This window comes from Microplitis demolitor, chromosome 4 (assembly GCF_026212275.2).
Source record: "Microplitis demolitor isolate Queensland-Clemson2020A chromosome 4, iyMicDemo2.1a, whole genome shotgun sequence".
NCBI lineage: Eukaryota > Metazoa > Arthropoda > Insecta > Hymenoptera > Braconidae > Microplitis > Microplitis demolitor.
The window spans coordinates 1,788,846-1,933,024 of NC_068548.1; the positions used below are offsets into that span (position 1 = coordinate 1,788,846).

The 144,179-nt window shown below is 30.9% G+C and overlaps 12 protein-coding genes across 20 annotated transcripts; 7 read left to right on the top strand and 5 right to left on the bottom strand.

The window, feature by feature from the left end:
* The first annotated feature begins 4,695 nt into the window (after positions 1-4,695).
* On the top strand, positions 4,696-7,827 carry LOC106693148 (proton-coupled amino acid transporter-like protein CG1139). Its single transcript, XM_053738602.1, has 4 exons — positions 4,696-4,775; positions 5,424-6,048; positions 6,767-7,130; positions 7,586-7,827. Exons 1-4 carry the CDS (start codon positions 4,696-4,698, stop codon positions 7,825-7,827), a joined length of 1,311 nt encoding a protein of 436 aa, XP_053594577.1.
* A 10,046-nt stretch (positions 7,828-17,873) lies between these two features.
* LOC103571370 (paired box protein Pax-6) lies at positions 17,874-56,291 on the top strand. Of its 2 annotated transcripts, none has more exons than XM_008549512.2 (9): positions 17,874-18,131; positions 21,455-21,582; positions 32,172-32,337; positions 32,522-32,702; positions 38,898-39,174; positions 54,024-54,283; positions 54,797-55,065; positions 55,197-55,495; positions 55,705-56,291. In XM_008549512.2, exons 2-9 carry the CDS (start codon positions 21,570-21,572, stop codon positions 55,800-55,802), a joined length of 1,563 nt encoding a protein of 520 aa, XP_008547734.1. In that variant the 5' UTR covers positions 17,874-18,131; positions 21,455-21,569; the 3' UTR covers positions 55,803-56,291. The 2 variants fall into 2 exon arrangements, with proteins under 2 accessions (XP_008547734.1, XP_008547741.1); XM_008549519.1 differs by having other exon boundaries at positions 55,197-55,578; positions 55,705-55,792.
* On the bottom strand, positions 44,997-46,361 carry LOC103571362 (protein piccolo). The gene is made up of 3 exons (XM_008549501.1): positions 46,274-46,361; positions 45,626-46,195; positions 44,997-45,471 (listed from the first exon to the last, which is right to left on the bottom strand). Exons 1-3 carry the CDS (start codon positions 46,277-46,279, stop codon positions 45,061-45,063), a joined length of 987 nt encoding a protein of 328 aa, XP_008547723.1. The 5' UTR covers positions 46,280-46,361; the 3' UTR covers positions 44,997-45,060.
* Positions 56,292-57,255: 964 nt separating the features above from the next.
* LOC103571383 (conserved uncharacterized protein) lies at positions 57,256-67,310 on the bottom strand. Its single transcript, XM_008549531.3, has 6 exons — positions 67,192-67,310; positions 66,867-66,943; positions 66,074-66,193; positions 65,087-65,261; positions 64,880-64,999; positions 57,256-58,723 (listed from the first exon to the last, which is right to left on the bottom strand). The coding sequence occupies exons 2-6, from the start codon at positions 66,924-66,926 to the stop codon at positions 57,774-57,776; spliced, it is 1,425 nt and encodes a 474-aa protein (XP_008547753.1). The 5' UTR covers positions 66,927-66,943; positions 67,192-67,310; the 3' UTR covers positions 57,256-57,773.
* Positions 67,311-68,159: 849 nt separating this feature from the next.
* LOC103571395 (centrosomal protein of 135 kDa) lies at positions 68,160-89,032 on the top strand. Of its 2 annotated transcripts, XM_008549553.1 has the most exons (19): positions 68,160-68,471; positions 68,547-68,823; positions 69,470-69,702; positions 69,765-70,124; positions 70,193-70,388; positions 71,036-71,269; positions 71,371-71,537; positions 72,620-72,802; positions 72,865-72,960; positions 73,033-73,262; positions 73,352-73,562; positions 74,444-74,559; positions 82,672-82,951; positions 84,119-84,316; positions 84,384-84,763; positions 84,836-84,967; positions 85,036-85,146; positions 86,617-86,684; positions 86,804-89,032. In XM_008549553.1, exons 1-19 carry the CDS (start codon positions 68,280-68,282, stop codon positions 88,981-88,983), a joined length of 5,844 nt encoding a protein of 1,947 aa, XP_008547775.1. In that variant the 5' UTR covers positions 68,160-68,279; the 3' UTR covers positions 88,984-89,032. The 2 variants fall into 2 exon arrangements, with proteins under 2 accessions (XP_008547775.1, XP_008547784.1); XM_008549562.1 differs by lacking the exon at positions 71,036-71,269 and having other exon boundaries at positions 86,804-89,031.
* LOC103571388 (multiple epidermal growth factor-like domains protein 10) lies at positions 74,604-80,783 on the bottom strand. The gene is made up of 5 exons (XM_008549545.2): positions 80,680-80,783; positions 77,297-77,459; positions 77,025-77,209; positions 76,628-76,965; positions 74,604-75,462 (listed from the first exon to the last, which is right to left on the bottom strand). Coding segments are annotated over exons 1-5 (1,419 nt in total). The 5' UTR covers positions 80,682-80,783; the 3' UTR covers positions 74,604-74,731.
* Positions 89,033-89,143: 111 nt separating the features above from the next.
* On the bottom strand, positions 89,144-105,722 carry LOC103571411 (AT-rich interactive domain-containing protein 2). 5 transcript variants are annotated; one of them, XM_014439532.2, is made up of 14 exons: positions 105,219-105,722; positions 104,702-104,950; positions 104,518-104,611; positions 102,756-102,853; positions 101,929-102,080; positions 99,252-100,956; positions 98,261-98,429; positions 97,520-97,876; positions 96,294-96,467; positions 93,942-95,756; positions 93,374-93,562; positions 93,083-93,163; positions 91,356-91,447; positions 89,144-91,274 (listed from the first exon to the last, which is right to left on the bottom strand). In XM_014439532.2, the coding sequence occupies exons 2-14, from the start codon at positions 104,791-104,793 to the stop codon at positions 91,154-91,156; spliced, it is 5,139 nt and encodes a 1,712-aa protein (XP_014295018.1). In that variant the 5' UTR covers positions 104,794-104,950; positions 105,219-105,722; the 3' UTR covers positions 89,144-91,153. The 5 variants fall into 5 exon arrangements, with proteins under 5 accessions (XP_014295018.1, XP_014295017.1, XP_014295015.1 ...); XM_014439531.2 differs by having other exon boundaries at positions 97,646-97,876; positions 98,033-98,429; XM_014439529.2 differs by having other exon boundaries at positions 98,033-98,429.
* Positions 105,723-106,908: 1,186 nt separating this feature from the next.
* LOC103571449 (zinc finger protein 593) lies at positions 106,909-108,770 on the top strand. Its single transcript, XM_008549618.3, has 4 exons — positions 106,909-106,980; positions 107,070-107,156; positions 107,247-107,347; positions 108,545-108,770. The coding sequence occupies exons 1-4, from the start codon at positions 106,933-106,935 to the stop codon at positions 108,768-108,770; spliced, it is 462 nt and encodes a 153-aa protein (XP_008547840.1). The 5' UTR covers positions 106,909-106,932.
* Positions 108,770-110,148, top strand: LOC103571438 (uncharacterized). The gene has a single exon (XM_008549608.3). The coding sequence runs from the start codon at positions 108,770-108,772 to the stop codon at positions 110,096-110,098; it is 1,329 nt and encodes a 442-aa protein (XP_008547830.1). The 3' UTR covers positions 110,099-110,148.
* A 605-nt stretch (positions 110,149-110,753) lies between these two features.
* LOC103571750 (pyrokinin-1 receptor) lies at positions 110,754-120,672 on the top strand. Its single transcript, XM_008550028.2, has 6 exons — positions 110,754-110,757; positions 114,117-114,982; positions 118,373-118,655; positions 119,083-119,188; positions 120,271-120,471; positions 120,561-120,672. Exons 1-6 carry the CDS (start codon positions 110,754-110,756, stop codon positions 120,598-120,600), a joined length of 1,500 nt encoding a protein of 499 aa, XP_008548250.1. The 3' UTR covers positions 120,601-120,672.
* An 8,731-nt stretch (positions 120,673-129,403) lies between these two features.
* Positions 129,404-134,086, top strand: LOC103571458 (MOB kinase activator-like 2). Of its 2 annotated transcripts, none has more exons than XM_014439499.2 (5): positions 129,404-129,910; positions 131,453-131,707; positions 131,789-131,913; positions 133,216-133,443; positions 133,501-134,086. In XM_014439499.2, the coding sequence occupies exons 1-5, from the start codon at positions 129,906-129,908 to the stop codon at positions 133,545-133,547; spliced, it is 660 nt and encodes a 219-aa protein (XP_014294985.1). In that variant the 5' UTR covers positions 129,404-129,905; the 3' UTR covers positions 133,548-134,086. The 2 variants fall into 2 exon arrangements, with proteins under 2 accessions (XP_014294985.1, XP_008547850.1); XM_008549628.3 differs by lacking the exon at positions 129,404-129,910 and adding an exon at positions 130,067-130,340.
* Positions 134,087-137,500: 3,414 nt separating this feature from the next.
* On the bottom strand, positions 137,501-140,774 carry LOC103571469 (palmitoyltransferase Hip14). 2 transcript variants are annotated; one of them, XM_008549648.3, is made up of 7 exons: positions 140,628-140,774; positions 139,986-140,527; positions 139,612-139,891; positions 139,175-139,375; positions 138,938-139,099; positions 138,141-138,297; positions 137,501-138,054 (listed from the first exon to the last, which is right to left on the bottom strand). In XM_008549648.3, exons 2-7 carry the CDS (start codon positions 140,525-140,527, stop codon positions 137,573-137,575), a joined length of 1,824 nt encoding a protein of 607 aa, XP_008547870.1. In that variant the 5' UTR covers positions 140,628-140,774; the 3' UTR covers positions 137,501-137,572. The 2 variants fall into 2 exon arrangements, with proteins under 2 accessions (XP_008547870.1, XP_008547862.1); XM_008549640.3 differs by having other exon boundaries at positions 139,612-139,915.
* Positions 140,775-144,179: the final 3,405 nt, after the last annotated feature.

Consider the following 144,179-nt stretch of genomic DNA (forward strand, 5'->3'; position numbering starts at 1 on the left):
GGCCGAATTTTGAATTTTTGAGGTTTTCAATGAATTAATGATTATTAATTACTCTAATTTTGAGTTACTGATGTTTTTTGATGTAGCTAAAGCTAATTTGAGATCAGTCTCGAATTAAAAAAATTTATTTCGCGAAATTTGGTTTTTGTCACAGAAGGGTGTTTTCGTATTTTTGCGTGTTTCTAGAAAGTTATAGATGGATTTAAATAAAAGAGGGTGTTTTCTCAAGCTCTCTACTCACAGAACAAGCTTACAAAATTTAAAGTTGGTTAAATAAACCATTTTCAAAATAATCGACTTTGAATTTTGAATTTGGGCGGCAGTTTTTCAAATTTCCCCTTTTTACAGGGTTCTAATGAAATAAATAAATTTTTTACTACCAGAGAAGTCTAGAGTAGAAGCTCCGATAACATTTGGCAATTAAACTTAAAATTTCAATTTTTCAAAAATATATTTTTTTTGAATTTTCATATTTTCTACTTCTACCCATAAATTTATTCCCTAATTTTTTCTTACCCTTATATCTAATCCTAAAATTCTAAAATCCATTTCCTCGATCGTTTTCGCATCATAAAAAAAAATATTTATTGCAATTTAAAAAAAAAAAAAAAAAAAAAAAAAAAAAATTGATTGCCATCATTTCTAGGTTTTAATTGTGAGGCCGTTAAAAAAAATGTCACTCGTGGCTCGTGACGGTGGTCGTCATTAAATTATTCCAGAGTTATGATCCTAGTGAGTGGATTTAAAATTTAAAAAACATAACCAAAGATTAATTTTTATTGTATTTAGTTTTTTCGAGTCTTTGGATTGGCCGTAACGTTAATAAAACATCTGGTTTATATATTAGGATAAAAAAGTTAAGGGACAATAAAATGTTATTCTTGACTCGGCGCAAAGAAAGCCGAGCTTACGTCAATACTCTCAATGTTTATGTTGATGCATTCGAATATCAAGTCATCGGGGTGCCGAATATTTCTTTGGATCATGTCCTGGAGGACATAGGGTGCACTCATGGGGTAAGAAGGGCCATACACTAGAGCCAGAGGGTAAAGAGGGGATGGAATAAGGAGTAAGGGGACAGGGGCAAGGGGTGACTGGTATGAAAAAATTTAAAATGCGACTGCGAATTAGTTGTCCTGAGGCGTGTCCAGTAGCAACACGAGCTAAAGGATCTCTTAACGATTCAGTGAATCCAAAAACGATCCTTAAAATCCAACGAACGCTAACGTGTTGGCAAACAGACCCAGTTGCCTGGAATCGTTCAACCACTCATATTCAATATATTTATATATATATATGTATTAAATATATGTTGCCGGGATATTGAATTAAATTCAGTCTATAAACCGCGTAAATGATATTTACCATCAAATACCGCACAAAGCTAACAAATTTCGTTTGTGCATACGCCATTTCATATTTACCCTGGGGTTCATGTCAGTCACCACCAGATCGCGGGTTTTAGAAAAAAAAAATTTTTTATTTGGCTGGGGTATAATGGGCAGGTGGAAATTGGGAGTACGGAGGGGGGGGGGTAATTTTAAAACGAAGGTAAAAAATTTTCGGTTCTGGGAAATCAGTTCATTGAATTTTTAATTTTTTTAACTTTCAAAAATTATTTTTAGGAGTAATTAGATTTTTTTTTTAATACTCATGGGTGCCATTTTAAAGTGCATTAAATTCTGCGTAAAATGGCCTATAAAAATATTTTTTCTCTCCCATAAATCCCAAGAAAAAAATAATTTTCAAAATAAATAAAAAATCAGTTGGTATAAATTTTAATTTTTTTAACTTTCAAATACTATTTTCCCTGGTAATTAAATTTTTTTTTTAATACTCATGGGTGCCATTTTAAAGTGTATTAAATTCTACGTTAAATGGCCTATAAAAATATTTTTTTACTCCCATAAATCCCAAGAAAAAAATAATTTTCAAAATAAATAAAAAATCAGTTGGTATAAATTAAAATTTTTTTAACTTTCAATAATTATTTTCCCTGGTAATTAAATTTTTTTTTTAATACTCATGGGTGCCATTTTAAAGTGTATTAAATTCTACGTTAAATGGCCTATAAAAATATTTTTTTACTCCCATAAATCCCAAGAAAAAAATAATTTTCAAAATAAATAAAAAATCAGTTGGTATAAATTAAAATTTTTTTAACTTTCAATAATTATTTTCCCTGGTAATTAAATTTTTTTTTTAATACTCATGGGTGCCATTTTAAAGTGTATTAAATTCTGCGTAAAATGACCTATAAAAATATTTTTTTACTCCCATAAATCCCAAGAAAAAAATAATTTTCAAAATAAATAAAAAATCAGTTGGTATAAATTTTAATTTTTTTAACTTTCAAATACTATTTTCCCTGGTAATTAAATTTTTTTTTTAATACTCATGGGTGCCATTTTAAAGTGTATTAAATTCTACGTTAAATGGCCTATAAAAATATTTTTTTACTCCCATAAATCCCAAGAAAAAAATAATTTTCAAAATAAATAAAAAATCAGTTGGTATAAATTAAAATTTTTTTAACTTTCAATAATTATTTTCCCTGGTAATTAAATTTTTTTTTTAATACTCATGGGTGCCATTTTAAAGTGTATTAAATTCTGCGTAAAATGACCTATAAAAATATTTTTTTACTCCCATAAATCCCAAGAAAAAAATAATTTTCAAAATAAATAAAAAATCAGTTGGTATAAATTTTAATTTTTTTAACTTTCAAATGCTATTTTCCCTGCTAATTAATTTTTTTTGTTAATACTCATGGGTGCCGTTTTAAAGTGCATTAAATTCTGCGTAAAATGGCTTCTAAAAATATTTTTTTTTCCAAATATTTTTACCAGCAAAAATTGAATAAACAAAAACACTTGAAATTTTTTCTACCAAAATCTTTAATTTTTTTTTTTTTTTTTACTGACAACAATAATGACAATAATAAAAAATAAAAAAATGGATAAAGAATATAGAGATTTAGTAGTTGGACGTCGGTTAACCCAGCGGGTGTACCGCGGACGGTTCGACGGACACATTCAAGTCGTTCGCTCGACTCGATAATAATCGGCAGGCATTCATACACTTTTCATTGGATTCCCGATTGAGCATTAAGAAATACGCTTTTAAATACATTTATATTGAGGGTCACGAGCAGTTACCGCTCACGAGCGACTAACTGATGCCTCGGGACTCATATACAGGACCTCGAATTAACGCGTAAGACCGTATTACCATTTACCATTTAGAAGCATCACTTGGAGTGTAAACACTGCATGGGATTTGAGCACATTTAGTCACATTTTATCCCCTCGCCATGACGTCTTTATAGTTCTCTATCTCTGTCAAAATCCAGATGTCTCAATTAATCCTTATCTTTTATTTTATTTTACTTAACATCGCTAAATTTTTTATTTTCGCTTTCGTACAAAAAGTTTGTCATTTTTTTTGCGGTTAATATGTGGAAAAAAAAATATTATTATAGGCCATTTTACGCAGAATTTAATACACTTTAAAATGGCACCCATGAGTATTGAAAAAAAATTTAATTACCAGGGAAAATAGTATTTGAAAGTTAAAAAAATTTTAATTTATACCGACTGATTTTTTTTTATTTTGAAAATTATTTTTTTCTTGGGATTCATGGGAGAAAAAAAATATTTTTATAGGCCATTTTTCGCAGAATTTAATGCACTTTAAAATGACACCCATGAGTATTAACAAAAAAAATTAATTACCAGGGAAAATAATATTTGAAAGTTAAAAAAATTTTAATTTATACCAATTGATTTTTTATTTATTTTGAAAATTATTTTTTTCTTGGGATTTATGGGAGTAAAAAAATATTTTTATAGGTCATTTTACGCAGAATTTAATACACTTTAAAATGGCACCCATAAGTATTAAATAAAAAATTTAATTACTAGTGAAAATGAATTCTGAAAGTTGAAAAAATTAAAATTTCTACCATCCAATGTTTCATAATTTTTTTTTTTTTTTTTTTTAATAAATTTAAAAATAAAAATATATTATGGGTCATTTTACTTAAAATTAAATTCTCTACAACCTCCTCCTATTTTTTCAAAAAATTTCCCCCCCAAAAAATCACTTAAATCTCAAAAATTATTTCCCCCACTTTTCCCCTCCCTTTAATTAATAAAAAAAAAAAAAAAAAAAAAAAAAAAATTGACCCCTACTTGAGATGTTTTCTTTAACCGAGGATAAAAATACGTCCCTAGGGATATCAATGGTCCGTAAGTCGGTCAGTAAGTCCTTGTTCTACGGACCAAAGCTCTCGTGCGTTAACGGGTTACTTTTCTTTCTTTGCAAAAGACTTTTTTCCTTCAGTAATATCAAGCGCCCACTGGCTCTGTTTACAACACTCGACCCCTTAGTCCCCAGGGGTCGAGGATTGAGGATCTAGGGTCGAGGGGACCGTTCATTTAAACGAGAAAATTAACACCTATCCTATTTAATTATAAATATCTACAAATCTCAGGTATACTTTTTTATATTTATATAAATAAGGGAAAAAATACGGCTGCTTGGTCATTTAGCAAATATATATATACATACATACATATATGTATTTTTTATTAACAGACGATCGGGCAATGATTGGTAAGTGAAGTGAGTCTTGTAAGTTAACTTCACTTGGCATAAAAATAATTTTTTTTTTTATATAAAAAAAAAAAAATTATGAGTGACGTTGAGGAGCGATCAGAAGCCCAGGAGGTTTTTGATCCTTATCGGAGGGACACGAGAAAAAAATATTTATCGTAAGTTATTTTTTTTATTTTTTTTTTTTTTTTTTGCGACCCGATTTTTTAATTTTTTTTTTATGGTTAGAAAATTTTTTATTGCAATTTTATTCAAATGGACTGTTAAAACCGACCCTTGAAGGCAGTGGAATTGGTAAAAAATCATTGTGGAATTTTAAAGAAAAAAAAAAAATTTTATATTGATTTTTTGAATTTCATTTTTGGAAAATATTTTTTTTTTTAATTTTGAGTTCAGTAGTTGGGTAGAGAATGTAATTTCACGTAAAATGAGTACCCACATGGCTATATTATGATAAAGTTGTTATTTGATATATTTTTATATTTATAAATATGATAAGAAAATTTTCGGTTTGAATATAGTGATGTGGGTACTCATTTTACTCGTCATTACTTCTAGATTAAGGTCTCGGAGACGGTTTTTTGATAAAATAATTAATCTGAGAAAAAAAGTGGTGTGCGTCGGAACTTGACGTGATTTCGAAGTGATCGGAATGTAGGCTTGTGGGTACTCAAACAAGCGGAAATTTTCCGGGGATTTCAGAAATATTATTAGTTATTCAATTAACATTGATAGAATACTAATTACTACATTAATTAATATCTGATGTGGAAAAAATGAAAGAATAAAAATTTATTTTATTTCAGGGACTTCAAGTCTTTTATGAATCTGGTGAAAAGTGCAGCAGGAACCGGATTATTTGCGATGCCTCATGCGTTTGCGTCAGTGGGAATGATCGTCGGGATAATCGGTACGATTTTGGTGGGAATTTTAATAACAGTCGCTCTGCATTTGTTGATGATGACTCACTGTGACTTATGTAAAATTAAACGTAGAAGAGCGATACCGTATGACCAAATTGTTGCGACGACAATGACCAGTGGAATAATGAGAGGAAAAATTTCCGCGGGAACTGCGAGTTTGGTGATTGACATAATTATGCTGGCGTGTTACATCGGGATCGGCGCAGTCTATATTGTTTTTGTCAGCGGCATCATCCAGGACCTTGTGGACCAGGGGAAAACTATCGGCCAGCCCTACTACGTTTTAATTTTATTCCCGCTCTTTTTGCTTTTGAATTTGATCCGAGGATTGAACGCAATTGCCCCGATTTCGATCATCGGAAATGTTCTTATTATCGTGGCTGCGTTGATTGGGGCCGCCTATGCGGTGATTAAATCAGAGAGCGACTGGGTCTATGTACAGAAAGATTATCATAAATATCCTAAATTTCTAGGGACCATTTTTTTCGCGCTTTCCTCACCGGCACTGGTAAGTCTTACTTTAAACTCGAATTATTCTGTTAATATTGGATTTATGGAAAAAAGTAAAGAATACTTTTTTGTAGGAAATTTTATTTACTACAAAGTTGTATCAGTACATTTTTTTGATATCTATGATAGTTGATGAGTAATTTTGATTTTTGTAAACCGCGAATTAAAATTTGAACTCCGCGAATTGTATAATCTTTTTTCTATGACTTTAAATTGGAATAACTATTGAATGATTTGATTTATGAAAAAAAGTAAAGAATACTTTTTTGTAGGAAATTTTATTTACTACAAAGTTGTATCAGTACATTTTTTTTATATCTGTGATAGTTGATGAGTAATTTTGATTTTTGTAAACCGCGAATTAAAATTTGAACTCTGCGAATTGTATAATCTTTTTTCTATGACTTTAAATTGGAATAACTATTGAATGATTAGATTTATGAAAAAAAGTAAAGAATACTTTTTTGTAGGAAATTTTATTTACTACAAAGTTGTATCAGTACATTTTTTTCATATCTGTGATAGTTGATGAGTAATTTTGATTTTTGTAAGCCGCGAATTAAAATTTGAACTCCGCGAATTGTATAATTTTTTCTATGACTTTAAATTGGAATAACTATTAAATAATTAGATTTATGAAAAAAAGTAAAGAATACTTTTTTGTAGGAAATTAAATTTCCTATGAAAATGTGTCTAACGAAAAATTTTTAAAACAGGCACTGGCGATACAGCAGGACATGAAAGAGCCCCAACACTTCACACGTAAATGCGGAGTCTTGAACTGGGGAATGGGAACTCTTATATTCATGCACGTGATTATCGGTATCGTAGGTTACGCCAAGTATGGCAGCAGCGTCACAGGAAACTTCGTTCAGAATCACCTGAGGCTTGACACAGTGACAGCAATTGCACTGGGAGTCCAAGCTCTCGGAATTTTTTTCAGTTACGGTATCCAGTGTTTCCTACCGATTTCAATTCTACACAAAGACTACGCAGTTCGTTCCATTCAAGATGGCTGTCTCAAAGGGACTCCCTACTTTTGGAATATCATGATACGCATCGCTGTAACTTTACTTACTTGTAAGTTAAATTTCAAAAAATTGATTTTTTCGATATTTTTACCCCGTAAAATTTTTTTTCAAATAATCGACTCTGAGATTCTTGTTCTCGACGAAATTCCGCGTAAAATGAGTACCAACAAGCCTATATTATGATAAACTCATTATTATCATATTTATGTGTGCACTTTTCATACTTTTACAACTTCCGGTCTAAAAGTATCGATGTGGGTACTCATTTTACTCGTCTCCACGCCCTCTATCGTTTTCATAACCTCATTTTCTTTCAAAAAAAGATTTCAAAAAAATAAACCCCATCCCCCAGTTTTTGGGACCCGAATTAAAAGTTAACCGAACATAGCAATGTTGGTACTCAAACTAGAGGTAATTTCCTCACAAATTCAAAGATCCCATGAGTTTTTTATTTAGAATAAAAAATACCCAACTTACCTCAGCTTTTTGTCTCCTGAGTTGCAGGTGTGCTCGCAGCCTCGATCCCGCAGCTCCAAATTTTCACCAGTTTCGTCGGTGCCCTCTGCGTAGCGACTCTAGGCTTCATAGTCCCCGTCATCGTCTTCATGATCAGCCACCATGGGAAATACGGCCGCTGCAAATGGAAATTAATTCTCAGCTTATTCATCCTTATTTTAGGAGCCATCGCAATGATATTAGCGACTATTTCTAGTATTAAATCAACGTTTGATTACCTTAAAGAATAATTTCTTTAGTTAGTTTATCCTTTTGATTTTTTGAGCGAGTATGCACGTGCTGGTTTAAAGATACCAAGTAATTACGCGTGTGATGCTGGGACACGGCACGTGCTCTTAAATGCTCACTAATTGCTACTAAGCTTTGAGCTTCACAGAGCGGAATTCTTTTTTTTTTAGTTTCTTTGTAACTGGTTTTCCTTTAAAGATATGTTATGTCTGCTATTCATGTATGTATACATATATTTATTTATATATTTTGTTATTTATCTTTGGAATTTAAATAAATTTAATTTTGAACTTTTTTTGGTATCTGCTTGTTGAATTTATTTTTTTGTCTAAATTAAAAAAGTTAGGGTCTATTTTGTAGGAAATTTCACGCACTTTAACCCTGTATTTTTTATTTTTCGGAAAAAAATTTATTTGAACACGAATTTTTAGGTTTAAATAGAAGTAAAATCAAAATTTGAAAAAATGTCTTCTTTACTAATTATCTTAATTAATTATTTTCGATCCTTATTTTTGGTCGAAATTTAAAAAGTTAGGGGCCATTTTGTAGGAAATTTCATGCACTTTAACCCTGTATTTTTTATTTTTCCGAAAAAAATTTATTTGAACACGAATTTTTAGGTTTAAATAGAAGTAAAAACAAAATTTGAAAAAATGTCTTCTTTACTAATTATCTTAATTAATTATTTTCGATCCTTATTTTTGGTCGAAATTTAAAAAGTTAGGGACCATTTTGTAGGAAATTTCATGCACTTTAACCCTGTATTTTTTATTTTTCCGAAAAAAATTTATTTGAACACGAATTTTTAGGTTTAAATAGAAGTAAAATCAAAATTTGAAAAAATGTCTTCTTTACTAATTATCTTAATTAATTATTTTCGATCCTTATTTTTGGTCAAAATTAAAAAAGTCAGGTACCATTTTGTAGGAAATTTCACGCACTTTAACCCTGTATTTTTTATTTTTTTGAAAAAAATTTATTTGAACACGAATTTTTCAGTTTACCCATCACCGAACCCAAAACCACCAAAAAAATGATTTCTATCCTGTGCCCTCAGTAGAAAAAAATGTCCTCTCAACCCTGAATCAATCAATCTCCCCAGCAATCTCCAAAAATCCTCAGTCAAAAATAAAAGCCGATTCCCCAAGAAAATGTTTTAAAAAATTTTTGTCATGCGAGACGTAGATTACCGTCGCCTTAGCACTGAGTCTTAAACCAGGGGCTAGGGGCTAGAGGTTATACAGTTAGATTTAGTAGGTTGTCATCACCATCCCGTAGCTCCTTAGCCATTTCTTAGCGTAGAGTATGTCTGCTATGCTCCTTAGCCTCCTTATCTTGCGTCTGCAAGACTGCGCTTGGTAATACGCTACCGTGACATCAACTTACACCGTCAAGATCTCAACACCCTCTGGCTTATAGCTTTTGGCATCAGGGTTCTGGCTCACTATTCCTACTACTTCCTTACCTATACTCAGTATGTTTAAAAAGAAAAATATCCTTTCAATAAAGGATTAACGCGCGAAAAGATTAATCGCACAATATTTTCTTGAAAATTGATAAAGAAAAAAAAAAAATTTATTATCACCCTCGTAAAAATATATATACGACATTAAAGACATGGGGTGACTATATATAATATATATATATATATATATTTTTTTTTTTGTGTGTATGGGGTAGAGACATTGGAAGAGGCAGAGGCAGAAAAAGGGGGAAGGGGAAATCGAGAGAAGCATCCACGGAATTATGTCGCGTTTAAATTTACGGAGGCTTCATTATACGCGACACTTTATACGCTTCGTTTGTTCTTATTCGCTACGTTACGTGTCACTAAATTATTGAACATAACTATTATATTTTTATTTTTGAATTTTTTAAATTTTCGCGGGAATTTTAAATTTTTAAATTTAACCCGCGATAACTTGAGAAGTTATTGAGATAGTGGGATAAAAAAAATTTTTAAATAAAGCTTAGGGTAGAGACTTTTGAAGGGCAAAATTCAAAATTTTGAAAAAAAATTTTTTTGACTTTGATTTTTGGGAAATTGACAAAGATAATTTTTTTTGAGAATTGAAATTGGGAGTTTTGGAGCTCGGAAAGTGAGAGAGAAAAATTTTTTTGGTCAAAATGAAATGACAGAATAAGTAGAGGACAGTTCAAGCTTTAATTAAAAATTTTTTTTTTATTTTTAATGTGATCAGTTTAAAAGTTAAAAAAAAAAAATTGCCGATTTTTTAATGAAAAATAGAAGCATTAAAATTTAAAATAAAATTCATCGATAATTTGAATGCAAGTAAAAGAAATTTGTCTAATATGATAAATGATAAAAAAAAAAAAATGAAGGAAAATTATAATTAAATTTTTAATAAAAATAAAAATAGAGAGAATATTTTCGATATTTCCACTCACCCTATATTTTTTATAACCACCAGTTCCTAGACCTGATTGGATGCAGAGAGTTATCTCGCGTAACGTTACTTCCGGTTGATTGGTCGCTGTGGTCGTCATGACTACCCCACTGCCACCCACCACAAGTTAGTGGCATTGCCTCAACCTCCCCCTCCCCTCCCACCCCCTCCTCCTCGCCCTTCTATATATGAATTCTCTCGGCAACTCACCCCCTATTTTACACACATTCATGCCCGCCTGCAAGCCCCGATAACACGTTTCTCGGCACGCGTAAACATCTGTACTATCTTTCGTCTCTTTCACTTTAATATTTATGTTCTCCGTAAAAGTTTAAGTTCAGTTTTCGAATCCGAATATTTTTTAAATTTTTGGTTACTGTATACCGGAGTTTAAATTTAAATATCTTTTAAACCATTACTGATATCACTAAAATGAATGAATACTTTTTTGTAGGAAATTTTATCCTCTACAATTTTATTCCTATACATTTTTATCCTATCTTCAATATTTTAGCTACAATATCAATTTTAAATCATCAAGGTACAAATTACTCCCAGAAACCGACTCCGAAACTTAAAATTAAAATACTGACCAAACTACCCCAGATACGAAAAAAACTTATCCATACAATTTTATCCAGAATTCTTTCCCCTACAAAAGTGTTCCTATACATTTTTACCATATCTCCAAGCCTTCATGCTTAAAACCTCTTCCATTCCTCCAGACCCATTTTTACTGCCGGCTTGAAATATTTCGTCAAAATTTTCCCTGATTTTTCTCATCTTTTTCAACTTTTTACTTCCCATTGTTAAAAATTCATGTAAAAATCCCTCGTAACAATCCACCAACACATTTTACCAAAGTTACGACCCAAACTGAACAGTATTTGTTTATTAAAATGCAAATAAAATATTAACATTTCATCAGACACGTGGAATAGACAAGACACGCGACGTAATTTACATTAGGCGCCGAATTAATCGCCCGTCAACATTCTATAATCCTATTATATATGACATACTTGATGTTTTATGCTAATAATAACTTCCCTACACACACACGCACACGCACACACAGACATATTTATTATCCTATAAGTAAAAGGCCTACATATTTACGAATTTACCGTAGAAAATGTCTCTCAGTGTCATCTCTCCCCTTTTTTATTACAAATATCAAATATTATTATTATTATAATGACTAAATGACATAGTGAAAGTGGGCGTGAACAAAACTTAACATATATCTCTATATAAATAACAATAGAGTTGGACTGGAAGCTGAGAGTTTGGTTGAGATGTCACGTTTTTTTTGTCGGATCCAATTCGTCAAGGACCGCTGAGCTGAATTCGTCTCGAGTACCGTGGCTCATTTAATTTATATGGATCTTTATTTATTTTCAGACGAATGTGGTGTGGATAGATGTATATATGGATATAGTTTTGTTATTGTGATCGATCAATCATGGGAAATTGATTGGGTCAATGGGAAAAATTTTTGAAATTTGACAAATGATTGATTATTTTATTACTCTGATAATTAAATGCGAAATGTGAGGGAGGTTGTGGAGATAGGGTTGAAATGTATAGACGTATTTGTATTAAATGGAATTTTGGTTTCCGTCAAAAATTTATGAATTTTTTTGGAAACGGAAATTATGGATTTTTAGATTTTCATGTTGTTTTTAAGGTTTCTCGACGTTAGGACCTTAATTTTTGGAATTTTTTTCTTAATTCTAGTGTGCCGGAAATGACGAAACCAAATTTTGAGACCCAAGTTAATTTGGAGCGAAATTTCGATTCTCTGGAAGAAGGGTTCCTTTAGAAATTTTGGTTGTTTTTGACCTTTCTCGGCTGTTGGATGAAGATTTCCGGTTTATTTTTCTTAATTCTAATGGGCCGGAAGTAATGAAACCAAATTTTGGAATCAAATTAAATTAGGAGCGAAATTTCGATTCTCTGGAAGAAGGGTTCCTTTTGAAATTTTGGTTGTTTTTGACCTTTTTCGACTATTGGATAAAAATTTCCGGTTTTTTTTTCTTAATTCTAGTGTACCGGAAGTAAGGAAACCAAATTTTGGAATCAAATTAAATTAGGAGCGAAATTTCGATTCTCCGGAAGAAGGGTTCCTTTTGAAATTTTGGTTGTTTTTGGCCTTTCTCGACTATTGGATAAGAATTTCCGTTTTTTTTTTCTTAATTCTAGTGTACCGGAAGTAAGGAAACCAAATTTTGGAATCAAATTAAATTAGGAGCGAAATTTCGATTCTCTGGAAGAAGGGTTCCTTTTGAAATTTTGGTTGTTTTTGGCCTTTCTCGACTATTGGATAAAAATTTCCGGTTTTTTTTTCTTAATTCTAGTGTACCGGAAGTAACGAAACCAAATTTTGAAACCTAAGTCAATTAGAAGCGCAATTTCGATTCTTCAGAAAAAGGGCTGCTTTAGAAATTCTGATTATTTCTCGCTTTTTTCAACTTTAGCATCCCTATATGCAATTTTTTTGATCACCATTGACCTTCCGCAAGCATCAGAGTGTAAATCTTGACCATTTTCGTATTAAATTCAAACTAAAACAAAATTTCGAATTTTTCGAAAAGTAGCAGCATTGAGTTTTTCTTTCTATTTATAATTTTATCTCTTTTTCTTCACTTCAATTCCACAGTATCCAGACTTTCTACAAGAAAATACATGACAATAGGTCATAAATAAAAGTAAACTGTTGGAGTATTTCTTTGTGTTAATAAAATTTTTTATAATCCCGAATTCAAAGTCCAGATCCACTCGAACCCAGGCTTAAAAAAACTTCTATTCATAGAATTTTCAGTAGCTTTCTATTGACTTTCTCGGTTTTAAATCCTTCTGTTATTATCTATCATGTGGGAAAAATAGCAATTAAGTATTTTTTTCACTTTTCCATCAAAGTTGTTTCAAAAATCAGATTATTGGTCATGATAATGATGAATAAAAAAAAGGATAATTTGCTTCTAGGTGGTCCATGGACGTCTGTCATCTGTCGTATTCGTATTTCTATGTCTTAGGTATAAAGTATCCCGGGTCATTCTATAGGAGTCAACACGTCTAATGTTACTCAACACACAATATCACCGTGCGAAGATATTGAAAAATTATTATTATTCCACAGACTCTTGATGTGTTCAAATTTTTATATGACAGGTGCATCAAAATATGTCATATTTCTAATACTTAACCCGCATTTTAATTTAAAATTCAAATATTTTATATTTTATAAATTTTCAGCCGACCCATTTTACCTCATATATGACTTTATTATAATATAAAAATTTGTATACGTTTTCATAAAACTCGATTTTGAATGTAAACATCTGTCGTGTCACATTGTCCATTATAATATTAAACATTGACACTTATATTCTGACCAGGAAACATGATTAGTGTCTACACACTTGACCTGACTTGGACCCTCGACGATCGTCCCTCGTCTTTCGTCCGATCTCTATACCATTATATCGATACAAGAGAGTCTATATAATACAAACGGTTAGCTTAGATTTTCAGAACCGTAACAATTTATTAATATTGGGACCCTGTAACTCGCCTGCCAATTGAGGTATCCTAATTTTATAAATTTTATTTACAACCGTGAACATATATTTTCATATATTTATGGTTTTGTAGGACAAAATAGAGTTTTCTAAGTCTAATATTAATTTTTTTCGTTAAAAATTACTTTATAATGTGTTTAGATCATCATAGTAGAGTAATTTCGAATTTGCAATACTTTTAAACTGACATAGTGCAACATTTTTTCCAAAATATTTTTTGATTAACATAATACAGTAATTGTTTCATCGCAATATTTTTTAAGTAAAAAGGTATCCTAATTTTATAAATTTTATTTACAACTGTAAACGTATACTTTAACATATTTTTGGTTTTGTATGACAAAATAGACTTTTCTAAGTCTAATATTAATTTTTTTCCTTAAAAATTACTTTATAATGTGTTTAGATCATCATAGTAGAGTAATTTCGAATTTGCAATACTTTTAAACTGACATAGTGCAACATTTTTTCCAAAATATTTTTTGATTAACATAATACAGTAATTGTTTCATCGCAATATTTTTTAAGTAAAAAGTTATCATAATTTTATAAATTTTATTTACAACTGTAAACGTATACTTTAACATATTTTTGGTTTTGTATGACAAAATAGAGTTTTCTAAGTCTAATATTAATTTTTTTCTTTAAAAATTACTTTATAATGTGTTTAGAACATCATAATAGAGTAATTTCGAATTTGCAATATTTTTAAACTGACATAGTGTAACATTTTTTAAAAAATATCTTTTGATTGACATAATATAGCTATTGCTTCTTTGTAATACTCTTAAAATATCATAGTCTAGGAACATTAATTAAAAATATACCCAAATTTCCTTAATATATCACTTTTTCTTGAAAAATCCTTCGATTCGAAAATTACAATTTTTCTTAAGAATGTTCAAATAATTCTAATCTAGTTACAAAAAAGTGTTATTCACATCAGTTTTGCAACTTTTAGAAGTAGTATCTCGAAATTAACATAGTGCAGTAATTATTTTTTAAAAAATACCCCTAATTTGACATAGTGCTGCAATATTTTTCAAAAATACCCCAGTGGCTTATAGTTAAATTTAAAGCGCTAAAAATTATGAATATTGTCATGAAGTTGAAGCAAGCGGCCAGAATATAAGTAGCGGCCACGCGAAAAATTATGCAATATGTCTAAATCAACATAGTGCAGTATTAAAAAAAAAATTTCAAGCTCTATCGTAAAAATATATATATTTTTATGTATCCTAGACACAATTAGCTCTAAAATTTATGGTTCCGACTCAGCAGCTCGCATCAGTATATTAAGCTAAATACGCGGTTTCTCTTTACACGCCATTACTATTACACCTTGGACTACTGCAGCTGCGTCATCAGGTTATCAATTAACGTCGTATCTCCCCAATAATTCATAATCACGGTCCCGATTCCCGTCCCCATCTATGCCCATGTCCATACTCATCCATTTATCTCCGGTTCTCTCGGTAAAAGTCATGTCACTCGTTGCATACTTAAAAGGGTTTTGAATAAGTTCGGCCGCCTGTTGCACGCGTGACGTCATCGCACCTAAGCCGCCTCGGTACAGTGGCAAGAGAGGGGGCAGCCGATTGGCGAGCCAACCGAGGCGTGGTTTTGTCTGTCTCCACCCAATAACACAGCAACTCCTACTTATTAATTTGATTTTTATTTTTTTTTTTTATATATATGTATACATATATATACATACATATATATATTTTTAATTTTGTCTAGTCCAATCTGTTGATAAATTTACAGTTTTAAGTTCAGTATCAATTGGATAAAAATAGAAACAAAAAAAATATATATATATATATATATATATATATGTATATATTTATATATATTGAGGTAAATTTAAACACTTGTACAAATTTTGACATAACTGATACAATTACGCAATTATGTTAATTTTACATAATATCCAGACTGTCCTATTTTTTTTTTTTTTTTTTTTTTTTTTTTTTTTTTTTTTTTTTTTTTAATGACAATAATTTTATGAAATAAAATATTAAATAGAAGACGTAATATAAAGTAAGAAATGACTTGACCTTGGCTGGATTTACGCGTTGGTGCGCTAATGCAAAATCGAAACGCGTTACTTCCACCGCGTGGATACCCCAAAGCCAGATCTCGGAGCGGGATACAAAGAAGAAAGAAAATAAAGAAAGTTGTGAGATAACATAAAGGGATACACCCTAGCTATTTTTTATTTTTATATTTTTTGAACGGACAAGGAAAAATGAGAGGGAGGAAAAAAGGGAATGAAAAAAAAGGAAAAATTTAAAAATGTAAAAAAAAAAAAAAATAATTTTTAAGTGTTATAATTTAGGCTGGATAAGGAGACGGATAAGGGTCCGGGTGACTCAGGATCACTCTTGCGTGTGTAACGGTTCCACCCTTCGACGGAGTAACGCGTGAGTAGATAACGTTTTAGATGAAAGGAAACAAATGCCAATTATAGTTTTTTTTTTTTTTAATTATTTTTTTGGCGCCATGCTGTGAGTTAGGGTTTTTTAAGGTTTTTTGGGTGGTGGGGTGGAGTAATTAGGGAGCAATAGGCAATTTTTTGAAAATAGGCATAAGGTGAATTTTGTCAAAATGGGCATGAAATTTAAAATAAGCATTTTTTTGCAAAAAAAATAGGCATTGGTAGAAAGTAGGCAATTTTTGCAAAAAAAATGGGCATTTTTTTTTCAATTAGTAGGAGAAATTGAATTGCTAAGAATTTTTTTGGTGGGCAATAGAAATTTTTGTTAATAAAAATAGGCACTGATAGGAATTAGGTGATTTTGGAACTAAATAGGCAGCTGTCAATAAAAATTAGGCAGTTTTTAAAATTAATGGGCAGAAATAAAAGATTAAAATTTTTTTGTGGACAGTGGGCAATTTTTTGGCTAAAAATAGGCCATAGTGGGCAATAGGCAATTAAAGAAAAAAGTAGGCAATTTTTTATGGAAAAATAGGCAATTTTTGTAATTAGCCATGGGCCGAATTTAATTACTAGAAATTTTTTAATTAAGTAATAGGCATTTTTTGACAGAATTAGGCATAAGATAGGAAAGTTTAATTACAAATAGGCACTGATAGGCAAGCATGCTCTAGCTGATGATGGCAACACAAAAAAAATATTAGACAATATTACACTTGCATTTTTTTTGCAAAAAAATGCATTTTGAATTTTACAATAGGCATTCAAGTAAAATATTAGAAAATTAAAAAAATAGGCACTGCATTAAAAATACGGCAGAAATATAATAAAATTAGGCATACATGCTACTAATAGGCAATTTTGAAAAAAAAATATAGAAACTATAATGAAAAATTTCATGCAGGCAGTCGACAAATCGATTAAAAAATAGGCACTAAAAAATTTAGCTAATAGGCAGTACTTTATAAAAAAAAATTTTTAATAGGCAGTAAAAAATGAAATTTGAAAATTTTTATAAATAAAAGAATAAATAATAAAATATAAACTGTAGCGTAAATAAATATCAACAAGTAGATAAACTAATATTATCAAGACAATGATAAAGTTTAACTAGTAGTTACGGACACCGAGTGACTCTGTTCTTAGTAGAGTAAAAATAAGTGTATATCTTAACAACATATAAGTTTAGTTATAATTCGAGCGCGCCTGCGGCCTCAGACCCTTACCATTCCCTTATTTAGTAGAACGAGCGCCCCCGAGAGTCGCTTCCGCACGAATAAGCATTCTAGCCATTCACAATCGATGATGTCACGAAACCGTAGGGTCGCAGTGGGGCTATCGCTCAGCACCGCCCACTTTTACCCAAGTGGGGAACTCATAAGCTCTGTGATTGGCTGCAACTCACCGCTACCCTGCATCATCCCCAGTCGGTCCAAACGACCCCGTCTAACTCTCGCTCTAATTTTTCGAGTAGACGCTTGGGTCAGACAGAGACCAGGCTCTTACCGAGTGAAAAAGAGGCGGTTGCTCCGTTTAAGAGAGCAAGCAAGAGAGTTATCGGCCTCGTGTGTTCTCTGGTCGAGAGTGGGGGAGATGAAATTCAAAGTTTATTTTACTTGCCAGGAATTATCCAAAGTGTGTACGCGCCAAAACGACACGCGACTTCGCTCCCGACGGTATTATCTCCTGAGGTGCTCACGCTCGCTTTAATATTACAATAAATCCGCGGATTACGGACTTTTTAACGCTCACTGTCACGCGTGTGTCATCTTGTTTTATTTTTATTATTTTTTTTCTTTTATGTGCAAAGTTTGACTTTCTGTGATAGTGTTTTGTGATTTTGGATCTTTTTCCGTCACGGAGCTTCATCATTGGTACGTTTCATATTTTTCTGTCTTCTATACACTTATTTTCATGCCTTTACAAGGAACCCAAGAAAAATTTTAAAAAATTTCGGTTTTTCTGACGAAATTCGAATTTTTCTAGTTATGACAATCTCAAAATTTTTGGAATTTTGTGTCGTTTTTGACCTTCTTCGACATCTGGATTAAAATTTCCGACTTTTATTTCTTAATTCTCGAGTGCCGGAAGCAACGAAACCAAACTTTGAGACCTAAGTCAATTTGGGGCGAAATTTCGATTCCCTGGAAGAAGGGTCGCTTTGAAAGATTTTGTTGTTTTAGACCTTCTTAAACTTTTGGATGCTAATTTCCGGCATTTTTTTCTTAATTCTATTGTGCCGGAAGCAACGAAACCGAATTTTGAGATCTAAGTCAATTTGGAGCGAAATTTCGATTCTCTGGAAGAAGGGTTCCTTTGGAAATTTTCATTATTTTGGATGCTTTTCAACTTTTTATTTTTTTTCTATAGCTTTTCTGTATGTTTTCCATCCTCCGCAAGTGGCAAGTAAGAAAATTTTATTGGATTCGTGATCAAATTTAATTTAGACCCAAATTTTGAATTTCGCAAAAAGTGACAGATTTCAATTTTTTCGTCTATACAAAATTGTCTCAATTTTTTTACTTTGATTTCGAAAGCATTTTCTCTTTTATCAAGAAAATACCTGAAAATTTACTGAAATTTTCTCAAAATCGCCTATTGGGTCAAAAACTCAATTTTCAAAATTATAATTTTCGACTTTTTCATACCGACGGCTTTTCAAAAATACTTCTTTCTCTTATGAATTTTCAACTCTCCTAACAAACAAGAAATGCAACGAAAATTTGACAAATTAAAAAAATTTCTCGATCTTAATTTAAAAATTTGAAATTTGAAAATACTAATTTCAAAATTTTCCAATTTTCTTTTAATTTCTTTCAAAAATATTTTTTTTATTTCTTTTTCAACATTTTTCCCAACTAATTTCTACAGCAACTCAAATTTAACCCAAAATCTGCAAAAATTCAAAACCATTTTTTTCCAAAAATATTTTTTTTTTCAAATTTTTCCAAAATAAATTTCTTTTTTTTTTTTTTCACTCCCAAATCAGTATACAAAAAATTTCAAATTAAAAAACAATAAATCTTGAAAAAAAATCTGCCCAAAAATGGAAAAAAATTTTTTCAATTTTTGAAACTTGAGTCTGCGAAAATCGATGAATTTCCAGTTTTGATTGAAAACAATGCCGAAGAAGGTACAAAACACATAATTACTTACAAAACAAGGCAATAAATAGATTGTATAGACAAATAAGAGTACAACGGGCTTACAAGTTAAAATGCCGTTAATTACGCCCTTTCTGCGCTCGTATTATCTTTTGTACAGTTGTACGCGTCCTTTATCAATTATGACTACGCATTATGATACATATAGACCACCCATGTTGTGAAAAGCGAGTTAAAAAATAATAATAAACACTTAATTAAAGCGATTAAATGGAAGTAGACATGATGGGTAATGATAAAAAAATGTTATTAAAAATAATAATAATAATAATAGGAGATTTAAAAAAGGGATATGTGTTAAATCGAGTCTTGTAAACAGGGATCCTGTTTGCGCTCACTCGAGCATAATCCCGTGGTAATCCTCTCTGGTTAGTATACACGCCAAACACTCTGTATTTCGATCTATAGATTTCGATGTGAACGTCCATGTTCAAATGTATCTATTTTTTTAGGTTTGTTTTCATTGAGTTCTTAATTGTCGGTAAAATGGGCTGATGTTCATGTAAAATTTTTTTCATAGGAAAAATAGGCTGCCTATTTTTCCTATGAGAAAAAGCCTGGATCCATAGGCAGTAAAATGGGAGGGGGAGGGGGATAGGCAATGTGGTGGGAGATAGACAGCATGAAATAGGCATTGTGGGGGGGGGGTAGGCAGTAGTGGGCAATAGGTGAAATTTCTAGGCAGTGTAAATAGGCGCGGAAGAGGGGAGATAGGCAAAAGTAATAGACAGAGAAATTCCCGATAAATAATAGGCAGTGGCAGCTTAAGTTAAAAAATAGGCAATAGGCAGAGAAAAATAGGAATCGATTTTGGGGTGGCAGTAGGCAGTAGTTTAGGGGTGAAATAGGCAATAGGCGGTGGGCAATAGGCAGCGATTTTAGGCTGTTAAAAAAAGGCATTAAAGGAATTCTTGTAGGGAATAGGCAGTGATTTTTAAACAATAATAGGCAGTGTCATTCTGTCATAAAATAGGCAGGGGTATGAGGCATACAATAATAGGCAATAATTATTTTCTACAATAGGCAGCTAATTCTGCCTGAAAAATGAACGATTGAACTTAAACCTACAATTTTTCTATAAAATAGGCATTAGGGACAATGTTAGGCATTATAGGCAAAATAGGCATTGTAGAATAGGCAGTATTGGGAATAAATATACAAATAAATAGGCAACAAAAAGTATTCAGGCTTATTGGAGAAGTAGGCAGCCATCAACTAATAGGCACCTGCCTAAAATAGGCAATTATTTAATAGGCAAAAAAATATTTTTAATGAATTTTGTACATTTGTTAAAGAGAAAAATTACATACTTTTGTGATGTAAGTTTTTTTACATGAATTAAAGTATTGATTTTTTTGTAATGATAATTATTTAAAAAAAAAAAAAATCACGTATGATGAAATTATGAACGACAATAAAATTTATATTGAGACACTCTTATGACTAATTATCGCACTTGGACGGAGTTACAAATCCATACTGGGTGTTGACGTATAGAGTGCATTATAGCACTGAGGAAAGAGTCTATCAATGAAGTTGTGTGCTGTTGCATTCAAAAGGGAGTATATATCCGATGGGGTAAATTGCGACACTTGAAAACAATCTCAATGCTTTTGTATTTAATAATAATAACAAAAATAAAAAAAAAAATTTACTTAATTAGCAATAAAATGCGATACAAAAAAAAAATCTAAAATAAAAATGTGACTTTTGTTTGAGTGCAAATAAGTTCGTTGAACTTGCTCTAAATGTCTCGTTACGCAAGATTTGTTCGATTCGATTCGATTGTTGACGCAGTTGGTCGCGAAAAAAAATTTTGCATTGACTTATTATGTGTATTTTTTATTATTTTTTTTTTTTTTTTTTTTTAAATAAAATATGAAAAATAAAAATCAACAAAAATTTTATCTTTAACCTCATTTTGATAAAAATTGTGTAACAATTATTAATTTTAAAAGAAATCACTAGATATTTATTTTTTATTGCATATTTATGTATGTTAATGTTGTATAATTATTATATTTTATGTGCAGAAATATATAAAGAAGTTTTAAAGGCCTGAAGATTCTGCCTTCGCAGCAACTGAGCGCTGCGGTCGCTCCATGGCCGGGCGCCACCGGCCTTTTGGCCTCTGTTACCGCTGACGATATGGCACATAAAGGTAATCAAATTTTATTTTATTAAAGAAAAAAAAAAAAATCGATATATCGAAATTTTATAATCGATATCTCGAAATTTTATAATCGATATCTCGAAATAAATATCAACAGTTAAAATTTTTTTAAGATTGTTTCAATTTAAAGAATTGTTTTTGTTATATCGAACAAAATAATCGATATATCGATATATCGAAGTATGAATCGATATATCGACATTTTATAATCGATATCTCGAAATAAAAATCGATACTTAAATTTTTTTAAGGTTAATTTAATTTTAAGAATTATTTTCGATATATCGAACAAAATAATCGATATATCGAAGTATATATCGATATATCGAAGTATGAATCGTTTTATCAAAATATAAGTCGATATATCGAAGTAAAAGTCAATGTCTCAAATAATACCATTTATTCACTAAAGTTATGATCGATAACTCGCATTAGGAATCGATATTGAAATCCATTTATCGATTTAACCATCGATATCTCGAATAAAAAATCGATAAATCGCATCTCTAATCGATACGTTAAACTTTAATTCGCCGTCGAATATAGTCATTGAAACCTCAAAGTTATAATCGATTTTTCAAATTTATAATCGATGTATCGAGTAATGAATTCGATATCTCAAACTACTAATCGATATCTCGAATTAAAAATCGATATTTGAAATTTTTTAATTTATTTAAAATATTCTTTCCCTTATATCGAATCTAATAGTCGATAGCTTGCGTTCATGATCGATATCTCGAAGATTAATCGATATATCGAATAAAAAAATCGATATCTCGTTTTTTTTATCGATATTAGAATCAAATGATAGACATTTCGAATCTCGAAAAATTTAAATCGATATATCGAACTAATTAATCGATATATCGAAATTCATTTTTTTTTTTTTTTTTTTTTATATTTAAATTTAAAAAAATTTTTATCAGCATTTAAATAAAGATAATAATATAAAAATTTAATATCAGAATGAGATAAAATCTCAGGGCATTGATCGTTTTTGAATACCGAGTGATATAGAGAGTACTAACCCCCTCCGACTAAAGAACGTCGGCGTCTTATGCTTCAGAGCGTCGCACCCCCATTCTCTTCTGCTACCCTACCCTTACACACAAGCACACACACACGCATATATATATATATATATATATATATATATATATATATATATATATATATATATATATATATATATGTGTATGTATATATGTATGAGTTTAACGTGAGACTATTTTATACTTTTACTCGTTGAAAGTCGCCGCGAAAAACACTCTTTAGAGCTTACCAGCAAACTCCATAGGGGTTCAAAAAAAAAAAAAATAAAAAACGAAGAAAGAGAAAAAAGGGTATATATATATATAAATATATAGATATATATAAAAAGATATAAGCAACTGAAGGAGAACATTAAAGACAAGCAAAAGTAGTCGTAGAGACATGAGAAGAAATTTGTTCTCTGTAGCGTCGGCGGGTGGTGAGAAGAGCGACCCTTTTGATCTGCGATGTCGTTGCTGCTGTCTCGGCACTCGGCACTCGACTCTACTACGGCCTCTTATTCAATTAATTCGTAACTGGCGAGAAAAATCCCGGTACGCTGTATAACTATCGGAGATGAAAATAAAAATAAATAAAATATTTTTAAGGCCGGACTATTTTATTTTATTAAAGCCTTTTTTATTGTCTTGTCTTTTATCTTTGTTTCCAAGTATTGATTCGATGATGAGGAATTTTATATTTTTTAACATTTTTTTTGTTTTTTGTTTCATATATTTTTATTTTTTTTTAAGATACGGATCTAGAGAAGAGAAAGAGAGTCGCCGGCTCGCTCTCCCGGAATCGGTGGTGCATCCGACTGTAAAATTTCCTCTTCAAACAGAACGCCTCATCCTCTGCTCTGTAACCCCCGTCCCGAGCACCCGAGCACCTTCTCATCCGCTGCCTCGTGCCTCTTTTCATGCCCCTCGTGAACCTGAGTCTTGCATACACCCGCGAGGGATGTTCAAGACACATTTACCAAGACAACCGTTTTTTTAAAACAAAAAACAAAAAAAAAAATTCGATATATCGAAATTCGAGATCGATATATCGAAATTTTTAATCGAGATATCGATATTTGTAATCGAGGCGGTAAACTCTATAAATGAGTTGAAAAAAAAATTTCGAGATATCGAAATATAAAATCGATATATCGAAATTTTTAATCGAGATATCGACATTTGTAACCGAGGCAGTAAACTCTATAAATGAGTTGAAAAAAAAAATTTCGAGATATCGAAATATAAAATCGATATATCGAAATTTTTAATCGAGATATCGACATTTGTAACCGAGGCAGTAAACTCTATAAATGAGTTGAAAAAAAAAATTTCGAGATATCGAAATATAAAATCGATATATCGAAATTTTTAATCGAGATATCGATATTTGTAATCGAGGCAGTAAACTCTACAAATAAGTTGAAAAAAAAAAATTTCGAGATATCGAAATATAAAATCGATAAATCGAAATTTTTAATCGAGATATCGATATTAATAATCGAGGTCATTGATCGATATCTCGAAATTAGTAAATTTTTTTGTCAGATTATTTAAATTAAAAGTAAAAGTTTGAATTTTTTTTTACCAAATATTGAACCCTGCTTCAATATATCGAACTCATCATCGATATATCGAACTTGTAATCGATATATCGAACTTAAAATGAATATATCGAAGCAAGTAATTTAAAAAAAAAATATATTTATTTAATTTTTTAGTCGAAAAGTGAATTTTTCGATATATCGAACTTATAGTCGATGTATCGATGTCTAAAGTCGATATATCGAAGTCGAAAATCGATGTATCGAATAAAATAATCTCGAAAATTTTTTTTCGAATTTCATAGTCGAAACAGTTGATTTTTTGATATATCGAACCTTGACTCGATATATCCAAGTTAATAATTGATATCTCGAACTCGGAATCGATATATCGAAGTTAATAATCGATATATCGAACTAAGAATCGATATACCAAAGTCAATAATCGATATCTCAGACTCAAAATCGATATATCGAAGTTAATAATCGATATCTCGAACTGAGTATCGATATATCGAATCGATTTTTTTTTTTTTTTTTTTTTTTTTTTTTCGTTATAATAAGCCGTGGCAAAAATTTTTTTTTGCAAAATAAATATTGTGACAAATCACGGGATTTAGTTTCGAGATTACACATATGTATACAAAGAGGGTAAAAGTATAACTGTCGGTCTAATTTTCCCCTACAAATAGTTACTGAAGATTACATCGATCTTATTGTAATAATGCATGTTATATTTTCAATAGAACTAACCCCCGAAGGGGAAATATTTATCGTGATTTTAGATATCTTTATTTTATATTCGACATTTTCTACTTTTTGCCGCACACTCTTATATATATAAATTTATTTTCCCATGATAGTTGTTTTAATTACTGGTTTAGTTGTCCCGCGGAGTCCGTGGCGTCTGTCAGTGTTATGATTTCTTAAACTTCGAGCCCTGAGAGTGGCATTGGGCCCCGTTGGGCCTCATGGGAACCAAACAGACCCAATACACGTGTACTAAAATTCAGAATAGCTCAACGCAGTCTATAAAGCGCTAGTACCACCCCAGCCCGTGGATGCATTTCTTTAGATCTGGACATCCCCGTAGCGCAACCACAATGACACTGGGACTTACTTATTGTCCCGCGCACCTTGTGATCGCTTATATACGATTGTACGTTTATTAATGGATATAACAAGCTTCAAAAACTGTTTCTATTGTACTCAGACTTCGTAAACAATAATTAGATTTTTTATAAAGACCAGAAACCAAACAAATTTTAAGCTAAATTTATTTCTTTAGCTTCTCTGTGTTTTTCAGACCATTTCGAGTAAAAAGAGTACCCACAAGCCCAGAAAATTATTTAACAAAAAATCCAAATTTTTTACCTACGCCATATGCAATTTTTTCAATTTATCCCTCGTTAAAAATTTTTAAAAAATAAACGCTTGTGATATTCTTATTCTCATCAACATTCCGCGTAAAATGAGTACCAACAAGCGTATATTACCTCAAAGTCATCTTCATCATATATGTATATATATATATGCATTTTTCATATTTTTACTTCCGGTATAAAAAATATCGATGTGGGTACTCATTCTACTCGTCTCAATTTCCTCTATCATCTCCTCAGTGTCAATCTACATCTCAAAAAAGTTTTCAAAAAAAAAAATTGAATTTTCAAATTTTTGTAACCAAAATCAAAAGTCACCAGATCATAGCGATGTGGGTACTCAAACTACCGGAAATTACCTCTAGAATTCAAATAATTACTCAGTTCTTCCATTAAATTTGTTCAGAAAATCCAACTTTAAAAATTCATAATTCGTATATTTTATTTATAAATATTTAAACTAGTCTCGAAAAATATTCTTGTAAGAAATAAGACGCATAGTATAATATCAGCTTTAGCTTGAATTGAGCCAGAGCTAGAGCCAGAGCCAGAGCCAGAGTAGCAGAGCAGAGGTTGAGGGGCTCTGTGGACAGACCTTTTCCACGTAGCGCACCCGGAGAAGCGGCTCTGACAGATCCGTTGGCGTGGAATAACGCGTTTACGAGCTCTTTGTCCGGTCCCGCTTTAGAGACCACGTCCGCCGCCTCGTGTTGCTGCTTCTGCTTGTGCTTGTGCTGTTGCTGCCAGTTTACCAACCCCAGTATTTCCAGTATGTGTACTTACACTTCAAGACACATATATATATACATATATATATATAGTTATATGTTGTTGGATGCCAAGTTATGGCAGGTTGGATACTAATTGGATTCAATTCTGAAATACCTGCCCCGAAGCTTTGCTTACTTAACGATTGTTTACTAAGATATTTATCTTATTGTTCTTTTGTCAGATTATATATACTATTATTTATTTAATTTGTTTTTTTTTTTTTTCAATAGAAAAAAATTTTTTTACGGTTTTGGAAATGGGGGAAAATTGGAAAAATTAGTATGTATTGATATACAGACTCTTTGAATTGATATTGTGGCTAAAATATGAGAGATATGATAAAAATGTATATAAACAAAATTGTAGAGAATTTACTTTACTACAAAAATGTATGAGTACATTTTTTTGGTATCTGGGGTAGTTTGGTCAGAATTTTAATTTTAAATTCAAAATCTATATTGGAGTTATATTATATTTTTTGACTTGAGTATTTAAAATTAAGATACTAGCTGATATATGAGAGATAGGATAAAAATGTATAGGACCAAAATTGTAGGAAATTAAATTTCCTATGAAAATGTACTGATACATTTTTTTCGTATCTGGGGTAGTTCGGCCAGAATTTAAATTTAAAATTCCCCAGTCCGTTTGGAGTAAATTATATTTTTGGTCCCAAATATTTAAAATTAAAATTCCCGCCAAAATATCAAAGATATGACAAAAATATATGAGAACAAAATTGTAGGAAATTAAATTTCCTATGAAAATGTACTAATACATTTTTTTCGTATCTGGGGTAGTTCGGCCAGAATTTAAATTTTAAATTCCCCAGTCCGTTTGGAGTAAATTATATTTTTGGTCCCAAATATTTAAAATTAAAATTCCCGCCAAAATATCAAAGATATGACAAAAATATATGAGAACAAAATTGTAGGAAATTAAATTTCCTATGAAAATGTACTAATACATTTTTTTCGTATCTGGGGTAGTTCGGCCAGAATTTAAATTTTAAATTCCCCAGTCCGTTTGGAGTAAATTATATTTTTGGTCCCAAATATTTAAAATTAAAATTCCCGCCAAAATATCAAAGATATGACAAAAATATATGAAAACAAAATTGTAGGAAATTAAATTTCCTATGAAAATGTACTGATACATTTTTTTCGTATCTGGGGTAGTTCGGTCAGAATTTAAATTTTAAATTCCCCAGTCCGTTTGGAGTAAATTATATTTTTGGTCCCAAATATTTAAAATTGAAATTCCCGCCAAAATATCAAAGATATGACAAAAATACATAGAAACAAAATTGTAGGAAATTAAATTTCCTATAAAAAAGTACTGATACACTTTTCCCATATCTCCCATAGTTCCCGAGTAATTTCCCTAAAACCCAACAAGCAACATCTATATAAAATATATCAACTAATCATTGATATATTTACGATAAATATAAAACTCTAAAACTCGTAAACTAAAACGCCGATATCTAACAAGGGGAAAAAGGTCAAAGCGGTGAATTGGGTACAAACAGCAACAAATACTCAACGTTATTGTTAATCCCTCCTTAGTCTCAGTCTCGAGTTTTATAGTCCGTAGACCAGGACATATTTTACCCCTGGTACAACTTGGGACTACACTAGACTACACTAGACTAGACTAGACAAGACTACGAAAATATCTCCATTTTGAAAACACGTCCGCAACAATATAAACTATTATGATTCTATCCATAGACATTTGTTCATTCACTCAACATAAATGTTCGGTCAATTCTCTTTTAAATCGTTCAACAACTTAAGAATGACGTGAAAAAAAAATATATATATATTCCAAGTGCTTCCGCGCTTCAGTCGCTTATTATTATTTTTTTTTTTTTATTCTATTTCCATTCACCTGGTCAGCAAGAATTGAGAACTGAGAACTGAGAGAGCCAACAGCTAACAGAGATGAGTAGTTTTGTTGAGTGGATGTATCGTGACAAAAATTAACAATAAAAACCCTCGTCATGTTAACTCGGCGGGTGTCTGCCCACTGAATCAGATTCAGAACCAGACCGACGCGTCATTTTTTTTTTTTTTTTTTTTTTTTTTTAAGAAAATTATTTATTTTTTTTTTATTAATTTTGATGAGTAATTTAGTGATTTATTTTTATTTATGTAAAGTACGGACATGAATTACGGATACTTAGAGGTCTTATAAGTCTTTCATTTAACCGGAAGCACTTGTATTGTGAACTAGAGCGCTTTAAGTCTATAGAATTCAACTCGGTATAGATTTTTGGTGGTTTGTTTGGATTAAGGATTGATGTTTTTATAAAAAATTGGAAATATGGGACGAAGTATTGGAGATATGGAAAAAATGTGTAGATTCATTTTTATAGGAAATTTAATTCTCTACAATTTTGTTTCTGAGCATTTTTATCGTATCTTTGATACTTTGGCCACAATATTAATTTTGAACACTCGATACAAAAAATATAATTTACTCCGATAATGAGTTTTGAATTTAAAATTAAAATTATGACCAAACTACCCGAGATACGAAAAAAATGTATGAGTACATTTTCGTAGCAAATTTAATTCTCTACAATTTTGTTTCTATGCATTTTTATCGTATCTTTGATACTTTGGCCACAATATTAATTTTAAATACTCGAGAAAAAAATATCAATTTTACTCCGATATAAATTTTGAATTTAAAATTAAAATTATGACCAAACTACCCGAGATACGAAAAAAATACATGAGTACATTTTTACAGGAAATTTAATTTTCTACAATTTTGTTCTTATACATTTTTGCCGTATCTTTGATACTTTGGCCACAATATTAATTTTGAACACTCGATACAAAAAATATAATTTACTCCGATAATGAGTTTTGAATTTAAAATTAAAATTATGACCAAACTACCCGAGATACGAAAAAAATGTATGAGTACATTTTCGTAGCAAATTTAATTCTCTACAATTTTGTTTCTATGCATTTTTATCGTATCTTTGATACTTTGGCCACAATATTAATTTTAAATACTCGAGAAAAAAATATCAATTTTACTCCGATATAAATTTTGAATTTAAAATTAAAATTATGACCAAACTACCCGAGATACGAAAAAAGTATATGAGTACATTTTTACAGGAAATTTAATTTTCTACAATTTTGTTCCTATACATTTTTACCGTATCTTCAATACTTTAGCCAGAATATCGATTTAAAGTATAACTATCCAACTATTCAAAATTTCGTACGTACGAATGTACGAATGTACGGACGCTCTGTATCTCATGACTGAATTACCCGATTTAAAAAATTTTTGAGGGAGTCTCCGAAGCTTGTTAGTCTTTATGACCCACTAAATTTTTGAACCGATCTGCTGCTTACTTTATCGCTTAGACTAGAAAACGTTTAGAAAAATTTCCGTATGGAAAAATTGGTAAATTCTAAAAAAGTAATGAAACATGTAAATTTAAAATTTATACCGTTTTATATAAATTCTATAAATATACGCTTACAGCTCTGGCATCTAAAAGATAATTTTTTCTTATCTACTAGAAAAAAACTTATCGATAGGTTATTTATACTAGAAATTTTCCATGCGAATTAATGAGTTTAATCAACCTCATGTTTAGATTTTTTACGCCTTATTTTTAGTCATATATATAATATTAAACAATGTAACGGATCCTTTATAAAAAAAAAAAAAAAACGTAATTATTTTATTTTATTTATTATTTTTTTTTTTTCATAGAAAATTACCGACAAATATTCTTATACTTCAAATGCTCATATCTTCCAAAATATCGCATTTATCAAAAAAATGCACTCGTACATTTTTATCACAAATTTAATTTCCTACAAAAAAGATCTCTATAAATTTTCTTCTAAATTCAATATTTAAGCCGTAATTCAAATTTGAAGTGCGATATAAAAGTTTCAAGGTCACAATATTTTTCCAAATTGATTTTCGAGGCATGGTTGGAAAGGTCAGTTTGGTTTGAAATTTTTGTGGGCTATAAGGGTTAATATACTATAGAGATTTCCGTGAAAAGTTTTTAAATCGGGTAATTCGGTAATGAGATACAGAGAGTCCGTACATTCGTACATTCGTACGTACGAAATTTTGAATAGTCGGATAGTTGTACTTTAAATTAATATTCCGGCCAAAGTATCAAAGATACGGCAAAAATGTATAGGAACAAAATTGTAGAGAATTAAATTTTCTACAAAAATGTACTCATACATTTTTTTCGTATCTCGGGTAGTTTGGTCATAATTTTAATTTTAAATTCAAAATTTATATCGGAGTAAAATTGATATTTTTTTCTCGAGTATTTAAAATTAATATTGTGGCCAAAGTATCAAAGATACGATAAAAATGTATAGAAACAAAATTGTAGAGAATTAAATTTGCTACAAAAACGTACTCATACATTTTTTTCGTATCTCGGGTAGTTTGGTCATAATTTTAATTTTAAATTCAAAACTCATTATCGTAGTAAATTATATTTTTTGTATCGAGTGTTCAAAATTAATATTGTGGCCAAAGTATCAAAGATACGATAAAAATGCTCAGAAACAAAATTGTAGAGAATTAAATTTCCTATAAGAAAAGTTTTTGATAATTTTCATATATTTAATATTTCATAAGATATATTAACTTTCACAGTCATATAGATTCCAAAATATTTCATTATCAAAAATTTAACCTCATATATACATATATATGTACTTATATATAAACACATTGTATGAAAATAAGCACTTGAGACCCCTCTTATTAAATGCAGCAACAGTAACTCCAAAACTCAGCACGCTCTCAAAATAAATAGAAACATGAGATTTAAACACTTATGGTGTCAATAGTTAGTTTATTATATATATCATACATTAGTAAACACTTTCGTTGACAAAATAAAACATAAAAATAATAATAGTAATAGTAAAAAAGAAGGTGACATGATTCACGTTATAATAGAAATCGATGTCATTTTTTCCGTAAAATTTATCGCGTTCTTTGTTCACAGACGATTGAGCTTTTTGACCTCGTCGTACGGGACTTAGTGTAGGAAAATAAAAAAAAATATAAAAGAAAAAAAATAATAAAAGGATCTAAAGCAGAAGCAAAAGCAAAAAATGAGAAATGCCGTTACTAATAACAGACATATGACAATATCTAGGGGAATCTGACAGTTGTAATAATTTTTTTTTTTTTCAAATTCAATTTATGGCCAAAATAATAAATTTATGAAAAAAGTCATAGATATCTTTTTTATAGGAAATTTAATTGTCTACAAAATCATTTATATCCATTTTTGCTGTATCTTTGATACTTTAGCCAGCAATCGGGTTCCAAGTGAAACAAAAATTTTTTCGTCCTTAAAATGGATGTCAGACTTAGGATGCGAATTGCGACGAAAATATTGAAGTTAGCAAAAATTTGCACAGGATCTTTTTTGTAGAGGATAAAATTTCCTACAAAAATGAAAGAGTAAACTTTTGTGATATTTTTGATATTAGAGCGGGAAAATACATTCAAAGTTAAAAAACCATTGACTCTTCTCCAGTTCCAGTTTAAATCCATGGAAAATAATTTAACAAAAAAGTAAACCCAAGAATTTAGTGTGGGAGGAGTAACGTCATGTACACAATGAGTTAAAAGTTATCTAGTGGCCTGAAAAAGATCCGAGAAAAAAGAGGGTGGCAGTTAATCGGTTCTTTCTTATATGAAAAATAGCAGCCGCTATTGTGATGAAAGAAACCCAAGAAATGAATTATCATATTTTTGTGACACCCAATAAATTATATTATCTTTATATTTATAGTAATAAACAGTATATTTTTTAGGCCACAGCGGAGTTAATCAACTGGGCGGCGTCTTTGTCGGAGGTCGACCTCTGCCAGACTCAACCCGTCAAAAAATAGTCGAGCTAGCGCACTCAGGAGCACGACCCTGTGATATTTCGCGGATCCTACAAGTCAGTAATGGCTGCGTCTCCAAAATCCTCGGCAGGTAAGTCAATTTTTCCATCAACATCTCAATTAGAATCAGATCTAGACCTAGAACCGAACAAATAATCAGTAGCGGCACCACTACCAGTTTCTTTGTCCCTTCACTTCGACCCAGATTCCATTATCGCCATTGCGTAATCGCATTCCATCAGATTATTTAACAGAAAATTTATCATCTGTTCCAGGTACTACGAGACTGGATCAATCCGGCCGCGGGCAATCGGCGGCAGCAAACCGCGAGTAGCTACCGCAGAAGTTGTCGGTAAAATTTCGCTGTACAAAAGCGAATGCCCGTCAATATTCGCATGGGAAATTCGCGACCGGTTGCTTCAAGAAGGCGTCTGTACAAATGACAACATCCCGAGTGTAAGTAGTGGATTTTGTCTGTCCATTTTATACCCTTATTCTCGATCTTTCGTGATCATGATAATGGTATGCATGTTCATGAGTCTTTTTGTAACCGTTGCCATGGATATTTGCATGCGTCCAATAAACGCCGTCGCTTAAGAAGGGTCGCATCCCCTTTTACATTCTACCCTCCCTTCTCAGATCTTCATGAGCATCAGGATCTTATGAAATTCAACGGCAGCCCCTTTGGAATAACTCGCGCCTTAGCAATCGCGCCTCTTTTTTCTGGTTGACGGTAATGGTCGTCTCTTAACTAAAACTCCTCAGGGTTAAATAAAATTTCTTTGTCTTTACGTCGTCTTGTGATTGACATTTTTTATAAATGTCAAAAAAAAATAATTTATTTGTAAATCAAATTCGAATTTATTTAGACTTTACTCTAGACAGGGTGACCCAAAAAGACTTTTTTTTTTGAGTCGTATAAAAATTTATAAATAAAATAAAAAAAAAAAAAAAATAAAAATATGCACATATAGAGAATTTAAAAAACTACAAGTGCATTTTTTTAAAATATTTTTTTTTTCATAATTTACTGCCTAAAAAAAAATCCAAAAATTATTAAACATCGGCTTATTATTGATACTGAAGTTAGCCGGTGTTTAATAATCTTTGAACTTTTTTTTAAACAATAAATTATAAAAAAAAAAATATTTTAAAAAAATGCACTTGTAGCTTTTTAAATTCTCTACATGTGCATATTTTTATTTTATTTTTTTTTTTAATTCATTTGTCGGAAAAAAAATCCAAAACATCAGATCATTAATTTTGAATGTTTTTAAGTCACAAAAAAATAAAAAAATAAATAAATTTTCATATGAAACAAAAAGAAGTCGGGTTTTTTGGGTGACCTTAGTAGACGGTAAGAAAGTGAAATGAAACCAAAGATCTTTTACAAGACAGATCTTGAATATATCAATAGATTTTTAGTTAAACCGATTACACGGGCCATTAACAAATGGTTAATCTTACCCGCAAAACAGATTGTTGGAAAAGCTTTAGCTGCTCAACGCCGTTTCCAGTTGGATTACGATTCCTTTGATCCTTTTTCAACACCCCTTTACTCATTTCCGTTAAAATGTTTTATAGAATGAGGCATAGAACAGAAAACTGAGATAACCATAACCTATAACTGCAACAGGGTCTAATTTGTGTTAAGGATTTGTTTTGTTATTTGTTCTGGTATTGGTAAATGTAGATAAAAATAATGAAATGCTAAAATGAAATGAGAAAACGCGAAATGAAACATATTTCGGAGGGAGTAAAGAGGAAAATTTCATTATTCTAGACATTACCCCCGTTATTGTAATGCCATAAAATTGGATACGCTCGGAAGTAAAACTCCCGACGTTTTCTCATTCCATACCAGAAAAATCTTTAGTTTTTCATTATTCCCAAATGCGGCAAGACAATAGTTATATATGTATATATATGTATATATAAGAGAAAGAGAAAGGGGGAGGGGTGGGAGAAGGGAGAGTTTAAATGATGGTCAGACTGTGAAATGTTCCAAGTTAGAAATATTTCCTCTCATTTGAATGGCACCGGGTGGATGGATTGGGTTATTCGCCTCACTGAGTTTGTCAAGGTTCTCAACTTCGATAGAATAAAACATTATGGCTAATTGTTTTCACTTTCAAAACAAATCGATGATTAATGTTTTTCATGAAAACTTTAAGTTTTTGTTTTGATGACCTAGAATTTTATTGGTGGAGATTGGAAGTTTGTTGTTGGATAGAAAACTTTCGAGATCGAGACTTCTTTGAAGATTGAAGATTGAAAATGGTGTGGAAAATTTTAAAGTTTCTTGTTGAAGGCGAAACTGCTGTGATTTTTAATTTTCTTAATATTGAAGATTGAATGATACTTCGTTTTGAATTCAAAGTTATCTTGTTGATGACGCGGAATTTCCTGATTGAAGGCTGGTTTTGATTAAAAATGTAAAAATTTTATATTGAAGACCCGAAATTTTTGCGATAAAGATTTAAAATTTCCTTATTGATGACGCAGAATTTTCTTATTGAAGGCTGAAAAGTTTATGGAAAACCCGAAATTTCTTTGTTATTCAAGATTAGAGGCTTCCTTAGTGAAGAAGCTAAAGACCCGAAATTTTTGCGATGAAGATTTAAAATTTCCTTATTGATGACGCAGAATTTTCTTATTGAAACCTGAAAAGTTTATGGAAAACCCGAAATTTCTTTATTATTTAAAATTAGAGGCTTCCTTAGTGAAGAAGCTAAAGACCCGAAATTTCTCTTATTGATTAGAAACTTAATTTTCGATCTAAAATTACCTAATCGAAGACTCGAAAGTCTCTTATTGAAGACCTAAAACGTCATCGAAAATCCGAAATTTCCATATTGAAGACCCGAAATTTCTTTATTAATGATTGGAGTCGTAAAATTTCTTTATGGAAAATCTAGAGAGAGAATAAAAACCCGAAATTTCCATTTTGAATAATCCGACCCGAAATTTTTCTTATTGAAGAAACTTCTCCATTTTCAATTCAAAATTGATCAAAGACTCAGAAGTTCCTTATTGAAGACCCAAATTCATAAAAAATAAAAAATTTCCATCTTGAAGACCCGAAATTCCCTATTGAAGATTTAAAAACTTCCTTAATAATCATGAAATGCCCCCGTATTCCAATTTAAAAATTTCTCAGTTAAAAATTCAAAGTTTCCTTATTGAAGATCCCGAATTTCCTTTCTGAAAACTCAAATCATGATTAAAATGAAAAATTTCATAATTAAAAACGCAGAATTTTCTTATTGAAGGCTGAAAACTATTGAAAATTCACAATTTCTTTTTTGAAGAGCCGGAATTTCCTTATTAATAATCAGAGGCCTCCTTTTCCTTATTGAAAACCAAAAACTTAATCAAAAATCAAAAATTTCCATATAGAGGACCCGAAATTTCCTTATTGATCACAAAATGCCTCCATATTAAAAACTAAAAATTTCTCAGTTAAAAATAAAAAATTTCCATATAGAAGACCCGAAATTTCCTTATTGATCACAAAATGCCTCCATATTAAAAACTAAAAATTTCTCAGTCAAAAATAAAAAATTTCCATATAGAAGACCCGAAATTTTCTTATTGATCACAAAATGCCTTCATATTAAAAACTAAAAATTTCTCAATCAAAAATAAAAAATTTCCATATAGAAGACCCGAAATTTCCTTATTGATCACGAAATGCCTCCATATTAAAAACTAAAAATTTCTCATTAAAAAATAAAAAATTTCCATATAGAAGACCCGAAATTTCCTTATTGAAGATTTAAGACATCGATAATGTTTATAAAAAATTCAAAATTTCCTGATTTAGGGCTGAAAATCAGGCAAATTGATGACAAAAATGAAAACTATAGATCTCAAAACGTGACTAATTTCCATGATCGAAATTTTTGACGGAGCACTTTTAAAGGGTTACAAATGACGTAAATAAATAAAAATAGCCAGTATAAATTCGGAAACAGTGTTGAGAGAGAATTGGATAGACGAAGTAACCGCAACAATGGGTGATGGGTGATGGGATAAAATGGATGGGCTCAGAAAGCCAAGGCGAGTGAATTGTTGGGTCTGAGCTAAGCTGGGGAGGTTTTATCGGTGTGAGGACTCTATATACTCCTTAGTAGTAAACCGGGTATGGGTATGGTATGAGTTGGAGACACCCTAGGCCATCCCACCGTAAATCAATGCACCCCTAAGATGTGGAGACTGAGCGAGTCACCGGTCTGTGCTCAGTACTTGCTAACTCCTGGGTAAGAAAAGGACGGAATGTAACTTTGGGGTGGCAGAAAAGTAAGGAGGGCGTTAGTAGACGTCCGGCTACTGCATTATGTATTTTCCAGCCTTACTTTCATTCAGCTATCTTGAGTTTTACTGCTCTAGTGCTATGATTGTTTTTTTTTAGCCTTCTTCTGCTTTAATCAGCGATCATGCCACCTCGACAAAGTCCTGAAGGAACAAAATAAATCCTTGGCTCTGACGACGCAAGTGATAAAAGTATGTCGTCATATTTATCACCAGTCGTTCGTAGTCCAGGTCAGTCTTTGTGCTGATGGATGGAATTCTGATACATCGAGCCAGATATATATATATAAATATAAATATATTTGAAGGCATATATTTAAATCTGGGCAAATATATTGCGGAAATTAACGTGAGCGTGCGTGCGTGGATACGCGTGCCAGGATCTGAGAGATTAAAGCTGTGATTATTTTTCTGTGATGGAGCAGGAATGGGGTGAGGATGGAATGGGAGTGTTTTGGTTGGCTGTAGGCTGGTTGATAGTTTTTTTAGGGCTACGAGCCTGGGAAGTTTGAAGTCGAGAGTAAATTGCGAATGCCAAGCGTTCCGAGGGTGATATTTGAATTCTGTTTGTACCGGCACCTGCGAGCTTTCTTTGTTTGAAGGAGTTACGGGTGTTTTGCTTTTTTTACCGCGAAATTTGTTAACATTCGTTTCGGGGTTTTATGGAATTGCAATCAGAGAACATTTTTTTTTTAATTTTGTCGGCTTGTTAGTACTCATTTTACTTCGAATCCTTCATAAAACTCAGATATCACATCAATTTTGCTAAAAAAAATTTTTTTATTGAAATTGGATTTTCGTTGGTTTTGAAAAAAATTTTTGAAAAATTTTACGAGCATGTGGGTACTCATTTTACTTGAAATCCTTCATAGAACGCAGATATGTCATTAAAATTACAAAAAAAAAAATTTTGATCAGAATTGAATTTTTATGTTTCGAAAAAAATTTTTGAAAAATTTTATGGGCATGTGGGTACTCATTTTACTTGAAATTCTTCATAGAACGTAGATATGTCATTAAAATTACAAAAAAAAAAATTTTGATCAGAATTTAATTTTTGTGTTTCGAAAAAAATTTTCGAAAAATTTTATAGGCATGTGGGTACTCATTTAACTTGAAATAACCTCCAGACCCCCATGACGCCCCAATAAACCCATTATTTCTCAATCTTTAAATCAAATTTCAAAAATTCGCTTCGCACGTGGCTGATAATCTCCGCGAAATTAAAAATTCATCTCAATACGTAAAATTTTTTCTACAGCAAGTCGCACGTGTCGTCACTCTAAATACCCATTTTGAAAATGATCCAGCAAGTATCTGAGACTTTCATTCTCTTAATCAACCCTCGCAATAAAAACGATCCTGTTTTAATCCTCTCTCTCTTTCCCTTCTCATACCCTTACCCTTCCTTTCGCTGTACCCTCAACCCACTCGAGTCACTTCTCCAATACCCACTTCAGTCATGTGAGCCCATCCCCACGGAAGTGGACTGAATAAGAACGACACCCTCGGTCCCCTTGCGTCTGCCAGGAAGTAACGAGACACGGTCTATTACCAGGCGTCATAGGGAGACAATATTATGACGTCTCTATCCGGCAAGACAATAATATGGTCCTCGCAACATCTTGCTAAATACCAAATGCTAATTAATATCCAGCATCAGTGTCTCCGATTCCATCTACCCAAGAGACATCTCGCTATCTAGTTACACATACGTCTTGTTAGATTAAAATTGTCATCATCGGGAATTGGCTCAGGGACTTTATTCCTCCGAGGTATCCAGAGCTGTCATCTAGCTCGCAACATCGAAGTGTCTTGACATTTCGGACAGCAATGACATTTTCTATGCCCTCGACTTTATTTCGATCTCATTTTTACCTGGGTCTCGGTCTTTCAACCAAACTAGCCTAAAAAATCATTGGTAGCTTACGTTGACAAAAGTACACTTGAGATTGTCATTAAAAGCCCTGTCAATTAACCCAAACAATATCAATCACATTAACGTCACTTTAAACTGGGACAAAATCGTCTATTGTCATAAAAGTTCCTTACAATGATCCGAGAAGTGGTTGGCGACACATGTTTTCAGCAGTTGGACCCACAATGACGGCATCCAGCCTAAACGGTTTCCTATTGTCGTGCTTCCGCTGATGTCGCCGTCTCAGAGGAATCAGTTGATCAATTAGCAATCAGCAGGCATCAATTGGCTTAGTCACTGGGGTAATCAGTTGATTGCAATCTGATTTAAGGGAAATGATGATAAATATGGGTTCCCCTTTCCCGTGGATGAGGAACTGGTTAATAAGACTAATGGGTTTGTTATTTGTTTGATTGCAGGTATCGTCGATTAATAGGGTGCTGAGGAATCTCGCAGCCCAGAAGGAACAGCGGCAGCAGCATCATCAGCATCAGCATCCCCAGCAACCGGTTGGAGTGGGAACTCCTGATAGCGTTTATGACAAATTGAGGCTGCTTAATGGACAGAGTAGTTGGCCGAGACCGAATCCCTGGTATCCGACGGGAGCTGGAAGTCCGTTTCCTTCGTTGCAGCCGAGTCTGAGTCCGAGTCACTGCACGACTTTGCCAGTTGATCCTGATCTTCATGCGAAAAAAGGTGAGTTGGATTTAATGGTGTTTAGGCTGTCCGAGGATTAGGGACTGGTAGGAATGAGAGTTTAATTAGTGGACGCATCAATGTAGCGGTGGTTAAACGCATATGCACATGGGTAATAATCGGGATGCAAAGCGATGTACAAACGAGCCTCCCTCATCCAGCCCAGATCAAACGGGTTTTTTGTTCAAAGATGATAATAGCAATGGTAGAGGAGTGCTTTCCTGCGTGGTTTGGTAAAAAAATTTATTATAGTGAATATTTAACACTTGCGGGTACGGCTGCTGAAGACAAGGCAACTGTTTCAAACGCTCAACCGCACGCGAGCCCCCGGGCTTTGATTATTTCCGAGGGTTGGCTTATAGGATAACATCTCTTTTGGAATAAAACTGCCTCAGGCCAGTGGAAAGATACATGTTATTATCAATCTGAGCTTTGTATCAACACAAATAGCTGAGGATACCGCCTTTTTAGGATTCAGAGATAATGCTATTGGGGATGGGCTGATATTTTGCGGAAAGACGATTTTTTGTTGTTAGCTATGGTTCCATGGAAAAGTTGGAGAATAATTTTCGATGGGTTGATTGTGATAGTTTTTAGAAAATGTGTGTATTGATATTTTCCGATGAGGTGATGATATTCTTCTATGGGTTGATGGTGATATTTTGGTGAAAATTTGATGAGGATATTCTTCAATTAATTGATAGGGGTATTCTGCATTGAAATGACGATATTTTTGGTGTTATCGATATGTTTATCTTTAATATTGATATTGATATTTTTATAAAGAATTTTGAGGGTGATATTTTTCTAGAGGGGGATAATGATATTTTTTAACGGATTGATATTAAAATTTTTCTAAAATATTGATAATGATATTTTTATCTAAAATATTGATATTGATATTTTGATAATGATATTTTTCTATGGGGTGAAAATGATATTTTTACCTCAAATCTTGATATTGATATTTTTAAAAAGAATTTTAAGAATGATATTTTTATTTCAAATTTTGATATTGATATTTTTATAAGGAATTTTGATAACGATATTCTCCTATGGGTCGAAAATGATATTTTCATCTCAAACATTGATATTGATATTTTTTTTCCAAAATATCGATATTGATATTTTTACAAAGAATTCTAATAATGATATTTTTATCTCAAATTTTGATATTGATATTTTGATAATGATATTTTTCTATGGGGTGAAAATGATATTTCTACCTCAAATCTTGATATTGATATTTTTAAAAAGAATTTTAAGAATGATATTTTTATTTCAAATTTTGATATTGATATTTTTATAAGGAATTTTGATAACGATATTCTCCTATGGGTCGAAAATGATATTTTCATCTCAAACATTGATATTGATATTTTTTTTCCAAAATATCGATATTGATATTTTTACAAAGAATTCTAATAATGATATTTTTATCTCAAATTTTGATATTGATATTTTGATAATGATATTTTTCTATGGGGTGAAAATGATATTTTTACCTCAAATCTTGATATTTCTCACCAATACTTTCGAGATTCAAAATCCAAGAACACGATAACGATATTCCTTACATATATTAAAAAAATTGTAACCCACCGAGCGTACGCGGAGTCACTCGAAACAAAACCATCCAAGACAATAAAGTCCTCTGGGTCACGTATTGTATCTCTTCAGAATAACCAACCAACCAACCACCCACCCAACCAACGATCCTAGCAAACTCCCAAACTTCCTCGCATCAAATCCTCACCTATGATTAAATGCATCAGTCTATTCTTATCAGCAAGCCCATCTTTTACCCGGGATCCAACATCGCCTGCATATTTTCAATATCCATATCCGACATTGTCGGCATTTGTTTCCCTGACAATCCTCCTCTACACAACACACGCATTGTAAATATTTTTAATCTCTCAAACAAACGACCTGCTAACAATAACTCCAACGTCTTTTTGTAAGCAACCGATAGAGGTCTCAGCGCAGCTCGTAGAATATAAAAAAGCAGAATAGAGCGAGCTACGAACAAGCCTTTGCTCTTTACTCTACTCGAAACAAAAGAATCGGATTTTCAAACGCACGAATGGAATGGAATCATAACCAAAGTCATATTTCAACTCAGAATAAGCAAAGTAAAGAGCAGAGTAAATAGTTTTTACATGGGATGGGTATTAGGAAACCATAGCAGGATTCCCAGGTCAGTGGGCTGTCAGTATTTATCTAGTTGCAAGCCTCCAAGTCACACCGACTGGAATTATCGCTCGTCAATCTGTCCTGACCTCCCAGCAAGTATCAAATTACGATTGCAACCAACCGCTGGCATCACGAGCCATCAACATGTATTGAGGCTTTCATGCATAACTCGCGTGCGTCCTCGGTACAACTCTTTCTGAGTATACCAGAGCATTCCCTGGGCTGCCCTGCCCTGCCCTCTGGATACCAGTCCCAAGTTGCCCTGTCGCTGTCTAACCAACCAGCCAACCCGACTCTGCCTTTTGTCTCGTACCGAGTACGAGTTTATCCGACCGCGAGATCGCTTCGCCTGTTGGATGGATAAAGATCGCGGTTTTACTTACATACTCACTCGTGACGAGTTGTGGCGATGTGGCTCTCGCTATTTATCATAACGTGCCCTTGTTTTTTTTTTTATCCTCGGAAATATACAACTTTTATTATTATCATTTTTAAAACTGGGAGCCGACTCAGTGGGATCGAAACCGATGATCGGACAAATTTTCGAGCGCCATTTTTTAGTTCAAGTCTATGATTTTCAGTTGTTTTTTATTTTTTTTAAACGGAATGTAAGTTTTGAGGTTATGATCAAAAATATAAAAGGTTACGTTTTTGGTAGTGTAATATCGAATTCGATTAATCGAACTTTTTTAATTGATTTTAAAGGATACGATTAATGGAAAAAAAAAAAAAATAAAAAACAAGGAATTTTTTAAAACAGCTTTCACTTAAATTTGCTATGGAAATATAAATCTTTTGTTTCAAATTCAAAAATATTCTTCGTTCAAAAAAAAAAATATAGTGGATATAAATTTCCTTCTTCATTTATAACCTCAAAGTTCCAACTTCCAACCCCTTAGATATTTTTTTTTTTTTTTTTTTTTTTTTTTTTTTTAATTAAAATATTCGATTTTCGACAAGTCGATTGCAACTTAAACGTTGCTCTCAAATAATCGATTACTCAATAAAAATTTTTATCAGAGGTAGAAGTGTTTTACATAAAAAAAAAAAAAAAAAAAAAAAAAAAAATGAAATTTATAAGTGTAATTAATTATTAATTACTTTTTAGTATTTTTTTCATGGTAATATTTAATTTTAAGATCGATTTTCACTATCGATTGTTGAGTTATCGATTCTACAACTATTAAATTCATAAAAAAAAAAACTGTTTTTTTCTAAAATTAATCGATTTTTCGATTAATCGATTTTTCGATTAATCGATTGTTTTTACGATTAATTGATAATCGATTGTCTAGTATCGATTGTAAATGATCGAATATGAGCACTCGATTGTTATTAATTTCTGGGTTAAGACACTTTTCATTTTTTACGATTATTTTTACAAAAGTAACAGCTTTTCCGAAAAAACGACTTTTTACAAGAATTTCCTCTAAATAACGAAAGTGTTAAGGTAAAAAAAAAAAAAAAACATAAAATAGAGCTTGGAACCTCTACTTTGAACTCTTGTTCTCAGAAATTATTAGAAAAATTATTATTCCCACCTAAATCGAAAAAAACAAAAGATCGATTTAGCGAAAATTAAGTGGGCGCCACAAATCGGGCGAAAAATTCAAAATTAACAGATTTCGACAACTTACAGACTACTTGGCCACACTTTAAAATCCGGATTTAAATTTCTGGGCTTTAAATAAGCCCGCGTTGGTTTTGAAAATGGTTATTTGTAAATTAAGTTTAGTTTGACGACTTTGGTTGAACGTGAGCTGAAAACCCGAGTGTTGGATATCTAAAGTACAATCTAGCCTTGAAGTATCGATCGGCATTGGAACAAAAAAGGATTCGTGTGTAACGGGGATGATTGAAGACCTCCTGCAGAGTCTTGACTAGATTCCCTCCATATAAACAGCGTTCCACCTGCTTTGCCGTAGTACCTTTTGTGTGATTCCATACTCAGGACCTCCTCCTGGGCGCCAGCTCATTCTGCACTGAAATAAACTCTACCCAATACCGGGTTAAACAATCTATAGATGTCTTTGTGTCACAAACCGGCGAAATTAATTTTTTCTATCCTTTTTCTGTCGGTTTTTTTTCATAAAATTTTGTATTTTAAGGAAAATTATTTCCCCGCTACAGAAGTAGATTTTAGTTCTCACCGGTCTGTAAATCGCCAGGGGGTTTTTTAATCTCTTGTTTAAAAAAGACCGCGAAGAAGAAGGAAACGGAAAAGACAATGGGAGATTTTTAACGAAGACTAGGAGTATTTTATTACAAAAATCGGTTCTGTGGTAATTTTTAAGAGTTACTTCACACGATATTAATTAATTAACTTCACACACTTTGTTAATTTATTCCGGACCGCTGAGTCGCGATGCCGTGATTCCGTGATAAGAAATTGCGAGGAGATAAATCGAGGATTATATTTAAAAGAGGGGATAGGGAAAGGTAAGGGGAGAAGGGAGAGAGGATTTAAAAATGGAGGTCAAAATTAATATGGGAAAGGGTCAGCCAATGGGATAAATGTTAAGGGCTGAGAGCCTGTTTCCTGTTCTTGAAGCGGTCGAGAAGTTGCCAAGTTACCCAATCGTTTGAAGATTGTTACTTTGAAAGTTTTAGTGTAAGGGAAGATGGTGGTTTGGTCAGTTACGATTTAATTGGGGCCATCTGACCGAGATTGTTACAACCCTTTGTTTTCAAAAGTTACTTATTTTAGACTTTTCAAATCTTTTTAAGTTCAGAGAACAATTACAGCCGAAGTATTGGGTTTAGATCGATAGGGTCAAGGACCTTTTTGATAGGAAATTTAATTTTCTATAATATTGTTTATATTCATTTTTCCCATATCTTTGATATTTAAGCCAGAATTTTCATTCAAAGTTTTGTGTACAAGGAAATTTTTTTCGAAGGCAAAAAAAAAAAATCTTTGTGTGACTTTGAGTTGCAATTACAGCTAAAATATGAGATTTAGATGAAAATTGATAATAACCTTTTTGATAGGAAATTTAATTTTCTATAATATTGTTTATATTCATTTTTCCCATATCTTTAATATTTAAGCCAGAATTTTCCTTCAAAGTTTTGTGTACAAGGAAATTTTTTTCAAGGGCAAAAAAAAAATCTTTGTGTGACTTTGAGTTGCAATTACGGCTAAAATATGAGATTTAGATTAAAATTGATAAGGACCTTTTTGATAGGAAATTTAATTTCCTATAATATTGTTTATATTCATTTTTCCCATATCTTTGATATTTAAGCCAGAATTTTCATTTAAAGTTTTGGGTACAAGGAAATTTTTTTCGCGAGCAAAAAAAAAATCTTTGTGTGACTTTGAGTTGCAATTACGGCTAAAATATGAGATTTAGATGAAAATTGATAAGGACCTTTTTGATAGGAAATTTAATTTCCTACAAAATTGTTTATTACAACTTTTGCCCTATCTCTAACCATTGAGCCAAAATTTGACTTCAAAAATATTTCGTCTTATAATAATAATAATAATAATAGTAATTAAAAATAGTGAGTTAAATAAGCCGGTGGGAACAAAAGGCAAGCTTATGAAACGCAATTCCTGAGATATTAAATTTCTTGGATTCCGCGGTCTGTCAAAATCAATAAATTCAAGACAAGCCAAGTCTAGGATTATATTTTCGTATTTATTGCTCATTAATCCCCACTACATGATAAAATTTCATAACCTTAAAAACTAACCAAGAATCTTTGTTCCGGTTGGTAATTAGCAAAGCTACTAAAGCTGGAAACCGGTACCGCGACTTCAGCGACGGCTCCTTGCAATTTAGCAGCAACTGGAACCTGGAGCTTAGCAGGAGCTCCTTGAACCTGGGCCTGATCCTGTGGCACAACTTCCAGTTGGGTCGTCGCGAACTGGAGTTTCTGTAACGGCTGGTAGGCGTAGACTGGTCCCCTCAAAGGCTCAACATTCTCAGCCCTGATCTTGGCGAAATATTTCATAGCCTCAATGTCCTGACGACTTACATACTGTACTCTCTGGAGTCTTCCGTCGGGAAGCGCGATATAGTACTCGCCTTGTTTCTGCTCATCGACATTTCCTTGTTCATCAAGTTCGTTGATAGAGTCGACGGGCTCAGCCTGAAATAAAACAAACGATAAGCTACAGTAGATTGCCAACGGCCTTGGACACGTCCGCCATCGAAAGTGATGCGACAACTCACGTTCTGAATACTAAATCCCGAAGGTTAACGGAACTTCAAGTCATATTCTGATTGTTAATCAAGGAAATTACCTGAGATTCAGTTGTAGGGAAAGTTGTTTCATCATAATCTGTTGCTGTTGATGATTCTGATGGGTATTGGGGTGTTCCATACTGGTTTTCTGGTGTTGATGGTGTTCCATATTGATTCTGTGGTGCTACTGGTCCTCCATAATGGCGTTCTGGTACAGATGGACTTCCATATTGGTTCTGCGGAGCCTTAATAGGGGCGCCATATTCACTTTGGGGAGCGACTGGAGCGCCATATTGTCGTTGAGGAACTATTGGGCTTCCATATTGCTTCTGAGGAGCAACTGGAGCTCCATATTGTTGCTGTGGAGCCTTAGCGGGAGCTCCATATTCAGTTTGTGCTGCGGCTGGACCGCCATACTGTGGCTGTGGAGCCTTAACTGGAGCTCCGTATTGACGTTGTGGCGCTACTTGTTGTTTCTCGGACTGTTTCTGTGGCAAATCGAATGACGGACCGTCGGGTTTCCATCCAGATGCTGGGTAAGGAGCGTCTTCCTGTTTGGCAAAGTAGTAGGTCCCACGAATTGGCGGTTCGGCCAAAACCATAACCACAGATGCTAAGGCGATGATTATCTAGAAAAAAATGAACAACGAAATTAGTAAATAATTGAAATGGTAGTGGATAAAAGAGGTTAACTATGAGAGAATTACCTTCATGTTGATCGACGAATGTTGTCAATGAAACTGATACTTTGTCCAAGTGCAATTGGATTTTTATACTCGATGAGCAACTCCCGCTACAGCGACACTAAATGACATTGGCCCTCTTATTATAAAACAATGCCGAATAAAATGGGGACGATTAGCTCATTCAATAATTCATTGTTGAGTTATAATATTTGCTAATAATTAAAACGAATTAGTCGAGTAAAATTTGTGGAAGTAAGCGTTAACGCTCATACTGCTTTGGCCAGGAATCCAAATGGGATGAAGGCCATTAGTTTTGGAATTTCCTGGTGCTGTTGTAATTTCGGTATCAATTATCACGCCTACGCCTACATTTCAGCTATTACGGTGTCTATTAACATAGCGAGGATTTATAAATATTTGTGGTCAGCATTTGCATTAGGATTCGCAGCACGCGCTACGTGCGTGTAATGAATAACGTGGACTAAATTCTTAACAGCATCCAGACTCGATTTATTGAGAATATTCAGAGCTAGATAACAAACGTGTTTTTTTTTAGGAACAGACTTTGGCTTTGGAAACTGTAAACTGGGAAATCGGAAAAATAATAATGATAATAATGATGATGATAATAATAATGGGGAATATATATATAGAAAAAAAGGAATAAGTTTTAGCTGTAGTAGTTTTAAAGAGCGGGGCACACTCTCTTGCCGAGGGGTTCTGCAAAGCAAATTATTAACACTCAAACGACTCCATTTCAATATCGGACCGAGGAGAACGAGGGACAAAAGAAGGGCGAGATACCGTCCCTACGTCGCATTACTGCTGAATTTCAACTCTGCTTTTCTCACTAAATTTTTTTTTTTTTTCATATATATATATTTATTTTACTACTTTTATAGCGTCTATGAAATAATTTTTCGCATTCGGATCTTTTACGAATGAATTTTGAACAGAAATATATCGCGCCAAGTAATTTGAATAATTTAAAAATCGATGAATTTCGCGCCAAGTAGTTGAAGTAGTTTTTTTAAAAGTTTGTAATTTTATGTCAGATTATTAGGAAATTTTTAAATTTGTGCCAAGTAGCAAAATATTATGCCAAGTAGATTTTAATTGAAAATTATTACATGTAATTATGCCAAGTAATTTATTAAAATTTTTAAAATGACTTTATGTGAATTTTAAATCTTGAAATATCACGCCAAGTAATTCTTGAATTTTTAAGTATTGAATTTGAAAATATGCCAAGTATAATTTTTTAATAGCATGCCAAGTAAATTTTGAAATTTTGTTTTAAAGTATAATGCCAAGTAAATTATACATCATTATAAATTATACAATTTCATGCCAAGTAATTTAAAATTCAAAAAATTTACAATAAAAATATCATGCCAAGTAAATTTTTATCTCAAACTATCACATGTAATTTTGAAATTTTCTAATGGCATGCCAAGTATAATTTTTCAATATAATGCCAAGTAAATATTAAAAGTTTAAGTAAAAATTTCGTTTTAAAATATAATGCCAAGTAAATTGAAAATAATTAAATTTCATGCCAAGTAACTAAACTTAAAAATCTACAATTATCATGCCAAGTAATTTTAAAATTTCAAGTAAATATTGAATTTACAAATATGCCAAGTAAATTTTTATCTCAAACTATCACATCTGACTTTGAAATTTTCTAATGTCATGCCAAGTATAATCTTTTAATATCACGCCAAGTAATTATTAGAATTTTTAAGTAAAAATTTCATTTCAAATTTCCATGCCAAGTAAATTAAAAATAATTAAATTTCATGCCAAGTAATTTTTTAATTTCAAATGAATATTGAATTTAAAAATATGCCAAGTAATTTTTTATCTCAAACTATCACATCAGACTTTGAAATTTTCTAATGTCATGCCAAGTATAATCTTTTAATATCACGCCAAGTAATTATTAGAATTTTTAAGTAAAAAATTTCATTTCAAATTTCCATGCCAAGTAAATTAAAAATAATTAAATTTCATGCCAAGTAATTCGAAATTTAAAAATCCCTAATTTTTACGCCAAGTAACATATTAATAAAATTTTTTTATCGACTGACAACTGGTTCCACATTAGTTTCAATAATTTAAACACGAATTTTGTTTAATTTAGAACCTGGTAATAAAATACCGGGGGCGTTTGTGAGGATTCCGACTTATAAATTAGTCCAGAGGGATACGTGTAAACTGGATTAATCGTCTATGAAGGGTGGATACTAGTATACATATAAAAGGGACAAGGAACCCTTGGCTCAACTCTTCATTATCATTTGAATCTACTTTTCGTTATGTTAAGGATATATTTAGTCTATATAACTCTCATATCTGATGATATCATTTGTTTATTTTAATCCATTCACTCTCTCCCTCTCTCTCTTTTCTTGTTCGTTTGCGCAAGCGAACGTGAGGATTTTTATTTATGTGAATGTGGATATGGACTCGTCAATGTTTTGTGGGTGTCTAGATGCCGCGGATGGTGAAGAGACTCTGGGGAATCGCTTGGGGAAGTTACAATGTGTTAAAGCGTGACTAAATTGACACGTTTGCCAGCTTAACCAACCGTTGACGGCTTTAGTTTACTCGTTATATTAGGAACCCTTTGGCATTTTACTGACTTACGAATATAATTTATGTCTTTAATTTGCTGTTGATAATTTTTTACTAGACCGTACTGCTCATTAGGACCAATATGGCGATTCTGCTATCTATATATGAAAATTCTGGCTAAACTATCAGAGATACGGTAAAAATATCTATATACATTTTTGTAGAGCTTTCAATTTCCTACAAAAAAGGTCCTCATAACTTTCAACCTAAATCCGAGAGATTACGCCCTAAAATTATTTAAAGTAACCGCAACCATAACATGCGGCTTGACTTAACCGCATTTTTTGCAAAATCTGTAATTAATGAAATTCTGGTTAAACTATCAGAGATACGGTAAAAATATCTATATACATTTTTGTAGAGCTTTCAATTGCCTACAAAAAAGGTCCTTATAACTTTCAACCTAAATCCGAGAGATTACGCCCTAAAATTATTTAAAGTAACCGCAACCATAACATGCGGCTTGACTTAACCACATTTTTTGCAAAATCTGTAATTAATGAAATTCTGGCTAAACTATCAGAGATACGGTAAAAATATCTATATACATTTTTGTAGAGCTTTCAATTTCCTACAAAAATGGTCCTTATAATTTTTTATCCAAACCCAATAGGTTTGGCTCTAGATTTATTTAAAGTATTTGCAACCATAAGCATGCAGTTTGACTTAACCGCATTTTTTGCAAAATCTGTAATTAATGAAATTCCGGCTAAACTATCAGAGACACGGTAAAAATATCTATATACATTTTTGTAGGGCTTTAAATTTCCCACAAAAAAGGTCCTTATCACGTTTGACCCAAATCTCATAGCTCTGTCTCTAGAATTATTTAAAATAACAAAGTGTCTAAAAACTGACTAAAATTGAAATTTCCCTGAAAATTCTTCAAAGTATTAACTTTCCTCCAAACAAGATAAATAGTTTTCTAAAGTTTACGCTCTCTCATGCACCTTTTCTGTCTGAAACTAAAAATAGACTAAAAGTTTACGAGAATTATTATAAACCATAATCTTAAAGATATCAGTAACAAACAATTGGGGATGAAAGTTAGGGCTGGTTGCTCAGCCAAGTATGCATTGAGCAAAACTTGTAAAGGTACACATCGCACGAGTCAAGAAGCCGGAAATAATTGTCCTCTTAGTCGTGTGTTTCGCCTATTTAGCTCCTGGATTGTTGACAATTTGCTTTTTCTACCTCTTTACACTTTATCTCCTAATTTTACGGACACCTTTGATATAAATAATAATGAAGCAAAAAATAAAATTTTTAATGGCTGTAATAACTCGCGGAAATAAGTAACAAACATAAAAATTTATATAGAACAGCAAATATAGGAAAGGACGGGCGTACGGAATTTGATTGAGTTGCGCATAAGGAGATTTGCTCTGCTCGTTCATTCGAGCGTTTGTTGGCAAAGAGGATTGGAGTCTATCGGCTGGGAAACGTGCAGTTCTCTCTCGCAAAATACTCATGTTCTGCAAAATATATATACATACATATATGTGTAAAACACATGAACATATAAAGACCGAGTTACAAATGAATCGCGTAATAACCCCAGCAAACTCAGTTACGTAGAAAGAGCTGCTTATATATTCGATCGTATCCAACGGATGGTTGAATTTAATCGAGTTCTATAATATTTCCTTTCTCATTTATCCAATTTATCTTTAAGTCGGGTATTATCAACTTTTTACTTCTCAAATCACGCAAACCCGCTTGTTTTTTTGTCTATTTTTATCATAGGTCCAAAACTGGGCATCAGTTGGTCATAATTTGGGTCCAGGGTGATAGCTAGGAGTGAGACGAAGAGATTCAAAAAAAAAAGTGTACAGATATGTTGATTTTCTGAGAGGTTGCGACGATTCAAAGTTTCTGCGCAAAAACCCGAAAATTTCTGTCGGAAAGACTTTTAATTTTGGCTGTAAAATTTAAACTTTGGCTCAGTTGTTAATTAGTGGGGCTCGGGGCCTTAAAGGGCATCGAGAAGAAGGTTTTTAAAAAAAAAAACTTGTGTGTATGATTATTCCTTGGGCGCGTCGACGGTTTCCATGCTCGGGTCAAGCAAAAAAAATCTTTCCGACGGAACAGAATTTTTTCAAAAATGAACGGATTGACAGAAAAATTTTTCTTGTACCCCGACAAATGTTCGTGTGTTTTATTGACAAATTCTAACGGCAACAAGAGTCGAAACCCCGAAAAATTTGTTACGGCAATTCGGCTGACAAAAGTAACCCCTTAAAAAATCCGCGGTTTGTCATTCCGACATCTTCCAACTCAACATGGCCGCTATATAAAAAAAAAAGTGACAGAGGGTAGAGGTGTCATAGCGTAACAACCTATCAGATTTAAATTCTTCCCTCCCCTTTTCGCTTTTTAGGGTAAGTCATTCCCATTATCCGGCATTAGTCGACCCCTAAATAATAATAACTACCAGCCGTTTCATCTCAGTGCCCAACAAATTCTATATACAACAAAACAAACCTTTCCCTAACATCTGTATCATCATTTAGACTCGCAGCATTTGAGGCTCAGTTGCTGTTTGACGCATCTGCAGGCGCCATTTTGCCACGCGATGACTCGTTAACACATCGATGGGTCCATAAGTTAAATTAACTTTAACTATGCTAAATAATGTCCAACAATTACACTTATATTTACGGTTACAACGGAATCAATTTTAGCTGAAGTGACGTCGACGTCGCGCGGCAGAATAACTTTCGGTTACTACGCGACTTGTAACGAGCAGTTGGCTGTCGCGAGTCGTTATTGTGTTTGTTGAGTATAAACCGTTTTAATAAGGGGTAATAAGGGCCTATGGGTGATTGTTTTTGGTACGGCGGGTCGCGCACGTGGACCATTTAATGAAAGGTACAATGCAATCAATCACTATTGTAGCTCTCGGAGCGTTTAGCTAAGTGGTAACTCTATTATATAACTTTTTCCCGAGTCTTTTTGTGCATTTGTCACTTGACCATGTTCTTGTTCTTTTCTCTTTAAGGAACTTTTTCTTTTTATTCGCTTTCTTACACTTTTAAACTTTCACCCCAGTAGATTCGAGTGCTTTTAACACACCTTGAAATGTCCCAGACGGAGACAAGCGCCCATTACGCTCCAACGATTTCAAAGATGTTTCGTGCTTTTTTGCTTCTTCCGATTCTTTATTCGGACTCTCTTAAGATAACTCTTAACCTTTTCGTAACAATATTTTATCACTGAATTTTTCCTTTGATGAAAATTTTACTGCTTAAAACTTTTAATTTAGTTTTGGCGTTAAACTAGTGTAAGTACGGTAAAAATATCTATATACATTTTTGTAGGGCTTTTAATTTTCTACAAAAAAGATCTTTGTCAATTTTTACCCAAATCCAATAGATCTGGCCCTAGAATTATTTTAAATTATCGCGACCATAACATGCGGTTTGACTTAACCGCATTTTTTGCAAAATCTGTAATTAATGAAATTCTGGCTAAACTATCAGAGATACGGTAAAAATATCTATATACATTTTTGTAGAGCTTTAAATTTCCTACAAAAAAGGTCCTTATAACTTTCAACCTAAATCCGAGAGATTACTCCCTAAAATTATTTAAAGTAACCGCAACCATAACATGCGGCTCGACTTAACCGCATTTTTTGCAAAATCTGTAATTAATGAAATTCTGGCTAAACTATCAGAGATACGACAAAAATATCTATATACATTTTTGTAGAGCTTTAAATTTCCTACAAAAAAGGTCCTTATAACTTTCAACCTAAATCCAAGAGATCACGCCCTAAAATTATTTAAAGTAACCGCAACCATAACATGCGGCTTGACTTAACCACATTTTTTGCAAAATCTGTAATTAATGAAATTCTGGCTAAACTATCAGAGATACGACAAAAATATCTATATACATTTTTGTAGAGCTTTCAATTTCCTACAAAAAAGATTCTTGTTATTTTTTACACAAATCCAAGAGATCACGTCCTAGAATTATTTTAAATAATCACGACCATAAGCATGGGACATGACTTTACTGAATTTTTTGCAAAATTCATAATTAATTAAATTCCGGCTAATCTATGAGAGATACGATAAAAATGTCTATATACATTTTTGTAGGGCTTCAAATTTTCTACAAAAAAGGTCCTTACGACTTTTCACCCCAACCCAAAACTCGCACCATATTATCAAAAAAAAAACAATCGCGCCGAAAAATTCAAATTTTCTAGTCTTCTCTAAAAGTTTAAATCCGCATGACATGTGAAGCGTAAATTAGTAAAGTTAGTGCTAAGTGGTTGATATCGTCAAGCTCAGGAGTTTCTTGTTTCGAGATGGTTGGAAGCGTAACCCGCGTAAGCGAACTTGTCTCGGGGTTGAGACGTTCACAATATAAGTTTGAGAACATGGCGGTGGTTTTAATTGCTGCTTAAGCCGCCCTAAGATGTCCCACCCTACCAAGATCCACAAGAGATTCAGATCCTGCGTCGCTATGAACTCAAGACTATACTCGACACTCTTATTGGTGCTGGCAACTCACCACTTAGCAGAGCAAATTTTCTGTTACCGTTACCGTAACCGTAATCCAACGTCGCGGCACTTAGCCAGTTTCGTCCTTATCCAGATTATCCAAATTTATCTCTGCTACTCCTCTGTTTAACCCCCGGTTTTTTCCTAACTTTTAATAAGGATTCAAAAATTTATATAAAAATCTCCAGCCGAACTGTTATCTATCTAGTTTCCATTACCGCATTGTCAGAGGGATTCGCATTACCCGAGGGTGGGGTAGACTATGAGCGATAGCTAGTGAGCGAAGCGGGGTCCGGAGGAATCTTATCGCGTCCCCAACCCTGGTTACCTTGGTACCTCACACAAACTCACCCCATTCCCTGATTCCCATCCCCGCGTGTATTACTCCCTAGGCAGGAGCTAAAACCCAGTGACGCTTGAACGCGCTCACCCAGAAACCGACGATAAGGTTTGTCTGTAGCTCGCTGGTACAATCCTGTACGCATCTAGTTGTAATATAGATTTTTTTTCTTACTGTCTTTGCTATCACGACCTAGCTCATTTTGGTGACTCTGCATTGTTTGGTAGAATGACGTCGACAATGTGCTGACTGATTTATTTTGACTTTTTTCTAGTGGCCGAATTGGAAGGGGGAGCTCACTCTGATGAAACAAACAGCGGGGGCGATAACAGCAACGCGGGAAGCATTTCTGGTGGGGCTGATGATGACCAGGCGAGGCTTAGGCTCAAGAGAAAGCTGCAGAGAAATCGCACCAGTTTTACTAATGACCAGATTGATGCGTTGGAGAAAGAGTTTGAACGGACTCATTATCCTGATGTGTTTGCTAGAGAGAGACTCGCTGGGAAAATTGGCCTGCCGGAGGCCAGAATACAGGTAGGATTTAATTATCCATTTATGGTGGATTTATTCTTGGTTTTAGTTCTGGATCTTGTCCCTAATTCTGGTCCTAGTCTTGGTCATAGTTTTCGATCATGTTCCTGATCCTGGACACCTTTTCGTCATGTTCTTGATCCTGGTATTGATCATTGTCCTAGACCATGTCTCTATCCTGGTCATAATTTTCGACCATGTCCCTAATCCTGGACACTGTTCCAAGTCATGGTCCTGGTATTGATCATTGTCCTAATCCTGGCCCTAGTCTTGGTCATAGTTCTAGATCACGTCCCTAATCCTGGACACTGTCCCAAGTCATGTTCTTGATCCTGGTATTGATCATTGTCCTAGATTATGGCCTTAATCTTGGACATAGCTCGAGATCACGTACCTAATTCTAGACACTGTCCCAAGTCTAGATCATGTCCCTAATCCTGGGCATGGACATAGCTCTTGTCCTTAAAACCTTATTGTAGAATAGAAATTGACCCAATATTCTCTCAACTAACTCAGGTCTGGTTTTCGAATCGCCGCGCAAAGTGGAGACGCGAAGAAAAATTACGAACTCAAAGAAGAGATAATCCACCATCACAGCAACAGAGCCAACAGCAAACTGGACACTCGGGAGTGCATCTAGTAGGTGGCCATCCAACCCCTCCGCCACCTACGGGAATTCTGGGAGCACAAGCACCACCACAAGTCCCTCCCTCGCCTCCAAGAATTCATCATGGATTTGCGCCAAGTGTTTATCCAGGGATTCCGAGCATGCCTGACTCTTACAGGTGAGACCCAATTTCGGACAGTGTTTATTGATCTCCATTAGCAAATGAATGCCACTCCATCATAAATTTTCATAGAAACTCCAGTCTATCGATTACTTTCCGAACTAACTTCAATTGCTTTGTTGTTTCAGTCCCATGACGTCGATGCCAAACTTCAGTATGTCGCAGCAGAGTCAGCAGCATACCACCAGCATGTCGTCACTCACAACCGGGGGCATGGGTCACATGGGAATGACCGTCGGGATGACCGTAGGTCCAAGTCCAGCAGCGTGTCTTCATCAACGAGACAACGGATACTCTTGCGGAGTGGCACGACCACCAAGTTACGAGCCTCTTCATCTAGGATATGGGTCACGACCCAGCTGTAGCCCGACCCAGCCGTACCACACACCCAGTCTGAACCAGTACAACCAGAATGCCAGTTCGACCGGTGAGTGTCTTCCGCACTCACTGCACTCGCTGCTAGCGCTCTAGCCACACGTGGGACTCGGCTACCATCACCACTGCTAATCGGTAATGGCTAACCAATTCACCAACGCTCGAGCTTTATCCTATCCTAGCTTTCACATCAGCCTTAGATCATCCAATCATCAGCTAATCACCAAAAACTCGCTGATAAATCTGTTTTACCGGTTGCAGGTTTGATTTCCCCGGGTGTCAGTGTCCCAATTGCTGTACCAGGTCATCAGCCAACTCCAGACATGGCTGCACAGTACTGGAGCCCGAGGCTCCAGTGATCCTGGTGGTCAACCAGCTTGGCCGCATCGCAAAACTGACTTACCAACCGTCGGTAAAAACTCGGTCGGTAATTTTTTTTATCAAGACTTGGATTACGGTCTTGGTGATACTGGACGTACTGCCACCCGTTTTAATTGAAATTTTATTATTTATGATATTATATATAAATATATATATATACAAATATATATTAACAATCGTTAAGTTTGTTAATTAACTAGATAACCAATATCAGTTATGGATTTTATTTGGATAGGAAAATTATTAGTTAGTCAAATAGTTATTAAGCCCGACATATAATTATTATTAATTGATTAATTAATTAATTATTATTATTATTATTATTAATATTATTATTATTATTACTAATATTAGTGATATTTATCGGTGTAATAAAAGAGGTTGCTGTTAAATATCTAGCTAAGAAAATTCATTTTTTAAGGTTATAATTGTAATTGTGTAAAAAAATGTGAATTTTTGAGAGGAAGGAGAAATTTTGTTTTGACGAGACCAATTGTGATTATTTCTGTTAGGTAATTAAGCGTAATTATATTAATTATAAATAAATATGTGTTATTTTATTGACCCACTTACCGTCCTGTCATTTTGTATAATTTTTACTTACCTGTGATTTTTAAATCGAGATGAGATTTCGAGATCGATATGTATCGAGAAAGTAATCGATTTTGTTACGATATCGATTGTTAATTTCGATATATCAATTAGAAATTTCGATGTATCGATTTTTTTCGATAGGTCGATTATCAGAGTTTCGATATATCGATTTTTAACTTCGATATATCGATTTTTGAGTTCGATATATCAAAACTTAAGTTAAATATATTGAAACTTGATTTTCATATATCGATTTTAAGTTCGATATATCGATTTTTAACTTCGACATATCGATTTTTAACTTCGATATATCGATTTTTAACGTCGATATCTCAAATCTTAAGTTCGATAAATCGAAATTTGATTTTCATATATCGATTTTTAACTTCGATATATCGATTTTTAACTTCGATATATCAAATCTTAAGTTCGATAAATCGAAATTTGATTTTCATATATCGATTTTTAACTTCGATATATCGATTTTTAACTTCGATATATCAAATCTTAAGTTCGATAAATCGAAATTTGATTTTCATAAATCGATTTTCAAGTTCGATATTTCATATCGATATATCGATTCAGAATTACAAGATATCGAAATAAAATTTCAATACATCAATTTTAAGTTTCGATAAGTCGATTTAAAATTCCGATACATCGATTTTGGAATTTTTCTAGTAAAAAAAAAAAAAAAAATGAATAAAATTGCAAAAATCATAATTTGAGAAAAATGTATTAATTTTATTACTATTCAAATTTATTAATTACTAATCTTTTAACTATTTTAATTAATTTAAGATAATTAGTATTTTGATAAATACTCAAACATAATCTAAATGCATAATGTGTTGTTATTTATAATACATGTTAAATAAAATTAAAAATTTTATCAATCATAATTTTTTTTTTATATATAATATATATGATTTTCACTTTCTACAATCAAAAGTGAACATAAAAATAATATTATTAATAAATGCAAGACACTGCAGGCTGACATAAATTTGTTAATCGCCAATTCTTATTCTTGGATCTCGCGTCATCGATTTATTTGAATATCCAAACATATTACCACGATTGTTTGCGTAACGACACGTTGAACGAATAATAATTAAGATAAACCACAAGACATACAAAAAGACAATACTAATAAAGATAATAACAAGCATAGCTCAAAAATTTTTGACTTTCCTCGCAATTTTGGACATTAGATAAAAAATTATCTACAAAAAAAAATTATCTTTTATTGAAAAAACGAATTTCTAGAGTCTGACAGGCATAATTGTGGTTTTTACGACTACAGATAATTTTTTATCTCTAGGTAATTTTTCATCTAAAGATAATTTTTCATCTCATGTATTTTTCTCAGTCAGCAGTTTATCAATATCCTCAAGAATATCTTCGGAAGCCTCGACGAGCTCTTCTTCTTCATCTAGATACTTATCTAACGTCAAATCATCTTCCCCAGATAATCTCGTACCATCACGATTATCTGAAACATTTTTCAATTCCAGACTCATCGGAATATCTTCAGTACTGCTATCACATAATCTCACAGCAATATCTCTACTGTTATCTTCAGCCTCCACGTTATCTTTATCTTCAAATAATTTCCTAATCTTCTGAGATCTTCGTAATTTAACTGGTTTTATCTTTAGATCATCATCTCGTTTTCTCTTTTTCGTGTTATCTACATCCCCGTTATCTTTAATTTTATCTAAACTATCTAGAGTATTTTCAAATTTATCTGAAGTATCTAAATTATCTACACTATCACTACATAAATTATCTACAGTCATAGCATCTTTTTTAGCTTCTGTAATATCTTTAGATAATTTTTGAACATTATCTAGATTATCTACCAAATTATCTACGTCAGTTTTCGAGCCAGAAATTTCGTTGTCTTGATTCTGGGTGACTTTATTATCTTTTTTCAAATTAACTAGATTGAAATTATCTGAAGTATCTAGAGTATCTGACTGTAGCAATTTTTTACGACGTTTTATTTCATCTAACGTCAGAATCTCGAAGTCCAGATTGTCGTTGTCGCCATCTTTGGGACTGCGTCGATAAGGCAGAGCCCCAGGTCTGGTACGTGAATTTTTTATCTTACCGACAGCTTGACTCTGATAGTTTGTCGGATCGTAGGACCAGTAGGCAGCACTCTCGGCTTGAATTTCTTCTAGACGAATTTCCTCGTAAGTTTTTGCTGTCGCGGCTCCTAGTCTAGAAAGTGCTCGTGAGCCTGAAGATGGCGCTGTAGTCTTGTTGGGTGACGAGGTGACTCCTTCACTGTCAGACTCTGCAATGAGATATCAAGAAAAACAGAAGATTGATAATTATTATTTAGGTCTTTTTCATTTATTTTCATTATTATTTTTATTCTCTTTTTCTTGCAAACCAGTTTTCAATTTTTTTTTTTTTTTTTTTTTTTTTTTCAAATTTATATGATAGCAGAAGCTTCCTCTTCTCAAGATTTTTAAGAGATCATCTGATGGTTTTGGGTTATTATTTTTTATTTAGATAAGTTTGGAGGCGTTTTATTAAGAGATATGTCAAGGCCTTGATCACCAGAGTCTGAAACATATTCTATTGGGTGTAGATAGAAATTTTATTTTAGATAAAAAGAATTAGGAAGAGGAAAAATTATGAAATTATACTACGGTAGTTAAGGTATTTTGAAAAATAAGATTCGATTGATTTTTTTTTTTAAATAAGGCGGTAAAAATGTTGTTTGAATTAAATAAATTCGATATATCGAATGATATTTTAATATATCAACTTTTGAATTTGGTTAAGAAAAAAATCGATTTTGATGTTCGATATATCAATGTCGATATTCGAAATCGATGTTGGATATATCAATGTCGATATTCGAAATCGATGTTCGATATATCGATTTTGATGTTTAATACATCGATATCAATGTTCGACATATGGATATCAATGTTCGACATATGGATATCAATGTTCGATATATCGATTTTGATGTTCGATATATCGATGTTTGATACATCGATATCGATGTTCGACATATGGATATCGATGTTCAATATATCGATATTAATGCTCGATATATCGATATTCACGTTCGATATATCGATGTTTAATACATCGATATCAATGTTCGACATATGGATATCAATGTTCGATATATCGATTTTGATGTTCGATATATCGATGTTTGATACATCGATATCGATGTTCGACATATGGATATCGATGTTCAATATATCGATATTAATGCTCGATATATCGATATTCACGTTCGATATATCGATGTTTAATACATCGATATCAATGTTCGACATATGGATATCAATGTTCGATATATCGATTTTGATGTTCGATATATCGATGTTTGATACATCGATATCGATGTTCGACATATGGATATCGATGTTCAATATATCGATATTAATGCTCGATATATCGATATTCACGTTCGATATATCGATGTTTAATACATCGATATCAATGTTTGACATATGGATATCGATGTTCAATATATCGATATTAATGCTCGATATATCGATATTCACGCTCGATATATCGATATTAATGTTCGATCTATCAATTCCAAAAATTCGATATATCGATTTAAAATTTTAATATATCGATTGATAAATTCGATGTATCGATTATTGGTTTCGATATATTACTATAAAAGTATGAATTTCATACTTCCAATCATACTTTAAACTATGATACGTTTTAATTAATTTTTTCACGGCAGTTATATTATAATCTAATTAAAAAAATTTGAATTTTTTCGAAAATTCCAAGTCCTATTATTCAATATACCCATGCATTAAAGTCTAATACTAAAAAAAGCTGTAAAGATTTAAGACTATTTAATAATCTCAGGATAATCTTACAAAAAAAAAAATCTAATAAAGTAAATATTGCCCATAATCGTCATGTTTATTTAAACTCAATAATTTAAACGTAAAAGTCAATAATAATCAATTAATAAATCATCTCATAATGAATTAATATTAATCGCTTACAGTAATTGTATAATAAGTTCTCCATTGATAAATCAAATAAACTACTCATTCATATATTTTTTAAATAATTATTTCAAATTAATATAAATTTCAATTTTTTTTCTCCTTTTCTATTTTTTCGTTCTTTTTTACTTTCATTCCTTTATAATTAATCATTAATCGTTTCTACAAATACGTTAATGTATTAGTAAATGCACGCATACCATAAACATATGTATATTCATTAATCATTAATCATTAATCATCAATAATTAACCATTAATCACCACCCGTTAATCATTAATCATCAATAATTAACCATTAATCACCATCCGTTAATCATTAATCATCAATAATTAACTATTAATCACCACCCGTTAATCATTAATCATTAATAATTAACCATTAATAACCATCCGTTAATCATTAATCATCAATAATTAACCATTAATCACCACCGGTTAATCATTAATCATCGATCACTTCATTAACGATTAATCACCAATAGATTATTAGTCATCAACCATTAATCGATTAATCATCAGACAATAAATTAATCATTAATAACCTAACCTATTTATGACTATCATTAATGATTAATAATTAATGATTAATAAATATACACAGTAGCTTACAAATGAAAAGCTTTTAAATTTTCCACACGATTTAATAAATTTGCTGTTTTATTTATTTAATTTTTTTTTTATTAATTAATGACTAATTGTTTTAATTAATTAACGCCCTTAATTAATCAATTGTTCTCCACAATAAAAATAAAAAAAAAGTTAACCGTCGCAAAGGCAGATACATTTTGCCGAGCTGAAAAAATTTATTAATATATTTGTTTGTAATTTGTTTTTTATATTAATCTGTTAATCAATATTAATGTTAACATTAATATTAATAATTATATGTATATATAATTTTATTTTGTTATATATATTTATATATATATTTTTATATCATTGCAGAGTTAATGCAAATGCCACTACGAAGGTTTTACACGCTTGTTTAATAAATTGTTATTATTAATATTATCAATTAATTTAATACTAAATTAATATTTAAATTAATTGTCTAATTAATTGTTGTTTTTTTTTTGTTAATAAAAATTCTATATAATTTTATAATTAGTAATTAATTATCATTATCGATTGCTTTGAAATAAAAATTATTTTTTTTGTCTATCTAGTTTTTTTTCTATTTTTTTTTCCATTAATTATTAATTAATATTAATTTTCGCTTAATTTATTTGCTCATTTTTTAAACTGACATTAATCAGCGCCATCTTTAAAAAAAATTTTTTGCTGCTATCTTAACTTTGTTCTGTTAATTAATCGATTAATCAACCGATTAATCATGAAATTATTCAATTGATTGGATTATTTATAAAATTAATTACGAGTGTAACATTAATTGCCAACTTACTTCGATTAATCGAATTAGGATTTTAATGATTAACCATTAATTAATAGATTAATCATTCTATTAATCAGTGAATTTAATTAATCGATCTTTTGAGACTAATTAAGAATCCAGACTTTAATTTTCTGACAATTAAAACGTTAACCTTAAATTAATGATGTTAATTGTTTGATTAATCGAGTGATTAATCGCGTGATTAATCGATTAATGAACTAACTAATTAGTTAATCATGAAGTATGTTCATTAATTTAATACAGTGCGAATCAGTTAATCATTTGAGGAACCTTCGAATTATTAATAGCATTAATCGTTTTAATTAATTTGATTAACCAATTAATTAATGAATTAATAAGCGACTAAGTAAACCTATGATTAATTAATCAAGTTGTTTTCTAATAAATATATAATTGCTAAATTTATTACTTAACTCGTTTGATTAATGAGTCGATTAATCGATTAATAGGTTTCGATATCTATTAATCGAAGTGAAGATAGCAAAAAATAATTTTTCGTATAAAAAAATTTTATTAACCAACGCCCGATTTTATTAAATTTGTCTATTTTTTTATTAATTAATTATTTTATTGATTAATTAATTAATCAATGAATTAATATATTTATTAATTGGAAGTATCATGTAACAAGCCAAAACATATGAAGGCATTTCAGCTTTATATATTAATATATACTTTAGTATTTTGCTGACGATTGTTTACGCTCTTGATAAATCCTTCGGGCTAATTATTAATCATTAATTAATTATATTATTAATTAATTATATTAATTGTTTTTCATTAATTGGATAAATGAATTAATATGATGCATTTGTAACAAACAATACAAATAATAATAATAATAATAATAATAATAATAATAATGATATTTATTTTAATAATTAATTCAATTAATCGATTAATCGTTGATTAATTGAATTAATATGTGCATTTAATCATATGATCAAATATATATCAATATATATGTCTCCTCTAAATAAAAAATAATAATATTTATGTACGGTTAATCGGTTAAACAATCGATTAATCGATTGATTAATCGACTGATCAATTAATTAATTTGTTTTGTAAATTTTATTACAAAGAAAAAGAGAATAAAAATAATGCTAGAGGAGATTAATAAAAAAAAAATTATAATATTAATTAACCGAACAAAAAATAAAATGGCGCACGGCGCCATCTTTCTTTTTAATTTAACTAATTAACGTTTGTTTTGCAATTGTAACAATAGCTTGTATAGTTTTGTTTTATTATGATTTATAATAATTAGTGTAATATGTGATAATAATGGATTAATCATGCATTAATCAATCCAAGACAATTAATTAATTTTTATGTTAATTAATTGTTACTTGTGGATTTTTTTTTTATTAATATTCTTGAACGCGATTATTAATCACTCGTTATTTTAAGTGTCTAAATAAATTTATGATTGATTAATCGATGAATTAATGGTCATTAATTAATTAATCAGCATTAAAGTCCAAAATAAATTTTTTGTAAACCTCTGGCTCTGTCTAGCTTCCATATTAATAAGCTATTAATGAGTTTTCTATTTGAAAAAAAAAATTTGAAGCCAATTAATCCCCGTATTAATCATCATTAATCAATTAATCGTCAGTATGAGTCACGTTAAAATTTTTTTTCTGTCTCCTTAACATCCGGTTATTATTTAATTAATTGATCTTAATTATTCTTTGGAAAATTAAAAAAGTCTAAACCGATTAATGGCTTGATTAATAATCATTAATTGAATTAATCAACAACAGAAAATTATTTAAACACTATAATTATCTTTCCGATCTTAATAATTAATAACATTAATCATTAACCCACCATCTAAAAACCCCAACGTCATAAAACAAAAAAATTAAACCAATTAATCGATCATTAATTGCACATTTTTTTAATAAAAAAAAAATTAAATCTCACCGCCAGGCGAATGCGAGAACTCATTCCCACCACGTTAACTCTAGTCATTAATTCACCAATCACTTCGGTTAATCGATTAATTCCTTTAAATAATCAATTAATAATTCAATTAATCGTCACACTTAATCAATTAATCATTCCTGCATCTCATTAATCACTTATTTAAACAAATGGTCATCACCTCAACTCATTAGTCATCTATTAATTCAACTAAGCGTTAAATTTTTTAATTAATAGCCCGATTAATGACTTCGTTAGCCGATTAATCGTCAAATTTTATGATTAATGGCTCGATTAACTGATTAATACGTCAATTAACGATACAATAATTCGACTAGCGACCCGATTAATTGCCAAGTCAAGTAATTAATCACTCATTAGATAGTTAAGTCATGAAATTAAATGATTAATGGTCTGATTAATTGATTAATGACTGATTAATTGCTATAATTAACCGATTTTTGTTTAAAAAAAAACTCAGTATCTTCTCCAGGAAGTAAAACCGAGGAAAGGAAACGGATAACGTGATCTGTTAGTTGAATTAGCGTCATGTGATGGCGCTGCAGCTGTATTATGCGCAGCAAAGTTATTAGAACGTAATTGTTGAGTTTGATTTTGGGTTTGTAAGCTCGTTAACGCATGGTGAGTTGACAAATTTGCTGTTTGTCCATGACCATGACCAAATGCTTGATAATTATTAGCATTAACTTGCTGCTGTTGTTGTTGCTGTTGCTGCTGATGTCCGACATGTTGCTGATGCGCGCGCACGGTAGATTGTGGCTGCGTGGGAACGTTACCGACAGTGGTACCGAGATTAATGCGACTCGGTATGTCAATGTCAATAGGTATTGTCATTCGATGGTTACGAATTGCTAATGCAGCGGCCGCGGCAGCCGCTGCTGAATTAGCAGCCATCGCTGCTGCAGCGTTTGTTGGGCAAGAACGTAATTGGTTGGTCTGCTGCTGCTGCTGGTGATGGTGATGATGGTGGTGATGATGTAAATTTGTTGACGTGAGGGATAGAGTGCCTGGCGTGAGATGGTAGTGCACGTTGAAGGGCGGTGGTGGGCGACGGGGGGGCTAGTAAAGCCTCATACCTTCGTCGAAGTTTACGATAAGAGGATCTACTGCTGGACTACCGATAAAACTGCTGGCTTCGCTGCTTCCGCGACCTGCTACATCAGTCTCTCCACTGTTTTCATTGAATTTAACGTCATCTAAACAACCAATTAATTAATCATTTTTCTTTCTTTAAATTAATAAATTAAATAATGAATGTTTACTCAAGTGATATTTTTAATTACCTGGACGATTAGACCATTCTTGAGTAACTGGTTTTGGTAATTCTGTATTTTTAGTCGGATTAATTGTCATTTCACTGGGAACTGGACGCTCTAGTGAGTGAAGAAATGGACAGTGTGGTTTCTTGCATCCTCCACGTTGAGTTTCCCAGTAACATGGTATTGATTTACGATTTTTCTGGATTATTAAGAAAATTATAGGGTTATAGTATGGAAATGTTTTTAAAAATGAGTAGGAAAATGGATTTCCTTTAAAATGAATACTCACAAGCTATACTTTATTTTTGATATTTATAAACATATATATATATTTAAATATATGTGTATATTTTTTGAAATTTGAAACAAGTATGACATGTTGGTACTCATTTGAAAGGGCATTTAGTTCTCTATTCTATTAACGGTTCAACTATATATATATATATATATATATATATATATATATATATATATATATATATATATATATATATATATATATATATATATTCATAGAAGAATAGAGAATTTAATGCCCGTTAAAATGAGTACCAACAAGCTATACTTTTTATAAAATATATGAAAATATATATATATATATATATATATATATAGATATTTATACTTAAATATATATATTTTAATTAGTTTAAAATAAGTATGGCATGTTGGTACTCACTTGAAAGGGAATTTAATTTTCTACTTCATCATATATATGTTATACACATATATGTCTATATATTTATATATCAATAAAAAAATCGAATATTTGCATTATTAATTAAAAAAAAATTACTAATAAATAAATTTACCATCAAAATTAATTTATAAATATTTTTTTATTCAAGAGAATTTAAAAATGCGTTTAAAGTTTTTTCCATTACTAATTAATTTCATTATTTATTATCAGTAAAATTATAATGATAAAAGAAGTTAATTTATTTAAATAGATAATTGACTTAAGTGACGTAAAAGAAATTTAAAAAAAAAAAAATAAATGAATAATATTACCTTTAATTCCATGTGTCGAAAGTTACAATGCTCGTTAAGACAATTTCCTTGCTGCCAATATGAACACATAACTTCACATCCAAGTGCTGATGGCTCATGTCTAAATTGACAGCTATCACCCTATTTATAAAGTAATTAATTATTAAATCTAATTAACTTATCTCTCCCTAATTAAACTATCGAACTTTTCCCACACAAAATTTGAATTATCTTCACAAAAAAAAAATTTTTCAAAATTTCTCGTTCCCGCTCTAAATTTAAAAATTTTAATTTTCCCCTTCGACTGAATAAAAAATCCCCCATTCAAATTAATTTTTTTTCCCGCCAATAAAATTTTCAAAATCTCGCGCAAATTAAAAAAAACTACCAGTTAAATATCCCAATTAAAAATTTTCAAATTCAAATTCAAATTATCCCGCCAAAATTTAAAATCCACTCCCCCTTAAAAAATATCCGCAGTAACTAAAATATTCAAAAATTTTTTTAAAATCCCATTAAAAAAAAAACTAATCAAGTAAAAGCAGTAATTATTAATTACTCATACAGTGCTCATATTAATTATCATTACTGTAGAGCTCATATACTTAAAAATAATTAAAATTATTATAATTATCCATCTGCTTGTAATTAAATTATATGAACAATATGGCCGATTTTTTGTACAATTTATCTGACAATTTTTTTAAAATTTCATCGATGACATATTAATTAATTATTTATTTCTAATTATTAATTAATTATTAATTATCAATAGTTAATAAATTAATTAATTAAATTTAAAAAATGAACTCACTTTTGTGCACGTGGAGTAGTAAAAAAAGTAGCAGTCATTATTCTTGTGGCTTTGCTCCATTTTAAAAATTAATTAATCTAAAAAAAAGTGTTGAGTAATTAATGAATTTTAATTAATACTTAATTATTTATTAATAATAATTACAGAGATGGAATAATTTAAGCAGGAACTGGTGATTATGGAGGAAAAAAATTGATAAGAGGAAAAATTAATAAAAAATTGTAGGTTATTTTGGGAAAATGGAGAAACTGATTTATTTAAGGAAAGTAATTAATTGGCTGGGAAATTTTTTAGTGCGGGAGGGGTGAGTTGTAAATAAACTTACGTTATACGATTAAATTTATGATATTTATTTATTTTTGGAGACAATTGAGCTTAAAACGGGCACAAGACGTTTTTTTTTTTTTAGTTTTGTCGCGGTGATGACTCGAACGAGAACCGAGATCGCGAAACGCGAACACTCTCACTCTTTCTACAACGCGGTCTGCTTGTTTGAATTAGTCTAAAGCCGCTAGGTGGCGAAAATTTGAATTTTTACAGTGGCGGGAAATTTAAATTTTTTGAAATTTTAAACTAGGGATTTAGAGGATAAATTGGGAGTTTTTGGTTTTTATTTGAACTGGAAAAATTGAATTTATTTTCTAAATTTGTTTTAAATAAATTGGCGGGAAATTTTAATTTTTTTTTAATTTTAAAGAATAGATTTTTGAGAAAAAATTGGATAGAAGTTTTTGGTTTTTGTTTTTAAATTTTCTTTGGAGTTTGGAATTTGTATTTTTATTTTTCAAATAAATTGGCGGTAAATTTGAATTTTTGAAATTTTAAGTAATAAATTTTTGGGAAAAAATTAAAATAGAAGTTTTTAGTTTTTATTTTTAAATTTTTACTTAAGTTGGAAATTTGTACTTTAATTTTTTATATTCATTTAAAATAAAGGGCGGAAAGTTGTAAATTTTTAAAACTTTAAAGTCTATTACTTTTAAAAAAATAAATTTTTAGTCTTTACTTTGAAATTTTAAGAAAAAAATTTGAAAACTTGTACTTACAAAATTTTTTAAATTTATTTTAACATTTTCTATAAATTGGCGGAAAATTTAAATTCCCAAATTTTCCAATTTGAATTTCTATTAAAAAATAACAATCAGAATTTTTATTTTCCATTAAAATTTTTTGACACAAAAAATTCAAATTTAAAAATTTCTAAATTAATTTTTTTTATTCTAAATTTAGGGCGCATGCGCATGTGCCTTAAGCTTCACCCGCATTATCTGTTCGCTTTAGGTTTTAGGCGCGATCGAGTCCTGTCATTGTTTACATTCGTAAATAAATAATGCGGTAATTAAAGTAATTAAAAACTAAACAATTAAGTGATAATAAAATATATATTGAAATAAACAAATAAAATAAAATAAAATGTGCGACGTACCAGAGTCGTACACAATCGGCGCGAAATATCGCGCGGTTAAAAAAAGACTCGACTGTCTAGGTTATAAACAATCGTTATCTCTAGACTCGATATCTCTTGTAGAACAACTACTTGCTGATTTAATAAAAACAACTGAGAGTTTAAAATATTACAAGAGTGTAGCTGCAAATAATATCGAGGTATTCATTTATTTTAAATATTTACTTGGTTATGTTTTAATTTAATTATTTATTTATTTACTTATTTATTTAAAGAACCGCAACCCGCAGACTTCTTTTAAACTCGACGGTTCACTAGAGAGCAATAAAATCCATGACGAACTGATCCAGTGCAAGGAAAATCACTTGAAGGTAACCAAAGAATTAAAGAAAAAAATTCAGAGACTGGAGAACGAGTGCGCGGACCTGCAGCTGGCGTCCTCGAGGAATTTAAAAAAGATCAAAGATCTGGAAACTGAGTCTGCGAACAAGTCCAAGAGGATCCAGGAACTTCTGGGAAAGTGTTGCAAACCAACTGTCAGTAACGCACTAGGTAATTTTTTTTTATTTTTTAATGAAAATTTTGTCCCGAGACTGGGACAGGTTTTTTTTATCGAGGACTTGGTGAAAAAAAATTTGATTAGTGATTTTAATGATAAATAAGTCAGGTATCAGTAAATTTTGAGAATGGAGTAAAAATGACAGGTAGTTTTTAAAAAATAAAATTGGCGGTAAATTTAAATTTCAAATTCAAATTTCTTGATAAAAAAAATTATTTATCAGTAAATTTTGAGAATGGAGTAAAAATGACAGGTAGTTTTTAAAAAATAAAATTGGCGGTAAATTTAAATTTCAAATTCAAATTTCTTGATAAAAAAAATTATTTATCAGTAAATTTTGAGAATGGAGTAAAAATGACAGGTAGTTTTTAAAAAATTAAATTGGCGGTAAATTTAAATTTCAAATTCAAATTTTTTGATAAATAAATTATTTATCAGTAAATTTTGAGAATGGAGTAAAAATGACAGGTAGTTTTTAAAAAATAAAATTGGCGGTTAATTTAAATTTCAAATTCAAATTTTTTGATAAATAAATCAGTTATCAGTAAATTTGGAGGATGGCATAAAAATACCAAGGGATTTTTAAAAAATAAAATTGGCGGTAAATTCAAATTTCAAAATTTGAATTTATTTTTTCAGGTAACAAAAAACGAGCGGTATTTCCATTAAGGAAACCAGTACTAGAAGCTGATGAATTACCAGTCGATGCTAGTGATAATAACCGATATTTAAATCTCAGTACACCCGATCAGCGAACTGTCGACTTGGTTTCGATGGCTGACAGAAAAATCAGTTCATTAAATCATGAAGTCTTAAAATTGAAAGCTGAATTATCCCAGCAGAAGGATAACATTCATACATACAGAGAGCAGGTAATTTCTGATAAATTTGATTGTAAAGAGATTGTAAAGATTAATTGATTGATTATTTGCAGCTGTCGCTGAAGGACAAAGAGTTGTATCGATTGAAGAAGATGCTGGAGACGCGGATCGGTAGCTGCACTTGCAGGAAAAACGAGCGCTGCATTGAATGTAATGATGGCTGGAGTGGACAGAATAAATTCTCAGAGATAAACGAAGTCCGAGTGCTGCAGCAGGCAAAGCTCAACTTGGAACAGCAGTTAAGAGACGCTCTGGACAAGCAGCATGACGCCATGACCCAGGCGATGAAGCTGGCGGAGAGAAACGAGGAGCTGGAGAAAGAACTCAAGGATATTGATCACATCGCGCTGGCGGTCGAGGCTGATTGCAATTCTACTGTCAAGGAAAATAATAAGCGAGTTAGTCAGCTGCAGGTATGGATTTTCTGAAGATAAATTATTGGAGATGTTTTGTATGAATTTAAATTTAAATTTGGTTATAGGAGAAATTTGAAAATGCAATGACGCAAATTCATCAACTAGAGACAAATCTACTGGGAGAAAAACGCACGAGTCAAGAACTCCGTGCGGATTTGGAGAGTTGTCGAGTGGAAAAACGAAACATTCAGCGGAAGCTGGAAGAAGTACAGGAAGAAAACAGACAACTGAAAAACCGGGTTAATGATTTGGAATTAATTGGTAGTTAATATTTTTATTTTTATTTATTTTAGCGAGCAATGACGTGCCAATCAAAATGTAAGTAGAGTTTTGGAAAAAAAAAATTGATTTAAAGTCCTGACTAGAATAATTTTGAAAAAATTTTATTTCTTAAAATTCCTTAAATCTTAAAATTGAAATTCCCGCTAAAATATCACAGATACGAAGAAAATGATAAGGACTAATTTTAAAGGAAATTAAATTTCCTACAAAAAAGGTCTCTATAAATTTTTTCATAAATTCAATAGTTTTCTCAAAAAAAAGATTTAAAGTCTTCACTAGAATAACTTTCAAAAAATTTTATTGCTAAAAATTCCTTTAATCTTAAAATTGAAATTCCCGCTAAAATATTACAGATACAAAAAAAATGACAAGGACTAATTTTAAAGGAAATTAAATTTCCTACAAAAAAGGTCTCTATAAATTTTTTCATAAATCCAATAATTTTCTCAAAAAAAAGATTTAAAGCCTTCACTAGAATAATTTTCAAAAAATTTTATTCCCGCCCAATTATTTGTACAAAAATCCAAAAATATTTTTTGCTCGCTTGGCACCTCATTGCTTATCTACCTCAATTTTTTTTTTCTTTATTAACCACTTAAATAATTGACACTTGCATGTTTAATTAGAAGAGCACTTGAATGTCGAAATCGGTAGACTATCACACGAAAATCAGAATCAGAGATTTGAATTAGCGGAGTTAAGGGAAGCAAACTCTCTACTTACGCAGCAATTAAACAATAATAACATCAATAACAATAACAATAACAGTAACAATGATAGTAACAAAAAAAATAACAAAACTGACAGTAGAAAAATAACAAACACTAGAGCTTCTAACAGTAAGAGCACAGGAAAAACTGGTACACTTGCACTCTAATCATTTATTTATTTATTTATTTTTTTTTTTTTTAATTAATTATTTTAATTGTTTTATGTTGCATAATTTTTTTTTTTACTGCAGACAAACGGGCGTCGAATGACAAAGCCAACGGGATGAGCAAACAAATTGCTGATAAGGATGACAAAATAAAACAATTGGAAAAGACGATCCAGCAATTGGAGCGGGATAAAAATTATTATAGAGAGGAGTGGAATAAATTGTCTAGTCAAAGGAAGGATGCGGACACGGTAATTTTTTTTTTTTAGAAGACTGAAGTATGGAAATTGTTGTTAGAGTAGAGTAGAGGTTTAAGAGAATTTTCTGTAGATTTTTTGTTTCTTTTTTTGGGTGGCCACAAACTGGGAATATCGGGAATTTAATGCAAACGGGAAATATCATGGAAATGTTGGAATTTCGAAAAGTATCCGGGAATTAAATTGTGACAGTTAAAAATTTAAAAAATTTTAAATAATACATGAGTTATAAAAATTAAGGGATGTCAAAAAAATGTGAAATTTTAAAGTGATTTTCCCCAGGTTGTAACTCGAAGGAAAATGGTCATATGACAAAAACAAAAAAGGCAACTTGTAGCTTAAAGTGTCTGGTTTTCTGATCTGGTCTTTAAATTTTTTTACCATGTGTGGTTCCAGAGTAATCCTAAGAAATCTATCGAAAAATAAATTAATCAAATTTTTGGTCGTCTTAAAAACGGTCTTCGAGCTTCAATAAATTTTTTTCGATAATTATGATTGATTGTTGATTGCCCCGGAACCGTGCATAATAAAAAAATTTAAAGACCAGATCAGAAAACTAGACACTTGAAGCTACAGTTTGAATTTTTGTTTTTTTTGTACGACCATTTTCCTTCGAGTTACAACCTGGGGAAAATTAATAAAAAATTTATAATTTTTTTAGTATCCCTTAATTTTTGTAACCAGTGTACTTTTAATTTATTCAAATCATTAAATTTCTTATTAAATATTTTAACTTATACATTTTTAACATCGAATAATTAAAAGTAGTCAATATTAATTTATTTAGTTGGCATTTTGTTACGGTTCCTCTTATCATTTAATTATCAAATTAAATTATTGAAAATGAAAATGTAATAAAAACTTTGAATATCTAGATTCGAATAAAATTTCAAACTCAGGGAAAAATGTGAAAAACTTTACTGGAAAACCGGGAAATATCAGGGAATTTTTAAATCATTTCTTTGTGGTCACCCTGTGAAAAAATTTTAAATTCAAAATTAACTGAAAAATTTGAATATCGAAATCTATGAGTTGCCACCATCAAGTGATCAATTTTGTTTTTTTTTAAATTTCAGACTGAATTATGGTCACAAATATGCGAATTAAAGCAGCAATTAAATGAAAAGGAAGTAAAAATAACAGAACTGCAGCGCGAACGTAAAGAATTAGCTCGTGAGAAATTTGAACTTGAGAATAAATTACAAACATGCAGGAGTCTGGGCTCCTGCGGCTGCTACTCGACTGACAACGGATCCAAAGTAATTGCAGTAATTAATCCAGGTTCCTCAGATAATTAATTAATTAATTCTTTCATTCATAGATTTCTCTAATGCGCGTAGAACGCGAGCGAGATTCTGCGCGCGCCGATGCTGAGCGTTTGATTGAGGAGCGGGATATTTTACGGGAACGTCTCAAGGTAATTTTGTTAATTAGCAATTAATGTAATGGTAATTAATTGATGTTTATTTATTTTTTTTTTTATTTTTAGTTAGCGACAGAAGCGCATACGAGTGAGCAAAGACGACTTAGAGAACGTCTACGCGACTTGGAACTGAAGCTAGAAGAAGTGGAACGAGAGAAACATAATTTTGTACTGAGCCAAGAGAGCAGAAGATCTGCGCTGACTGGACTTGAAGATCAGCTAGAAGATGCTAAGGAAGAGTTGCGAAGAACTAAGCAGGAGTTGGCGGCACAGAGGACTCAATATTTTCAATTGAGGTAATTAATTAATTGATTAATGTTGTTATTTAGTGAATGATTGAATGATTGAGAGAATCAATGATGTGAGAATGGGACTTTAATGACAGGGCGCTGCAAGATCAAACGGACCAGGCACTGGGGGACGTGCAGAGTCAGTTACATCAATCGGAAGCTGAGCTGGCGAAAGCTGTCGAGCGTAATAGAAATTTGGAGCAGCAACAAGTGCAATTGAACAATCAAGTAAAGGATCAGAAACAGGAAATAAATACTTTGCGCTCGAGTATGGCGAGATTGGATCGAGAAAAAGATCAGTTGCTTGTAAGTTTTTTTTTTTGGGAGTGTTTGAATCGATATATCGATTAATTACTTAGAAAATGGATTTTTTATTTGTATTGGTAGACAGAAATTTTTGAAATAATGAATTTAAATTTTTGAATCGATATATCGAAATTTTGGTAATCGATATATCGAAGTATTTAAATCGATACATCGATTTATTTATCGGAAAAATTGATTTGTTGTTGAAATTTTCAAGAAAAATTGATAGATCGATATATCGATATTTTGGTAATCGATATATCGAAGTACTGAAATCGATACATCAATTTAATTACTTGAAAATCGATTTATTGTTTTAATAATAAAAATAACACTTTTGAAACCATAAGAATTTTCAATTCGATGTATCGATATTTTAGTAATCGATATATCGAAGTATGTATATCGACACATTGATTTATTTACTTTAAAACTTGATTTGTTATTTGGATTTAAAAAAAAACTGTTAGATTAATATATCTAAATCTTAGTAAAAAAATTCTTAAATCGATTAATTTAAAATTTTCAATTCGATATATCGAAATTTTAATAATCGATATATCGAAGTATGTATATCGATATATCGATTTTTTATTTGAATTACATAATAATATTTTTAAATCCATTAAATAATTGGTAACTTTATTAATCGATATATCGAAGTATTTGAATCGATATATCGAAGTACTTGAATCGATATATCGATTTTTTTTCGATAAATCGAATTTTCGTAAAATATATCAAAGAAACAAAATTTCAATTTTTCAAGTCGATACATCGATCTGCTCACAATCGATTCCATAAATGTCTCCATCGATATATCGATTTTTTTTTTTTTTTTTTTTTTTTTTTCTCAAATTAAAAATAATTTTTTTTTTCAGATGGAGCTAGACGAGAAGACTGAAAAAATATCAGCACTAGAACGCGAAGTTGTGCTAAAAGAGCAACAAACGAACGGTATTGAGCAACAGCTCCGTGACTTACAACACAAAAATCAGTGAGTAACTATTTATTAAAAATATATTTACACATTATATACACTTGGCTTCAATAAATACAACTAATTAAAAAAACATTACAACTATTGTCCTTAATAATAATAATTTAAAATTTTAAATTTAAAAATAAAAATTACATCACATCACATCACAACACAAAAAAATTTTAAATTACTGCTGGATAATTTTGTATTGTTGGTTTAAATAATTAGCAATACCGACAGCCGGTGGTTGACATTCACCAGGTAGACCACTCAGCACATTTGTTTCGACATCCGTGTCAGTGTTTACCGGCGAATTTATTCTTTTGTAACCCGGACGGCATTCACAAGTCACCTTATTATTATTATAATCATTATTATTTAGCCATTGGCCATTAAATTTACCGCGCGGTCGTCTTTGGGCAACGAGCCATTCACCCTGGCCACAGGGTCCTTGGGTGTAGAGTTTGTGGCAGGTTTTCCCCACTAAGAACATCCCAGGAATCATTTCGCATTTATTTTCCTCGAGAGCGTCATGGCATTTTCCTGACAATTTCAGAAGCTTCGTGCAACCACAGACCCCGTTGTAGCTGACACCGTCGACGGAGGGCCGGACGTTGTGGTCATAGAGGACTACTTGTCCAGCAGAACAGGGACCGCGATTACCAACACGGTAACAGGTTCGCTCTCGGGGGAAGTAGAGTCTCCCGCGCTTGCAGGGCACCTGGACACAGGATGTTGAGTTTATTAGCATGCTGCCGAGCTGACAGGGGCCGCGGGTGTACTTGCGGTAGCAGAGACCGTCTGAGTAGAGAACATGACCAGGTTTACAAGTACATGTTGCGTATATTTCTTCCTCACGTGCGATGCTTGCGTTTGTTACTACGTAATGATGACCTTGTTTGCACGGCCCTATACCTCCTGTCGATTTCAAATTTTAAATTAGAAAAAAAAAATTTTTATCGATTTTTTGAAGTTCGATATATCGATATATCGATTTTTCAAGCTTCGATATATTGATTTTTGTCAACTTGACTTTTATCAATTTTTCGATCTTTAGAAGTACGATATATCGATCATTAAAATTCGATATATCGATTACTTGATGTTCGATATATCGATCTATGTCGATATATCGATTTATCGATTTTTCAAGCTTCGATATATTGATGTTTGTCAACTTGACTTTTATCAATTTTTCGATTTTTAGAAGTACGATATATCGATCATTAAAATTCGATATATCGATTAGTTGATGTTCGATATATCGATATATGTCGATATATCGATTTTGTAAGGTTCGATGTATTGATATTTGTCAAATCGAATTTTATCAATATATCGATCTTTAGAAGTTCGATACATCGATAATTAAAAATTCGATATATCGAACTTTGTCAATAATTCGATATTACAAGTTCGATTAATCGATTTTTATAAATATTTCGCTTCACAAAATTTATTCAATCGATTTTTGTTAATATATCGATACCAAAAATTCGATATATCGATTTTCTATAAGTTTGATATATCGATATTTGTCAAATCGATTTGTATCAATAAATCGATACATTAACTTTTATCAATATTTCGATATTAAAAATTCGATTAATCGATTTTTATAAATATTATTATCCACAAAATTTATTAAGTCGATATTTATTAATATATCGATACTAAAATTCGATATATCGATTTTCTATAAAATCGATACATCGATATTAGTAAAATAAATTTTTTTTCAATATATTGATAAAAAAATCACGATATCTCGTTTTAAAAATTCGATATATTGATATTAAAAATTCGATATATCGATTTTCTATAAATTCGATATATCGATATTAGTAAAATCGATTTTTATTAATATATTGATAAAAAAATGAACATATCAATTTTAAAAAATTCGATATATCGATTATCAAAACTTCGATATATCGATTTTCTATAAATTCGATATATCGATATTAGTAAAATCGATTTTTATTAATATATTGATAAAAAAATCGACATATCGATTTTTAAAAATTCGATATATCGATTATCAAAACTTCGATATATCGAAATAATTTTTTTTTTAAATTACCTAGAGGATAACACATCCTCGTTTCAGAGTGATAATGAGGCATATTTTTGAAACACCCGCAAATTCCACCGGGCATAAAAATTTCCCCAGACTCAGCACAAGGACCCCTGGTGTAGTGTTCGAAGCAGCCTTCCTCGGTGCCTCTCCAATAATAAGCCCCCAATTCGCCTTCTGCAGCACAAGAGCACTCACTAATTCCCTCCTTGCTTTCCACAAGCAATTGGCCTCTCGGACACGGCCCGCGGGTAAATTTGCTGTAGCACTTGCCGTCTCGCGGCCAGAATAATTTCCCGCGCTCGCACTCTTCTGGCTTCTTGCAGACTCCCCACCTCCTAGAGCTGCAACAAATTATAGATCCATGATCTCTGAACTCTAATTAACAATAAATAATCATTACTCATTAGTATCCGGAAGTGGCGCGAAATATTGTCCATCAGGACACGCGGCTCTGGTGAATATTCCATAGCAAATTGAATCATAAGACGACTGGGCTGTTCCCGGTGGGCACCGACATTCAGCAGTAACTCCTTGACCTTTTGCAGATGGACCTAGTTCCATTGTTTCTGGACACGGGGCTCCAATCTGTCATCAATTTCTTTCATTAAAATTTAAATCTTCAGCAATTTACTTTCTTGTAATTCAAATATTTTGTAATTAATTTGAATTTACCTTAAATATTTTGTAACATTTGCCATCGGGTGGCCAATAGAGCAATTGCCACCCACGTGGTTCCGCAGCACATGGGTTACTCGATGGATTAGCCCATGGTGGTGGCACTATCGCGCCATTTATATTTTTAATTACTAATAATACAATTAAACTCTTAATCAACCTGAAAAAAAAAAAAAACCCATAAATATAATAATTTTTTTTTTAATGATGAACTAAATCAGAAATTTTTTTGCTTTCATTTTTAACACCAAAAAAAAAAATTGAAAATTTTGAAAAATTTTGAAAATATTTAAAAAAAAGGACAGAATTCGGCTCTCGGATCAGAAGGTCATAACTTGTAAACTATTGAGTTTATGGGAAATTTTATAGAGACCTTTTTTGTAGAGAATTTAAAGAGCTACAACTTTGGTCCTTATCATTTTTATCATATCTGGGGTAATATGGCCAGAATTGCTTATAAAGATATAAAAATTGGAAATTTTTTTGTAATTTTGGAGTAGAGACTTTTAAATTGAAATTACTAGTAAACTATTGAGTTTATGGGGAATTCTGTAAGGACCTTTTTTGTAGGAAATTTAATTCTCTACAACTTTGGTCCTTATCACTTTTGCCATATCTCTGATAGTTTACCCAGAATTCTTTTTTAAAGATGAAAAAAATTTTATAGAATTTTTATATGATAATTCTATCGTGTAATTTTGGAGTAGAGATCTTTGAATTGCAATAACTAGGAAACTATTGACTTTATGGGAAATTTCGTAAGGGCCATTTTTATAGGGAATTTAATTCTCTACAACTTTGGTCCTTATCATTTTTATCATATCTCCAATAGTTTAGCCAGAATCACCATATAAAGACACAAAGACATCAAAGAAATTTATTTTAACTCCAAATTCCAGATTAATTACTTTGAATTGCAACAACTAGAAAACTTTTAACTTTATGGGGAATTTCATGCAGACCTTTTTTATGAGAAATTTAATTCTCTACAACTTTGGTCCTTATAACTTTTACCATATCTCCAATAGTTTAGTCAGAAATTCCTTATAAAGACACACTGACATTTATAGAATTAATGACAGCTCAATTCTTAAACTTTGAATAAAAATTTGAACAAATCGTCAATTAAATTTGAAAAACTTCTAGACCGGGTCTTGAGACTTATTGAAAATAATTTAAATAGATAAAAATAAAATTATAGAGAACAGAATTTGGCCTTCAAGGCAGAAGGTCATTGCGAGTGAAAGTGCTGATATATAGGACAGAATACAAATCGTTTCAGTTCCTCGATGAATAATAACATGAAATTATAATATTATATAAATTTTAAATAATAATAATAATATCAATAATGATTAAAAAAAAAATTAATTATTAATAACAACTGGATTAAAGATTAAAAGATAAAGAAAAAAATTCTTACGCAATTTTTGTTAAAAACTACCGGTGGGAATTACATCATTACTTTCTCGTTACGTTGTTATTTTTGCTGTTAATTACTCAGATCTGTATCAATCGGGATATAAATAATAAATAAATATAAATTCCTTTGTTTTTTTTAACCTTTTGTGGTTATTATATACTACTATTATTATTATTGTTATTTTGACAGTTAATTTAAAATCGCGGTCATGATAAAATTTTGAGCTGATGGGACTAAATTTTAAATTTTTGGTTAAATTTAAAATCCGGGTGTGATGGAGTCTTGCTATTCTGTGTGTTCTAATTGTAGATTACCGTGTCCTTGTAATAATGATGCCAAACTTAGGTAATTTTATTTTTTTGGTAGTTTTGTATTTAAAAAAAAAAAAAAAAAAAAAAATTTAATTTTAAGTTTTTGAAAAATCGATAATCGATTTATTGATAAATCGATATCTCGATTCGATAAACAGTTTGATATGATATTTATTTATGAGTAGGTGAAATTTTGAATCGATTAATCGATTTTTGAAAATTCGATATATCGATTCAAAATTCGATTTATCGAGAGATAATTCGATATATCGATTTTTGTTAAAATTTTTTTTTGAAATTTTTTTATTAATTATTTTTAAAAGTTATTGATATAGTAAATTTTAAGTATCGATTATTGAAAATTCGATATATCAATTCAAAATTCGATATATCGATTGATAATTCGATATATCGTTTTTTATTAAAATTTTTTTCGAAATTTTTTTATTAATTTTTTTTAAAAGTTATTGATATAGTAAATTTGAAGTATCGATTATTGAAAATTCGATATATCAATTCAAAATTCGATATATCGATTGATAATTCGATATATCGATTTTTGTTAAAATTTTTTTTTGAAATTTATTTATTAATTATTTTTAAAAGTTATTGATATAGTAAATTTTAAGTATCTATTATTGAAAATTCGATATATCAATTCAAAATTCGATATATCGATTAATAATTCGATATATCGTTTTTTGTTAAAATTTTTTTTGAAATTTTTTTATTAATTATTTTTAAAAGTTATTGATATAGTAAATTTAAAGTATCGATTATTGAAAATTCGATATATCAATTCAAAATTCGATATATCGATTGATAATTCGATATATCGATTTTTGTTAAAATTTTTTTTGAAATTTTTTTATTAATTTTTTTAAAATTATTGATATCGTAAATTTGAAGTATCGATTATTGAAAATTCGATATATCGATTATGTAAAATTTGATCTATCGATTATCTAAAATATCGATTGACAAAATTTAATTTAATAATTTTTAGAAAAATTATTAAATGGAAATTTAATATATCGATTATGTAAAATTCGATATATCGATTACGAGATTCGATATATCGAATCAGTACTTCTATATATCGATCTTTCCACTAAATCGATTAAAAAAAGTAAATCTGGTAATTTTTACAATAATTTGGAAAAATAATTTTATTATATCGACTATATAAAATTCGATATATCGATGCCAACTTCGATATATCGATTCAAATGTCAATATATCGATTATATAAAATTCAAATTATCAAATTTTATTAAAATATTTAAAAAAAAAATTAATAACTAGGAATTTCATATATCGATTATGTAGATTTTGATATATCGATTACGTGATTCGATATATCGATTCAACACTTCGATTACTCAATAAATCGATTAAAAAACGTAAATTAAATAATTTTTACAAAAATATTAAATTATATCATATATAGATTATTTAAAGTTCGATATATCGATTCCAACTTCGATATATCGATACAAATTTCGATATATCGATTTTTTAAAAATCGAGATAACAACTATTAAAAATTTAATTTATCGACTCCAACTTCGATATATCGATCATAAAAAATCGATATATCGATTTTATTTAAATATTTAAATTAAAAATTTAAAAAAATTACTTACATGTTTAAAAAATTTTCTTTTTCACAAATTTCAAAATTTCAAACACTTGTCACATTTTATTATTATTAAAAATTATAATTTACTTATTTATCTAACAATTAAATATAAAAAAAAAAAAAAAAGTTGTAGAGATGTAAACGAATCGAGTCCCGCGGCTTGACTGGCAAGACCTTCATGAGTATACTACCTGGTTACCTAACACTTGCTCTTTTAGATTCTCCATTAAGTAGAGGGGCTATCATTTATTATATTGTATATTATATATCATATATTATATATATCTATACAAATATAAATATATAACATTTAAAACTTGAAAGGGATTAAGGATGCATGAGTCAATAGGTTTTCCCATTGACTCAAATCGTATCCTAGTTTCAAATTCAAATCTTTCGTAATATTATTTCGTTACCGATTATTTGAACATTCAAATTCTATCTCAGCTCTCTGAGATCGGTATCAACAATAAGTATAAAGTAGTACCTATTATTGTCCTTTATTCAAATCCATAATACTTCCGGTATTGTGGTCGAGTTTAAAATTTAATAATTTCAAATTTAAATATCTGATCAACCGTCACGTAAATATAAAAAAATTCATGTTAATTTTTTTACTCTAAATCTAGTGAGCCAAAAAATTAATTTTTACCATTGATCATAATTCCAATTTTTTTTTTTGTTTTTTTTTAATTTAAAAAAAAAATTTGAAAAATAATTGGCGGGAATTTTTTAAGCCTGTAACTTTGAAATGCGATTACTAGTAAACTATTGACTTTATGGGAAATTTTGTAAGGACCTTTTTTGTCGGAAATTTAATTCTCTACAACTTTATTCCTTATCATTTTTATCATATCTTTGATAGTTTAGTCAGAATTTTAAAATATAGACAGAAAAACTACAGTAGATTTTTTTAAATTATTCCAAGTAAATTTTGGAGTAGACTTTAAATTGCAATTACTCATAAACTATTGAATTTACAAAAAATTTCATGAGGACTTTTTTGTCGGAAATTTAATGCTCTACAACTTTGGTCCTTATCACTTTTTCCATATCTCCCATAGTTCGCCCACAATCACCTCAAACATAAACAATGACACCCAATAAATTTTTTTTCAACTCCCGTTTTAGTTCAATTACTAAAATCGCAATTACTCCTAAACCATTGACTTTACCTCAATATTCATAAGGACCTTTTTTATCCATCCTTAAATTTCCAACAAAAAAGTCCTTATAAATTTTTTTCCTAGCCCCTTAGTTTTCACAAAATCCTCATCTAAAGTTAATCAAAGATCTACAACAAAGCAAACAATGAAATAATAATAAAAAGTCATTTATTATCACATAAAATTTAAAGTTTTCACTTCCATATTAATATATATATATTATATATATAAATAATATAAGAGCCCAGGTATCATCTGCGTGTTTTTTCTTTCTCTCGAGCACAGAAATCCGTATTACAGACAAGAGCCAGGAGAAAGTTTAAGTTGCAACTCTCTAGGGCTTCCCTCTTGCTTTTTATTATTATCATTATTATTATTATTATTAAATTTTTTTATTATTAAATACACATACATTTATTATCTCAAGATCTCCCACGTGGTTACATAATTAAATGCCTGAATAAATAATTTTTTTTTTTTTTTCAAAGATTTAAATCGGAATTTAAAAATCGAGATAAAGATTTAAATCTAGATTTGAATTTAAATTTAAATTTAAAAGATAAACTTGTCAGATGAGTTTACTAGTTTAAGATGCAATAGATCCGTCTTTGGACCAGAGACAGACAGGATTTAATTCTGTGTATTTCCTCTTCCGGTATTTTATTAGCAGAGATGGATTTAATGATCACAACTTTCGAATCATTAATAAAATTACTTCGCGGGTTTTTATTTTGTATTGCGGTTGGCAGAGGTACTAGGGGTTTGTTTTAGTAATTGATAGATGACAGATTAGTTGTCAGTAATTGATAAGCGATGATTTGTTTTGTCAGAATATGCATGGACACGAGCGCTGAGCAGGAACGACAGTTGCGCAACATGCAGATGGAACTAGAGAACAATAATCGTCAATTGGCGGGAGCAAATGCAGATCGGGACAACGCTGTTATGGAAAATCGACGGTTGCAAGACGATTTGGCGGCAGTGACATGTGAAATTAGGACACTACAGCGTGAATTGGAGGCTTCACGTGCTGAGTCTCACGATCTTAAAAGGCAGTTGCAGACTTACGTCAGTGAAGTACGACGTGCTGAAGAATTACTCAACAGAAAAGTATGTTGTTGCATATTTAAATAACAGCTCACTGAAAAAATCCCGTAATTAAAAACACTCAGAAAAACATAATTGTTTATTTTAATTAAAAAAAAAAAATTTGGTTCGATATATCGAATCTGAATCGATATATCGAACTTTATTAGTAATGAAATGTAGAAAAATGGAATACATCGACTTTTTGATCGATTTATTTCAGTTTGATTCGATATATCGTTTTTTTCGATATATCGAGTATGAATCGATGTATCGAACTTTGTTAGTGGTAAAATTTAGAAAAATAAGATATATCGAATTTTTGATCGATTTATTTAAGTTCGATTCGATATATCGAATTTTTTTAATCGATATATCGAATATGAATCGATATATCGAATTTTGTTAGTCATGAAATTTAGAAAAATAAGATATATCGAATTTTTTTATCGATATATCGAATATAAATCGATATATCGAACTTTGTTAGTGATAAAATTCAGAAAAAAGAGATATATCGAATTTCTTATCAATTCATCTAAGTTCGATTCGATATATCGGAATTTGGTTCGATATATCGATAGACAGTCCGATATATTAAATTTCTTATCGATATATCGAATATTCCTTCTGATAAAATTTAGAAATATTTTATATATCAAACTTTTCATCGATTTATTTAAATTCGATTCGATATATCGAAGTCTGATTCGATATATCGATTGACAGTTCGATATATATCGAATTTTCATTAGATATTATAAATTAAAATGTCAGCAATACTGAACTGGTAATCGATATTTCGATTTATAAATCGATATATCGAAGTTTGATTCGATATATCGATTCATCGTACGATATATCAAATTATAATTGAATACATCGTTAAAATTTTTTTTTAATCGACTGTTGATCAATATATCGATTTATGATTCGATATATCGATTCGTATTTCGATATATCGATGTCTACTTCGATATATCGAATGTTTTTTAGTAACGTAATTTTAAATTATCTGGTAAATGAATTGAAACATCGAACTATACTTCGATATATCGAAGTTTCAATCGATATATCGATAATTCAAAATTCGATATATCGATATAAAATTTTAAAAATCGATTTCTCGACTTCTTAATCAACTCAACCTTCAAAAAATCAATCGATTTCTAAATTTTTTATTTTTCTCAGGAAAATGAACGCACTGAGATGCTAAATCACTTCCGTAGTCTCAGTTTAGAAGCCACAGTTCTCGAAAACAACAACCACAGTCTCGAGTCCGAAGCTGCAGAAGCTCGAGGGGCATTACAGTCCGCCCGAGATCGATTAATCGATCTCGAAAGACAGCTCGCTGACAAAGACTGTCTTATTCACGGTTACGAAGCTCAGGTACCTCATTCTCTCCCATACTAATCACCCAATTAATCACTTGATTAATTAATAAATTTAAAAACAGATAACAGAGTTAACTCAGAATGTCGCCAGTCTCGAAACCCAAGTGCGCCAGCAACTAGAATTAAGAAAAACCGCCGAAACTGATCTCAACGCAGTCCGCGATCTCTGCGTCCAGCTCGACCAGCAAAAGGAATCATTGAAAAAAGAGATAATTGACAAAGAATCACTCATTGTTCAGTACGAAACCAAACTGTCTCGCGTCAAAGTCGAGCAAAACTTAGTCCAGGATCAAAAGTCACGCGACTACGTGACCATAGACCGGCTTCAAATGCTTCTAGACCAAGCGCGGCGTGAATCCGTCGAGTGTCAAAAAAATAACCAGGAACTTCTCAATGAAATTGATCGTATGAAGCAACGGATCAATGATCTCCAGAATAAATTGTACGTTTTTACACCCTTTTATCATATATATATTCATATATATACATATAAATTTAAATTAATCACTTGCAGATCATCAGAGTCCGCGGAATTAAAAAGATGTCAAAATCAAGCCGCGGAATACAGCAACCAGATCGCGGATCTCAGGCGGAAGGTAACTGATGAAAGGTTCAATCGCGCTAGAAAAGAAGAAGAACATCGAAGGTAAGAGTATTGAGTAGATTAAAAATTTTTTTATTGATTAATTAATTGATTAATTAATTAATTTTTAGAAATTATAATTATGATCAAATGCACATGGCGGGAGAGCCTGCGCAGTCGATGGGAATTTCGCCGACGAGAGTTGACTTCAGTTCACCTCAGGAATTAGGAACTAATCTCAGGTAGTTTATTAATTCTTATATATATATATATATATATATATATATATATATATATATATATATATATATATATATATATATATATATATATATATATATATATATATATGTATATATTTTTGATTAATGAGCATGTTTTCTTGAAAAGACGGCTGGATTGGTTGAACTTACCGTACGATGCCTTAACTAAATCTACCCCGCGGTCACAGTCTTCATGTTGGGACAATCGGTTGCCTTTTTCGGTATCGGTAACTCGTTGCGATTGTTCTGAACCGATTATATGTAAATCGGGACGGAAGTATTCGTTGGCGTTAAAGAAATAATTTGATAAGAGAGTATGAGTATAAAGAAGTTGGGTTTATTGTGGATAAATTTTATGGATAAATGGCTAACGGTTGACTTTGGAAAAAAAATGTCAATGACTTTTTTGTAGGAAATTTAATGAGCTACAAATTTGGTCCTCATGACTTTTGTGGTATCTCTGATAGTTTACCCAGAATTCTTTTTTATAGATACAAAAACTGGTAATTTTTTTTTTTTGAATTTTGGAGTAGACTTTTGAATTGAAATTACTGAGAAACTATTGAGTTTATGGGGAATTTTGTGAGGACCTTTTTTGTAGAAAATTTAATTCTCTACAACTTTGTGCTTATCACTTTTATCATATCTGGGGTAATATGGCCAGAATTGCTTCATAAAGATACAAAAACTGGAATTTTTTTTTGTAATTTTGGAGAAGAGACTTTTAAATTGAAATTACTAGTAAACTATTGAGTTTATGGGGAATTTTGTAAGGACCTTTTTTGTAGGAAATTCAATTCTCTACAACTTTGGTCCTTATCACTTTTGCCCTATCTCTGATAGTTTACCCAGAATTCTTTTTTAAAGATGAAAAAAATTTTATAGAATTTTTATATGATAATTCTATCGTGTAATTTTGGAGTAGAGATCTTAAAATTGCAATAACTACGAAACTATTGACTTTATGGGGAATTTTGTCAGGACCTTTTTTGTAGGGAATTTAATTCTCTACAACTTTGGTCCTTATCACTTTTACCATATCTCTAATAGTTTACCCCAAAATCCCATTTATCAATAACATTATCAACCTGAAAAAATCTAAAACTATATCCAAGTTCTAAAATTCAAAATTACTCACAACCTATCAAATTTACAGCAAAAACCTCAGAGACCTTTTTTGTCCGCCCTTAAATTTCCTACAAAATAATCTCTCTCAAAAAACCTCCTATCTCTCATACTTTCGCCAGAAAAACCAAAAAACAAATCTGCATGTAAAAACCATCAGCATAAATAAATAATTTTGATATATATTTATTTGTTTGCAGATCGCTTAATTCATCGCCAGATATATTTAACGATATAATATAGCTATAGAAATCTAGATAAATTAGTTAATTTAATCAATTACATAAATATATTAATAAACATATATATTTATAAATAAATTAGATTACATGATGGGCCTCCAGGTGCATCACCTCCGAGGAGTAATCGTACAAATGCAGTAACTCATAAAGGTTTGCAGCTTAGCAAGTCTATCGGTCACCTAAATAAAATGTAGACCGTTTTTTTTTTCAATTAGCAATATTAAATTATTTATTTTTTTTATTTTATAAATTAAAATCTAAATAAATAGACAGAGATGACGTTGATACTTTTACGGATATGGAATCATTTATTATTAATTATCAACAAGAGGCACCAAGTGAACAACAAGATGGCGGTCCTCCAAATTCACAAGATGGCGGTCATCCAAATCCACAAGATGGCGGTGATAGAAATCCAGATGGCGGTAATTTGAATTTTCAAAATAGCGCGGGAAATTTGAATTTACAAAAAAGCGCGGGAAATTCAAAAAAAAGAAAATTAAGTTTTTTACCATGTGGTAAATCTTGTGGACCTGATGATAAAGTGACACCATGTCCTGGTAGTAAACGTGATAAATCAATTGGTACAAATACTGATGGTAGTAAAAAGCATAGAAAAAAGACACAGACTGATAAAAATTTATTACAAAGGCCGGATGTCGTTGATGTTGAAGTATCAGTACCTGGTTTAGTTGATGAATCTGTTGGAGTATCAGCTGATCAATTACCTGATAGATCTGGAGCACAGCAAGCTCATGATAGATCTGGTCTACAACAGGGTCATAGTGATGGTTCAGAGCAGAATGATGATGCTGGTCTACAACAGGGTCATGATGATGCTGGTGATCAGCAGGTTGATGATAGACCTGGACAACCAGCACATGATAGATCTAGAAGACGTGATAGATCTAGACCAGAAGAAGATGGAGATCCACAGGAACATGATGGTGGAAGTGGACGAAATAAACGGGGGAGTAAAAAAAAATCTACATCACCTGAAGCAGTACCTGGTCCAAGTGGTTTACAGAAAAAAAGCAACAAGTCTAACAAAGATGATGACTGCGGATGTACGGAAAGTAATAAATTACGTGGATGTCTTGTCCATGAAGAGCCTGAACCAGAGATGGACGAATTGTTTGACTCCACTGGATCGGTGGTTGAGAAAACGTTCGATGACGTTCATAATCTGACGAGGACCATCCAGGAGAGACTGGACTCGATCAACGAAACGATATCAGACGCAAGGAGAGACTCAAGACCTGTGGGCTCAAGGAGATCAGGAAGCGCGAGCTTTATTTTGGAAACCAGTCCATCAACTGACAGAGTTGTCATCGAGGAGTCGAGCACTTCGTTGGTTATCGAGACGTCCAGGACACCTAGAACTAGACGAAGTAGTGGAAGACCAGGTCCTTCATCACTGGAACCAGAACCTGAAACTCCTCAGAGGAGAATTCCTACGCCTACGGTACCTCCGCCTTTAGCCAAAGCTCCTAAGAAACGGCTGGTCAGGAAGACAGTTCCTCAGGTAGCTTCCGCTCCAGCAGCATCTCCAATGAGACAACCAGTGCCTGTATCAACTAGAACTTCACCAGTACAACCTGAACAAGTTCAAGTTCCATCTAGACCATCAGCTCAGGTTCAACCTAGACCTTCACCTAGACCACCACTTCAATCATCAACTAGACCACCACCTATTCAAACACCAACTAGACCACCACCAGCTCAATCAACTAGACCACCACCAGTTCAATCACCTAGACCAGGACCTGCTGAAGCTTCACCTAGACCAGGACCAGATCAAGTACCACCTAGACCAGGACCAGATCAAGTACCACCTAGACCAGGACCAGTTCAAGCTCCACCTAGACCAGGACCAGTTGAAGTTCCACCAAGACCAGGATCATTTGAAGCTCCATCAAGACCAGGACCAGTTGAAGCTCAACCTAGACCAAGACCAGATCAAGGTCCACCAAGACCAGGACCAGTTGAAGTACCACCTAGATCACCAGCTAAAAAATCAAAAACCAAAAAACCTCCAGCCCAATGTAATTTATCCCGGTGTCATAAATGTCCAGGACAATCACGAATACCAACAAGACCATCACCCCACGTCCAGTTCCCTCAAATTTTAAATCTACTGCCACTTCACACATCCAGTCCCATCACGAGTCATCAAACGATTTCTAACCCTAAGCCATCTCACCACTACTTCTTACGGTCCCATGCCAAAAAAGTCTACACTACAAATCCCACCCAAGCCGGGTCTTCCCAGGACTTGCCCACTGGCGCCACCCAGCGGCGCTCCCACTCACCCTCTGGAGAAACCAGGCGGCACACGTCTCGTCGCAGGCATTCAAGGGAGAGTTCTTCGGGGACTTCTGGGTCTTCTATAAGAATCACGCGTAAGAAAACTCGTAAATTGTCAACGGAGTCGGAATATGGAAGTTGATTATTTGAATTTATAAATAATTGTACTTTTAATTAAATAAATAATTAATTTATTTTTTTTTTATAATAAGATTTATTATCATTATTTATTACCTTTACAGTCATGAACATTAATTTTAAATAATAATAACATTTTAATGTATAAAATACAGCTTTTAATTGTTTACACGGTTAAATAATTACAAAATTGTGTTGCGATAATTTTATTATTAATTATTATTAATTATTATTAATTATTATTATTATTATTATTATTATTAAATCTATACACAAGATTGTTATTGAAAAAAAATTACCGAGCATTATTACAGCTAATGATTACATGAAAGTGATTATTAATTTATTTACAGGTATGTAATTTACATACGATCTTATAATTACGATTTATAGATAGTACTTTTATTTAAATTTAAAAAAATATAAATGCAATTTACGTCTGATCATTTACTTACTTAAGATATTAACAAAATTAAGGGTAATTTTTAATTTCAAAGTCGCCGGGTAAAAACATTACTTTCCCGCCATTTTTTACTGCGCATGCGCACCAGTGGTGAGGGTGAGAAAGAGTGGGGGAAAGTAATTGGGGGGGGTAGGTTTTTTTTTGAGATTTTTGAATTTTTTTTGGGTCGGATAGTGAAAATTTTTAAGATGGCGGTTTTTTTTTTTGAATTTTTGAATTTCAGTTGGGAAGGATTTTTACGCGCCATTAATCTTTCCCCCTTTACTATACAACCGGTAGAATTCAAAAATTTCCCGCCATTTTTTACTGCGCATGCGCGGCTGCTATAAGAAAAGAGTGGGGGAAAGTAATAGAGGGGGGCTTTGGAGAAAATTTTTAATTTGAATAAAAAAATAAAAGTATTAGAGATGGCGGTATTTTTGTATAGTCGCAGGGGAAATTTTTTCCTATTTCTCTACCATAAAATTTGCGCATGCGCAAATAAAAAGTGTAGTGGTGGAGGATACGGTAAACTTACTCAGGTATAAAAATTAATTTCGAGAAAATTATTTAAAAATTTTGAGTATCGGTTCCGAAAACCGCTTTCGGGAATAATCGGGAGTACTCGGGTTCGAATGTTATCGTTAACAAATGGCGGAAAACTACTTTTCTAAAAGTACGGGTAAAGATCTATGGTCTTAAAAAAAATTGTTGCTTTCGAAGGACAGTTCCCCCACCACTTTTTTGAAAATTAGACTAAAAAAAAGTCGCTGCAGTTTTTTACCCCCACTCTTAAAAAATTAGTCAATACTTTACCCTACAAAAAGAAGAGAAGGGGCGGTGTTTAAGAAAACCCTGAATTAAAAAAAAATTTTAACCTCAAAAAATAAATTACAAAAATCGACCTCAAAAAAAATATAAAAATTCATATTTTCCTCAGTACAAAAAATCAATTTCCTCCTAAACGTAACCTCAAAAACAATAGAAAAAGTTTTCCCAGAGATTCCGCGTTTCCCCTCGGGAATCTTCGGCTTCCATCGTAACCATTAAGCAATAGCAAAACACTAGACAAATTTTTAAGAGTGGGGGTGAAACGACCGCCATTACTCTCTGAGAAGACTTTCCATAATTACCAATATAAAAAACATATATTTATATATAAACTAATTACCGGCGACAGTAAATTTTCGTAATTTGAATTGAACCCTAACCTGCTCCCAAAACAAACCTCAAAATTTTTTCTTATCAATGACCTCAAATAAATAATTTTGAAAAATGAATGAGTAAAAAAAATAGTAACTGTCAATATCATTATAAAAAAATTAATTTATGACACTAAACTCAGAATTAATTAATTAATTAACATTAACCTAAAAAACAATAATTATTGGCAATCATTAATGCCTAATAAGTTAATAGGCCTCATTGTTTCAATTATAATTTATTTTAATACTTAATTGTCTATGACATTGATCATTTTGTTTATGTAATTAATTAATTAATTAATTATTATTTATACACTTAATAAGCTTTCTATGTACTCTTATTAATTAATCATTAAATTAACTAATTAATTAATTAATTAATTAGTCAATTGATAATAATAATTGTATTTTAAAAAATGTTATTATTGATCGCTGCTCACAGTGTTTATGTTTATGTTTATGTTTAGGTTCATTAATTAATTATGATTGGAAAAATTAAATTAGGTATGATAACAATAATGAAAAGGTCACCTATTACTGCCGTTACTTTGTTCATTCATGTCGTAGAGAACTTGGGCTATTGTTCGAGATGACTCGACGTTAGAGAGGGCGACACCTGCTAGGTGTGGCTCGTACGCTCTGAGATGCCTGGAAAATTTTATTAATTGGAATTAATTAAGGGTTAATTTGATGGGTGGGTTGAGTGGGGAAAGGGGGGGGGAGGGTTACCTTCGACCATGTGCAGAATATATGACTAGGTTTCTGAGAATTAGAGCTGCCGTTAGGCGAATACTTTTAGTAACTGGACCCTCATTGTCATCCTGGAACACAATTTTTGGCGGTTAGTTTAAATTTAAATTTTGAATTTGTGGTGATTAGAAAGAGCGTTGACTGAGATTTTGAATCGATATATCGATTGGAATTTGAAATTTTGTAAAGAAAATTTGAGTGATTTTAGAGTTGATTTGGAAAAATAAATTTTTTATTTTTGAATCGATATATCGAAAATTAGGTAATCGATATATCGAAAGTAAAGATCGAGGTTTGAATTCAAGTTCTGAAATATAAGTGTCGGTTTTGGGGAAAAATAAAATGTATTGAATTTTATCGATAATCGAAAAATGGAAATCGATATATCGAATGTCGGGAATCGATATATTTATGCAACGATAATTTTATGTGTGAAAATACTAGTTTGAATAAAGTATGAATTTAATTTGCAATCGATATATCGAATGATAAAAGTCGATATATCGAATTGTGAAACTTTGATATATGAAAAGTGTAGAATAGATCGATTTATTAAAATCGATATATATATTTTATTTGTTAAATCAATTTTTGAGAAATATAATAAATTTTTTTTTCAAAATCGATAATCGAAGTTTTACAAATCGATATATCGAACAATTACAATTAATATATAAAAATTATCAAAATTGAAATAACTATATAAAAATGTGTAGCAAATTATTGAATCGATATATCGAAATTATACAAAGTGATAAATCGATATACGACAAATCAATGTATCGAACATTTACAATCGATATATTTTACTTGTAAAATTAAGGAGCATAAAAAATGATAAATCGAGGTATTAAAATGATCAATCGAAGTTCCATGAATCGATATGTCGAAATTTTTTATCGATACATCGAATTGCTACATATCGATATATCGATATACAATAAATTGATATATCAAAGTGTCATGAATCGATACATCACATAATCTCAATCGATATATCGATTTTTTTACTGATACACAGAATTGCTACAAATAGTTATATCGAAATTCAACAAATCGATATATCGAACTGTCATGAATCGATATATTGAATAATCACAATCGATACATCGTTTTTTTTATCGATACATCGCAAGTCTACAAATCGGTACATCGAAATACCTAAAATCGATATATCGAAGTGTCAGGAATCGATATATCGAATAATCACAATCGATACATCGGTTTTTTTTATCGATAAGTCACAAGGCTACAAATCGGTACATCGAAATACCTAAAATCGATATATCGAAGTGTCAGGAATCGATATATCGAATAATCACAATCGATACATCGGTTTTTTTATCGTTACATCGGAAGTCTACGAATCAATACATCGAAATACGACAAATCGATATATCGAAACATTAAAATCGATTAATTGTAAAAAAACTCAGTCAATGGTCTTCTAAAAAAAAAAAAATCATTCATGCTCACAACTAAAATTTTTTCACTCAACATAAAAAAAAAATGATGTACAAAATGAGCAGTGTTAGTAGGAAATGAAAAAAAAAACTAAAATGCAATAATTAAAATAAACAAAAATAAGTGGATGCTGTAAAAAAAAGTAAATAAATAATCATGCAATTTTGACGACGATGATCGTAATGATCTAATGAAAGTTGTCATGTATTTGTTGTTTTTTTTTTTTTCATCATTCTGTTTACCTGTTCCGGTGTAGAATTTTGACCAGGTCGAGGAGAAGAACTGACGGTAGTTGCAGCAGCAGCCGGCTTGCTGGGCCTTTGCTGCATTAAATTATAAATAATAATAGTAAAGAGACAGTAGACTAGAGCTAGGGATTTATAATAAGATAAGAGTTTTTTTTTTTAAATTTAACATCCAATTGTTAATTAACCATCAAATAAATCCCCATTATTTTTAATGTTAATATTTTTGTTATTTATGTATTTTATATATATGTATATTTTTTAAAAATAAATTTTGTTATTATTTACCATCAATTCCTTGGGATTTATGAACTCTAGGGCGTGACGTTTTATCGCATGGAGCGCAGCATTGGGCGCGTATCCTGGGTGTGAAGCCGTCGCTGCTGCTGATGCTGCCGCCGTAGGTGTTGTCGTCGATGTCGATATTTCTGCTTTACCATTCGCTGCTAAATTTTTCCTTCTCAAAAACGCCATGCGCTGAAAATATTTTTTGTTAATTACCAGTTTCGCAAATTCGCTCTCGTATTTTTTAAAAAAATTTGATTTTCTGCTGAAATATCAGAGCTACGGAAAAATTTATAGAATACTTTTTTGTAGAGAATTTAATTTCCTACAAAAAAGGTCTGATTGATTTTTTTGGTAAACTTGATACTTTAGCCACAGAATCAGTCCCAAGTACTCAGTACATCAATAAGAAGGTTATCAAAACTTTTGAATGAAAATTCTGGCTCAAATATCAAAATTACACCAAAAATACCCCAAACCTTTTTTGTAGAGAATTAAATTCCCTACAAAAAAGGTCTTTAGTACTTTTTCCCTAAACTCAATATTTCCAGCGTAATTCCAAAAAACTCACTTCCGGATTGCAATGCTTGTCATACAGATGAGTCATCAAAGAGAACCTCCTTCTCTTCAAGCCATCGCAGCTGGCCCAGAGACAGACCACTTCCTCAGCATCCGTCGGACAGTGAGTTTCACAGCCATGCATATAAACTTCATGCGCAGTCTTGAATTGCTTCAAGCATCCCCTCCACTCGCAGAGAAAAGAATTGGGGTCCAACTTGATGACAACTTTATCCGCTAGGTTGCTCTGACTGGTTGAGGGTTTGTCTTCATTACCAACAGCAGTACAAGTCGACGTTGTTGTTTTGTTCTTTACCTTGACGTTGGTAACCGCAGCCTGGTGGGGTGTCGTCGGTCTAGTAGGCGGCGGAGTTGACGCAGGCGTAGGAGTGACAACTCTGGACGGTAGACTGCTGGTAACTGGGCACTGTTGTGTCATGGCAGGAATAGTTACAGTGACAGTATTGGGGTTACTCTGCGTTACAATCGAAGTGTTGACGATAATCGAGTTCTGTATCGTCGCAGAGGTCGGTACTAATGGAGGCGGGACGTTGCTGATACCCGAGCTCTGTAATATCGGCCGAGGCATCTGGGTCACAACGACTTGCTGACCCTGTGGGGTCATGGCTACGACTTTCTGATGACCTCCAGCTTGAGCAGCCTGGGGCTGGAGAATTATGATCGTTTTGGCACCGGTTCCCTGCTGCTGGGTCGTCTGCGCGACGAGAACTGTTTGAGCCTGACCCTGGACCAGGGCCGTCTGAGACTGGGCCAGCACATAATTCTGACCTGGGACACCACCAGAGACTACGTACTGCAGCTGACCACCAGCACTTTGCTGCAAAAGAACTTGGGGCTGCGTTGTCCGGGTCTTCATCTGTCCCGGGATCAGGTTACTAAGGACTTGATTGTTCGCCTGGACGACAATTTGTCTAGGAGCTGCGACGATCAGCTGCTGGGGCTGGACGTGCTGCTGAGGAACCTGGACGTGAACCTGCTGCTGGACCAGTTGCTCAGGAAATCTAGGCTCTTCTTTCACTGGTTCCTCGAGGTCTGTCTCGTCTTCGATTATGTCTGCTGCTAGGGCTGCGTACAAGTTAGCAGCAGTCGATGAAACAGTTAATTTTTCTTCTTTATCATCGTCCTCGGACTTTATCGACGAGACTGTGGACTCGACGGTGGCGCTGTCTGTCTCTGGCCAAGTACTGGTTCCATTCGAGTACTTGACCTTTTTAATGGAATTTTCATCAGCGTCGCTGGCAGATCGTTTGATACGCGGTGCCTCTATCATGGTATCATCATTAATTGACATCCCGGATTCTTCACACTCTACTTTAATCTTGACATCCTTGTCTTTAATATCATCTGGAGATTCTTTTAATTTCTTGACATGATTATCAAATCCGCTTATTTTTTCTAATGAGTTTCGGTTTAAGACTCCGTTGACCAGAGTCTCCTTGTCGACTTTGCGTTCCAGTAAATCTGCTAGCATTATATTTTGTTTCCCGCGGGAACTTACACTGGACTCCTTGGAACTGCTGTCCTGGTCCAGGTCAGTGGCGCCGTTTTGTAAAATTCCTTCGAAGCTCGTGATCGAATTCTCTTCGGCGGCACCGGAACAGTCGCGGCTTCCGATACCGCTGCTGGATGCCAGGGAGTTGTTGGTGGAATCAGAGTCCTCGGTCACGGGCGGGGTGTAGGTTTTTTGATTCAAGAACTTGGGGGTTATTGGAGGTCGGCAAACTTTTTGGGTGATATGGTTATCGGTCATTGTTGAGACTACGATCACTGAAGTGCTGGATGTCACCGTTTCGTCGTTGACTTCCATCTGTAACAATTGTCATCTTTTTAGTTAGTATTGGAGTCAATGAGGGACAGGTTAGGTGATGTCAATTTATTGCCACAAAGTTAAGGGAAACTTTGTATCAAAATAATGACAAGTTGAGGCAGTAAGTTGACGTCAAGTTTTTAGAAAAGTTGAAGGAAAATTGTAGCTGACAATTACAACGTGTCAAATTAATGACAATTGACATCAACTGTGCTATTAGCTGATAGCTAAATTTTTTTTCAACTTACTGTCAAATTTGGGTGTTTCAAATTTTAACTGCAATATGATGACAATATGAACTATAAATTGACACTAATTTATGATCGTTATGAGAATGCAAGAATTTAAAAGTTGTCATCAAATTGCAGTAATAAAGTTGAAGAGCAAAAGTGAAATTTAAATTTGACAGCAAATATTTGAATAAGAAAAATTTCACTCCCAAATTGACTACAAGTTATTGTCAACTATTTATACCATTGAATTTTTGCAATCAACTTGACATCATATTGTGTTCCTAAAAAGAGGAAAAACACGAACCTTTTCACAATTGTTAGTAACAATCTTTGTTCCATTAAGCCGCTGGACTTTTTTGTTCGCCCTTTGTTTCCCTGGGGTTTTCAGAACAACTGTAGAGGGCGTCGTTGCAGTAGAAGTAGTTGGTGTCGCCATCTGTTGCTGAAGCAATCTTTGCTGTTGTTGTCTCTGAGCGACCTAGAGTAAATGGTCCATTAGTATAAATATCAACAAATCTATAATACTAATGATAAAAATGATTATAATAAATGGAGGTAGATAAGCAATGAGGTGCCGAGCGACTAAAAAATATTTTTGAATTTTTGTACAAATGATTGGGCGGGAACTAAAAATTTTTTTCGAGAAGTTTAATGAAAAAGAATTTTCAGCAATGAAATTTTTTTAAAATTATTCTTGTGTGGACTTTAAATCTATTTTTTGAGAAAACTATTAAATTTATGAAAAAATTTATACAGACATTTCTTGTAGGAAATTTAATTCCCTTTAAAATTAGTCCTTATCATTTTCTTTGTATCTGTGATATTTTAGCGAGAATTTCAATTTTAAAATTAAAGGAATTTTTAGAAATGTAATTTTTTGAAAATTATATCAATGGGGACTTTAGATTAAGTTTTTTGAGAAAACTATTGAATTTACCAAAAAATTCATAAGAACCATTTTTGTAGAAAATTTAATTTCCTTTAAAATTGGTCCTTATCATTTTTACCGTATCTGTGATATTTTAGCGAGAATTTCAATTTTAAAACTAAAGAAATTATTATAAATGTAATTTTTTGAAAATTATATCAATGAGGACTTTAGATTGAATTTTTTGAGAAAACTATTGAATTTACCAAAAAATTCATAGAGACCATTTTTATAGGAAATTTAATTTCCTTTAAAATTGGTCCTCATCACTTTTACCATATCTCTAATATTTAACCCACAATTTTACCAAATACAAAAAAATATTCAGTCACTTTCAGATTCACTTATTCCTACTGAAAACTCGACTAACCCCGATAAATTAAATCAAAAAAATTTCAAAATTTCCCACCTCATTGCTCACCTGCCCGAAATAAACTCCATAATAATTAATACACACATCGTGCGTGTTAGTTCATCAGTGCCTTAAACACTCTAATTAGTTTTAAAAATAAAAAACAGAATACTCAGACTTGTATTGAAAAAAAAAAAAATAAAAATCTTTTATTTATGTTTTTGTTTTATTCTACAAACAAAAACAATACCTGGTTGTTTGTTAGCTGGTTGGCACTGATGGTTGTTTGGATGCTAGTAGTATTTGTTACACAGGCATTCGAAGTAGACACACAGGTTGCAGCGGCGCTGGGCATGCAGTCGCCGCTGACCGTTACCTTTGTAGCCAATAGGCTTTTTATTATTGAACTTGACGTGGTACCACGTTCGTCTTTCGTCACCACCTGAATCAGTTGCTGGGGAGTCTGGTTCTGGACCTGAGTCTGAACCTGACTCTGAACCTGAGCTTGAGTCTGAAGTTGAAGCTGAGGTTGATGTTGGTTCTGCTGCTGAGGCTGGGATCCGCTGGCAAGTAAAGCCTGGCTCAGGTGAGGATGAGTGACTGACACCTGGAGCAAAGAGACAATAAATATTTAGGGTGAGGTCCTGATCAAGGCAGAGATTACTTTGACATGAGTGTTAGTGTCTGCTGGATGAGTTACTTGAGGAAGTGAAGATTGAAGACAAGCAAATGAGAGAAGAAGAGAATGAGGACGTAGACCCACCTGACTTTTGGAATCAACCTTTGTAATAATCTGGGGTTGGTTGATAGTCGCGTTGGGTGTCGGTTTCGGTGGGGCTGACAAGTGGGCCTTTAGTATGGGAGACGCGGGAGTCTGGACGGTGGAGTTGGTGGTTGGTTGATTAATTGTCTTGGATGAATTGGTATCGGGGGCCGTGCTGTCGGGTGCAGGACTTTTAGTGACTGTACGCTGTTGTATTTGTTGTAGCACCTTTGCTGCTGCTGGTGTTGATGAGGATGTCACTGGAGCGGGCGACGACGACTGGCTTGGATATGTAATAGGAGCTGGGCTCGCGCGGACCCGGATCCCGTCGTAGTACTGCGTGCTGCTGTTCTCTCCTTTCAGGGGGTTCGGTCCGATCGTTCCACCGAATACTGATCTGGAATTTTTTATATTCAGAATTTTTAGTATTGAAGCTATTGGTAATCGATATATCGATTTTTGTAAATTGATTTGATTAAATTTTAGTGATTTATTGAATGAAATTATTAGGAAATTTGTAAACTGAGATTTTGAATTGATGATTCGATACATCGAAAATCGATTAATCGAATTTTGGTCTATCGATTTTTGAAAATTTAAAGTTAAAAATTACAGGATATTTGGAAATCGATATATCGAAGATTTGAATCGATATATCGAAAATTTTAATCGATATATCGATAATTGAAATCTATGAATCCATATTTTAAAAATCGATTTGTAAAATTTACTAAAAAATTTACATGTAACTTTAAAATCGATATATCGAAGATTTTAATCGATTCATCGAAAATTGTGACTATGAATCGATATTTTAAAAATCGATTCGTAAATTTTTTTTTAAAATTTACATGAAATTTTGAAATTAATATACTAGACTTAAATCGGTATATCGAAGTTTTGAATCGATATATCGATACTAAAAAATCGATATATCGATATTTTGAAAATCGATTGTTGAAATTTTCTAAAAAATTCATACATGAAATTCATAAATCGATATATCGAAGTTTTAAATCGATATATCGATACTAAAAATTCGATATATCGATACTAAAAATTCGATATATCGATATTTTGAAAATTAATTGTTGAAATTTTCTAAAAAATTCATACATGAAATTCATAAGTCGATATATCGAAATTTTTAATCGATATATCGATAATGATAAATCGATATATCGATTTTTTTTTCAAATTAAAAAAAAAATTTCCTTACCTTACACAACGTGGAAAATGTAACGGCGCAATAACCCCACGTCGTCCAATTTTAGTACAAGAACTCAAATACTTTTTATACAATTCCTCCTGCTCAATCTTAACTCCCGGCGCGAGTTCAAAGGTTGCCCTGAGCCACCCCAAAGCAAACTGTTCATTCTCTTGTATAATCTGCTGATGCGCATGCTGCTGCTGCAGCGAATTAGCAGCCTCTATAGCTTTATTAGCCGCAACTTTGACCGCAGGCGTAGCCGGAGTCGTGGGTCTCGAGGTCGCCGGGCTGACAACCGGAGCCGGGATCGGGGTCGCCACCGCCGTGGTCACCGCGGGAGTGGTCACAGGTTGAGTTGCCTGTACCGCCGTGGTTGTCGCAGTGCTCGTCGTGCTCTGGCTCTGACTCGCGCTGGAAGTCGCCAACGTACTCACTGTCTCCACAACCCGCATCAGTATGCATGCCTTGGGCCCGTAGCTCTGCGCCTCGACCGTCACCAGCGCCACCAGGGTGTCAATAGCACCACGTACCCTCGCCAAGCTAGTGCACGGTCTCTCCCCTAGTGACGTCAGCGCGTACAAGCACTCGAGAGTGTAAACCAGCAGCGCGATGTCACTCAGTGCCAAAAATCGGCAAATCAATTCAAAGACCTCGTCGTCTAGGCCAAACGTCACCAGTTCCTCGTTGCTGTCATGCTGGCTAATTTTATTGAGAACCTCCAGACACGAGATCACTACAAATCGATCCGTCGAATCGATTCCTCGAACAATGCACGTTATTATTCCTTCTGTCAACCGCTCACCGATTTCTTTAAGTTCGATTTCACCGGAAATGTTACCCAGGATGTCGAAACCCAACTGGTGCAAATTACTCCACCTCGCGCGCACACACAACAGCACAAATCTTAAAAAACATCGATTTTTTCCTAAAATAGCAGCATTCTCGGGAGTGAAACTCAAGTTCCTGAGAATGGAGGCGATCTGCAGGACTCGCTGACCGTAGGGATCCTGAGTACCCAGGGTACGGCCCATGCAGAACAAGTCCCGGTCCTCGTCTTCGAATTTAATTATTGAGTTTTGATTCTGGTCGTAGCAGTTGTCATCCAGGTAACTGGAGATCGTCGACAGGGATGACAATGTCGTTGAGGTAAGTCTTGGACACTCTAGGGTTGATGGGGGATCGACTTCCATGGAGTCGTCGCCGTTGATGCATTCCTTGTCCTGGGGTTTATCTTTATCTTTGTCCCGGTTCTTGTCCTTGCTCTTGCCTGGGTCCTTGTCCCGATCCTGGACTTTGTCTTTGTCTTTTTTGTTCTTGTCGAGGATCTTGCGACGGGAGAAGGTGTTGAGACACGTGGTGGTGGGCTTCTTCATGAAGGTCCGCTCGTCGGTGAGGTCCAGGACCTGGGGAGAGTCGAGGACGTCGGACCAGAAGGAGTTGATCGAGTAGTTGCGGACACGGGAGTAGACTTCGATGAAGAGGTGCCGCGTTCCGGGGGAGTCGAAGACTCCGGCGTGAGCTAATAAGATGTTGATCAGCCGGGGGTACTTGTCGAGGCGCAGGGTGTGCTTGCCCTCGTTGGAGAGTAGTGTGCAGACGTTTATTGCAAAGTCCTGCTCGTTCGGGAGAGGCGAGAGGAGAGACAGGGCCAGTTTGTCGTAGTTTGAGGGCTTGTAGAGGTTCGATGACAGCCCGTTGTATTCACGGAGTGATTCTGTAATTTTAAAAAAAAGTGGGGTTTAGTATAGATCTAAAAATTCGAAATATCGATTTTTATGAGTATCGATTATGAAAATTCGAGATATCGATTTTTTAATTATTTGATTTTTAATTTTAAACTACAAGTTTTTATAAAAAATATCGATTTATAAAAATTCGAGTTATCGAATTATAAAAACTCGAGATATCGATTTTTATAAGAGTATCGATTATGAAAATTCGAGATATCGATCTCTAAATAATTTGTTTGTTAAATTTAAAGTGGATGTTTTTATAAAAAAACATCGAGATATCGATTTATGAAAATTCGAGATATCGATTTTTAAAAGAATATCGATTGTGAAGATTCGAGATATCGATTTATAAAATTAAAAATATCAATTTTAAAAAGAATAATGATTATAAAAATTCGAGATATCGATTTTTTAATTAATCGATTGTAAAATTTAAATTGGAGGTTTTTATAAAAAAATATCGAGGTATTGATTTATGAAAATTCGAGATATCGATTTTTATAATAATATCGATAATAAGAAATCGAGATATCGATTCAAAAAATTCGAGAATCGAGTTCAAAAACTTGAGATTCCAATTTTTGAAATAAAAAAAAAAAATAATAATATCATAAGTTCAAGATATCGATTCATAAAAAATTCGATATATCGATTTAAAAAAATCGAGATATCGATTTTAAAAATTCGAGAATCGATTTCAAAAACTTGAGATTCCGACTTTTGAAAAAAAAAAAAATAATAATATTATAAGTTCAAGATATCGATTTATAAAAAATTCGAGATATCGATTTATAAAATTCCTTAAAAATTCACTAAAAATTTTTATAAAAATACCCACCGCTAAAATAAAAAATATCGATTTCAAAAATAAAAAAAAAAAAACCTTTCAATCAATCATTCTCGATATCTCTAATCACTAATTAATTCCCCTTCCAAATAAATCCACAAATTACCTGCAACATTGTGCTGATGATGATTGTAAGTAAGCGGAACAGAGTGCAGTGATCTCGCGGACCATTTCCGATGTCTCGAATCCTCGTCGTCGTCATCAGCCTGCTGTCCATCTTCGCCAAGAAAGTGGACTTTTTCATACCTATCTAAATACCTGTAAAAAATAAACAGCTTAAATTTTCCAGCCACTCTACCCCAGTCATCAATTAAACTGACAGCTCATGACCGAGCGAGTGAACGAGTAAGTGACAAGTAAACAGTTTTGAGCCGAGCTAGGTGAGATGAGGTATCAAGTGAAGAGTGCGGGAGAATAAAAACAGAGAGTGGGTAGATAGGAGTCCAGTGAACCACGTGAGTCGTCGCGACGGTTTAGTTGCCACGCCGGTTCTAGTAGTATAGTACAAGTGTAGTCTTGTGTAGTCTGAGTAGAGAAGAGAAGAGTGAGTAGAGTACAAGTATGAATGAATGAATGAATGGTAGGTGGTGTAGTGGTGAGTACGCTACGGGGTCGTAGTAACTAAGCATGAGCCACATGACAGCAGACAGCATTCAGTGCAACAGCAACCAGCACACTGTCCAGGATTGGTCTTTTAGTCTTGCCAATAGTGGGAGGAGGGTGAAGATTATGAGGTAGTGGGAGGAAGCGCTTACGATTCTACAGAAGTGTTGTTACTTCATCGTTCATCGTTTTAAATATTACTACTACTACTACTACTACTAGTACTCTATTAGGTCATTGGACTCCAGCTTCAAGGTCATGCCGATTCATTATTTTAAATAATTTTTGAGCAGTGTATGGATATATGTAATAAGTAGATTGTTACTATACCGTAAATATATTTGCTTGAGTCCGACTCCACTATTAACACAGCCGCTGGGTAAATGAAACTGCTCGCAGAGACTCGACCACTCGTTTCTGGTATTCACCTGGAATAGATTTGTTTTTATTTTATTAGATTTTTGAGTGTAGCTTTGAAACTATTGGGTTTATGAAAAAAGTTAATCAGGTATTTTTTGTGGGGAATTTAAATTCCTATAAAAAAGTCTTATGGGGTTTTTTGATAAAAGTGATAGGTGACGAGTTATTAATTGATTTTTGATAAAAAAAATTGAAGATGGGTTAATTTATGAGAGGGATGAATTGTGAGGTCTTGTAACTTGGAAACTATGGGATTTATGGGAAAAGTTAATCAGGTATTTTTTGTGGGGAATTTAATTTTCTATAAAAAAGTCTTATGGGGTTTTTTGATAAAAGTGATGGTTGACGAGTTATTAATTGATTTTTAATAAAAAATAATGAGAAAAGGAATTTAAATTCAATTTATAGGAAGTACGATTTAAAAGTACTTGTAACTTGGAAACTATGGGATTTATGGAAAAAACTAATCAGAGACTTTTTATAGAGAATTTAATTTCCTACAAAAAAGTCCTGTAGGATTTTTTTATAAAATCAATAGCTGGCGAATTATTGATTGATTTTTGATAAGAAAAAAATTAAGGGGGAATTTGGAGTAAATTTATTAAAGGTATGAATTGTAAGTACTCGTAACTTGGAAACTATTGAACTTATCAAAAAAGTGAATAAGACATTTTTTATAGAGAATTAAATTTCCTACAAAAAAGTCTTATGAGATTTTTTGATGAAACTGATAGTTGTCAAGTTATTAATCAATTTTTAATAAAAACGTAAAAAAACGTGTACTTTAAATTTCGCTGACATAAAATATTTACGAAAAGTACTCGTAACTCTAAAACTATTGCATTTATCAAAAAAATGAATCATACATTTTTTATAGAGGATTAAAATTCCTACAAAAAAGTCCCCTATGATTTTTTAATAAACTCAACAGTTGGCAAGCTATCAACATCTTCAAAAATAAATCAAAATCTCAGAAAAAGGATCTACTGAATGTTACTAAAATTCCCAAGCTACAGATTCTCGGATCAGCTGATTGCGTCAAAGCTTCTACCAGGTATCTGGTAGGATCTCAATGGTGGGGATGCACCTCTACTCGGGGTACTAAACAGGGGCTAGTCATGTAGCGAGAATGGGAATCGGAGAGAGGAATTAAACGACACGCGGTCTGCGAAGATCAGCTGATCGTCCCGCTCAATCTACTCCATAAATCAAAACTTATAAAATTTATTTATTTTTTTTATAAAATATTAATTTAATACTAAAAGGTTTTTATTACCGCAGTGTTGTCATATTTAAGCAACGTCGAAGCCCGTTTTCTGGTGCCGGTATGCGCGCGACTGGGCGCGGTGTTGCCGTATCGACCGCGCTTTACTAATACGCGAATTATTATTTTTTTTTTTTTCAGACCCGGGACTTAATTTACATTTTTTTTTTTTCTTATCAATTAATTCATTAAATTTTTTTTTTTACTCAAAAATTTAAATTACCCGTAAAAAAATTTCTATCAAAAAATAAATATTTTTTAAATTAAAATTTAAAAAAATTTTTTAACTTTTGTAGCAAAAAGTTCGCAATTTTTTTTTTTCATAAATTTAAATTTAAAAAAAAAAAATTTTTCCCGCTTAATTTAAAAATTAAACTTGACCTTGAATTAAAATAAAAAATTAATTACCTTAATCCAGCCACCATGTGCAGTAACAAGTAGATAAAGTAAATAAAGATCGATTTCATTGCCGCTAATTTTAGGATATTTTTTAAACCCGGTTCTGTAAAAAAAAAAATTTTTAATTATTAATAATTAAAAAATAATAATTTGAATTTAAATTAAAATTTAAAATAAAAAATAAAATACAAACCCTCTGGTTTCATGAAAATGATGAAGTTCTTTGAGAAACGACAGTCTTTCTCTCTCATAGGTAACCGGGTCCTTATTTAGGATTTTCGCCATATTTATTCTTAATAACTATGCTAATATTAATTTATACTTGAATTTACTCATTAGCAAGCGAAAATTTGTGTATGTAAAATAAAAAAGTAAAGTAACCAAAACATGTGGAGCTAATTAATTAACCCTAGATCTCCAGCTTCTGTCCATAGCTCCATTTCTTAATAAAAAAAGAAATAAAATAAATAAATAAAATTGATGATAAATAAATAAATAATAAATAAATAAATATATAAATTAGGTATATATGTAATGTATGTAAAAATCACTGATCACTTGACGGGTCCATCGGATATATTAAATAATAATAAATAATAATAATAACACAATACACTAACGACGAAGCTAAACCGTGGATATCAAAATGGCGTCCTACCGCCTTCGAGAGCAAGTATTATTTTAAATTTAAAATATAATTAAATTATTACCCAGGTGTTTTATTAAATTAATATTGTTTTTTGATATATTTATTTATGAGCGATGAGTTTTTTAATGGAGATGGACGATTCTTTATAAACTTGACCGAGTCTTTGCTGTCACGTCCGTAATGCACCAAAGCTACTGTGAGCTGATCACTACTCCCAGCTACCTGCCACCCGGACTTGGGCGCGAGTTATTTGAACTTAAATAACGCACAACAATTATTTTATTTTTAAATTATGGATTTATTATTTGCGGTGGATTTAAATTTAAGTTATTGTTGAAAGTTATTGTTAATATTTATTTAATTATTGATGCACTGATACAGACTATTGTAGACAACTACAGTGTTACCCCCATTTCCGTCTGTTAGCTGCTGATTTTAAATTTTATTTAACGCCAGATGGCGGCATTTTCTTGGGAAAACATTTTTTCGGATACTACTGACATCTGCCGGCTGATTGCGTATTTTTTGTTTATTTAATTTTGGTTTTTTTTCTATTTTTAATTTTTTAAGTTAATTGTTTATGATATTTTTTGATTTTGACAGTTGTTGGTTTGATTTATTTGTTATTTGATATTGGCGGGAAAATTTGAATTTTGAAATTTGTTTTTGTTAATTTTTGGTTGTTTATTTATTAAATATTATTAATATTTGTGAAAATTATTTGTGTTTTAATATATTTGAATTTTTAATAAGCGGGAAAATTGAAAATTTTGAATTTTAGCTTCGGATTAATTTTATTATTTTGTAAATTAAATTTATGATGTTTAATTTAATTTTTGATTTGCGCGGGTAAATATGAAATTTGAATTTTGTTTTTTAATAATTTATTATTTTAATTTTGATAAATTAAAAGATTATTTGTAATTTTTATTTTAATTTTTTGAAAGCGGGAAAAATTTTAATTTGAATTTTAATTTTTTTGTAAATTTATGATTTTAATTAATTAAAGTTTAATTGTGACATTAAATTTTAAGAGAATTGAAAGTTAATTATAAAATTACGCATAATTTAAATCGATTGATTATCGATTTATGATATCGATTAACTATCGATTTATTAAATCGATTAATTATCGAATTATTAAATCGATTCAGAAATTCGATGATCGAACAAATTGGCGGGATTTTTAAATAAAACTTTTTAGATGATTACTATCCTATTAAAAATTAATTTTATTTTTAATAGTTTTGAATTTTATTTAAATTATTATTTTTTTTTGAGTAATTAGAAAAAAAATTGAATTATTTGAAAAGAGAATAAAAATATGAAAGTTTTGATAGCTAGATAATGTCAAGCGGTAAATTTCCGTTAGTCTGAGTACCCATATCATTATATTAAAAAAAAGTAAAAAAATAATCAAATTTAATAATTAAAAAAATTTGGATTTTTTTTTAAAATTAATCATAGGCTTGAGGGTACTCATTTGACTTGAAATTTCATTTAAAAAAAAGATTTTCAAAAAAAATTTGATTCATACATCGGGTAAAAAATATATAACATATTTTTCTGATAATTGTATGAAAAATTGTCTATACATTAAAATTTCGGCTGAAATATCAACGATACAAGAAAAGTGTACAGATACAATTTTTTAGGAAATTTAATTTTCTACAAAAAAGGTCTTATAAAATTTTGAGATAAACCCCATAGTTTCTGAGTAATTTTAATAATTAGTCGAGTGCGGTTATTAGTACGTACGCCAGTCACCAGGGGAAATGAAAATCAATACAAAAATACGACAAATACATTCATATTCATCATACGTAAGTATTGAGTATTGAAATACAGACGTAAAAAATAATAAAAATAAAAAAAAAATAAATTTATTATTTTTTTTTGACATTAATTAAAGATGCCTTATAAAAGACGTAAAACTGTCCAGAGTAATGGAATGAAAAAAGGTTTAAAAACTAAGCGTAAGAACAGGGATCTCGATCAGGTACCACGTGTTTTTATTTTCATTTAATTTTTTTTTGTTTCATTACATGAATTTATGCAATTATAATTATTTTTATTTTTCATTATTTAGATTGATGACGATTTGCAACCAGAGAATGCTAAAAAATTATTAAATCAAGATATTGATTTTGATAAACCTGGTAGTGGACAATTTTATTGTGTCGAGTGTTCGTAAGTAACCTAAAAAATTTTATTTTCTTATTTATTTGTAATTATTTCAATTTTTCAACATTTGAAAATTTGGCGGTGGAAATTTAAAAAAAAATTCATTGACTTTCACACTTAAAAATTTTGTAAAATTTAAAAAAAAAATTTGAATTTATAAAAATTTTGTTGGGAATAAAAAGAGGTTGTGGATTTTAATGCAGTTTGAATTTCAAATTTAAATTTTAAAGAGATGTTCAAAATCTGTCATGAGATATCGGGTTAATTTTTTCAAAATCCTGTAATTAATTTATTCAAAATTTTAAGAAAAATTAAAACAGGGTGGCCACAAAGAAATGATTTAAAAATTCCCTGATATTTCCCGGTTTTCCAGTAAAGTTTTTCACATTTTTCCCTGAGTTTGAAATTTTATTCGAATCTAGATATTCAAAGTTTTTATTACATTTTCATTTTCAATAGTTTAATTTGATAATTAAATGATAAGAGGAACCGTAACAAAGTGCCAACTAAATAAATTAATATTGCCTACTTTTAATTATTCGATGTTAAAAATGTATAAGTTAAAATATTTAATAAGAAATTTAATGATTTGAATAAATTAAAAGTACACTGGTTACAAAAATTAAGGGATACTAAAAAAATTAAAAATTTTTTATTAATTTTCCCCAGGTTGTAACTTGAAGGAAAATGGTCGTACAAAAAAAACAAAAATTCAAACTGTAGCTTCAAGTGTCTAGTTTTCTGATCTGGTCTTTAAATTTTTTTATTATGCACGGTTCCGGGGCAATCAACAATCAATCATAATTATCGAAAAAAATTTATTGAATCTCGAAGACCGTTTTTAAGACGACCAAAAATTTGGTTAATTTATTTTTCGATAGATTTCTTAGGATTACTCCGGAACCACACATGGTAAAAAAATTTAAAGACCAGATCAGAAAACCAGACACTTTAAGCTACAAGTTGCCTTTTTTATTTTTGTCGTATGACCATTTACCTTCGAGTTACAACCTGGGGAAAATCACTTTAAAATTTCAAATTTTTTTGACATCCCTTAATTTTTATAACTCGTATATTATTTAAAATTTTTTAAATTTTTAACTGTCACAATTTAATTCCCGGATACTTTTCGAAATTCCGACATTTCCATGATATTTTTGGAGTCGGCATTTTGATCAAAAATGAATTAAAAAATAATTACAGGAGGCATTTTATTGACGAAGAGGCTCGGGACAAGCATCGGCGATCAAAAGTCCACAAGCGGAGACTAAAAGCCCTGGAGATAACGCCGTACACTATCGAGGAGTCAGAACGCGCAGCAGGACACGGCAGCTGGGTGACTCCCGCAAAGAGAAAAATAGAAACGCTGACGAGAGATAAACTGGAGCAAGATCTTGAGCCCAAGAGAATGAGAACCAGCTCAACATAATGGCTCTTGGTAAAATTCGTCTCCTCAACAAACACTTAACCCGCAACGCATCCTCGCTATTTATTCCCGGGAGCAAAGCCACTGATTCTTACTCCTTTCTATCCCCGTATCTGGACTTCGACGAGCGATTTACCGACCTGGATAAACTGTCTTACCAACTGAGATGCCGTAAGATGCCCGTGGACATCCAGGCTATCAGAGACTCCTGGGAATTTTACAAAAGCATTGACCAGCAGCGCCAGTTGATCGAGTCCCAACGCGAGGAGCTGGCCTCCAGGATAAAGAAACTCAAAAAAGAGTCCAAGGATTCAATAGAAGATTTAAAAACTCAAGGCGCTATCTTACGGCACGACCTGCGAGTCGTTAAAGAAGTACTTTGGCAATTAGAAGAGACAGTAATTATCCGGGCGCTGAATTTGCCCAATGATCTAGATGACAAGACGCCACTTGAACCCGTGGTCCTACGCAGTCATGGTCGGAAACCAACTGGAACTTCTTCCTGCCACACAGAGATCGGCTCCAAGCGGCATCTTGTCGAGTATATCAACCCCCTCCACTATTATTTAGCCGACGACGCAGCTTTACTCGAATTAGCAGCCACCAAATGGGTGTCAACTTGTTTCTCAGACTTCATTCGTGTCTCGGGTTCAGATTTTGCTCGGGATTTCGTCATCGAAGCTTCTGGACGTGACCACACTGACCCCAAGGCTTCTTTTATACTGACCGACCACAGCGACCATGAGGCAAAACTCGGAAAGCTGCATCTGGTAGGAGGGTCAAGTCTCGCTGCGTTCCTCAGCATGCATACGAAGCAACTGATCAATTCCAAGATTTTGCCTTTGCGTTACTACGCCGTAGGCAGACAGTACACACCGACGGTCGGTAAAGCAGACCCAGGATTGTTCAATGTCTGCCAGTCGACTACCGTAGACTGTTTCACCATCACAAAAACGGACTCTGAGCTCAATGAGGAATTTACTCGACTAGTTGATGTGATAACTCGTGTCTACGACAACTTGGGTCGCCATTACCGAGTGGTGCTTCGCGCAGCTCATGAGCTAAAGCCCTGGGAGTGTCTCAGAGTTTCTTTCGAGCTCTGGTCGAGACACAGTCAGAAGTATATCGAGGTCGGTAATTTATCGACCCATGGTAGCTATTTTAGCAAGAGGCTTCTGATTGCTTTTCAAACTTCTACGGGTCGAAGTTACCCTGCGGTGATTGCCGGGACTGTGATTTCTGTGCCGCGTTTGCTGGGATGTTTAATTGAGGATCGCGATGACTTTGTACCGGAAATTATTAAACAGCATATGAATGACGTATGTAACTAATATATATGTATATATATCTCAATAAATGAATAAATATGTTTGTATATTTACGAGAGTGTTGAATAATGGAATATATGGACTAGAATACTTTAGATGTTAGTCCGAGTTTATGTTACGCGATGTTGACAATTCTGATACAGCTTGTCGGTTTTTGTTTACTCTAGGGAGTTTCCGCGTCAATAATGACATTAATGACTTTCAAAAGATTATTACTATTTATCTATACACCTATAACTTTAGTTTTTCAAATTATTACGATCAAACGCACTGCTGTATTTATTTCGTTTCACTAGACTTTAATTTCACTTCTGTAATTACTCTATTTTCTTTGACTTTGATCGCATCATTTTAGTCTTTTTTTTGGGCCACCCTAATAACTATACATCATTTTTATAATGCGGGTATATTTAATGTTTCCGGTATAGAATTAAATTTTCTATTAAAAAAAATCCGTCATTGTATGAGAATCCATAGAAATATATGAGTTTATGTATTTTTTTAAATTCCGGATTTTTTATCTAGTATATAAAATTTTCATTATTTCAGTTGAGCGAATTTTAAAAAATATTCGAATTGAAAAAAAAAAAAAAAATTGAGTTGTAAAAAAAAGTTGACTGAAAGTTATGGAAAAATTTTGAAAAATAAAATAAGAATTATGGGTAATAATTAAACTAGGGATCGAAGACAAATAAATTAAAGTACTCATGCGTGTAATATTAGTTCCGTAATGTTCTTTGATAGTAAGGCGGGGTTCAATGGAATAATACAAATCTAATAATAATAATAATAATAATAATAATAATTTTGATGTATATTAGATTACTTGAGCCACGTATTTTTATATGAATGGAGGCAAAAAAAATTAGTAGTTTTATTTAACTGACAATTAATCGTGGTTTAATTAAACCGCCATTTTATTTTATTAATTCATCGTTGCGACAAATTGATTCGGTGTTTTATTGATGGAAAATTATTATTAATTTTATGTAATGTAATAAAGTTCATTGATCTTTATGGGGGTGAGTAATCATGAAAACGAGTGCCCTGATTAAAAGAAACGATTCGAAACGATTTGTAATGTTAAACTTCCATAAGAATGGCGATTCAAAAGTATTCAACGTATTCAAGCATTAAAAACTATTTAAAATTTTTTTTTGAATCGTTTCTTTTAATAAGGGTGTCTAGATATTTTTTCATCATTTAATTGTGGAATAATTTAAGGGGGTGGTCTAGAAATTTGAAAAAATCGATTTTCTTTTTTTTTTTGTATATTTTTAAAGTGTAGACCCTCAAAAATATGCCTTTGAACAGATTTTTCAAAATTCGAATTATTTTCGGAGATACATAGAATTTTTGTGACGCGGCATCTGAGCCGGCTGAGTAGAGCGAATCATACAATGAACGGCAGATGTTGCCGGACGGCTTGAAGACTCGTTTTTTTCAAGATGAGGCCCAATATATGGATCTGGGATTGCCGATGAATCCCAAGTGAGTATTAAATATTATCTGAGTTATTTTACTGAAATTGTTTCTCAAACTTCAAATGTGTTTTTCTCAAAACTACTTTGTTTGAGGTGGTTGACATGATATCTCAAGTTCTACCGCACTGATTCCTTTGAAATTTGGTGAAAATCTTTTTTATATATCTCTCTATCGCACCTGCCTTGAATTTTAAAAAATTTTAGTTTAAAGTTTTTTTAAAAAATTCGAAAAAATTAAAAAAAGGAGGAAAAAAAAAAAATTTTTTTTATGTAAACACCATTTTGTGAAAAATTTTTTTTTCTTAGCAAAGATCCAAGAATTTAATTTCCTACAAAATTGTTCCTATGAGTTTTTCCATTAATCTGCATATTTCATGAGATATTTAAAAAAACGCGATTGTATCAAAAAATAAATTTTTCTACAAATATATCATTGAATTTTAAATTAATAATAATCTTAGATATTTAAATAAAACGCGCCTTTTTGAATAAAAAGTACTTTGTGGCTTAACAGAAAATATTTTAATAAAACGGTTAAAAGCCATGAATTTCTGTATATAAGTATGTGAAGCTCGGAAAAAAATAAAAATTAATACTTTTATCCAGAGGATAAATATTTCTCATTCCATCCACAAGCATACGAGTGAAAATTTAACATCATTGGATTCTATTGTTTTTACTCCTCGATTGTCTGTATACTCACATATTAAAATCAAATAGTAATTAACATGTTCGGGCTTAATCATTTAAATTTAATTTTCAACTCTGTGAAAATTTAAAAGGAATAAAATAAAGTAAATTCAGTGAAATGCAACTTTTATTAAAATGGCTCATATTCTCTATGATAAAAAATTAATTTTAAGTTTTCCTTTAATATGTCTTTATTATAAAAAAATATTAAAAATAAATTGAAGCTTCATCTCGGATGAAAAATATTTTAAAGCTTTTGAATGTAGATACTATTATTTTAATAAACATTTTTATTTGCGCTTTAAAAGCTTTTATAAGAGATACTTAAATTTGGAATTTACTGAAAACGATAAGATTAGTAGAGTTATTTTAAAAATGTCGGCTTTTATTAATAATCCATAGTATATATTATATAGAAAGTACATATTTGTTTTCAATAAAAAATAATTGATTAAAATGTTTTTTTAAAATTTTTTATACTTTAAAAGACAGCGTTAAAATGAAATAATACTGGTGTAGGCGGTGTAACTCGGCGGTGATAAAATACTGGTGTTAAATTGGTGTAAAGAAATTCCATAGGTACATTGTTTTAACACCAGTAAAGAATATTTACACCGGTTGCGGTGTTATTATAACACCATTTTTGGTGTTGAAATTTAATACTTACACCACCTGAATTTACCCCGTTTTTTTACAGTGTAGACTTGGTAAATATAGGTGTAATTTGGCGGTGTTAATTCGGTGTAAAGAAATTCCATAGGTAAATTTTTTTAACACCGGTAAAGAATATTTACACCGGTGGCGGTTTTATTATAACACCATTTTTGGTGTTGAAATTTAACACCTACACCGCCTGAATTTACTCCGTTTTTTTATAGTGTAGACTTGGTAAATATAGGTGTAATTTGGCGGTGTTAAATTGGTGTAAAGAAATTTCATAGGTAAATTTTTTTAACACCGGTAAAAAATATTTACACCGGTGGCGGTGTTATTATAACACCCTTTTTGGTGTTGAAATTTAACACCTACACCACTTGAATTTACTCCGGTTTTTTACAGTGTAGACTTGGTAAATATAGGTGTAATTTGGCGGTGTTAAATTGGTGTAATGAAATTCCATAGATAAATTTTTTTAACACCGACAAAGAATATTTACACCAGCGGCGGTGTTATTATAACACCATTTTTGGTGTTGAAATTTAACACCTACACCGCCTGAATTTACTCCAATTTTTTTAAAGTGTAGACTTGGTAAATATAGATGTAATTTGGCGGTGTTAAATTGGTGTAAAGAAATTTCATAGGTAAATTTTTTTAACACCGGTAAAAAATATTTACACCGGCGGCGGTGTTATTATAACACCCTTTTTAGTGTTGAAATTTAACACCTACACCACCTGAATTTACTCCAGTTTTTTTTTATAGTGTAGACTTGGTAAATATAAGTGTAATTTTGCGGTGTTAAATTGGTGTAAAGAAATTTCATAGGTAAATTTTTTTAACACCAGTAAAGGATATTTACACCAGCGGTGGTGTTATTATAACACCATTTTTAGTGTTGAAATTTACCACCGAAAATTAAAACACCACTAAAAAATAAAATATCTGAATTTTACCTGAAAATTTAAAATTTACAATCGCAAGCTCTGACAGCGCGCATGCGACTGATTTTAATTCCGTCTTGACATCAACAACCGCGGGAGCTTTCCTCAGTTTGATTTACGCTCTCGTCATCGCGTCTTCTCCCATAAATAAAATAAATGGCTCGAATAATTTATTTCGGTCCTAAAAAAATATAACAATAATTTATATAAAATAAAAAAAAAAAAATATGTATCAATTAATAGAAATAAAATGTCTCCGATTACGTCGGTCAACTTCCGATACCGACGATTGGAATTTCATAAATGATTTTACAAATAATAATACTAATAATGATAACAATAATAACAATACTAATAGCAGTTATGAGTTGTCATCATCATTTGACTACGAAGAAGAATCAGCGCTTTGTAATCCGGTATATTTTTTACTGGATTTGTTTCATAAATTTTATATCCCGTTTATTATTTTACTCGGACTTGTCGGTAATTTATTGTCCTGTATTGTGTTTTTAAATACACATTTGAAAATGCGAAGCTCAAGTTATTATTTAGCGGCATTAGCGATGACTGACTTTAGTTTTTTAATAGCGTTAATGTTTGTCTGGTTGAATTTTCGGGTTGGTTGGAGAGTTTTTAATGAAGATGGTTGGTGTGAAATTCTCGTTTACGTGAGTGCTGTTTGTAGTTCACTTAGTGTTTGGTTGACTGTTGCATTTACTGTTGAACGATTTATTGCAGTTCAGTATCCGTTGCATCGGCCGTATATTTGCACGATCGCGAGAGCAAAAATGATTATTTTTATGCTGACGGTGATGGCTCTTATTTGCCATTCATACGCATTTTTTACCGCGGGTGTCACCAAAAGCAGAGACGGAGTCGAGGATATTTGTGATCTTAGACCAGAGTATCTGGAGCTGATGAGAGTTATTAACATCACTGATACAATTGCGAGTTTGATTGTTCCACTGATTTCTATCGTTGTTATGAACACGATGATTATGAGGAACTTTTTCAAATTCAGTAGAAGATTTAAGCCGACGAGTTTGCCGAGTACTTCTAATCAGTGCCCCAGTAGAGAACGTTCTGATGTTAATCTTAATCAGGTTCCTGTAAGTTTACTATAAATTTTTTTTTCTTTAATTTCGATGGAACTGAAAATTTTTATGACTAAAAGTGATGAGAACTGGAAATTTTTCAACTTTATCTTTATGGGGATTTTTAAATTTTTTTATGAATAAATTTTATGGTGAATTTTGATTTTTTATTAATTTATAAAACATATGAGGAGTTTTTAATATTTTTTTTTTAAATTTCATAATTTTTATGGGGATTTTGAAATTTTTTTATGACTAAATTTATGGGAAATTTTGATATTTTGTTGACTCTACAAAACATATGGGGACTTTTGAATATTTCTTTAAAGCTTTCATAATTTTTATGGGGATTTTGAAATTTTTTTATGACTAAATTTATGGGGAATTTTGATCTTTTTTTGAGTCTACAAAACATATAAGGGCTTTTAAATATTTTTTTGAAGCTTTCATAATTTTTATGGGGATTTCGAAATTTTTTTTTCTAACTTTTTAAATTTATGGGGACTTTTAAAAAATTTTTTATAGTTTTTTAAGATTACTGCCAACTGAAAATGTTTTTGACTTTTTGAAACTTATGGGGGCTTTTAAATATTTTTTTTTTATTTTTAAAATTTAACGGGATTTTCAAATGTATTTTAACAACTAATTTTTATGGGAATTTTTAAATATATTTTTTAAAATAATTTTAACACTTATGGGGATTTTTATATATAAATTTTAAATTTAATCGACTAAAAAATAATTATTTACAATTTTTATATTTTATGAGAAATTTTAAATATTTTATGATAAAATTCAATAAATTCTGTCATTTTAATTTCAAATATTGAAAAAAAAATACCAAAAAAAAAAAAAAAATGAATTTAAAACAATTTCCAAACTAAAAAAAATATGTATATATCAGTAGCAGTATTCAAAAAAAGCACAATATTGGTTTTTTACGTTGACGAAGCCCTTATAAAAATAATTCATTTCCACTTGAATAATAAATTCTGTGAATATTTTGCTTTAGATAAAAATAAAAAAAATAACCAATGGATGTTAAAAAAAAAACAATTTAATTTAAAAAAATTTTCGCTTGGATTATTTTTATTTCCACCATTATTATAATTTATTAGAAACAAAAAAAAAAATTATATATGACAACTGACAAGTGACGTAAAAAAATTCCATCTCAAAAATATTTATTTTGACGTAACTTGACATGACAGCTTAGTAAAGTCGAACAAAAATACTCAGAGCTTTTATATATTTTTGAATACACAATTAGTCACTTCGAATTTATTCCCAATTTTTCACAGGACATTATTTTTATTATTTTATTGATTTAGGGTTATTGGTATTTAAATTGACACAATCATTAAAATGAAATATTTTACATGAATATTTATTGTATTTCAAAATAAAAGAACTTGGAAATTTATATTTCACTGAAGGACAGATAAACAAAATTTATTTAAATATTTGAGTCGATGAATAATAAAAAAAACGCGTTGGCTAATATTTAGATATGAATTCCTTCATATCATTCCGGAAAATTGTTGACGAAGTAGGAACTACATGGATTCAAACCGAAACATTTTCAGTAAATAACAAATATAAACATGGGAGAAACGACGGAATATTAAAAAATAAACAAAAAATTTTTAGTGAAAATTGGATGGTCGCTGTCGACTAAAAAAGTAAAAATTGGAAAAAGATGCGAGGACTTTTTTGTACAGAATTATATTCAAATGAAAGTAGGGCAAAGTGGGACACTGTTTTTAAAAAAAAAAATTTTTTGTATTTGTTTGTTTAGTTTTAAAAAAATGTGGGGTAAGTTGGTCACCCACAACGTCAAAATTGAAAAAAAAAAATTTTACAGGATTGTAAAAAAATTGACAGGGGTAAAATGAACTTAAAAATTCTTTTTTTCACATGAAAAAAAATGATGCTCAAAATTTTGAGTTTTTAGTTTATTTCTGACTTAAAATTGGTATATTCGATACTGATATCAAACCAGGATCATTATATATATTACAAAATGGCTATTATTTGAATTAAAATTTGATACATATAAAAGAGCTAAATTTGTAATTTCGTATATCGAAATTAATATGAAAAAGAATCGATAAATTGGTATTTACAGTTTTTACTATTCAAATAAATATAGAAAAAATTTAAAAAATGAGGAACCGAAAAATTAGTAAACGTACATATTAATATATAAAGATCTAGTATACGAATTTTTCATTTTATTATTTACTACTTATTTAATATATGTATATAATAAATTAATTTATAATAACGAATAAATAAAATTTTATATTAATTATTAGTCAATGGGATAGAATTTATAAAATAAGAGTTTAAAATTTTTGGTATTTTTATGAGCAACAAAATCAGTATCTAGTATACTAATTTTTCATTTTATTATTTACCACTTATTCGATTTATGTATATTGTAAATTAATTTATAATGATGAATTAATGATATTTTAAGCTAATAATTGATCAGTGATATCGAATTTATAAAATAAAAGTTTGTAACTTTTGAAATTTTCGGCGGGAAAAATCAGTATCTAAGATAGCAATTCTAAATTTTACCAATCATTACTTTTTAATAGATTATGCCATAAATTAATAAACTTTCACTAATAAGTCACATATTATACCTAAAAGTAATAATATTTAGTTACTTTTTGAAATAATTGACAGTAGTTTTTACGAATTTACTCAAATTAGTAAACTACTTTGCATTAAGCACATAATAGTACTAATTATTGATAACAGATTACACTTTTTACTATTATTTATCAATTTTTAATATTCTGTTTTTTCATAATTATGAAATATTTTTTTAGTCAAAATTTTCAATAGTTGCACCACTCAGTGACCAACTTGCCTCATATTTTTTTATAAACAACAAACATTTACAAAAAACTTTTTTTTCTTCCGATTCGGCCCTTCTAAAAATTCAAATTTTAAATTCACGCATAAATGAAATATTTCATATAATTTATTTTATTTTATCACATAAAAGTATTTCAAAATAATTTTATTTGTCAATAACTTTATCTGCGTAAAAAAGTAATCTCATTATAAGTTTCGTCATTAGAGGATTAAATTTTCTAATCTAAAAAGCTTGACGATTTAGCGTAAACTCAATAGATAACACGATATTTTAATTAAAAGTTTAATTCAAATGTACCTTGAAAATTAATTGTACGTGGAATTAACCCCCTGACAAATATAAACATCTAATATTAAAATTATAAATGACTTATACTTTGGGCTGGCTAAAAATAAAACGTCAAAGTTTACACAGATGATTAAAAATTAATTTAAGATATGAATAATCTTAAAATAAATATATTAATTTATCGACGATACTTAACGGTTTTAAAATTTTAAATTTATAAACAGAGCGGAAGTAGCAGCAATAATGGTATAGTTCTTGGAACAAGAAAAGTTCCGTCACAGCAATCATTTAATTCAACTAAAAACAATAATTCCCACCATTCATCTGGTATCGGATCAGCCACTGGGGCTGGAGTTCCCAATGGATCGGGGACAAGTGTGGGTGGGCAACCCGCGATACAACAGACAACAGCCCTCTCAGTGGTCACACAACCACCAGCCGTTGCTTCAACCTCAATGATGAGGAGTACTTATCAAATTCCTGAGTTTACTGCGGCTCGATGTATACGTAAGTTATTTCAAATGGTCATGTAATGGGCGTTTTAATAACATCTGACTTTAAATGTAAACTTCTTGTTGGATTCGATATTGCATATTCATTTAAAACCAATATTATGATAAGCTTTAGCGTGCGCTCGAATTCTTACTTCAGCTCTAGAAGTAAAAGCAATTTTGATTTACGCTCTAATTGCTGAAGCTAAATTATTATTAATTTAAATTTTATCAGCAAGTCTATTGTTTGCTACAAATTTCACAGGTCAGATGTTATTAAAATTATAATGAGTGATACAGGATGAAACATCAATGTGGACAAGGGTCATGTCAGCCCTTGCCTTCGGCGGAAACAATTTTACCCTAGCCAGCATTTATATCCCTTCATTCGGTGTCACTCAATAATAGTAATTGAAAACCCAATAATTACATGCTAATTACAGATATTAGGGCGTCATCGAGAAATTTAGCTACCACGAGAAACCAACAGAGTATTACTAAAATGCTATTATTAATTAGTACAGTATTTGTATTACTTAATTTACCGAGGTAAATTTTATTATTTTTGTATAAATATTCATTAAAATGCGTAAAAGTTTGGTTAAAATAGCTCTAACAGCTGAAATGGGCCAATTTAAACTGGCTCGAAGGACCAAGTTTACTCTATTATATACGAAAAAAATATATATCTGGGCAAATCTGCATAAATGAGAATTATATTTATATATATGTTGCATATATACAAATTTTCCCGGATATATATTTTTTTGTATGGGATATTTTTGAAATATATGACTATAAAAGTTCATTGGCGCGTAGAAAAGAGGAAATTTTGGAATTCGCAGTAAACTAGCTATGAATTCATTATTTTTGACAATCCTAGATTGGCTCGAAAGACCAAAGTCATTCTATAGTTTTAAGATATATGAAAAAAAAAAATTCAACGATGTCTAGAAACGAATAAAGTTATTAATTTTAAGTGTATTATTCGCGTTTTTAAATTGGCTCGAAAGACCAAATTTACTCAGAAACTTGAAAATATATGACTATAAAAATTTTTTGACATCCAGAGAGGGATAAATTGGTAAATTTGAAATAATTTAGCTGTAAATTTTTTATTTTATACCCCTTTCTAAACAGGCTCGAAGGACCAAGTTTACGCTATAACTTTAAAATGTATAAGTATAAAAGTTTATCGGCGCCTAGAAAAGAGCAAATTTCAAAATTAGAAGTGATCTAGATGTAAATTTATTATTTTAACTTTTCTAAATTGGCTCGAGAAACCAAATTCATTCTATAACTTCAAGATATATGACTATAAAAGATAAGTGACGTCTACGAACGAGTAAATTTATAAATTTTAGGTGAATTATTCATAAGTGAATAATTTGTAACGGTTTTTAATTGGCTCGAAAGACCAAATCGACTCGGAAACTTGAAAATGTATGACGATAAAAGTTTAAGACACTCTCAGAAAGGGGTAAATTGGTAAATTTGAAATAATTTAGCTGTAAATTTGTTACTTTATACCTTTTTAAATTGGCTCGAAGGACCAAAGTTGGTTTAAATTTCACTGTTGGAAGCTAAAATTAACCTTTAATATAATAATATATATTTATTTAAAATTACAGTTACGCTATACGTCTGTGTATATTTTTTTTCACCCTCGCCGGTCGAGACAGGCCAGCATTACTTTGGTGTCTACAGCAATTTTTTATGCTGTTATATTACACTAATTTTAGTATTAACTTTTTATTATACGCAGTATGTGGTATCACATTTCGGCGTTGTCTCAATCAATTAGTACAAAAGTACTTGAGCTATATCACGAGGTAAATCTCTATTGTACATCCACCGACATATGATACCTTTGTCACCGGTAAACCAAAACTATAATAATAATAAATATTTATTATTTCAGATATATCGGCAGGCGGCGAAGAAATTCTTCAAGTTCATAAATATTTATTTAAATATAATTATTATAAATAATATATTTGTGTGGTTAAATAATTATAAAAAATACGCGTATACCAAAGACGTCTAAAAAGTCAATTTCATTCCTCAATAAATGTATTTATTATTATTTTAATATTTTAATTTGTGAAAATAATAAATGTTTTATGTCATTAAATAAATGTTACAATTTAATGTCAAAAAAAAAAAAAATAATTTATAATTTTTAATTAAATTTTTTCTTTTCAGTTATTTTTGTTCCCTTTGAAAAATTTTTGAAAAAAAAAAAAAAAAAAAAAAAAAAAAATTGATTATCAAGTCCTTGAATTTTATGAACTATTGATTGACAAGTAATTAATTAATATAGGAAGAAGTGGGGTAAAATGAGCCAAGACTTTTGAAAAAAATTTTTTTTTTGTAAATGTTAATTGTCTAGAAAAAATATGGGGTAAGTTGGTAAAAAAGTCAACTTGAGGGTAAAATGAACCCAAAAGTTTCCTTACAATCCATGCAAATGAGTCCAATACTGCATAGGAGTCAATACAAATTTAATGACTTCCATGTTGCTTCAGACGCATTTGAGTGAAGTCCCTGGGAACTTTGGGTAAAGTTTCTATTAAAGGTCTATGATCCTGAAGTTACTAGACTAACAAATTTGTGATTTTTTTTAACCCTTACAAAAAAAAAATTACAGAGGTCCATATGATCAAAATTCGAACTTCGAAAAACGGACCGAAATCAATGACTACATATTTTTTTTTTAATTTTAAATTTTCATAGAGGGAAGTTAAAAAAAAAAAAACTAAAAAAATGCACATCTAGAAAATAAAAAAAACTATAAGTGCAATTTTTAAAAATATTTTTTTCTTACAATTAAATGTTTAAAAAAAAAATCCAAAAATTTATTTGACGGCTATTTCAGTATCACCAGAGTTTTATGTTAATAATAATCAATTAAGCCCATTGTCCACTGTATTGTAAATTTCTCTAGAATTAATTAGTATGAAGCAACTGATAATCCATTATGGGATTTTGATAAATACAAATCAATAGATGGCTCCATCAACGTGATTAAAACACCATTAAAGCTTATAACTGAAATTCAAAGCATTTAGTTCCCCCCAATTTAACTTCAAACTCTCAACAATTTATTATTTATTACTAATATTGATTTTGAATAAATTAATGTAAATTAAATTACTCCTCTATCCAGACGATTCCATAAATAATTTGATATTAACTAAAAATCAATTATTTATTTTTGTCAGTACGCTTGAGTTGCATTTAAATTTTTTTAATATAAGGAATTAAAAAGTAATTTACTGGCTGTTGATTTATGTAATTCCGACCGGGTAATTTCTAAAATTTCCTTCAGGATAAATCGATTAGGGGATAAAAATAACTCGTTATTTATACGTCTGACTCTGGTTCTTGGTCTTGCTCTTGTGCTTTGCAGTCAAACGTTTTTATATTTTCAAAGCTCTTATTATTAACGTAAGGCTCTATTGCATGCGCATTTTTTATTAAACCTTTTTTAACAAATTCCATTAGAGCAATGCACTCTTTAAGTTGCTGGAGTAAATTTTTATCTGAGCATAATTGCAATACCTTTAAAAAATTTAAATTTTTTCGTTATTTTATTTTCAATTTTTTTTTTGTTTTTAACTATGACCAAATTACCCCGTTTGCTACAAATTAAATCAGATAATGGCTCATTTTACCCGATAATTATTATTACTATTATTATTATTATTATTTTTTTTTTAAATTTGCCGCGAAAAATATTGAAGATTATTTTGAAAAAAAAAAAAGAAATTTTTGTGTTCAATGCAATTTTTCAAAATAAAATTTTTATCAAATCTTGAGATTTTAGTCTTGTGGGGGTGGGGGTAAACTTTGAAAATTTTTTCAAACTCAAAAAAAATTCGGTCGAATAAATTTTGAAATTTAAGAAACAAAAAAAAAAATTATTATTTTTGAATATTGAAACTTAAATCGATCGATCGATTCAAAAATCTAATAAGTTCTGAAACTTTTTGATTATTTTAAGGAGGAAAAGGGTCTGAGATAAAAAAAAGATATTGTGATTTTTTTTCGGTTTCATTATTAAAATTTTTTAAATTTGTCACATGGTTAAGCATCATTTCAAGAATATTCTGTGAAATTTTCATAAAAAAATATGAAAAAATAAGCCAGTGGTAGTGGGGAGAGACGAGTCAAAAAAAAGTCTCCATGCCGTAGGCAGGATAACTCATGACTGTATCATCTGAAATAAAAAAACCAAAAAGATTTCTTTAGTACATAAGTTTGATGGATTTGAACGAAAGAATAAACAAAATATTCATTTTTGAATTTTTGGTAAAGGTGCAATCAAAAGACTAATTTTCCCGAAAATTCTTCCTTTTGTTTAATTAAAAAATAAGTAGTTTTTGCAAAAAAAAATTCTTCGTTCAAATTTATCAAACTTATGTACTAAAGAAATCTTTTTGGTTTTTTTATTTCAAATGAGGCAGTCATGAGTTATCCTTTCTACGGCATGGAGACTTTTTTTTGACTCGTCTCTCCCCACTATCACTGGCTTACTTTTCAATATTTTTTCATGAAAATTTCACAGAATATTCTTAGAATGATGCTTAATCACGTCACAAATTTTAAAAATTTTAATAACGAAATTGAAAAAAAAATCACAAAAATGCGTCAGTAACCCATGGCGCAATTTGTTCTCTTAAATAAATTAGACTTCAAAGCCCTATTGGAATAATTTGGACATGTCTACTTAACCCCGTAATAATAAAACCCATACATAAGGATTAATCTGTGCTTTTTTAATAATACGTCTCCAATTCCGTTGAACCGTATTGAATTTTTTATACTCAACTGGCAGCTGTCTGCTTATACCTTCGTTACTAAAAATGGGTTCCAAATATATCCACATTCTAAAAAATCAATACCACAGATATGAATTATAATTCAGACCATCAATTCTTAGCGCTGCTAGTTAACAATATATATATATATATATCTATATATATATATATATATATATATATATATATATATATATATATATATATATATATATATATATATACAAACTTTTGCACACGTGTCCAAGTAATTAAAACATTTTGTATTGACTGTAAACTAATATTCAACTCGCAAATTAAATTTTCAAAAATTGCGCTGTAATTCGAGCTCGAAATTTTCTCAATTTCTGCTCTATCTTCATAAAGTTTAGTCATTATTTCATTTGAAATATTAACAATACACGTTTCAGTGCTTCCAAAATACGGCATTATTTCAATCTGAATATTGCGCCATGACACCGATATGTTGTCAAGTGCTACTTCAATAGAGTATTCTTGACGTGCATTATAAGCTACTTGGGATATAATCTCCATATAATCCATAATACGAAGGTCAAGTAGATTTTCAAGTGACAAAGAAGACATTAAAGTGGATATTTGAATTCCTGTATGCTCATTAATTTCATCAAAATGTCGCTCTTTCATTCCAGGAAATTCAATAATAGTTATAAGATGTATATAAGGTTTGAATGACTGGATTTTATTATTAATGTATGCAGTTATTTTTAATATATCTAATTTTCGAAGAAAAAGTTATTTTATTTTTAAAAAATCAGTTTTTCGTTACATGGTTGCTATGGTAACTATTTTTGAGGGGCGTTACCATAGCAACGGTTCGTAGTGGGGTCAGCATAGCAACGGCAGGGAGTGGGGGCGTTGTCATGACGACTTAAAGGAGTAGGGAGCGTTGCTATGGCGACTCAAAGGAGTGGGGAGAGTTGCTATGGTTACCAGCAGTAGTGGGGAGATGGGGCGGGGCTTCAAGTAACTGAATATAAAAAGGAGGGAAATTGAAGTAATTTGAATAAAAAATTTTTTAATTATTACCTGGTTGATTACTAAATACTTCGGAACAATGATAAATATTTTTTTCCATTTCCTCAATTGATTTTTCTAATTGATTAATATCAATACTAATTAAGGGATTTTCTAACCAAGTTTCTTCGGCTTTTATCCAATCTTAGTTGGAAAAAATTTGATAACTTTTAATATATGTATGAATAGTGTACAAAATTTTTAAAAAAATTATTTTAATTAGTGAAATTGGTTTTGTTATCAAAAGGAAACTAAGTCAAGATTTTCTTGAGATTTTCTTGACTGCTAACTTCAGGATCATAATAATTTGTGGGTTTCTTTAAAAATGATAAATTAATAAAAAAAAAAATTTCAAAAAATTGCACTTATAGTTTTTTTCATTTTCTACATGTGCATATTTTTAGTTTTTTTTTTTTTCTAATTTAAACGTTTTTTTATAATTTAAAAAATTATTTTTCCTATTTTACCTGAGGCCGTCGTCCAAAGGATATCATATGGCTCAAAATCGTCAATAAGTTTTTCTAAATGGTCATAAGACGTGACCGGTAAATTAAAAAGACTCTGACGTTGATTCAGGATTAGCGACTGTGTCCTACAATAATCTAATGATTTTCTCATCCGTTTGACTTCTAAAGCCCATTCATTTATTTTATCAATCTCACAGAAACCAATTATCTTCTCAAAATCACTCGTCAACGTCTTAATTTTTTCCTCCAGTAACAACTGATCATTTTTTTGAATTTTCATAAATTTTTCAAACTCTTGTTTTATTCTTCCCGCGGCAAATTCAATCTGACCCTCTATTTTCAATGGAAACCCGATAGCTTCCCACTTCATAGCAAAATCTTCATTACAAATATTGCATTTTATCGTATCCAGTAACTCGTACTCGGTACTTACGAGCTCTATTTCATTCCGTAATTTTATTATTTGCTCTGGAATATTTGCGATATATTTTTGTAGTTTAATTAATTCCTCAATGCAACCTGACTCTTTAATTAATTTATTTTCAATACTGCGGTAGTTATCAAGTATTCTATTTATTTTCTGTCTACATTGAGCTGTCAGGATTTCAACAAAACCGTTTATTATTTTTTTATATTTTCCGTTAAAAAATTTTTTGAATTCCAGTTTTATTTTAAATGAATTTACATTAATTACTTCTGGAATTTTATTATTAAAACTGTCGAGTTCAGATATATAATAAATTATTCCTTCATATATTTTGTGTGCGTCGAAATTTTTTTCACGAATTTCGCTTAAAAAAAAAAAAAAAAAAAAAATATTATTTGTAAGTGCGGCTTCGAATTTTTTTGGGTAAAATAAAAATTTTTTAAATAAATTTTTGTAAAATTTTTTTTTGATAGTGAATTAATAAAAAAAAATAAAAAAAAAAAAAAAAAAAAATAAGAAATAAAAAAATTTTTAAGTTAAAGGAAGAGGGGGTAAAATGGGCTGACATTTATATTACATATAAGCACTCATTTTTTAAAAGGCCCATTTTACCCCATTTTTCCTAAAAACAAAAAACACGTTTTTGAATTTTTTTTTTTTTAAATTTTCTTTTTTTTTTTTTTTTGTAAAAAAAAATTTTTAAAAATGAATTTAAAAAATTTTTTTTTACTAAAAAATTATCGGAGCCAAACTCAAGCTCAATTATAAAAAAAAAAGTTGAATTTAAAAATTGGCGCGTAATAAAATTTTGAATTTAAAAAAATTTACCTGATATATATTTCGATATCTAGATTTAATAATTCGATATATTGATCAAATTGCTTTGGAAATTCATCCAATAAATAAATAATCGGCTGATAAATACATTCAATATTTTTTTTTATATCAACAATTGAATTGTCCATGAGTCCAATCGGGGAGAGATATAAATCGGGCGGGAATTTAAGTTTTTTAAATATTAAAATTTGTGGATTTTTAATTTCATGCAATTGAATGACAACATCGTCGATTATACTCATTAAAGTTTGTATAAAATTGTCTATATTTGTTGAATAAGTAATTCCTTTATAATTGGGTATTAAATTTAACTCGAAGATCGGATTCGACAATTCGAGGGAAAGTTTTTTTCTCATGTAATTCATTTTGTAAAAATTATCTGACATAATAATTTTTTGTGTAGGTTCTGAAGTTTGTAATAACGATAAGTACTCTTGTATAGAAGTTTTTATAAGCGCATTAAGTGAAGTCTAAAATAAATTGCAGTGATAAATATTTTTTTATTTTATTTGAAAAAATATAATGAGAGCTTTAAATTAAAAAAAAATCGGTAACTATGGGATTTATGAAAAAATTTATAGAATACTTTTTTGTAGACAATTTAATCCTCTATAATTTCATTTATATTAATTTTTTTCATATTTTCAATATTTAAACTGATAATTTAATTTTAATAATTTAATTCAGTGAATTATTAATAAAATTAATTTTTTTATATTTATAAATTAATATTGTGACTAAAATATCAGAGATACGGTAAAAAGTAATCAGTACAATTTTGTAGGGAATTGAATTTTCTACAAAAAGTGTTCCTATGATTTTTTTTATAAATTTGAAATTTTAGTAGAAATCGAGGTTTTAAATTAAAAAGTTAAATTTTAAGGATTTAAAATAAATTTAATTAATAATTTTTTAAAATTAATAATTTAAATAAATTTAAATATTAATTTTTTAAAAATTTATAATTAAAATTATTTTTAAATAATTTAATAGTTAACTCAACATTTAATTTGAAAAATATTTAATTTTTTGCAACTTTCACAGAAATTAATATAAAAAACTAATGAAAATTTGAATTTACATTCAATTATTGTTGGTATTATTATTATTATTATTATTATTATTATTATTATTATTATTATTATTATTATTATTATTATTATTATTATTATTATTATTATTATTATTATTATTATTATTATTATTATTATTATTATTATTATTATTATTATTATTATTATTATTATTATTATTATTATTATTATTATTATTATTATTATTATTATTATTATTATTATTATTATTATTATTATTATTATTATTATTATTATTATTATTATTATTATTATTATTATTATTGTTATTGAATAAAAAGTACCTGCATAATTTGTATTGTAAGAGAGATAAAGCGTTTAATTTTAATAACTTCATAAACTCGAGGGTCTATTTGATTTATTTTAAAAAACCCTTTGCTGACGTCACGGAAACAAATTGAAATAGATTGAACTATCTGTTGAACCCATTGTTCTTTGAGGAACTTAATTGTTTTTGAAGAGGATTGTAGTTGCAAAGCTTTGAATTTTTCGAGCGTTAAAGGGCCTCCGGGATTTGTTGAAAATAAGCTCATAGATGAAACATTCTGACAAAGCGAAAATATTCGACTCAGTGCTTCGTGTACTTCTGGCCGGACATATAAAATATTTAAATGAACTTTTTTTTTTATTTCCTAATTATAATTATTATAATGAGTATTTTCATATTTTAATTAATATGTTGAACAAATTATATTTTATTACTCCATGTGATGAAACATATTTTTTTTAATTACTTTTTTTTAAATTGATTGCATAAATTTTTACCTCGAAATTTTTCATACCAGTATCGATTTTTTTGCTCGTTAATTTAATGACTGACTTTTTCCAATTTGAATATTTTTCGAGTTTTCTTTCTAAAATTAATCTTGACTCAACTCTCTGGTAATCTAAAGCTACTTCATCAAAAAACTATTAAGTTGCAAAAAATTAAATTTTTTTTTTAATTAAATCTTGAGCTAATTAATTAATTTTTTTTTTAAATAAATGAAAAAATTTTTCAAACCTGACTAAATTATTATTGACAATAAAAATATTTAAAATTACCTCTGATATTTTAGATTCCGGGAATCGTAATTTACCATTACGAGTTCCGGAATAAATAATTTTATTAACCAACTCATCATTTAAATCAATTTTTATATTTTTAACATCTAAACTATTTAAATAATAATAAAATCCTATTTTTTCACGATCATCATCATCGCCGTCCATTTTATCTGACAGCGAAATTTAAAATAAATTATTTTTCGCGCCATCTGTCACTTGTTTTTTAAAACCAATAAAACTTCCCGCTTTTTTTTTTGTCAATTGATAAAATAAAGTATATCAATATTATTACTAATTTATAAAAATATTTTTGAAAAAACTCACGGTCAAAATCTTCAATTCAAATTTCCCTCCAAGCAAAATTTTTCAATTAAAAAAAAATCACTTTTTTTCACTAAAAAATTAATTACACTCACCATTACACTTTAATTACACTAATTACACTTTAATAACATTAATTACACATACACTCATAATTAATTTCAACCCGCAATTAAAATTTTTTAAAAAGTTGACAAAAAAAAATTAAATCAAATTTAAATAATTTTTATTTCTCCCGCGAAAAAATAATTAATTGTAATTAAAATTAAAACCTAATTACTATTAATTACTTAATTACTTTTAAATTTATAAATGAAAACCCAAATTTCATTACAGAACGTCGGCGCCATTTTGAATTTTAACTCAAAATAAATTAAATCGAATTTAAATAATTCATATTTCTCCCGCGAAAAAACAATTAATTACAATTAAATTTCAAATTCAAATTGAAATAATTATTAATTACTAAATTACTTATAAATTTATAAATTAAAACCCGAACACTACAGAACAAGATGCCGGCGCCATTTTGAATTTCAACTGACTGCTGGTATAAACTCTCGGCAGGTGCTGCCGCCGCGCGGGAAAATTTGAAAGCATTTGAAAGTGCAGCAGTATCAAGTAACCGCAGGAGGAAAAAAAAGGCCAGACTTTAGAATCTACACATATACATTCATAGTATATATATATAAACACATATATATGTATATATATATATTCATAAATATGTGGTAGTAAAAAAGAAAAGGTCGGATCAGCTGTACGCGCAAGGTTATTCCAATAGTTTTTTATTAAATTCCGTGTATTATTTAAAAACTTTTTTAAAAATAATTTGAATAAATTTAAAACCAGTAAAGTTTAATTTTAAATAAACATTTAAATTTAAAATAAGTTATTTATTTATTTATTGTTTTATTAAAGTGATTAGTGATCGCCATGTTAGATTTTATGATCTTGTAATTGTTATTATTGTTTAGAAAAAAAAAAAAAATAATAACAATAATAATAAAATTAATTTAAATTAATTATTAAATTAAAAATTAACAAGTTAATTTAAAAAATAATTAAATTATCAGTTGGCGGTTTTATTTTTTTAACTTTTTATTTTTATTAAAATAAAAACTGGAGTAACACTGGCGGCAATTTTACTGGTATTTAAAATCATCCAAGCTGGATAGGTTACCCGAATATCTCCGCGATACCGTGGATTGGTTTATGGGGTAAGAAAATAATTAATTATTTATTTTTAAAATTATTTTTTTGTTTAATTTTAAATCAAAGTTAAAAAAAAAAATGACTGATTTATTTTATTGTTGGGAAAAGTTTTATCTGATAAGATATATGTTATCATATTTATTGTATGTTGATTATTATAGATTATAAATTATATATGTATATATATATATAAAGGTGTACGTGGCTAATTTGTCGGGCTTCAAATTATTGAGTTACGTGGAGTATAATTTGATATGAGTATCGAAGCCTGTCATTCGTGAACTGACAATTTATATATTGATATATAATAGTTAATATATATTTTGTAAATATATTAAATATGTTTGGGTTCAGTAGAAATAAAATTTTCAAATACTCGGCGATAAATAACACGCTGCCAATTGACGTCGAGGACACGGTCACTTGCTTCTGCAGGTTTGATTGGTTTTTAGTTTAAATATTTGAATTTAAAAAAAAAAAATGATGTCGAGTAGTTTTAATGGTTTTATATTTTTATATATACTGTGGGTGATGTAAATATATATTGATATTTTAAAGAATAATGGAGAAGTAGGTAGAGTTGAGTCAGCTGACTATTTTATATGTAACAGCTGATTCATTGTGGGTATATATATTTTAATCGAAGCTATATATATATATATATATATATATATATATATATATGTATGTATGTATGTATGTATGTAGAGTGCGTCGCAATGCTGATTTTTAGAGATATTTTATTTTTCATGTAACATAAAATTTTCGCGGATTTGAATTATAAGAGAGATTTTTTAAAAATTAATTTTGGTAAACTTTGGAGTTTAAATCGATTTCGATTATTTTTAATCGATAACTCGATTTGGGATTTAGAAATTTTGAAAAAAAAATTTAGAGTTTAAAAAAATTTTTAAATATTAAATCGATATATCGATTGACTAATCAATATATCGATTGACAAATCGATATATCGAATTATTAATCGATGTATTAAATTGTAAATTGATATCTCGATTTTAAATTTAGAAATTAAAAAAAATTTAAGAATATGGTATCGATATATCGATTTATTAATCGATATCTCGATTTATTGATCGATATTTCGATATATTGATCGATATCTCGATTTTTAATTTAGAAGTTTAAAAAAAAGTCAAGAACATGATAATCGATATATCGATTAATTAATCGATATATTGATCGATATATCGATTTATCGATCGATATCTTGATTTTGAATTCAGAAATTTAAATAAAAAAATAAAGAAGAACATGATAACGATGAATCGATTAATTATTCGATACATTGAATTATCAATCGATATATCGAATCATTAATCGATATCTCGAATCGTACTTTCAATATTTTTTTTTTTTAGAGAAAATTAGGAATAAAAAATAAATAAATATCAAATTGTTAATCGATACTTCGCACATTAATTCGATTAATCGAATCACTAAATCGATATATCGAATATTCGATTAAAAAATATTTTTTGAACTCTACAGAAATCGATCTTTTGTATAATTTTGTTTTTTTTTTATAGAAAAGCCAGACGGAAGGAGAAGGATGCAGGCACCACGGAAGATCCAAAACTGTACTTGGAGGAGGCGGCCCTCGAGCGACAGCTTCCCGAGCTGGACCTCAGGATGCTGGTGGATCTCCCTCCAGGTCTGGACTACAACGAGTGGCTGGCATCCCACACGCTCTCACTCTTTGACCACATAAATTTAATCTACGGTACAATATCCGAATTTTGTACTCAAACTGGTTGTCCCGACATGACTGGTCCTGGACTCAGGTACTTATTAATTTAATTCAGTTTATTAATTACCCAGCTATCATAAATAATAATAATTATTTATTTATTTATTTATTGCAGGACATATCTGTGGTTTGATGAAAAAGGAAAAAAAACCCGTGTCGCTGCTCCACAGTATATTGATTATGTGATGACATTTACACAACGTACTGTCAGTGATGAAACAATATTTCCTACTAAATATGGTATTTATAACTATTCATTTTATTTACTATTCAAAAGGTTAGAAAATAAAATTTATTTACCCCAGAAAATATTCAATATAAGTAAGGCTTGTTGGTACTCTTTCCACAGGAAATTCAATTTCCTACAATTTTTCTCTCTTATAATTTTTTCCTAAACCCCTTAGTTTACGAAATAAATATACCCCATAAATATATACTTGTCATATTTTGAATAATTGAAAATAAATATGGCTTGTTGGTACTCTTTCCACAGGAAATTTAATTCCCTACAATTTTTCTCTCTTATAGTTTTTTCCTAAACCCCTTAGTTTGCAAAATAAATATATCCCATAAATATATACTTGTCATATTTTAAAAAATGAAAAATAAATATGGCTTGTTGGTACTCTTTCCACAGGAAATTTAATTTCCTACAATTTTTCTCTCTTATAATTTTTTCCTAAACCCCTTAATTTACGAAATAAATATATCCCATAAATATATACTTGTCATATTTTAGAAAATGAAAAATAAATATGGCTTGTTGGTACTCTTTCCACAGGAAATGTAATTCCCTACAATTTTTCTCTCTTATAATTTTTTCCTAAACCCCTTAGTTTGCAAAATAAATATATCCCATACATATATACTTGTCATATTTTAAAAAATGAAAAATAAATATGGCTTGTTGGTACTCTTTCCACAGGAAATTTAATTCCCTACAATTTTTCTCTATTATAATTTTTTCCTAAACCCCTTAATTTACGAAATAAATATATCCCATAAATATATACTTGTCATATTTTAGAAAATGAAAAATAAATATGGCTTGTTGGTACTCTTTCCAAAGGAAATTTAATTCCCTACAACTTTTCTCTCTTATAATTTTTCTCTAAACTCCTTAATTTACGAAATAAATATATTCCATAAATATATACTTGTCATATTTTAAAAAATGAAAAATAAATATGGCTTGTTGGTACTCTTTCCACAGGAAATTTAATTTCCTACAACTTTTCTCTCTTATAATTTTTCTCTAAACCCCCTAGTTTGCGAAATAAATATATCCCACAAATATATACTTGTCATATTTTGAAAAATGAAAAATAAATATGGCTTGTTGGTACTCTTTCCACCGGAAATTTTATTCCCTACAATTTTCCTCTCTTATAATTTTCTTCCCCGATCCCTCCTTTACGAGATACTACCCTTATTTTCTAACCTTCAGCGTATTGATTAAAAAAAAATAAACAAATCAATCAATTACATAAAAAAAAAAAAAATTACACACTAATAAGTATCGATTTAATATTTTAAAATTAGCAAATGAGTTTCCAAGTTCATTTGAATCAATAGTACGTAAGATCCTGCGGCTACTGTACCACGTAGTGGCACACATTTATCACTGCCACTTTCGCGAAGTTGCACTATTGGGACTCCACGCTCATCTCAATTGTGTCTTCGCTCATCTTACTCTTCTTAATCAGCGTTTCAATCTTATCGATCCTAAAGAAACGGAAATACTTGGTGATTTAGAGGCCGCACTACTTGGTAACTATAAATTAATATTTTAAAATAATTCATTTAATAATTATTTATTTAAAATAGGTGATTCTGCCTCGACTGTCCAGGAACCCACGACTGCGGCCACCTAACAATAATAATAATTATAAATTTATTTATTTATTTTAATAATATAAGAAATGTTTTACGAGATTGTAGTTTGTGATCTCCGAATTCTTTCCCTCATTTGTTGGATTGTTTTTTTTTTTTTTTGCTTGTTAAAGTTACAAGTTACCTTGCACAGTACACCTAGTATGAATGAATTAAAAAAGTTGTTAGTGTGGATGCGAGGGAAAGAAAATTAATTATAATGATAATGCTAATAATTAAATAAAAAAAAAAAAATGTTAATTATTTAAATGGCAAAAGAAGGAAAAGGGAAAATTTAGTACCTGTAAATAGTGATCAGACGAAATGTAAATTATTTTTCCTTCGTTTGTTGTTAAATTGTGTGAGATTGTAAATAATTTATTGTAATGGTGATAATAATAATAATAATTTGGGTTATTATTGTTATTATTATTTAAATAGAGTTAAATAGAATAAAAATTGTTCTGAGAATAAAATATAAATAAAATATTGTATATTTAAAAAAAAGAAGATAAGCAAATAAATATACGGCGTTATTGAATTTTTTTTAATTTTTTACTGGCCCATTTTGCCTGGATTTTTTGGGACACTGGGACGGGTAGCCTTGGGTTTGGTCAGATTCATTTTATTTTTATTTATTTGTAGTTTTTTATGACTGGGACACTTTGGGACAGGCGTCCCAGTAGTGGACCAGCGGTCCATTATTAACTATAGCTGTCAATATGTGATTTATTAAAAAATCTGACGATTTTTATTTACCTAGATCATTGGGACACTTTGGGACATGTGGATCAGTTGTCCCATTTTGTTTCAAATAATTGATTCAACTTTTAATAATGTTCTATATATTTTTTATAAGTGGGACACTTTGGGACAGATGTCCCACGTGTCCCATTTTCAAAATTCTTCCTTTGACTTAAAAAAATTTTTGTGGTCCACTAAAGTATCTGGGACAGATGACCCATAAATGGTCCACTTTACCTCTAACATTAAAATTACTCAATTATTATTTTTTAATTATTCAAAAAAAATTAATCTGGGACAGTGGGTCAACTGTCCCATTTTATGGCTCATGGTCCATTATTGGCTCAAATTAAAAATATATAATCACTTATTTTTCTTTAGTTTATTTGGGTCACTGGGACACTTTGGGACAGGTGGTCCATCTGTCCCAATTAATCTGACCACTTATTTAGCCTTCAACAATAAATTTCACACAATTAAATTTTTCTGACCCACTCGTGACACTGGGACAGGTGTCCCATTTATGGGCCACTGTCCCAAAATTACTTATGAATCTCCACAAGACGTATGGCCCGACACAGATCAGCGATTTCAGTCAAAAAATATCCTAGAGCTTCAGCAATCGGCTTACAGACATCGCGGAACGACGTCGCGACATTGTATAAAAATATCAGAACCGGTTGGACCAATCCATTGAACGTAATCATCAGCACGGGTTTTATAAAATAATCAGCTGTCAGTTGAATTACTCCAACAGTGAGAGGTCTTACTACACTGAATAACATAAATTTAAATAATTGGAGTATGAACGCGGTGACAAAAGTTATCCCGATGTGAACTGTCGAGAATATTTCGGCCCAAAATCGCGTTGCCGCTTGATGAGTTTTTTCAACAAATCTATCGGTTGACAGAACTGGTGACGCGTCTGTTGTTTTATAGAATGTATGGTTACCGTGATCAAATAAATATATATGGGGTTTTTCTGATTGTCCTTCGATAGGCAAATTTACTCCGTTTACCAAATTTTCAATATTTACTGAATTTTGTCGTGATGTCTCCTCATTCTGTAATCAAATAATGATAACTCGTAAACGATCAGGTGTAGGTAAAATTTTATAAGAAACTTTTTTATAGGAAATTTAATTCTCTACAAAAAAGGTCTCTGTGAATTTTCATGTAAATTCAATAGGTTTCGAGTTATTGATATTTTTAAGTATTTGAATTTATCAAATCTGCCATAATGGAGATCCAGAAAAATTTTTTTATCTATATAAGGTAATTCTGGCTAAACTAGCAGAGATATGATAAAAATGATAAGAAACAAAATTGTAGAGAATTAAATTCTCTACAAAAATGGTCTTTACAAAATTCCCCATAAACTCAATAGTTTACTAGTAATCGCAATTTTAAAGTCTTTACTCCAAAATTACAAAAACAATTTCCAGTTTTTGTATCTTTATCAAGGAATTGTGACCATTCTACCCAAGATATGATAAAAATGATAAGGACCAAAACTGTAGCTCTTTGAATTCTCTACAAAAAATGTCCTTACAAAATTCCCCATAAACTCAATAGTTTACTAGTAATCGCAAGTTAAAAGTCTTTACTCCAAAATTACAAAAACAATTTCCAGATTTTGTATCTTTATCAAGGAGTTGTGACCATTCTACCCAAGATATGATAAAAATGATAAGGACCAAAATTGTAGCTCTTTAAATTCCCTACAAAAAACGTCTTTAAAATTTTTCTCCAAAACCCAATGGTTCACCACAAATTCAAAATTACCTTAGCCGTGTCTCCGAAATTTCCAGCAAAACTTCCAACAGACTCAGTGTCTATAAACTTACGCGTGTCTTCATTGTGTCTGACAATAGTCAAATCTTTATGGCCAAAATATCTAAAAAAAAAAAAAAACAGTCAACAAACAAGTGTACAAAAAAAAATAATAACCTCCATAATAATTTTAATTACATTCGATACCCATTAAAAATATTCTGATGATTTTTAAATTCATTTTTTACTTCGCGGTCTTCATTCACTTTCTGCATAAAATAAAAAAAAAATTAATAAATTAAATTAAGTAAAATAATTAAATAGTTTAATTAAATTTATTACATTTGAATTAACGTGTACAGACGTTAAATTACAAGCATCAACTTTAATATTATTATCATCATTATTATTATTATTAATCATTCTTAATTTCTTTAAAATTAATTATAAAAAAAAGTAAAATAAATATAAATAATAAAAATTAATTAACTGTTAAAATGTCTTGACAAATTAAGACATCTGTCAAAAAAAAAAAAAAAAAAAAAAAAATTGAATGTCAGAGAGCATAAATTGTATGTAAGCTTAAAGTATAAATTACAAGTAATTATCATACATTATTTTTTAAAATTAATTGTTTAATTGATTACATGATTACACAATTATTATTTACTTGACTAGATAAATCTCCGCTTATTTATTTTTATTCAACTCTAGTGTTTACATTTAAATAATGGAATGTATTAAGATTTATTGTGCGCAATTATTTTTATTAATAATATTTAATAAATGAGTATTGCTTGTAAGATTATTTACAATGAAAAAAAAAAAAAAAAAAAAAAAAAAAAAAAAAAAAAAAAAAAAAAAAGAAAAAAATGTTAATTTAATTTTGATTAAATGCTGTGAGTAATTAATTTAAGAAAATTTATAGTACGTAGTTGTAGTTAATGTAATTTCGCGTGGAATGAGTACCCACAACAATATATTACGAGTATGTTGTAATTAAGTAGTTTAATTGTTAATTAATTAGTGGGAAAATGATTTTCTTGGGTTTTGGGTTTTGGAAAATTTTTGGGAGCATAATTGAATGGATTTTTGAATTACTGACGTCGAGACGCGTAAAATGAGTACCCACAAGACCTATTTTGGATAAGTCATTTATTCAATTAATTATTAATTAATTAATTAATTAATTAATTAAATTTACAATTGATTGGAATATAGTGATGTGGGTACTCAAACTAGAGGAAATTGGGTGAGTAATCGAGAAATGGGGTTAAAAATTTTAAAAAATAAAACTGGTAGTTACAATAACAATAATTGTAGTTTTTTTAAAATTATTGATGTGAGTACTTGTTTAAACATAAAAAAAAAGCTAATGCGGAGGTTGTTATCGAAAATATAACGTAGATTATTCTTTGGTAAGAATAAATACGATTGATATGGTGTAATTAAATGTTTCAATTTTTATTTAAAATTTAAATTGATTTAATTAGAGTGTATTTAAAATAGATTAAACATATTGAAAATTATCTTTAGTATTGAGTAATGGCAATTTTTCAACACTCCGCTTTATCTCAAAGCTATTAAGCCAATCAGCGCTCGGTTTACCTTTGACGCCGCACAAATTTAAATTACAAAAATCAGCTAAGTTTTGTATCGCGCCCCGATGAAAGGGGTTGCCATTTTTGAAATGTTCATAGCGGCCCGCATTCATACGCTCGTTTGTTGTCATACCGAGTACTATTATCTGGTACAACTGACAGAGCAAAAGTGCACCGACCCATATCGAATGTAGGCCAGTGTTAACAGCGATCCACATTACCCAGGCATCGCATGTTGCCGCGGTCGCGAAAGAATCATCCGGATCCTTGTCACTGGACGTTGATGTCCAGCATTCGTGTTTCCAAAACTGTACTGTCGCTGCCAAAATTACCATACACAGACCGAATAATGAAATTAGAAATCCCAAAAAATACTTATGGTTGTATGCACCTGTAAAAATTTAATTTTTTTATTAGCGCGGGAAATTTGAATTTTTGAATTTAAATTTTAAGTTAAATGTAATTGTGGCTAATTACCGATACAATTATTGATCCAGGGACAATGGTGGTCAAATCTGGCAACACAGCGGTCACATGAGGAACAATGTTTCGATCTTATGGGTCTCCGTACTAAACAACTCGTGCAAAATCCTTGGGGTTCAAAACCGCCAGTTTCTGCGACTTCGACTATTGTCTAAAAAAATTAATTAATTTAAGACAAAAAAAAATTTTTGAATTTCAGACCATGGGAAAAAATCCATATGGGAATTCAGTGTATATTCTCATGGGGTTTCCACATAACGTTTTTGAGCGGATTCCCATATGGTTTTCTATAGAAAATATTAATCTGCTTATTAATATACGAGACCCCATAAAAAACCTATGGGGAATTTTATGGGAACACATAGGAATTCATATAGGAAACTATGGATTTTTATAAGAGATCATAGAGAAATCATGGGTATGATTTCCATAGAAAATTGTGAATTTAAAGATTCCCATAGAATCCCATGGAAGAATTTATATCAAGATCGATGCTCGATTTCCACATAAATTTTTTTTATAGGGAAGAGACATAAAAATCCAGATACTCCGGATTCTATAGAAACTTAGATTCCCATACAAATTTCCCATAAAAAATCCATACATCCAATTTCCTGTATGGGAATCCAGCTTCCCATAGTTTCCTATAGATTTCCTATACGGTAATTATACCCATGGTTTCCTACATGAATTCTTATATAAATCCATACACTCCTATATTAATTTCTATGGGTTCCCATGAAATCCCATATAAACTTTTTTTCCAGTAGTTGTCCAAAATATTTACTTACATTTAATTTGTCCTCATGGGTTGCTGATATTACACCAGGGTCGCCACGCCATGACTGTATAAAACAGAGCCAGAGCGGTACTGAACCCACGGCTAATAAAACCCATAGATACCAAGACGCATGAATACCCAGCCAGAATATCCATGTGATATATATCCACATCTATGATTTATATATTTAATTATTCAGTAAATAAATATATAAATAAATAAATAAAATAAATATTTAAAAGCATACCTTTGTGGCAAGATAAATAGACATCGGTAAAATGTGAAACAGTCTCTCGTCAAATAGATACATTTTAGCGACATAAACAGCAATATAGAGTATTAAAAAGGCACCTAGTTTAATTAAATAATCCAAATTGCTTTGGAATATCAAACCAATCAAATAGAATACTATAAATGGCGTACTGACCATACAGTACCATCTTACCCGCTGTAAAAACATGTTCATCATTACACCAATAAAAAAAATAAATATCACACCTCAACTCTACACAAATTTCCCCGTCGAATGAGTACTCACACGCCCATATTCCCAATTCATATATTTTCATATATTTTATATACATATATATATCAACTTATCAGAACATATCGATGTGGGTACTCAAACTTCATGAAATTTCCAGGAGATTCTATACCCACTTGAGCTAGGCCCAAAAAACTTACCTTGTCCTTACACCAGGCCCGTGTCCTCCCCTGGCGTTCCCTTATTTCATGGCTGATTTTAGCTCCCAGCCAAGCGGCGCCAATATGGGGCCTCAGTAAACTCAGAGGTGTTTCATTCTGAAAATTAGCGATCTCCAGCGAGGCTCCATGGGTAATTAGCGTGTGAATAGCAGTATTATTTTTCGCAATAATCGCCCAGTGCAACGCAGTGTTACCATGAATAATATCAGTCAGTGAATGACTCGCTCCCAAGACCAGCAGCAGTCTCGTCGGGTCCAGGCTAAAAAAACAATTGTAATTTTGACTACATCACAGGTTAATACTTTTCTGTTTACAATCGACTAATTAATTTTATTCAAAAAAAAATTATTTACCTGTTGACTTTGAATGCGCTCCACATCAATGGGGTCATGCTGCTCCGGTCAGGGTCATTGGGGTTGACCCCTTTAGCGACCAGGTAGGCGACGATACCCGTGTGCCCAAACTGAGCCGCCAAATGAATGCAGGCAAAACCTTCAGAGTCTCTGAGCGATGGATCAGCACCAGCGCGCATCAGAATTGAAAATGTTGGCAAGTGGCCTTGTCTTGCTGCCCAGTGCAGGGGAGTAGAAGACAATTCGCCACCAATTGCATCAACATTCGCGCCTTTGGCTATCAGATACTTGACTATTTCTGTCCGGTTGTTTATCGCCGCCCAGTGAAGCAGAGTCACCGTCTCTGCGTCGGGCTCGTTAACGTCAGCACCAGCATCAACCAACTCGGTGACTCTTTCCAATGCTCCGTACTGGGTCGCCTTGACGATATCGAACCTACTGTAGTCCTGGTTCGACCTGGGTGCTGTTGGGATATCAGTTTTTTTTGGCTCTTCTTCATTGTAGTCACCAGGACACGTTGCTCTTATTGATAATGTATACATCTAATAATAATTTTTATATATATATATATATATATGTATATATGTATGTATGTATGTATAAATATATATGTGGAGAGAAATATTTAATTTGCAAACGTACCTTGCTTGTTTAATTCATCTTATTTTGTAGAGGAATTTTGGAATTTTGAAATCGTGAAAATTATTTTTAAAAATCGATTTTATTTTAAAATCGATTTGATTTAAAACTCCGACTCCAGCAAACACGATCTGAAAACTGTATACAATTTTATTACTACGGCTTTACTACATTGTTGCAATTTTTTTTTGGATGCTGCTGCCATCTAGGCCTCGGCGGGTAAAATAAATTTTTAACTTACCGACAGGTGGCAGCTGTCACACCTTTTTTTTTGGGTACTGAAGTAAGCTGATTTTTGGATTTTGGAAAAATGGTAAATTATAAAAAAAAAAAATATTTGAAAAAATTGCGCCTGTAGTTTTTTTTATTTTCTACATGTGCATATTTTTAGTTTTTTTTTTTTTTTTGTAAATTTATTGAAAAAAATGAGAATTGTTGAAAATACGAAAATTTTTGATTGTCTGTTAAATGGAATCAAATTTTTTTAGCCGCCATTTTATGAAAATTTTTGCCGCCATTTTGGTTTGAAATTATTCTGGAATTAAAATTGGGAGTAATTAACTTTTCATGTTTTTAGAAGTTGACGGTAGGTAATTGGGTTTTAAATGTAAAGTAATTGCACTTACCCTGATAGCCAAGTTGGCGAGAAACTGACGAGAACCTTGCAGCTGCAACTGGACACTAAGTTGACCACCAACAGTTGGTACCTCCAATAGTTGATAGACATTTTCTGATAAAGTTGGTGGCAAAAGTTGTAAATTCAATATGTTGACGAACACTTTCTGAGAAAGTTGGTGGCAAAAGTTGGTGATCATAAGTTGACGGTAAGTTTACTTTCAATTTCCTCAAAAACTTGCATTCCAGTTGCGGCTCCATACTGCCGCCAACTTTCTGAGAAAGTTGGCGGTAACTTGTAGCCAAAAGTTGCAAAATCTAAAGTTGTTGACAACTTGTCGTCAAGTTGGTCGGAAACTAATGAATGACCAACTTTTTCACGATCAACTCGTGTAATCAGGGTATTGCGGATTTTGAAAGTTGACGAATACTTGGAAGAATTCGAAATCTTACGAATAATTCGAAAATTAACGGATACTTCGAAAAGTTTAAAAACTTACGAATACTTTTGAAATTTACAAATACTTTGAACAATTCGCAAATTTGCGAATAAATTGAAAATCAACGAGAAATTTGGAAATTGACGAATAATTCGAAGTTTTCGAATAGTTCAAAAACTTATGACTACTTTGAACAATTCGAAGTCTTATGAATAATTTTAAAAAATTTACGGAAAATTCGGAAATTGACGAATATTTCGAATAGTTCAGAAATTTACGAATACTTCAAATAATTCGAAATCTTACGAATAACTTGAAAATTGCCGCGAAATTTGTAAGTTAACAAATACTTCGAATAATTCGAAATCTTATGAATAATTTAAAAATTTACGAATACTTCGAATTCTTCGAATAGTTCAAAAATTTACGAATACTTCGAATAATTCGAAATCTTGTGATTAATTTTAAAATTGACGAATATTTCGAATTTTTCGAATAGTTCGAATTTTTCGAAAACTTACGAATACTTCAAATAATTCGAAATCTTACGAATAATTTAAAAATTGGCGCGAAATTTGTAAGTTAACAAATATTTCGAATTCTTCGAATAGTTCAAAAATTTACGAACACTTCGAATAATTCGAAATCTTGTGATTAATTTTAAAATTGACGAATATTTCGAATTTTTCGAAAATTTACGAATACTTCAAATAATTCGAAATCTTACGAATAATTTAAAAATTGGCGCGAAATTTGTAAGTTAACAAATATTTCGAATTTTTCGAACAGTTCAAAAATTTACGAATACTTCGAATAATTCGAAATCTTGTGAATAATTTAAAAATTGTCAAATACTTCGAATAATTCGAATATTTACAAGTACTTCGAATTCTCAAAAATTTCAAAAACTTTCGAATAATTCGTAATTTTAATCTAAAACAAGTTCTAACATAAATATGTTTTACTACACCCTATAAAATCAAACTAAAAAGTTTAAGACAATAAGACTTTTGATGATCCCAACCTGGTTTCAGTTTTAGCCTTTAGTTGGTCTCGTCGGTTTTATTTGATGGCAAAGGTATAGTCTTTAAGGTTCATCTCAAAGAGCCATGGTATGAGTTGGGTTGGTTCGAGATCCAGGATCCTTGCGTCTGGAAGTTGAATAAGAAGTTGGACAAGTCCGAGTCCAAGTAAGGACAGTAACGGTTACGGTCCAAGTATAAGTTGAGAAGGTAGAGGTAGAGCGTAGAGATGGAGCTGAAGATGGAGATGGAAATGGAGGTGGAGGTGAGGTGGAGGTGGAGACGAAAGGATGGAGATGGAAGTGGAGATGGAGATGGAGAAGTAATGGTATAGGTATATAAGGGAACTTTGTCGATCAGAGTTGAAGGAGACTTCCGGGTCTGCCTTCCGACTATATACACACTAAGAGTAGACTCAGTTGAGCCAAGAACCACTACAAGAACAAACATACTCTCTTGAATACTATATTACTGTATATATTTATTATATAGATGTATATAGACGACAATACGGACGTTACAGTGTACATTTTACTTTGTTAAACTAACCTAACAAAGTAACTGATCTATAACTATGCTAACAAATTTATAATTGATGTTTTATTAATTATTATTATTATTATTTTTTTTTTATTAGATTTACTTTTTCGTAGTTCGATAACTAGGGATTTGAATTAAATATCGAAAACTTTATAAACTTTTTGTCGTACTATACTTTTTTTTTTTTGCTATGAAAGCTCGAAAAAATGGAGGTCGAAGTAGAAAATGGACGATTTTTTGTGATTTTTTTTAGCGGGAAAATTCAAAGCAAATTAGTTGGAGTTTCTAAAGTTTGCGTCAGTCAGATATTTAGAGTATAAATATCATAAATTAATTAATTTATATACTTTTTTTATGTAACTTTAAATATACGGGATGAATGTCATAAAAATTAAAATTAGTTTTTTTTTTTTTTTTTTTTTTTTTTTTTTTTTTTTTTTTTTACTAGAGGTAAATTTATTTTGAAGCTGGTAGATTTTGATGTCAATTTTTTTTTTTTTTTTTAAGGGTTATTAGATTTTAAATACGGGAAATTTGAATGCAAAATTCAATGGGCTGACAATTGAGATTAAAAACAAAAAAAAAAAAAAGAGTACTGTATTTTGGGAATTTTTGAATTTGAATCTAAGACAATTTTGGGATTAATTACATAGATGGTGTATTTTTATTGAAAATTATGCTTTAATTTTTTTTGTTGTCGGAAAATTGATTTCCTGTACAGAGAAAAAATTTTCACCCTGAGAAATTCTTTGCAATGGAAATAGAAAATGAAAATTTTGGGGTAGAAGTTATTATTCCCCTTGGAAAATTCTTTGGATTGTAAATTGTAAATGAAAATTTTTTTGGGGTAAGAAAAAATTTATTTGTAATAAAGGAAAATTTTTTGGGGTAGGAAAAAATTTCCTTGTAATAAGAAAAAATTTTCTTGGGGATAATAA

Coding starts and splice junctions, on each gene's coding strand:
- LOC106693148 (XM_053738602.1), top strand. CDS start 4,696: ATGAGTGACGTTGAGGAGCGATCAGAAGCCCAGGAGGTTTTTGATCCT. Junction 4,776..5,423: donor ACGAGAAAAAAATATTTATC/GTAAGTTATTTT, acceptor ATTTTATTTCAG/GGACTTCAAGTCTTTTATGA. Junction 7,131..7,585: donor CGCTGTAACTTTACTTACTT/GTAAGTTAAATT, acceptor CCTGAGTTGCAG/GTGTGCTCGCAGCCTCGATC.
- LOC103571370 (XM_008549512.2), top strand. Junction 39,175..54,023: donor TGATCTTCATGCGAAAAAAG/GTGAGTTGGATT, acceptor ACTTTTTTCTAG/TGGCCGAATTGGAAGGGGGA. Junction 55,496..55,704: donor CCAGAATGCCAGTTCGACCG/GTGAGTGTCTTC, acceptor TACCGGTTGCAG/GTTTGATTTCCCCGGGTGTC.
- LOC103571362 (XM_008549501.1), bottom strand. Junction 45,472..45,625: donor TCCCTACAACTGAATCTCAG/GTAATTTCCTTG, acceptor GTTTTATTTCAG/GCTGAGCCCGTCGACTCTAT.
- LOC103571383 (XM_008549531.3), bottom strand. CDS start 66,926: ATGGAGCAAAGCCACAAGAATAATGACTGCTACTTTTTTTACTACTCC. Junction 66,194..66,866: donor ACTACTCCACGTGCACAAAA/GTGAGTTCATTT, acceptor CTTTATAAATAG/GGTGATAGCTGTCAATTTAG. Junction 65,000..65,086: donor AGAATGGTCTAATCGTCCAG/GTAATTAAAAAT, acceptor TTGGTTGTTTAG/ATGACGTTAAATTCAATGAA.
- LOC103571395 (XM_008549553.1), top strand. CDS start 68,280: ATGTGCGACGTACCAGAGTCGTACACAATCGGCGCGAAATATCGCGCG. Junction 68,472..68,546: donor TAGCTGCAAATAATATCGAG/GTATTCATTTAT, acceptor ATTTATTTAAAG/AACCGCAACCCGCAGACTTC. Junction 71,538..72,619: donor AAAGGAAGGATGCGGACACG/GTAATTTTTTTT, acceptor TTTAAATTTCAG/ACTGAATTATGGTCACAAAT.
- LOC103571388 (XM_008549545.2), bottom strand. Junction 77,210..77,296: donor AATGTTACAAAATATTTAAG/GTAAATTCAAAT, acceptor AATTGATGACAG/ATTGGAGCCCCGTGTCCAGA. Junction 75,463..76,627: donor GAGGATGTGTTATCCTCTAG/GTAATTTAAAAA, acceptor TGAAATCGACAG/GAGGTATAGGGCCGTGCAAA.
- LOC103571411 (XM_014439529.2), bottom strand. CDS start 104,793: ATGGCGAAAATCCTAAATAAGGACCCGGTTACCTATGAGAGAGAAAGA. Junction 100,957..101,928: donor TCATCAGCACAATGTTGCAG/GTAATTTGTGGA, acceptor TTAAAATTACAG/AATCACTCCGTGAATACAAC. Junction 91,448..93,082: donor AAAATTCTACACCGGAACAG/GTAAACAGAATG, acceptor ATTGTGTTCCAG/GATGACAATGAGGGTCCAGT.
- LOC103571449 (XM_008549618.3), top strand. CDS start 106,933: ATGAAAATCAATACAAAAATACGACAAATACATTCATATTCATCATAC. Junction 106,981..107,069: donor TACATTCATATTCATCATAC/GTAAGTATTGAG, acceptor CATTAATTAAAG/ATGCCTTATAAAAGACGTAA. Junction 107,157..107,246: donor AGAACAGGGATCTCGATCAG/GTACCACGTGTT, acceptor TTCATTATTTAG/ATTGATGACGATTTGCAACC.
- LOC103571438 (XM_008549608.3), top strand. CDS start 108,770: ATGGCTCTTGGTAAAATTCGTCTCCTCAACAAACACTTAACCCGCAAC.
- LOC103571750 (XM_008550028.2), top strand. Junction 118,656..119,082: donor TACTGCGGCTCGATGTATAC/GTAAGTTATTTC, acceptor TGCTAATTACAG/ATATTAGGGCGTCATCGAGA. Junction 120,472..120,560: donor TACTTGAGCTATATCACGAG/GTAAATCTCTAT, acceptor TTATTATTTCAG/ATATATCGGCAGGCGGCGAA.
- LOC103571458 (XM_008549628.3), top strand. CDS start 130,246: ATGTTTGGGTTCAGTAGAAATAAAATTTTCAAATACTCGGCGATAAAT. Junction 131,708..131,788: donor ATGACTGGTCCTGGACTCAG/GTACTTATTAAT, acceptor TATTTATTGCAG/GACATATCTGTGGTTTGATG. Junction 131,914..133,215: donor AATATTTCCTACTAAATATG/GTATTTATAACT, acceptor TTTTAAAATTAG/CAAATGAGTTTCCAAGTTCA.
- LOC103571469 (XM_008549640.3), bottom strand. CDS start 140,527: ATGTATACATTATCAATAAGAGCAACGTGTCCTGGTGACTACAATGAA. Junction 139,916..139,985: donor AGCGCATTCAAAGTCAACAG/GTAAATAATTTT, acceptor CCTGTGATGTAG/TCAAAATTACAATTGTTTTT. Junction 139,376..139,611: donor GGGCCTGGTGTAAGGACAAG/GTAAGTTTTTTG, acceptor ATGTTTTTACAG/CGGGTAAGATGGTACTGTAT.